Source organism: Scardinius erythrophthalmus, assembly GCF_964197995.2.
Source record: "Scardinius erythrophthalmus genome assembly, chromosome: 7".
Lineage (NCBI taxonomy): Eukaryota > Metazoa > Chordata > Actinopteri > Cypriniformes > Leuciscidae > Scardinius > Scardinius erythrophthalmus.
Window position 1 is genome coordinate 37,382,016 of NC_138227.1, and position 144,179 is coordinate 37,526,194.

At 39.1% G+C, this 144,179-nt stretch overlaps 3 protein-coding genes across 8 annotated transcripts; all 3 read left to right on the forward strand.

The window, feature by feature from the left end:
• Positions 1-10,570: 10,570 nt before the first annotated feature.
• foxl2a (forkhead box L2a) lies at positions 10,571-12,144 on the forward strand. The gene has a single exon (XM_081369817.1). The coding sequence runs from the start codon at positions 10,640-10,642 to the stop codon at positions 11,549-11,551; it is 912 nt and encodes a 303-aa protein (XP_081225943.1). The 5' UTR covers positions 10,571-10,639; the 3' UTR covers positions 11,552-12,144.
• A 9,403-nt stretch (positions 12,145-21,547) lies between these two features.
• pik3cb (phosphatidylinositol-4,5-bisphosphate 3-kinase, catalytic subunit beta) lies at positions 21,548-94,684 on the forward strand. 2 transcript variants are annotated; one of them, XM_081371072.1, is made up of 24 exons: positions 21,548-22,050; positions 41,984-42,047; positions 59,581-59,764; positions 61,011-61,239; positions 64,803-65,023; positions 65,120-65,302; positions 67,576-67,743; positions 70,582-70,671; positions 72,362-72,610; positions 73,756-73,852; positions 75,279-75,409; positions 76,562-76,612; positions 76,811-76,999; positions 77,370-77,491; positions 77,582-77,725; positions 77,842-77,941; positions 82,884-83,068; positions 84,348-84,457; positions 84,541-84,619; positions 86,810-86,977; positions 88,337-88,460; positions 88,653-88,798; positions 88,916-89,048; positions 91,939-94,684. In XM_081371072.1, the coding sequence occupies exons 3-24, from the start codon at positions 59,615-59,617 to the stop codon at positions 92,068-92,070; spliced, it is 3,201 nt and encodes a 1,066-aa protein (XP_081227198.1). In that variant the 5' UTR covers positions 21,548-22,050; positions 41,984-42,047; positions 59,581-59,614; the 3' UTR covers positions 92,071-94,684. The 2 variants fall into 2 exon arrangements, with proteins under 2 accessions (XP_081227198.1, XP_081227199.1); XM_081371073.1 differs by lacking the exons at positions 21,548-22,050; positions 41,984-42,047; positions 59,581-59,764; positions 61,011-61,239 and having other exon boundaries at positions 64,885-65,023; positions 67,584-67,743.
• Positions 94,685-99,139: 4,455 nt separating this feature from the next.
• On the forward strand, positions 99,140-124,866 carry LOC308693432 (period circadian protein homolog 2-like). Of its 5 annotated transcripts, none has more exons than XR_014030452.1 (23): positions 99,140-99,327; positions 100,143-100,530; positions 100,688-100,780; positions 100,968-101,122; positions 101,218-101,339; positions 102,554-102,755; positions 104,992-105,043; positions 106,885-107,027; positions 107,161-107,239; positions 107,788-107,894; positions 108,451-108,604; positions 108,725-108,833; positions 109,866-110,033; positions 113,498-113,594; positions 114,386-114,521; positions 114,655-114,779; positions 114,949-115,074; positions 116,243-116,482; positions 117,464-118,386; positions 118,493-118,655; positions 122,265-122,442; positions 122,768-122,956; positions 123,630-124,866. XR_014030452.1 is itself a non-coding variant. In XM_081370327.1 (23 exons), the coding sequence occupies exons 2-23, from the start codon at positions 100,193-100,195 to the stop codon at positions 123,774-123,776; spliced, it is 4,008 nt and encodes a 1,335-aa protein (XP_081226453.1). In that variant the 5' UTR covers positions 99,140-99,327; positions 100,143-100,192; the 3' UTR covers positions 123,777-124,860. The 5 variants fall into 5 exon arrangements, 3 of the variants coding, with proteins under 3 accessions (XP_081226453.1, XP_081226454.1, XP_081226455.1); XR_014030453.1 differs by having other exon boundaries at positions 114,389-114,521; XM_081370327.1 differs by having other exon boundaries at positions 122,806-122,956; positions 123,630-124,860.
• The last annotated feature ends 19,313 nt before the right edge of the window (positions 124,867-144,179 follow it).

Sequence of the window (144,179 nt, forward strand, 5' to 3'; positions counted from 1 at the left end):
GTGTCTGCAGTATGAGGAAATAAACTGAGAAGGAAAAAAGAAAAGAGCTGTTACGTTCAAGAAATAAATGTTCAGCAAAATGTTCGAGCTGCTCTTCTAATCTCCATGCAGTTTAATGAAAGTAGCACAAAGCTATTGTATCTCTTGTCCTTCAACTTCACAGTAGGGGAACATGCACCCCTTAAATAAAGTGGATTTACTTTTAAACTGTAACATATTTAGATATAAGGTTTAGCTTGTGCAGGATGATGATGCATCAGCCAATGTGTTATTATAGGAAATAAATAGAAACATTTGCTAATTTAGTTGTTAAAGTCCCCCTGTGCTGAAAATCCAGTTTTTAATGTTGTTTATATGTCTATGTGGTGTTTTTAATATGCTATAAGACAAACCATGTGCAAATTCATAAGTCAACATCATTGCTGAGTATTTTCTCTTTAAAACTGCAGTGAACCAAAGACAGTCTCAACCAGTCGCTGGTGTTTCTGATGTCACAAACTACCTTGTAACCAATCAGATCAACGTGTGATCGTCAGCGAGTGGATCTCTGAGCTGAGTGAGTGAGTGGAGGCGGGGCTCATTTACATATTCATAGAACCGTGAATACTAAATGAGGCAAGGGTGTAGAGCTACATTCAAGCTATTTTTAATTTACATTTACATTTACATTTAATGCATGACAAATTTTTCTTTAAGGAAAAAACGTTTAAATATGTCATTTTGGTGATTTGAGGGATAAAATGATTGACTACAGGGGGACTATCAAAGAGATGTAAGAAGCCCCTCTTGGATAAACTTTTTACAGAATGCATAAATTACTTTTGATACAATTATTATTAATTTTTAGATATTTAATATTTATAATATTTAGAAAGTGTCATTAATGTAATATACTAAATCAGCTATTCTATTTCCATTTTTTTTTTTTTTTACTTTAGTACAATAATTGAATAACCGATGACAGACAAAGCAGAATGGCACAAAAAAAAATAATAATTAAAACCAAGTCCCCCATGTTACTCTAAATATCTTATAAATATCCCACATAATTCAGTTCATCTTGTAGGAGTTATTGGCATTAATTTTTATAATCATTTCAACCAGCAGTTCAACTGCAGGGAATTAATATTTGGCTTAATTTTAAATGCTCCTGGTTAGACTTGTATGTTCTGCCAATAACTTTCTTTGGCTGATTTACCATGTATGAATGCAACACCTCGGTCCATGACAGTTCATCCCTCCATCAGAGGGAACGTCACCTGAGTTTTAGTTTACTTCCTGTTTGTATTATCACTTCCTGTTTGTATTCTTACTTCCTGTTTGTAGCAAGCCATGCGCTTCAATGAACACATTGAGCAAGTATTGCCAGTGTATCTGCCTTACCAAGCTCTTTCTTTTGCCATTGTCTGTTGCTAGTGTATATTGACCCTTTTGCCTGTTTGTTGGATTTGCCCTTTTTGATATTGATTTTGACTGTTACGGCCCTGTCTTCTACGTCCTGCTAGGGGGAGTATGAGCTCAGAATCTGATTGGCTAGAGACATCACTGTTAATTGGTTAATTAATGGGTGGGGAGAATAAAAGTTTACAGTAATCTGCTCATCAGAACTTCCTCTAGTCCTCTGGAGAAGTCTTTTGCTCCAACTAGTTTTCTTTTAGTTTGTTTATTATTTTTCAACATTCATCACCCTATTGGATTATTATTTTCTCGTTATTGTTTACGTGGGGTTATACTTCTGTAATGAATCGTATTCTACTTAAATAAATCTTGCAATTCAAACAATTCATTGTGTGATTGTCTTTATGTGACTGTCGGGAACGAGCTGGCCACGACTTAAATTGAGTGGCTCATCCGTGAATCTTGTAAGTGATTATTTTTGTGAATGGTGAACTTTATGAATGGGATAACTCCGGTTAGGCAAAGTGTATCCAGCTGGGTTGTGTTTTGAACCTTGTCTGGACTATTGCCTAATAGACTATTTCATCTATTGCCTGTCGTCTTGGACTGTTTAATTTTGATTGTCTTTGACAATAAAGAACCTCTGCAACATGGATTCATTACAATGATGAGTCCTAAATAAACACCATTGTCGTAACAATTATTTGATATGAAATTGCAAACATGACGGAGGACACATAAACATCTTATTCTCTTGTGCCAAATAAATATTCACCTGTTTGGTTTAATCTTGACTTTTTTAGGTTTCATTTGGTAAAATGAGTTAATTGAATAAGTTAACATGAACTACCACTGAACAAAACTTTTAAATAATCTTAGTTAATGTTAATTTCAACATTTACTAATAGGTTTTAATCAAAAGTTGCACCTGTTAACATTTGTTAATGCACTGTAAACTATCAAGCAATAAATAATTGTATTTCTATTAACTAGCTTTAACCAAAATTAATAGATGCCTTAAAAAATGTTTAGTTTGTTTTAGATAATGCATTAATGAAACCAAATTTTTAAAGTTTTACCAGTAGGTTTTATAAACTGCTTTACAGGTGTGACAAACTATAGTTTACTATATTTTGAGACATCATCATTCTTTTTGGGTATCTATTTTTAATAACAAAATTTATTTTAGTCCTCAAATTAGGCAGCCGAATCCATATATGATCCATTTCACTTTTCAAAACGGGATCAGATAGTTCATTACAGAAGTTTATATTTATTTAAATGTACTCCTGCCCAGTTTTCTGGAAGTTTCTAGTAATCCTGAAGACATGCTGCGTCCGAAACGGCATTCTCTCTTGAGTAGGAACATATTTTGAATAAGATATCATAGTATATATGTGTATAATATGAATGTAATCCAGACGTACTACATTCCATTCGCCATGTTGTCATTATCATGAGATTGTCAGTTTCACTGCCATTCACAGATCCTCTCCCGTGGCCTTGTTGGGATAGTAAAATGTCCATCGAATGCACACTCCAGAATCTCAACCCGGAAGTAGTTTTTTAGTAGTGAGAATTGTTTTTCGCCTGCTTCAGTATATAGTAGGAAAGTTTGCAGCCCTTGATTAGCTGGTTCAGGTGTGTTTAACTGGAGTTAGAGCTAAAATCTGCCTTCCAGGAACTGAGTTTGACACCCATGCATTACAATATTGTGTAACTAATTGCATTACTTGGTAACTTTTTATGAAAAGTAATGTTTTACGTAACTGTTTTTTTTTTTTTTTTTTTCACCTGTGATGGGCTTTCTTTCTTTTTTATTACAACATTTTTATTTTTATTTTTTTACTAAATGTAAAGGCCCTTTTCTGAAATGAATAAGCCTCAGGCTGAAGGAAATGCAAATCCACACCCCTACAGTAGAGGGTGCAGCTCAAACAGGTTTCTTCAGCTATAAAAAATGAAAATACAAATGTGATGTTTATCCAAAGTCATTTTTGCTCATTGGTATGGTTGAATTGGACCATTGAAGGTCAGCAGCAAAGAAAGTGGTTAATAAAGTGAGATTAAATACATAAAGTATATTTATGTACTTTAACACAAGTGAACGTCGCCTAGTGGTGCCCATCTCAAAGAGGCACGAGATCTCTTTCTCGCACCTTCACCTGGACTGCTCCATTCTCATGAAACGGTTGAAGAGGCATCTTTTTCGGCAGCACTTGATCCAGTAATACTAACCCTTTCTTTTCTCTTCTCTTCTCTTCTCCTCTATATCTATTTTTTTGGGAAGGGTCACTGCACTTACATATTGTTGTCCTATTGCTAGTTTAACTGCTTCTATTGTTCTCCTCATTTGTAAGTCGCTTTGGATAAAAGCGTCTGCTAAATGATTAAATGTAAGTGTAAACATTTCATTTTTGCAGGATTGCGTAATATTTTGAGTTTGCATTTCACTTTTTTTTATTCATTTTGAGGAATAGGCTACTGAATCCATTTTTGTTAAAGTGAGATGAGTAAATGCATGTTCACAAGTCTAGAACTACAATAACCATCATGTTCACACACAATGCCTCTGACACGATTTCTCTAAACATGGGGACAGGTGTCAGTCAATAAATGGGAAAACAAAGTAAAACGTTACTTATCTGAAAAAGTGACTCCTTACCTTACTTACTTTACTCTAATGCCTTACTTTAGTAACTCGACACAAGTAATCATCCCCCCCCCCAACAGTGATTATGGTTGAGCTCAGTTCATGCTCCTATTCTTAACTCCAGCTGATGTTGTGTAGCGCTCAATAGCGCTCACACACTTTTTCAGCAGTCTCGGTTCCGTTCACACACTCCTACTGTCAAGACCATACCCATAAGTTATAAAATCAGAGGGAAATGATAGGTGAATAACAATGATGTAGAAGCACCAAACCCTGGTTCTAGGCTTGACATAAACGTGTTCCTCAAATCAGGAACATGTTGCACTTGGTGAAATCAGGTTCTTCGGTTCACAAATCATTTTCTCATTCACTGTTCCCATAGGGATTTTTTTTCCCCATAGGGAAGTCTTCATTTAAGTTATAAGCCATGAACTAAATAAACAACCAGCTATGAGGTGAATAACAACATTTCTAACTTTTATTTGAAGCAAAGAAAAAGAATGTGAAAAACTTTTAATTGATTTTTTATTTTTTTTACTTTTCTATCAAACTGACAGAAGCTTAATTAATTAATTGCTAGATTAAAAATCTTGTAAAATGGAACTGCTGTTTGAATTATTTAATTAGGAAGTGATATGGCACTAATGGCCTGAGCCCCGGATGTCATCTTTATATCTACAGGACCAGCATCATCATCTTCAGAGAGCCAAAGCCTGATCCGCCAAACTCAAGAGCCAGGCAGGATTACCCACTCCAGTGAAACTTTAACCCCGTTTCAAAGAGACTGGCAGGGATTAGACAATTACCCGTTAATGCTCTCATCTGCCAAGAGTCCACAGCAAACAGTCCTCATCTGGGCCCGATTATACATGTAAACACTCACACAAACACTCTTAAAGTATCACTCTACAAGAGAAACAGCCTACACTTGCTTTCACACTCTCGCACACACTGCATTCGATCGCTTTCATTTACAAACACTGAAGACGCAGATCGAGATGTCCATTTTACGGAGGTCGTCCAATCTATGTGTTCATGATGTCAGTGTGAACCTCAAAACGCTTCTCTTAAGTTATCGGTAAATGTGAGTGCAGAGGATGGGAAGATATCTCGGAAATATAACTGGACTTATATGATACTGGCACACTAAAACGATGACCTGGTGTCTGTAAAACATTTCTTCTCTTATTATCAACTTTATACAAGAGTCAATGTTGTTTCCTATGGTGTTTGCTGTTACTGTAAAAGACTTTTATTCTTTTTGTTAGTTATTATTATTATTATTATTCAAAATCCCTCACCCAGTACTAACATTTTTGATTGCCTGTTGCTCTAGTATAAGCATTTTATGTTTTCAACCTCCAAATCTCTCTTCAACAGGTTTTGAAAGTATGTAGTAACTTTGAAACTTGCTTTAAACTACCTTACAACCTTCAATATTGCCTAAATAATCTTCAAAGTTCGAGACTTTTCCCCCCACAGTTTTTAACAAGGCTTTCAAACAGTGTGTTTTCCTTCTCTAGTTATTAATAGCATTATGCAAAAACATAAGTCCGTCCTAGTTAAATGACATGAACATCACTGAAACACACAGTATATTTGGAAGTTTAATAAGTGAAAGCAGGACATGAAAACAGAGAAATGAACCCTCAGGAATAGCATATTGATGGTTTGTTAAGATCCGAGGACACAGAATGATTGAGGGATGTAGTGAATAAAAGGAGTGAGGTGATGTGTCTGAAGCAGGTTTTCAATCCATTTCCCTGCGGATTTGAAGACGTCCTGTTTTACTTTTCCTTTCCTGCAGGAAGCTACTCCACACTGTGTGCAAAGACCTCACACACACACACACACACACACACACACCATTTCAATCACATGTGCAAATAAATAAGAGCACTTATAACCAGATGCACAGCACACTTCACAAATACATTTTTCTCACAACACGCTTGAATGAATCAATGTTCTTCGTCACACGGTTCATCTTCAAGCAATCTAGCGCTTGAGTGCTCTGAACTTTCATTCTGTATTAAATGTTTGTCTGTTTTTTTTCAAACCTGTGCTTTACTACAATGATTTCCGAGACACTTTCAGCAGAGAGAAAGCTCCATGAATTATTAAGAGGAAAATGAATGCATGCTGAGTGTGAGAGAGATGAGGAGATGAGGTGTTATGGCCGCATGAACGTCTCTTGTTGTCGTGGAGACATGATGCGATAAGATCTCCCATGATTCATAGCCACCCACATGTAGTCTTTTGTACAGTGGTACCGTGGTTGCTAGGTGACCGCGGGTCATGGGGGGGTCGGGTCTTCACCTGAATTATACCTGCATACTCAGGTTATTTCTGCTCCATTAACTTTGAGGATTTAAACATGTCAACTGTCACTTTCTCTTCATGCGTGTAAATGCATCTGTGTGTTACTAACTGTATCCGTGTTAGTGCAGTGTTGTGAAGTGTGTATCAGGAAATAGTAAATATAAGATAATATGATAATATAGTAAGTTTTTGTTTATCAGAAAAGTTTTTGATATTATTATATTTTAATATGCACCATTGCACTTGGTTTAGAGCAAGATAAATGGGGCCATGTTTATATTGGAGTAAATTTCCACTGTCTTTACTCTGAATTGTCAAATTAATAGTGAAGACTTTCAAATTCATTCAACGTTTCAATGTTTGTACAACATATAGTCTAATTTCACAATACTAAGCATAAATAAGCATTTAATTTTAATGTTTGTAGACTGCAAATGATCAATACAATGAGATATACTGAAGGACGGACACACAGAGAGAGAGAGAGAGAGAGAGAGAGAGAGAGAGAGAGAGAGAGAGAGAGAGAGAGAGTGTGTGTGTGTGTGTGTGTTCCTTTGATGATGTCCACCTGTCACAGTAGGAGCAGGAGAACATCCCTCCGTCTTAATCCCTCTTTCCGTTCCTCCATTTTCTCATCTCTGCATGCACTTTTCCCTCCCTGTCTGTCCCTGTTATTTGTGCATTACTGACATGTCTTTACTTCAAACCAGAATGGACCTTAATGATAAGGTCAAAGCATTGTGATTGATAATGAAATGAAAGCACTGGTGAAGTGATGATCTATGTAACTTTATGATCTGCATTTGATAATGACACTGATGATGTGAAAGGATTAACAACAGTTTATTGCAGGAATAACATGTACTTACTATTTAAAAATGTGAACATCTTTTAAATAATATTTAGTGCTTTGCTCAGGTGTCTGTGAGGGTTTTGTTCAGGCGTAATTGTTGAGTTAGGCTATATCACTAACCTGATGTAAAGACAAACATGTGTGTGTGTGTGTGTGTGTGTGTGTGTGTGTGTGTGTGTGTGTGTGTGTGTGTGTGTGTGTGTGTGTGTGTGTGTGTGTGTGTGTGTGTGTGTGTGTGTGTGTGTGTGTGTGTGTGTGTGTGTGTGTGTGTGTGTCTCAGAAAGTGCAGGCAGCAGGACTTTTTGCCTTTCAAAGTATATTAAGCACGCATTACAAACTTATGCATACATTTCTGTCCTCTTTCTCCTTCTCCTCCCTCTTCCTTCCTTCCCTCTCTCCACACACACTCGCTGTTCTTCTCCTCGGTGAGCCTGGCAAACCATGGATCTTGTTCACACCTGAAAGAGCATTTTTATTGCTATCTTTGTAAATCTGTGGCTCGTGTTGGGGCTGACAAACCTGGTGAGTTAACTAGGAATATTGTGTGTAGGCCTATTTATTATTAAGTAAAACATCGTTCTCTTGGTGGAAAATATGTGATTTGTTCATTATTTTCGTAGATATTTTATTAAACAAAATCGTTGTTTAGCTTGTTAAGGTCCAATAAAAGACCAATTGCTTTGTTCTCCAGCTGAATTTTCTGAAACATTCACAGTTGTTTATAAAAAATAAATAAAAATCTGCACATCGCGGACGAGAATAGATTTTTAATATAATTCGCATAAACTTGTGATGACGGTTTTTTTTTGTTCAAAGTAACATATGCTAGAGACAGGCTTGTTATTTTTATTATTAAAGAACATTGGTAATTGTTGCATAATACAGGCTACGTGTGACGCTAACAGCGATGACTAATGAGTTCAACTCACTCATTTCCACAACCATAATAACTTAGGCTACACGATTTTCTCATTAATGTCCTCAGAAGATAAATAGCCGAGGCTACTTAACACGTTTTACTTGAATCATTTTGTTATGGAGTTATTTAACCTGAGTGCAAATTATTAGCAGAATTAAGTCACTGTTTAACGGTGAACTGGGTTTTATTTGGGTAGTGAATTTGTATGTCGAAGGTTTCGGCAATGTCGAAACTTAAAAAGGAAGACTCAATTATAACATACTTTATAACATTTAACTTTTAAATTCCGACATTGAATTGTTTTTTAACACCATGGGAAATTGAATCATGCTATTATAGCTATAGCCTATTTTATCTCATTTATATTTTAAGGGTGGTTGAATGTAGGCTATATAAATGTATATAGCCTACACATACATACATACACACACACACACACACATATATATATATATATATATGTATATAGATAGATAGATAGATAGATAGATAGATAGATAGATAGATAGATAGATAGATAGATAGATAGATAGATAGATAGATAGATAGATAGATAGATAGATAGATAGATAGATAGATAGATAGATCATAAAGGTCATAATAATCCAAAAGTATATATTCTTAACGCAAAAATAAATAAAATAAATTACAATCATAACAATAATAAATCCATCTAATAAAATAAATACATAATAAGTGAAAAATGTATGAACTGTGGCTAATCTTCATGAAGATTATAAATGTGTACTTAAGCTTATGTTATGTGACACACATGATTTGGATAATTAGCAGTCTGTGGGTATCAATTGGCTGCATGGACACACAAGGACAATTAATCTAAATCTGAAGTTAAAACGCTTGGTGTGTTGAATAGCTTATTGTAAGCAAGTGGCCAAGACGAATTAAAAACCTGGCAGCCACTGACCTGTGAAAAATCATAACCCATGTTTTAAAAAACATCATACAGATGCACGCGGAAAATGACACCGACGCAACCGCACACAGTGAACTGAAGCCTATTATTATTTATATTTTTTTAGAATGGTTGGTTAGGGTGTCAAGTGTAAAAACTTTACGGCCAAAACGTTTGAATTGAACGTTGAGAAATGAATTTCAGTATTAATAAGTATGCTGTTATTAATATTAGCCTAGTAGTAAAGTAGACATATGCAGCTATAACTTTAACTCTTTTAAATATTCACGTGCGTGGCATGCACAGACTGTGAATTATTAAATGTGTTTTTTCAACACCATGTTTTATTCTCGGTTATCGTGTAGGGTATTTTGCCATAATCAGTTAATACGAATAAAGGGAGGGGGGGGGGATCCGTCTAATTTGCGTAATTACGTAAGTATAAATTATTTACTTACGGATATTTTTCGTGCTATACGCCTACTTAACTGTGCTTTTGGGAATAACGTAGGTAGACTAGTGTATCTCAGGAAACCAGTCATGCACAAATTGTTTGGTGCTGGAAGATGCAAGTTCTGTCATTTTCGGCTACATGTTGACATTTTTTAGATAAGCATTTAAATGCATAGCATAGACACTCTCAGAATTGTTCTATAATGGAGGTATAGCCGATATTGTGGGGCCACATCCACCAAAACACAGATTAGTGATCAGTTGTATTATCCTTTAATTGGTCCTTGACACTTAAAGTAGGCTAACTTACTAATATATGCTTTAAATTGAATAGAACTATTCCCAGAAATTTCAGGAATAACTCACGAAATAGCTATACAATAATGTAAAACAAGTATGAGACAAATATAAGTCACATCATGACACTGAAGAAAAATCACAAAAGATAAATGAAATCGATCCATTTAAAGGAACATAACAGGAATATTGTAAATAATAAGTTAGTTCAAAAGAATATGTACATTATTGGTCGGAAATTGTAGTGATGATAGTAACATAACTATAATATCATTTGTACCGTTTGTCCATATTGTGCGTAAATGGTAGGCTATAGCCTATTGTCATGAAATCTCTTTTTCTATTAGATTTTAAGAATGGTTTGACTGCGCACGGCTCCTGCACCTGTTATATGGACTAATTATGTCTTCCAAAACTGTGTCGGTTTCCAGTTGTTGCTTCAATTGACGCGCTGAGAGACATAGTTCAGAATTTAGATTCTGAATCGCTTTCGAAGCATAGGCTACGAATCAGGAAGCTTTATGCCCTACCGCATCCAATATGTGTGAATGTGAAAGAGTGTGTGGGGAAAAGAGAAGGCGGGCTTATACGGAGAAACCAAACCACAATTTGCCCTCCTTCTCCATGAGTATCTAGTTGAAGAGAAACTCTGAAGCGCGAGAGCTTTCTAACATTAAGCTGCACACATCCAAAAAAGAAAGAACGAAACATTTGTGTAAAAAACTCTCTCTTCACATGATAGTTTCGACTGTCATCAACAGAAGACTACTAGCATTGCTGAGCTGTTTTTATTAGTCCACGGTTCTGTTTTGGTGCAGGTCTGCGCGCGCAATGATGGCCACATTCCCAGGCCCTGAGGATAACGGCATGATCCTCATGGACACTACCTCAAGCTCAGCGGAGAAAGACCGGACAAAAGACGAACCTCCTCCGGAGAAGGGACCGGACAAATCCGACCCCACACAGAAACCACCGTACTCCTACGTGGCGTTAATCGCGATGGCGATCCGCGAGAGCTCGGAAAAGCGTCTCACGCTGTCCGGTATCTACCAGTACATCATCAGCAAGTTTCCTTTCTACGAGAAGAACAAGAAAGGATGGCAGAACAGCATCCGACACAACCTGTCCCTCAACGAGTGCTTTATTAAGGTGCCTCGGGAGGGGGGTGGCGAGCGGAAGGGGAACTACTGGACCCTGGACCCGGCGTGCGAGGACATGTTCGAGAAGGGCAACTACCGGAGACGACGGCGCATGAAGAGACCGTTCAGGCCTCCACCGACTCACTTCCAGCCTGGCAAGTCTCTGTTCGGCGGAGACGGGTACGGTTACCTCTCCCCGCCCAAATACCTGCAGTCCGGGTTTATCAATAACTCATGGTCTCCCGCGCCTATGCCGTACACCTCCTGTCAGATGAGCGGCGGCAGCGTGAGTCCCGTTAACGTGAAAGGCTTGACCGCGCCGTCCTCGTACAACCCGTACTCGCGCGTGCAGAGCATCGGTCTCCCGGGCATGGTGAACTCTTACAACGGCATGAGCCACCATCATCACCACCACCACCACACGCTCCCTCACGCGCAGCAGTTGAGTCCCGCGACGGCGGCTCCTCCTCCGGTGTCCGGCGGGAACGGGACGGGGCTTCAGTTCGCCTGCGCGCGCCAGCCCGCGGAACTCTCCATGATGCACTGCTCCTACTGGGACCACGAGAGCAAACACTCCGCACTGCACGCGCGAATCGACATATAGCTCGGGCGTCGCGAGACCAAACTCAGAACAATACTGTACTCGCTAAAAGACTATCAAAAAACAAGGTCCAGCGATCTCAAAAAACACATTTCATCAATCGTGCGGGGTCTAGGGACTTATAAGAAGGAGAAACTTTTACTGGAGCCTCGAATTATGGAAGCACTGGTCTCCTGCCTGATGCAAGGTTTCATATTTTTCTTCGCAGACATTTGTGTTCTGAATGTGTATAAACTGTTCATTCGTATAGCCTATAAGAAGATGGCCAGATCATCGAAGGTTTATCATCGTCATGGAATTACAAATCATGTTTACCTGAATCCGTTCACAACATACTGTCATTGACTTTGGAGTGAAGTATGGGGTTCTGAACCCTTTTCCCAATTCATATTTTTTATTGTCTTTGCTTTTGAATGTTTAAGGATGCAGTGGAGCTCTGGACAGGTAGATAACCCGGAGACACAAACACAACATGTACACCTGTGTTTTGGCCTCTTGATTCCGTGATTAAGGGTCTCGTAGGGGTCAGGGCACGTGACTGCCAGTTTGGACTGTTTTGTATGTACTTTGTAAAAAACAATTAAATAATTTTAATGCCTATGACACATTGGGACCATGTTTAACTAGCACTTTTCAGTCTTTTTTTTTTTTTTAAATAGATCTACTTTTTATTCTTTAATAAACTCTTTGTCAACATGACACTGATTTGGGATTTTTATAATTTATAAAGGCTATAATTCTGCTGCTATTATTATTATTATTATTATTATTACTATTAGTATTATTATATAACAAGATTGGCGATTTGAATCGGAGTGCTGTAACTGTTTAGCTAACTACATTTCTGGCCTTCCACTAATATTTGATCGTGTTTAGTAGCCTACTTCGTGTTCATACAGGCATTAATATAGAGTTTTATGCGAGATCATTTAGCTTACTGTATGAAAATAGTTTCCAAATAGGACTACGTCGAGAATAATTTCTAAAAATGACTCTGCTTCTAAAGTTTCTCGTGTAAAAATAGTCAATTTTATGCGAGTAGGCCTACATATTAAGTAACATTGGGCCTGTAGATGAGGAAAAAATGCGTCAACTTTTCAGACAAATTATTTAGCTGAATTTGTAAATATTTAGCCCTGTCAAATCAATGTATTCGAAATTATTGGCCGCATATGGTGTCAATAGCTTTTTAACATGTCGCTTATTTCATGAATAGTTTCGCCTTTTATCGCTTTTTATTTCATGTCTTTAAAAATCATTTTACTAGAAGTAGGCCTACATGGTTTCTGTAAAATACAATGCAAGTGTATATCTATGAATTTATTAATTAGACAGTGAATAATATGCACATCTGAAAAACTTTTTTTAACCAAAATTTATGTTTTTGCACGATTCAATTTTCCATAAAGAAAAATCTTCGCAAATATTAAAATAACATATTTTGATAACTGTCCTTAATAACATTATCATTTTTTTACATAATAGCTAATGTTTAATAAATCACAGTTAATCTACATGTAGATAATTAGCAATGTAGCCTAATGAAACTTTAGTAAATATATTTTAGGATAATGGATGTTAATAATGAGAGTTAAAGCGTCTTTGCGCGCCATAAGGCTGAACGGCCATAGGCCTATAAGGTTAATTAAACAGTGTTTTATAAAAATAGATAGGCCTATATAGTGGATTCGTTGAGTTAATGATAAAGATCGTTATTTGAGTATCGAATGTTTGAACATTACATTAATAAACCGCTGGAGACATGATTCATTTTTAACAAAAACAAATAGCCTAATGAGAAGTTGGTTTTCATTGTTTGAATGTAGGCTATCCATAGGCCTATCCTTATTTTATTTTAATTGACTTTTTTAGAGTTATAATCTTAAACATTTTCTTTGATATTTGGGCGATCGGTTTATTATTGAGCGAGTATATTTCCCCAGTCATGTCCTCTCCAGGAGCCTGCAGGTGTGCGTCACATAATGCGCCCGCATGCAGGATACGCGCGCGCTCGGGGTCAGTGAGGGGCACCTTGTGTGTGTGTCCCAAAAAGCGCATCGGGGAATGTTGTCACAAAAGAACTTTTCTCCTCCTTAAATATATTTAATGGGGTTGTTCACAGGTGTATTGTTCACCCTTAAGGCAGTTCATCTACAGGACACAGTGTATAGGCCTAGAATATAATACATTCACACAAATGCTTTTCATTTCATTTAGTTTTGTTAGTTCGTTGAGTTTCCTTGAGTTGGCTAGGCTATATAATTTACTTTAGCCTTTCCTATTTCTGCAATAATTAGAAACCAATTAGTATTCTATTCTAATAATACAATATTTAATATAATAATAATAATAATAATAATCATAATTGAGAGTCTACTTTGAGTGTCTGTTAATGAAGTGTTGAATTATTAATTGCTTGTCATTTTAATTTCATTGGGGTTTATACGTTTTGCTTAAAGTTATATGCCTATTAATGGGGGGGGGGGGGGTTATAGAGCATAGATTATTGTGATTATGTCGTACAGATTATAGCCTATATTTCATTTGAGCCGCGTTTCCCAAAAGCATCGCAACATATAGGCTACGTGATAATCGTCCTTGATCTACTGTGAAAGACAGAAGACGGACAGCTGCAGCCCCCTGCAGGACAACTGCAACATTACATCAAACCTAACATATCATCACACCTTTAGAAAATATGTATTATTATTCAATTTACATTTATTTAAATCAATAATAAAATTAATTCAGAAAAACTAAATTAATTAGCCTACACAGGTTAATAATAGGTCTATAGGATACACTGATTTCAGTGAACGTAGGCTTACCACAAATTGGTATGATTGTTGCATAACATGAAGTTCAGAGGAAGTGGATATCTTATCTAAGGGGGAAATGTACCAATGGCTCTTCAGTCTGATAAAAAACGGGAGAAACATGTCAATGAACCTCGTTAATTGTGCAGGGAATAGCAGATAGTTCCGTACAAAATCAATAACACAATTATAGCCTATTAATAGGCAGATTTAGCCTTTATTAGATATATAATAATACAAAGAAAATATAGGCTACTTTAATCTTTTCTATCAATTAAATGACAAGCATCCATATTTATACCGGTATGGAAAAAAATTTATGGTTTCAGCACTTCATGAAAGTCAGAGACTCTTAATAAAACTTAAAGCAAACAACACGAAGGTCTAAAATAGTGCATCTCCATTCCCTACGAATTTCAGTTGTCTGTTTTTTTTTTTTTTTTTTTTTTTTTTTTTTTTTAGCAATAGGCTATTATTTGTCTAAAAATCAGTGTAGGCCTAGGCCTAATTTATTTACTAATTCATTTAGCATATGCCTATTTTAAGATAACATTAAGTTTAAAGAAGGGCTACATCATGTGTATGGTAAGTGTACTAGGGTTAGGTGTAGGCTAATATAGTTTTAGATGATGAGATGAATGAGGTGCTCTGCTGCAGAATGAGCGGAGGAATCATAAAGAAGAGGCTGTCCCACACACTCGCGCGGGGGGTTGTGGGATTTACAGCGGAGTGAAAGCGGTAGCGTCGTCTAAAAAGATTAGAATTGCTCATCTTTATGCTAAAATGGTGATACACGCCGGAGGGTATCCAACCGCTGTGAGTGTACAGAGACACAGCGATACACAGCAATGCGTGTTAGAGCCTATCACTGCTCTGCTGTATATTAGGCTACTAAATTGAATTCAGAAATACATTCTGGATGCTTTCATTGTATTAACTGTGGCTGGGTCAACAAAAGTCACCTTTTTATTTATTTATATAGCGCTTTTTACAATTCAGATTGTTTCAAAGCAGATTTACAGGGATAACATGAAAATATTTTGCAACCAAGTTTGTTTCTGCTGTAGGCCTAGCTTCAGTTCTCATATAATAGTGTCAATGCAAGCCGATCAGTAATATTGTTGAATATTAAATGTCCCCAACTAAGCAAGCCAAAAGCCAAAGGCGACAGTGGCAAGGAACCAAAAGTCTTAATAGGCTTACGCGCGCGCGTGTGTGTGTGTGTGCAGGTTTATATTACATTGGGACCATGTGTGAGTAAGTGTAAGATTTTTCTATACAATTTCATTTGGAATTTAAATGTTTAACAACAGTCAAACAGTCGTTGTGGCATGCACTTCCTTTGAATTAATTCTGAATTAACCTTGTTATGAGGTGGTGCGTTTGTTGCGCACAGATTAAAATCAAACAAGACGAATGTGGTCAAATTCTTCTTGTTTGATCATATACAGCGTTTGACGCAGAGGCGCGCGCGTGTTAATCTCGCGCTCACAGTTCCGCGAGTGTGCGATGGTCCTGAGGTTTCCTCTGGCTGACCTGGCCTCTGGTGTCAACACAGGTTGTCGGTTTCCCAGTGCTCGGACACACAATTGAATTCCCAAGATTCTTAGGAAAGGTTTAAACTGGACAGCAGTGGTTTGCACGAGCGCACCTCACCCCGCGCGCGCCCATTGAAAAGAGGAGAGGGGTCAGCGGTGTTTGCCATACACAGGAAAATAGCCAAAGATTTGATTTGCACAAAATCCGGCCATTGTTACGAAGCACATGATTTTTGTCTGAATCCAAAATAATTTGGTCAGTTGAGCGGAGTGATTTCATTTTATCATTTATATGTGGACATGGAGTGAAGATTCACCCTACGTGATGTTTTCTGTTATTGGCTTTGATGAACAATAGATGACACTATAAGCATGACAGAATTATTATTGGGGTGTGTTATGATACACCGCAGTCGTTTATAAATAGGAAATGTACACACAATTTTGTATGGGCGACCTCTTCGCCCGAGAAAGGACATGCAGATGTCCAGAATTATGTTAAAAAATGGTCAGCTAAAAATAAGTGATGTGTCATTTTCCTGTGGAAGATAATGAAAGAGAATCACGCAGAGACCTCAGAATGACCCCGGGTTGCCAAGGTCACTCAGATGTTATCATGCATTTGTATATTATTTAACATTATGCATGCCAGATTTTTGTTTTTTTAGAAAAAAAAATAGAAATTTCATATAATCATGACATATTTACATATCTCTCCGTTAGAAGAGTTAATAGTCAAGTCTTTATTTATAGCAATTTTTACTAAATAGAAAAGTATATTTACACTACCAAGTTTATGTTTTTAAAAGAAGTCTCTTCTGCTCACCAAGGCTGCATTTATTTGGTTAAAAATACACCAATAAAAAAAACAGTACTATTGTGAAATATTATTACAATTTAAACAGCTGTTTTATGTGTGAATATATAGTAAAGTGTAAATTATTCAGCATCATTACTCCAGTCTTCAGTGTCACATGATCCTTCAGAAATCATTGATTTTGATGCTCAAGAAACATTTATGATTATTATCAGTGTTGAAAACAGTTATTTACATTTTTATTCCAGGATTCTTTGATGAATAGAAAGTTCAAAAGAACAGCATTTATCTGAAATGGAAAGGTTTTGTAATATTAAACACTACTGTTCGAAAGTTTGGGGTCAGTAAGAATTTTAATTTTATTTTTGGGGGAAAGAAATAAAATAAATCAATACTTTTATTAATCAAGGATGAGTTAAACTGATCAAAAGTTACAGTAAAGACATTTATAATGTCACAAAAGATTCTTTCGAATAAATGCTGCTCTTTTGAACTTTCTATTCATCAAAGAATCCTGGAAAAAAATGTGCACAACTGTTTTCAACACTGATAATAATCAGAAATGTTTCTTGAGCATCAAATCATCATATTCGAGTGATTTCTGATGCTGAAAATTCAGCTTTGATCACAGGAATGAATTACAGTTTAAAATATATTAAAATAGAAAATGGTTATTTTAAATTGTCATAATATTTAAATATATATATATTATTTTATTTTATTATTATTTTTTTTTAAATCAAATAAATGCAGCCTTGGCGAGCTTCTTTTAAAAAAAATCTTACCGATCCCAAACTTTTGACTGGTAGTGTAATACAGAGAGCTTGCAGATAATCCAGGATCATCTTCATGCTGATCACAGGCTGCTGACTTCTGTCCTTTCAATTACATTTAAGGAAATAATTCAAATATGATAACTGACACAAATTCGGAATTATTCTTAGATAGGAGATTATGTTTAGCCATTGCAGCAAAATAAAATAAAAAAGCAGATGTGCAATGTGATCCCATTAACATCATATGAATTTGAATCAGCAAAACTTTACGATGACATCAAGGATCTACTAACATCCCTATTTGATATTAATATTTAATATTAATATTGAACTCTTTGGACAACAAAACAACAACAACAACAACTACAAAATCCCTATCTCAAACCACAAAAAAAAATCCAAAAATTGTATCAGCTGAAGGCTTCACAGGTTGGTTGTGAAGATGTCATGCTCTTTATTTCAGCTTCTCTTTTCCCTCTTCTGGAAGTTTCCACCGCCTCCAGATTCACCAGTAAATGCCCACCTGAGATCTCAAAGTTTTACTTCTAAATCGAATTTAGAAGCAAAAAATGCCCTTTCAAGCAATTACATACCTCTTGGCCAAGGTTCACAATTAAACAAATGATTATATTATGATATCCATAATTATACGCCTAGGCATGGGGGATCCTTTCAAGTGTCATGTGTGTGTAGTTACAGCTGATGAGATTAGGAGCTGGGCTGGTTTGGATCCCGTTGACGGAACGCTTAATGGAATAAGAATGGAATGGGTGAATAATGGAAGCATGCTGTTTGCGGCTTCACTCCTTTAATGTGAACCAGTGTGTGGCGCATTTTAGCCCAAAACCAGCTCATAACTTTCATACATCAACAACACACTTGATGGTTGCAATGAATAATAATAATAATAATACATATGATCATTCCCTAAATAAATACCAAACACATTCCTTCATGTACACTGCCGTTGAAAAGTTTGAAAAGTCTCTTTAGCTCACCAAGGCTGCATTTATTTGATAAATAATAATAATAATAATAATAATGTTAAATATTATTACAATTTAAAACAGCTGTTCTGTGAATATATAGTTACGTGTAATTTATTCCTGTGATCAAAGCTGAATTTTCATCATCATTACTCCAGTCTTCAGTGTCACATGATCCTTTGGAAATCATTTTAATATGATGATTTGATGCTCAAAAAACATTCATTATTATTATCAATGTTAAAAACAGTGTAAAAAAACATTGGATTCTTTGATGAATAGAAAGTTCAAAAGAACAGCATTTTTTGAAATAGAATCTTTTGTAACATTATAAATGTCTTTACTGTAATTTTTTATCAATTTAATTCATCCTTGATGAATAAAAGTATTGATTTATTTATTTTTTTCCCACCAAATTTTTTTTATAGAAATTGTTACTGACCCCAATCTTTTGAACGGTAGTGTTTAATGTTACAAAAGCTTATATTTTAGATGCTGTTCTTTTGAACTTTCTATTCATTAAAGAATCCTGAAATAAAAATGTGAATAACTGTTTTCAACACTGATAATAATCATAAATGTTTCTTGAGCATCAAAATCATCATATTAGAATGATTTCTGAAGGATCATGTGACACTGAAGACTGGAGTAATGATGCTGAAAATTCAGCTTTGATCACAGGAATAAATTACACTTTAAAATATATTCACATAGAAAACAGCTGTTTAAAATTGTAATAATATTTCACAATATTACAGTTTTTTTTTTATCAAATAAATTCAGCCTTGGCAGAGGCAGAAGAAACTTCTTTTAAAAACATTAAAGATCTTACCGATCTCTATCTCTCTCTCTCTCTCTCTCTCTCTCTCTCTCTCTCTCTCTCTCTCTCTCTCTCTCTCTCTCTCTCTCACACACACACACACACACACACAGTCATCTGTAGGATGAGTGAAAGCGAGCTTTGAAACCCGATCTCCTCCGGCAGTGCTATTTCTGCCTCTGCTCACCACAGGAATGGCTGGAGAATGTTCCGGGAATGTTTGGAAAGGCTTATCAGGAAAATTCAGCTCTGATCATTCCTAACTGAAACATGACAGACAGTGACTGTATCAGCCAGCAGGAGTTGAGAAACACCATCAGAACCAGTAAGGATCTATGAGAAATGAGAAAGTCTGTCCAAGACATCTAATGATGAACAGGGAAACTTCAAGATGGGAAAATGCTGATCTCTGTAATGAAAAGGTTATTTCTGAATACTGGATACCTGAATACATTCTGAAATTAAGGGTGATTGGGACATAAGGTCAAATGGGACAGAAGAGCTTATTTTCTTGTCTAATGTGCCCAGTTGAGACCACATCACCAAAATGGGATATCCTCATTGTTGTGACATCATGAAGTGAGGAAAATGATATAAGCTTTTGCTAGTTTTCATAATGAGCTCATAAAATTGTCATAACTACTATTTTACACAAACCTATGATGGAAATGATGCACTACTGCAACTAAATGTGATAATTTCATGTTTCTATTTTCAGAATTAGGTTTTTTTTATTTTGTCCCATCCACCCAAACACAGTTATATTCGTTGGATTATGCTGAAATAAAACAACTAAAATAAAACAACCCAATTCTGAAAATTGAAACATCATATTTGAACTAGATTTTGTTGCAGTAATACACCATATTTATTCCATCAAAGGTTTTCAGGTTAAATGTTTGATAAACAGTTTATTGGGGATGGGGTCACCCAACCTTTCATCCAAATATTAGTATTTTTTTTTTTAAATTCATTTTAATTAAAAAAAAAAATCATGAATTTTGGACCTGAACCATTTTTCTTACTTGTTTACACTTTTTAAAGACTTTTGGACGTCAAGTCTTCTTTTACCTCAATTACGTGTTTTGCATTTTATGAATTGTGGATGAATTTATAAATGACTGAGAAATAAACATGGACTCTTAATAATGATGAACAGAAAAAGAAAACCTTGCCTATGAAATTATATCAAAGTATGAAGTAACTTGTGTAATACATAGCCTATGCTTACATAGCATGAATCAATGATAAGATGTCCTGTCCACTTAAAGGTCGATGCCCAATCAGCCAAAGGGGTTTTGGCTCAGTTTACATTAAGGGTCACGCGTCCTTTCATTATAATATAAACTTGTTTCCTGTTCAAATGGATAGATAACATCTCCAGTATTACAGAAATTATGTTTTTAATTTATGGCAATAAACCTTGAACAAGGTGGAAATTCAAAAACTGTCCCAATCACTCTTTTTTCGCCCAACATGAATCCAAAGACCAAATCATTTTTCATTATAAACTTTCAGAACCATGACACTCCTTATTGCCTGAATGCTTTATAAATGCCATCTCACATTCATGAGGGAAAGACTTCTCTCCAGTACTGGCAACCTAGCCAGATTCTGTATAGGACATGTTGTAAGACATGCCTGTTTTCTATCAAATACCTGCCTTGTTTATTTTGTCAAATTCATATGCCAAGAGCTGAGTGAATTTTTCTGTCTATCAAATCTTTTTATATTCCAAAAAATAAAGAAAATTACGCAGGTTTAGAACAAAGTAAGGGTAAACAAATGACATTTTCTCAGCCCAAGACGACACACACAGATGCAAACTTGCAGTATCCGCCATCAGCACTAGATGTCTGCAGACACCACACTACACCGCGAGCGTAACAGGTCCTTTTTAAGCAACTAAATAAGGAAGGATAGCATGGATTTAATAATAATAATAAAAAAAAAAAAAACTCGCTCGATAAAATACCCGAGTGAAATTTCAATGTTGTTTTCTAATTTCCCTCATAAATCCCCGGACCGTTTAAAAAAAAAAAAAAAAAAAAAAGTCAGTAAGTTATGTGTTAAATACGACCTATTAAATAACACTGAAAACAACAACAACCAAACCGTTAAAATAGTCCTGCCTTAAAACAGGAGTGTCGTTAAGAAAAAACGGTGGGGAAATTTGACCAAATTAGTAAATGTACGTATTGTTTACGTCCAGAGCACCCTCCTCGTCATCTCATCCCTGAGGAATCATGCGTTAGTCGAGTGTGAGCGTGAGAGAAAGCAGTTCGCCGGGCCTAGTCTGTCTGCGTGGAGATATTCACACGACATTAAAAACATTCACGACTGCGTAAGTTGTCATCGCATTACATTATGTCTATTTCCGGGTGAAATCACGGCTCAGAAGTTCGTGTGTCTGCGAACTGTTGACAAAATAGCGGTTGCGTGTGGAAAGGGAGGGAGTGTAAAGCAAACAGGGAGAGAGAAAAAAAATCACCGAGCGATCGCTTGTTTCAGTCACTCAGCCTGCGGAAAGAAGCAGGAAGAGGACTAGAGCTGTTCACCTGTCGAGTGAGAGACTGCACTGGACATTTGAAGGAGAAGAAGACTCTGCTTTTGTCGTCTTACTGTGATTAAAACCTGCCCGGTGGTGTTACGGAGTTCAACGCACAGTTAACTACGAACGTTCAGTTTCCGCGAATCCCACAGAACTGGCGTCGGACATTCCATTCCCGTGGGATAATCTATTCTAAAGGTGAGCGTTCTGTGCTGGGAAGTGTTTTGTGTTCTGTGGTGTGTGTGTGTTGCTTTGAGTGGCGTAGATTTGTATTGCATTGATCTTGTCCGACACTGACCGCCTCAATTGTTATTTGTTTGTTAATATTATGCCGTTGAATAAATAAATCGGATGCTATACGCTGCAAAAGTGACACATTCGTGGAGAAGTGCTTTAGTGCTCCAACCTGGTTAATAAAAAGAAATAGAATTGGCATGTTTCTGGAAAAGTTTCAGACTTGTAAATTCATTATTTAGATTTGGAGTATCAAATTGACCCTAAGAGTTGACATCTATTCTGGACGCTTTCACTTGCTTTATTAAACATGGCTCTTAAAAAAAAAAAATTAAGTTAGGAATCACCGTTTTATCATTAAACGATGTGTTATAGCCCATCCATTACGGACACTCGTTAAAATGTAGGACTGCTCAGTTTACCTGGCAGGACATAAACGTGTGTTTATCGGACAGAGAGGCACGACATCGGGTGTTTGTGTCATAGACGGATGCGATGGCATAATACTGGACTAAACTATGACTCAACCTCCATATGGACATGAGTAAAGAACCTCAGGACACGCCCACAGGCCGTTCACCAACCCTGGTGCATATTCTACAGAAAAATGAAAATAACTTTCTGGATCTAGTAATGCGTTCCAGACCATTCAGAACTTGGAATTCTTAAACTTCCTTCTTGAAAGATACCACTGGAGAGGCTCTCCAGGTCGGACGTTCAAGTTGGAAAATCAAGGCAGGTCAAGACAGGTCAACATCGTTTTCAGTTTGACGTCATTCCCAAGGTGGTGGCGATTAAATCAACATTCCATAGTTATTTCCCATTGGATTAGAAAATATTCTGATTTGCATATTGTGTGGAATGCAAAACAATTTCAAAAGTGGGTCGAAATTTAAATCCAAAGATTCTCACTTCTGGCTTCACCTGTTTTTTGTTTTGTTTGTTTTTTACTTGTTTTAGATTTGGTCTTTTAACCAACACATTTATCAAAACCCAAATTTTTCCTTGCACATTCTCTCATTTTAGTATTTTTCTAAATGAAATAATAAATATAGGGTATGTAGCTACACTGTAAAAAAAAAAAAAAGATTATATGATCAATAAGTTGACAACATATGATTTAACTCATTAAAATAAGTTAAGCAATTTGCAACTTTTTTAAAAGTTAGGATATACAAGATTCAGCAATTGTTTTTAAGTCACTTTAATGTAATTTAAGTTGAAATGACTTAAACATCCAAGACAAGTTGACTGTACTTAAAAAAATTAGGCAGCAATTGTTTTTAAGTCAGTTTAATGAAATTTATGTTGAAATGACTTAAACATCCAAGACAAGTTGACTGTACTTAAAAAAAAAATGTAGGCAGCAATTGTTTTTACAGTGTTGTATACTATTTTTTTACATTCACACTATTGTATGCATATACATTCTAAAAATGTGCATAAAAACATATGCGCTCAATTGAGGCAGGTACGTTTTTTTGTCCGATAAGAAGACTAAACTACGATGGAAACACATTTACTGAATAAACCCTTTGATGCGCAACAAAAAACCTCACATGACTTTGCCTCAACAGAGGATTAACCTGGACTAACCAGCGGATTAACCAATCGCATCGTACAGCGTCTCAAATGTTGGTTTGGTCGTTCTGAAATGCAAAGTCTGTCATCAGAATGATTTGATTTAATTGCGTCTCACACGATTGCGTTCACAAACACCAGCATCCCAACAACGCAAGCGAACATGCCAGCGTTTCGTCTGCGCGCACGTCATTTATGATGGCTTCCCTGGTTACAGGAACTTCCATTTTTATTAAGGATATTTTGCGCTAATTTTGCGACGATTATGTTTTCCTGAACACATGAAAGGTCATCTTCAGTCAGATAGTATGTGTGTGTGTAGAGTAAGACATGTGTTTTTTGTGAGTTGTTCTTCTTGGCCCTCACCCTCACACATGTGACCGGAGCTTCAGAGAGACTTCGGTGGCAGACTGTGATGTCATCAGTCAGGGGACACAAACACTTCGGGATGCCCACACACACTCGCTCACAGTCAGAAGAGAGGTCACTGTGGTGACAGGGGCCATGAATGGGCTGATTCTCTCAGTCATGTGAGAGCACAGTGTGTGTGTTTGTTTTAGAGGCGCAGGAAAACATTTTTCCTTAGAAAGAGGGACAGACACACACACACACACTCCCAGGGCCGACTGGTTTAAAGAGCAGATTATCTATCGGAGAGCCAGTTAGCATTAAGAATCTTTAATGTTGTAATGTTTTAGAAACAATAACAATATTAAATGTCAACAAAATTGACCCTTTTTACTTAATACACATTTGAGGTCATATTGTGCATGTTATCATAAAGGAACAAATGTTTGTCTTCATAGTCTTTCATCAAAATGTAATAACTTGCTCTGCCTTTGAATCAAATTACATAGGCTGTGCAGAATCCTGTTGGATAATGGTAGGTTTTGTAATTCTGTTAGTCATTGTAGATAAAACCTTGCCAATAGTTAGTAATTCAATGCTGATTAACTCTAATGTAATACTGTAAGTGACCTAACTCCACCTAGACTATGTGTCTATGTAATACTGTCCGGGATTAGAAAAAAAAAAAATATGACAAAGATGAAGAAGATAACTAAGCGAATCCTTTCAGCTCAAAAGCCATAAAAGTGTAATTGGCTATTCTAAAACTCTAGGTCACAGAGAGTGAACTTGACATGTGTTTCATTTTATTTCATAGGACATTAGCACTTACATGCTATAAAAAAAAATACAATGTAACAAACATATGCATTTGTTGTGAAACACATGTTCTCATTTGTCTGCTTAGTACTTCCCGTTTTTGTTCTGACATGGACATAAACGGTACATAGGCAAGGTTCAATTTCCTTAAAGATTATGTAATTGTCAAAGTGCAATAGGGCATTCATTCCGGGCCATCATTATTCAGTTTTGATCATTTCTTTGGTGAAAGACATGCATAAATGAAGCAGAAAGCCAAAATATTAAATGTCATGGATCAATATTAATGGAGTAATCCAATATTTTGTTCTAGACGGGGGTGAAAATGACTTTAGAAATCTGTTGACTTTAGCAATATTTGTTGCATTAAATGCCAATGGTGACTGTTCAAAAATGGGAAAAAGAAAGAGAATCTTTAATACTTCTGGAGTTACAGGCAAGCAAACTTGGGATTTTTTTTTTTTTTGTGGCACTCAGACAGGAATGTTATATGCAACTGTTTTCAAGAGGGAAACTATTTCTAGTTTCAAACATTAGTTGTTCTTCAGACATTCCTCTTTGAAAGAAAAAAGTATCAGGTGTATGCAATGTACAATATAGCAATTTATTCGCATTGAGATCCCCATATCTCTGGGATGTAGGTTTTTTACCAGACGATATGAGATATTTATTTCATGTAATTTGGCTCCAAATCTCAGGTGAAAATTCTACAAAATAGTAGATTACTCAGTAAATATTCATCCATGGCTTTTAATATTGTGGCTTTCATTGCTATTTACGTTAGTCTTTCTTCAGAAAAAAATATGAACAATCACAAATGTCAGGGAAGAATGACCCAATCGATTTGAATAAGTAGAGTTTCTCTTAGTGGTGTGATATTTCGATAGACCGATACCAGATGCGTTCTCGCTCTCTCTTCTCTCCGACGGTGAATTGACAGTTTGACACACACACTCCTCCTATCACTTACCTGTGTCATTCACTCCAGTTGAATAGTGTTGGGTCCTGAATTTGGGCGTGAAGTATTGTGCATAATTTTACTCATTTCCTCAGGTTTCGCGCTCACACCAAAAGAGCGTGGTGTGCACCACTGATCTATATAAATGACGCTCTCATAAAGCCGCCTCTCAAACAGCTCGCGAGAACCACATTTAGTTCTTGGCTTATTTGGCTTAAATGGTCAAATACACACAAAATTGTTAAAATGCCGTCATGGCGAGTATTCACGTAAACGCGGTCAGTTTTGGAACGTAAATACTTGAGAAAAAACGCATGTTGTATAACAGTTGGATCCGTGCTTAAGCTTCAGGGCCTGTTTACACGGCAAAACGTAAAACTTTTTACGCGTTTTGTCCATTCGTTTACACGACAACAGACGTGTTTTGGGTGCCTGAAAACGCAAACTTTCGAAAACGGGTTTCAAAGTGCAAGATTTTGAAATCGGTCTCTGCATAAACAACAAAAACATGAATCTCTGAAGATGACGTCATGCACATGCGTATTACGTGTTCAGTCTATAGTGTTTCATCGCCATCTAATGGCCTGGCAGAGGAATGCAGCGTTTTTAGTCGTTTTCGCGGATCCGTGTGAATGGGGATCGTTTTGACAATGGTGTCGCCTGTACGTGGAAAACTCACAGGAAAAACTTCTCAGTTTTAAGCATATCGTTGTTGTGTAAATGTAGCCTACCCTTAAAGTGACAACAGTCTAATAAACCTGCTGCTGTTTGTCATGTTAATCAAACAAGACAAAGAGAAAATCGCTTCTGCTCTTTAATTGTAAGCATTACTACAGTTAGACCCACCTAAAAAACTGAAAGCCATGTTTATTCCATTTGTCTCGTTATTCTATCGTACTTATTTATTTGTGTTACTGTTTGCAATTAGTCTATTTGGTTTTAATTTATTGACTGTTTATGTGTCTTTTTTTTGTAAAAATAGTTCAAAGTTTCAAGTTGCTGTGTAAGCTGTAGCAAAAAAATTTCTCAAACTATCAAAAAACGTTGATGCTGAAATAAATAAATGTATATTTAATTTATGTATACATGGCTGATTTCCCCATTGTATTGAAAATGGTATTGAATATCAATATTTTTCAAGGTATCGTATCTAAGTTAGAAATTCCAGTATCGTCACAACAGTAGACGATATACTTAAAACGGAGAAGTTGTTCCTTTGAGTTTTCCGCGTACAGACTATTGGGTTGCATTAAGATGTCATAAAGCCTTGTTAGAAGTGTGAGTCTGCAAACTGATTCCACTCTGCGCTAGCCCTTTCTGATCTGTTTCAGTAAGAGCATGTGATTAAGACCCTATAGATTAAAAATGGATCGTAGTGACTGGATGTTTTGAATTCTACAGTGCTACCTTTTCTTGGATTGCAGTTATATAGAGATTTGTGTAATAAAATATGGCCATTTGTGGCATGAAGTTTTTGGACATGTCAAAACAGGTTTTTACTCAAGTGTCAGAAAGTGGTTCTGCTTTCTTTTTACATTGTCTCTGCACCGGTGTTTGTGCCCATAATTTGATCAGTTAGTGTCAGGACAGTCAGTACAAGACATCTGTGCTCATTTCCTGTGGAAGTGAACTGGGTGTATGATTGATAGTTTAATTGAGTCATGCAAGCCTTCACACCACGCTTTCTTTAATTTGCATGTGGCATCACATTTGCACAGTTGTCTCTTCTCTTTCATGCACTTACATAAATGCTGAATTGCGTTCTCGTCTCCTGATATCCATACGTATGCACACTCAGACACCTGTATGCACACCTGTGCACTTGTGGGATCTGCTGCAGTGAACAGAGCTGTAAGCGTGCCCGTACCTGGATTCCTACAGTTCCCTGCACACGAGTCAGGACACGCTCAAGAATTCAGTTTCGAGGAACAGGAAAGGAGGGAGTGAAACATACCAAGAGAATAGATGGAAGAGAGGAAGAAAGTGAAAGGAGGAGAAAAGTGTTAGAGCAAACACTATTGATTTGAGTCTTTACTATGTTGAATATGCTTTGGGAAGTGATATCAAGTGTGTGTGTGTTGAGGTGCTTTTGTAAGGGCCTATTTTGCGTGTGTGTTTGGAGGATCAAGAGGCTGATCTTTGTAACTTGACCGAGTGAGAAATTTGAAAGTGTGAGCACACACCGACACACACACATAATAAGAATTAAGTATATATTATATACTTTGTTAGCTATCTATTTTAAGCCCTTTTTCTGGTCAAGTTTTTTGTGCCCCATGTCCGATCCAAGTCATTGAATATTGAGTATCTGACAATATCAAGTTCCAATTCGATACTTGCATTTTCCTAGTGCTTTGTGCACACTTCAAGTACATTAAAGTGATTAAAATCAATCCAGTGTGTATACAGGGACGCCCAGAGAGTTTCTCAGGGGCTCAAATGCAAAAAAGGGGCATCTATCACTATGGAGAAGTGGAATATATTTATAGGCCTATATTATACATGCATACATATTTTATATGCACAATAAGCAGAGTAATTGCAACAAAACAAATTTAAAAGTGGATTTAAAGGATTAGTTCATTGAATGAAAATTGAGATGGAGTTTTTTGCCCTGTTCCCGCCTGACCTTTCCAATGTGATTACATTATGCATGAAGTCGTGGACATACAAGACGAGCATTTGTGGTTAAAAAGTATATAATTATTATTATTATTATTTTTTTGAAAATGACCGATGGTTTGGCTAGATAAGACTCTTATTCTTCGGCTGGGATCGTGTAGAGAAGATCCTTTGAAGCTGCACTGAAACTGCAATTTGGACCTTCAACCTAGTGCTGGGCGGTTTACCGGTTCATACCGAATACCGGTGTTTATTTTTGTTACGATATGAATTTTTAATATACCGCAATACCGGTGTATGTCGCTTTAATCGGAACGCGGCGCTGCGCGACACAGTCTCACCCCTCATTTACAACACACGTCTGCGGCGCATTACAGCTGCGACAAGGTTTTATTCCGTCCTCCACGCGGTGCGTCAAAATAGACTTGGCGCCTATATTTAGCGAAGCGGCGCGGAGAGCCGCTTCTGGGAAGCTTCGATCTGAAACACAAGCATTGACTAGAATGGGCACGAGACGTGTGGGGGTGAGAGTGTCTTTTTTCTCGCGGCGCGCGTGTTTTTATACTGTATTAACGTATCTGAAGTGAACTGACGGTCTTTAGAAAAGTTTCTTTGTTATTACGATTGAATCTTTCTTTATCTTTCCTGATAAAGCAGTGTTTATGAGCGTTGCTGCTTTGTGTACATCCGTTACCGGGGAAACCACTGGAAAGCGCTGGAAAGCGCGTCCTGCTGGCACCTCTTTGTAAACAGCCTTGCAAACCTGTATTATTAATATTAGTGTGGATTTTTTCTATAATATTCACTCATGACAATAAAATATGGCATTATAAGTAAATCTACTGCAGTATTTCCTCTCTCACTCAGTAGAAAATGTGGTTAACACCCATCATGCTTGAAAAAAAAAAAAAACCGTGAAACCGGTATAATTTAGAAAAAAATCGTGATGTTGATTTTTGGTCAAACCGCCCAGCACTACTTCAACCCGTTGGTTCCCGTTGACGTCCACTATATGGAGAAAAATCCTGGAATGTTTTCCTCAAAATCCTTAATTTCTTTTCGACTGAAGAAAGAAAGACATGAATATCCTGAATGTGATGGTGATTAAATACTCAGGAAATTTTTATTCTGAAGTGAACTAATCTTTTGAAGGCTAAAGCATGAAGCTCGCCGTGTCAGAATGCCAGTCTGTCAGTCTAGTCAGAAGCAGCGAGATGCATCCCATAGCAGATACTAGTAAACAGTAAATAAATTACTTTCGAGTGATTCATTAATAGTGTGCATCAAATATGCTAAACACGGAAGTTTGAAAGTGTGTGACGTGCAACAGACCTTGCACGTCACAAACGCACGTTTTGAGCTTCTTCTTTTCCTTTAAATGGCGGTTGCCAAACCCACTTGAAGTGCACACTGCCACCTACTGCACGACACCTGCGAGACAGCTGACGTAAAATAAAGGATCGCTTAGGATAACCGACGCCGATCAGTTATAAAAATGCTTAATCGTCCCCAATACTGATCCTTTTGATGTCCAGTGTTAAATTTGAGTCGTCATGCAAAATGCGTTATAGAGCTGCTCGCTTCTGGATAAATTGAGAATCACGTTTTTTTTTTTTCAAACAGAGATCACGATTCTCCCACGATTCTGAACAATAAACTAAACAAAATAACATGTAATTTATTAGAAGTTCTGAAGCAAAAAAATTTTTTAAACCCTTAAGTCTATTTAAAATGTTATTTCTAATTTATCTGAATAACTCATTTTTAAAAAATCGGGTTTAATGAATTATTCAATAACATTCATTTTTTAACAGTCACGTGTCGCCACCTACTGGTAAGAGAAAAGAGAGCCTTAAACTACAGTAAGTGAGAAACCGCACTGCAGTCATCAGAAGCGGTGTGACAGCTGCTTTCTCATTCACACTGTCTCTCTCAAATGTGTGTGCGTGTTGTGAATTGATAGTTTGTATAGTCTATGCTTTCCATCTGTCAGCTCTTGCATAACTTTCTCATGTAGACTCATATCACAGCTTTATTCAGACATGCACATATAGTTAGTCGTACAGGAAGAGAGAGAGAGAGAGAGAGAGAGACTTGTGTGCTCCACCCGCGGCTAAAATGGGACCTTTGTTCAGTCAGGCCTCGGAAGAGGTAACTGATTAACCTCTTTTTTAGTATGTGCTTGTGTGTGTTTATTGAAAATTTGCCACCATGGCTCAGCAGTGAAAGGGCAGCTGCACAATGGACTCTAAATTTAGAGGTTAAACGAATAGTTCACCCAAAAATAACAATTTTACAATTTACTTTCATGTAGTCACCATGCACATTCACATCTTTTTTTACTGCACAAAAATGTTATTGCATTTCTTTCCTTCACAGCCGTGCGGTTTCGTTCCTCCCTTAAAGCCCAAACTTAACATCCACATCAGTTAGATCAGTGATTGTTTTAAAATGCAGGCTACTATTGCGAAACTTCAGGACATGTTCGATGATAAATAGAGATAGTGTTTTAAGCCTCGAAAGTAATACTGTTCTCCAAGCGGCTTTCTGTGTGCGTGCTCCGAGAAGTCAACTTTGGGCTTCGGGTTTGCGCCTAAACGTTTTTGTTTGTTTAAAATTGTGATCGCGATTCTCCCACGATTCTGAAGAAAAAACATTACACAACTGAACAAAATAACACAAAATTAGAGGTACTGACAAAATGTTCATTGCTTCAGTCTATTTAATCAAAAAAAGTCAATGTCTCATTCATGAAGACTTGTTTCATTATTGGATGGATCAGTGTTTGTGAATGAATCTCTTTAAAGCTGCAGTATGTAGCTTTTTGGGTTAAAAATGATCCAAAATAAATTTTAGAGCAAGTACATAACCAGCCAGTGTTCAAAACTATCTGCTTGCGTTAGCTCGATTCAAAACGGTAAGCTTGTAATAATGTTTTTAATTCCAGTGGTACTGGTGGATTTCCGTGGGAAATTCGAGCATGTGTTCGCGTCATTACGTCACATCTCTACACATCTCGGCTAGTAGGCTATGAGTGTGAGGATGTTGGAGGTGGAGATTTATAGCCTTTTCTCACAGCACTTGATATAATTAAACTTATCAATTTGATGACGGATCCAGAAAGGTTCAAATGACAATCACCAGTGACAACTGGAGATTCACCCGTTGTAAAACTTGAAAAACTTGAAAAAAAAAGAGACTGCAACCGGCCCATTCGAAAACAAGGATAAATATCAGAAGGGCGTTAAATGTAATCACGCAATGCTGATGTTGTGAACATTAACAATTTGAGAAAAAAGTATAATTTGCACAGTTTGACGTGATATAAGCGATCGTTAGATTTAATCAGTGCGATTTACTGCAATGCTTTTTTCCCCTTAGTTGGTCAGAACAAAAGTGGATGTTACTTGTTCAGATGACATTTTCAGGTAAAAATTCTTATGTTGGTCATACTTCCAAAAAGTAGAGTCTGTGATTGCGAATGACAGTATCCACACCGGCGCGGTGACTGACAGACACACATTCTCCTCAAAACATTGGATTCATCCGCACGGTGCCGAAGCACAACCCACGTAAAGTTGAAAATACTGCGAATAACTGCAATTGCAGATTTCAAACAGATAGAGATGGCGACAAAGAGGAAAAACTGCAGACTGCAGCTTTAATGAATTATTCAATGACAAACACTTTTTTAAACAGTCTCTTGTCGCCACCTACTGGCGTAACAATATAAGCGATACAATACAATGCAAGTGTCAAGACACTTTCAAAAAGGTAATTTGCTCTATTTTCATTGCTACCATGTAGATATCAACGTTCATACCCAAACTATATAAACTTTCACCCCAGTACACATTGGTCCCCTGTTATTTAAATGTTTGTAACACATAAATAATGACTATGTGTGGTTGACCAGGAGTTCAGGCAGAGACAGAGCACTGATTGAGTTTAGTTCAGTTTATTTTTTTAAGGTTTTGTTGATATTATAATCGGAATTGTATCTTGTAATATATTGCAATGTTCATATTTGCCTGTTCAGGCACAAAAGGTTGAGTTTTAGTGGCCTCTGCTGTCACTACGAAAAGAAAAGAAAAAAACATTGCTCTTCCTGTTCTTTCTTTCTTTATGGAACACAAAGGGTAAATTGAAGATTAGGTTTTGTCAAGCTCCAAAAGTGTCTCATAAAAGGTCAATATGATTTGTACACTATTTACCAAGCTTTCTGAAGCCATACAGTAGCTTTTGTAAGAAATCGAAATTACATTTAAGTCTTGAAATTGACCCTAATCTTTTCTAATGAGCTATTAAGCATTACAGAGCTGGCACACACACACTTGGGTGAACAACACATTGGAGGAAGAAATGAATTTTATAAAAGGGTGTGGATATTTGGCTGCTGGTGTTGTACTGACGTGGGAAATGTTAGGCAGCTACAGCGCTCTCTTTGTTTATTATAAGGTTGTGGCGACACATGTGGGTAGATAGATATTCTTTTGGCCACTCCAATGTTAGCCGTTAAATCACAAATTTACTTCATAAAAACTGTATTTCTGTTTGTGGTTCTTTTCTCACCCTTTGGAGAGGCGTTACATTTAGAATTACACAAGTGGCCAACTCTGAGATCATCTTTAGTTCCTGTCAATTATAGCGGTGGAAAACATGTCAATCATAATTATTATGAGCAAATTGAGTTCCTCATTTTTTACGTCACTTGAGTTGAATGATGCGACCTTTGGTACAAATCCAACGTATACTTGTAGCTGCTATATTAAGTCATCCAAATGAGGTATGTCCTCTTTTATGCTTAGCTTCATACGTGATAAAATGTGCCTTTTTCGCAAATGGATTAACGCCTTCTTCCAAAAAATACTGTGCGCTCTTTTTGGTATTCAGTGCTTGATGATGTCTTATATAAATCAGGTTTTCTTTCATAGTCTACGAGTTTCAAAAGCTTAATCAGCATATAGGGGCTGTTTACACGACGCCGTTTTCAACTAAAAACGTAAAACTTTTTATGCGTTTTGTCCATTCGTTTACACGACAACAGAATAAAGGAAAACCAAGTTTTGGGTGCCTGAAAACGCAAACTTTCGAAAACGGGTTTCAAAGTGGAAGCTTTTGAAAACAGTCTCTGTAATCAACAAAAACATGAATCTCTGAAGATGACGTCATGCACATGCGTATTACGTGTTCAGTCTATAGTGTTTCATCACCATTTAATGGCCTGGCAGAGGAATGCAGCGTTTTTAGTCATTTTCGCGGATCCGTGTGAATGGGGATCGTTTTGACAATGGTGTCGTCTGTACGCGGAAAACTCAAAGGGAAAACTTCTCAGTTTTAAGCATATCGTTGTTGTGTAAACGTAGGCTAAGACATTGTCCATTCCTTATTCAATTAAATATGTGGCCCTTAGATTTAGGTGTTCAGTGTTGATATTTACATTGATTTAACATGTAATCAATTAACAGACACTTTTATCCTAAATGACTTTGAAATGAGGAGAACAATAAAAGCAATCAAACCAACAATAGGGCAGCAATATGGAAGTGTTGTGAGTAGTCCCAGATAGTCTAGCACATTACACATAGTTTTATATAATAAATAAATAGATATATCTAATAGTGTTAGTATTAATGGTTCAAGTCTTTAGCTGTTTCTTGATATTTACCCATGACTTCCTTTTCAAACATGTTCTGATCAGCTTAAGTAATTATTGTTTCCTGAAATGTCTTTTTTTTTATTAGAATAGAATAATTTGTTTCCTGGTTGGCAAAAATGTGAGAGAAGTCTCTCTCTCTGTGTGTGTGTGTGTGTGTGTGTGTGTGTGTGTGTGTGTGTGTGTGTGTGTGTGTGTGTGTGTGTGTGTGTGTGTGTGTGTGTGTGTGTGTGTGTGTGTGTGTGTGTGTGTGTGTGTGTGTGTGTGTGTGTGTGTGTGTGTGTGTGTGTGTGTGTGTGTGTGTGTGTGTGTGTGTGTGTGTTAGAAGGAGGATGTGGGTCAGTGAGGAATGTGGATTCCTGGCATTCCAGTGTGAGAGCTGGAGGTAGATCAGGACAGATGAGGAAGAGAGGAACACCTCCGGGTTTGGGCTGTAGGGTTTGTACCTCTAACTGCGCCTCTCTCTGTTTGCTCTGTGATAAGGACACATACAGTGGTGTGTTCATGCGTGTACAGATGAAGAATGTTTATGCTCTCCTAGGGCTGCACGATAATGATTAAACTGATAATCACGATTATTTTGAGATTAATCACTGTTATATTTATTTGAAAAGAATAAAATATATACTGTATATTTAGGCTATTGCTTTGTATTTTGTCTTCACATTAGATATTTTATGAGAAGCAATTCAGTTGTAAATGAGACAAACCACAGATTCAGATCGCTCCACAAATGCAAATTCATACAGACAGCCCGCAAAGAGCTATACTCGTGGTCTTTTTTTCCTTTTAGCCATTTTCATATTTGAAATGGGTAAACACTACAAACAGACGGTGGCTATGTATTTTTCAACTGCTTTACATTATGAAAACTGGTCAAATTGAAATAAGCTTCTCTCAAAAACATGAAAAAGTTAAAGTCCCCCTGTAGTCAATAATTTTATCCCTTAAAACTCATCTTTAAACACCAAAATTACAATTTAAAATTTTTTCCCTTGAAAAAAAGTCTTAAAATGTCTTGAATATAACTCTACACCCTTACCTCATTTAGTATTCATGGTTCTATGAATATGTAAATGAGCCCCGCCTCCACTCACTCACTCCAGCTCAGAGATCCACTCGTTGACGATCACACGTTGATCTGATTGGTTACAAGGTAGTTTGTGACGTCAGAAACACCAGCGATTTCAAACCGTGTTTTTGAGACTGTCTTTGGTTCACTGCAGTTTTAAGGAGAAAATACTCAGCAATGGTGTTGACTAATGAATTTGCACATGGTTTGTCTTAAAGCACATTAAAAACACCACATAGACATATAAACAACATTAAAAGCTGGATTTTCACCACAGGGGGACTTTAAGTTCCAAGTATTAATTCCAACAAGTCCAAATTATGTTACATTTTTACTTTGTATTGTAGCACAGAGTTTGCACGGATTGAATTTATTCACCAACTATTATACAATATGGTCCAGATTTGGATGTGGTATCAGCATATCGCACAGGTGACACACGGCCTCGTGAAGGAGAACAGATGGCTGTGTGACTCTTTCATTCGAGCAAAATTTCACAATGAACATTGCTAAACTCCAGCATACATGTTTGTCGGTGTTGTCAGATCATCAGTGCTTTTTTCGCATTACAGAGAGAGTGTGTTCATGGTTGACAAATCAGCATGGTTGATTAGGGCTGCACGATATTGAAGAAAATTGCGTTTTGCGATAACTCAATATGTGATACGATAATGCTTAAAGGGTTAGTTCACCCAAAAATGAAAATTCTGTCAGTAATTACTCACCCTCATGTTGTTCCAACCGCGTAAGACCTTCGTTCATCTTCGGAACACAAATTAAGATATTTTTGATGAAATCAGAGCTATGTCTCACTCCTCCATAGGCTGCTATGTGACCGAAACTTGCTGGCCCAGAAAAGTCATTAAAGAGATCGTTAATATAGTCCAAGTGACTACAGTGGCTCAATCTTAAGTATATCAAGCGACGAGAATACTTTTTGTGCGCAAAAACAAACAAAAATAACGACTTTATTCCACTTTTCATTTCCTTCTCTCTGGGCCTCTAGTTGGTTCGCGTAGTCTTTTTGCGCAGCGCGTCTGTGTTACACGTCACCACGTAGGCTCACTATTGGCCGACGCCGGTCATGTGTGTGATGCGTGATGACGTGCAACACAGACGCGCAGCGCAAAAACACTACGAGGCCCAGAGAGAAGGAAATGAAAAGTGGAATAAAGTCGTTATTTTTGTTTGTTTTTGCGCACAAAAAGTATTCTCGTCGCTTGATATACTTAAGATTGAGCCACTGGAGTCACTTGGACTATATTAACGATCTCTTTAATAACTTTTCTGGGCCAGCAAGTTTCGGTCACATAGCAGCCTATGGAGGAGTGAGACATAGCTCTGATTTCATCAAAAATATCTTAATTTATGTTCCGAAGATGAACGAAGGTCTTACGCGGTTGGAACAACATGAGGGTGAGTAATTATGACAGAATTTTCATTTTTGGGTGAACTAACCCTTTAAAGTGTGTAAAATAAACTTAAATTATCTTTAAAATATATTTAAAATTATATAACCTACATGCGTGTTTCACATTCTTTTTGTGACCAGAAAACATCCCTAAAACTTCTGAAAGTGAACAGCAGTGTTTTACTGTAGCGTAAGAAGTGTTATTTTAACATCAGTGTAAACCACAGGGTTCAGGGTTTCAGGAAAGCCTATATTAGATTTATTTAACAACAGAAACTGAATAATCAAATGTAAAAATAAAACACTGCTTAGTTTTCACTGTATAAATTAAATATATATATACAGATTCTTATTAAAGCTACAAAAGTTATTCAGCCAAGAGCAAAGAGTGATTTTCTCTTTGTCTTTTGTTCATGACCCCAGTTATTGCAAACTGTTGCAATATGCATATCGCGATATATACATTTGCGATATTTCGATAATGTTGATATATTGTGCAGTACTGTGCAGAAAATTTATCTTTTTTTAAGAGAAAAGCCTTGTTTGGGGGATTTATTCTATTGACATCTGGCGACCGCAAGCAGGAAAGACAGTGGAGGCTTGTTACTGATGCAAGATAACAGAAATGTCAAAAAAACAAAAAAAACAAAAAAAACTTTTTTAGGACAAATAATCAGCGGAGCAAATATCGCAACAATTATTTGTAATTAATTGAGAGAAGCAATTAAAATATGATTAATGCTGTCCTGTGTCTGAGTGTGTCTGTCCGTCAGAGTGTGTGTAAATTTGTGGTGCTCATCTTGCAACGTGTGTTTAAATGTCACTGCAGGGGCTTTGTTCGTCCTGCTAGCATTGTTCTCTTAGCAGTGGGAGTCAACATTGTGTGTGTGTGTGTGTGTGTGTGTGTGTGTGTGTGTGTGTGTGTGTGTGTGTGTGTGTGTGTGTGTGTGTGTGTGTGTGTGTGTGTGTGTGTGTGTGTCGGTACCATTAATAATTTTGGGGACAGATTTGGGTAGGCCTATGTCCTCATTTGTAAAACCAGTATAAAAATAAAGTAAGTAAATTTTGTTAAAATTGTAAAATGCATTAAGTTTTCTGTTAGGGAAAGGGTGTGGGTTAGGGTATTTATCACTAGATGTACATATAAAAATAAAATAAAAAGTCTGTGGAATGTCCCCATTTACATAGTAAACAAGTGTGTGTGTGTGTGTGTGTGTGTGTGTGTGTGTGTGTGTGTGTGTGTGTGTGTGTGTGTGTGTGTGTGTGTGTGTGTGTGTGTGTGTGTGTTGTGTGTGTGTGTGTGTGTGTGTGTGTGTGTGCATATTTCACAGCGAGAGAGAAAGAGTGAGCAACCTTTTTCAAGCAATAAAAACGGGCCCTATTTTGACACCCACTTCCCTCACTGCAAAATGTACTTGCATGTACTGTGTGGTGCAGCGGGGGTCAGATGGTGGCTTTATGGTGGTTTATGTACTGTGATAGTGAATGATTACCATATTCAAATACCATGGTATTTCAAAGAATAACAATAACAAAGAAACACATGGTACTTTGAAGCACTCAGTACTTCGTACTGTAGTTTTACCATGAGAAAAAAAAAAAAAAACGTGGCATTGCAAGGCACATGCCTAAAAACTTCTTGTATTACCATGTTGCAAGTAAAAACACATATTACTGTGGTAAGTACCAAAAAAATTGTATTACCATGGGACCGTTTCCAGAAATCTTAGTAATACCCTTTTTTTTGTGTGTGTGTGTGTGTGTGTGTGTTAACAACACAGAGTCCATCAGAGAATGTTCATATGTTTTCAGGCATGTGTAAAACATAGAAAGTGAGTTTGACTATTACCCAGTATAACTGGTTTATCACATCACCCTCTACTGGTACCCAGTAATCTTAATGGTTGTTCATAGCAAGAGGCTGTGGCATAAATTGTGTGTTTTTCGTGAAGGAGCAGAGGTGTAAAAAGTACTCAAAAATGTTACTCAAGTGAAAGTACAAGTACTGAGGGAAAATTTTACTCAATTAAAAGTAAAAGTATCTGGCCAGAATCGTACTCGAGTAAAAGTAAAAAAGTACCACATTAAAATTGTACTTGAGTATTAAAGAAGTAAAAGTAACAGCAAGAATAAAAACTAGAGATTCTTGTTTAAGCTTTTAATCTCTAAAATCATTAAGTGAATGAACCACATACAAGGTTTTATCCTGCTTTAGAACTGTTTGTATTTAATTGTATTTAATTATCAGACTACTATCTAATGCCAGTATGCAACATTCTTTAAACAATCCACTAAACATGCTAGGGCTGACTTCTAATAGTCGAGGATTCGACGATTCGATTCGGAGAGGTCTGATTCGACTATGAACCTCATAGTCGAATACATGGGCGTCAGTTTGGTTTGAAATGTGCTGGGGACAGAGACGCATTCGCATTTTCAGAAGGGCTGGGTACCATTTTTATTTTATTTTTTCAGGTCATGTTTTGAAAGACAATGTCCTGTAGCTTACTAATGTAAATAAATAAAAATGTATTCAAAAATCTGCTTCACATTTTCAGCAGGGCTGCGGAGCGGCTGTGAGTTGACTCCACACGGTTCTCATGTGCGTTAAAAAGCTTTACATGGTTTAATGTACCTAAACAATGATCACCAAATTCCCCTCTCATGTTGCTCCACATAACCACTTAAAATGATAAAAAAAAATCGAACCCAGAGTCCAATTATTATGGACGTTATCTGATATTAAGCGTTTCTGCTTCACATTTTCAGCAGGGCTGCGGAGCGGCTGTGAGTTGACTCCACACGGTTCTCATGTGCGTTAAAAAGCTGACTCCACACGGTTCTCATGTGCGTTAAAAAGCTGACTCCACACGGTTCTCATGTGCGTTAAAAAGCTGACTCCACACGGTTCTCATGTGCGTTAAAAAGCTTTACGTTGTTTAATGTACCTAAACAACGATTACCAAATTTCCCTCTCATATTGCTCCTCATAACCACTGAAAATGGTCAAAAAATCGAACCCAGAGTCCAATTATTATCGACGTTATCTGATACTAAGCGTTTCTGCTTCACATTTTCAGCAGGGCAGGAGCGGCTGTGAGTTGACTCCACGCGGTTCTCATGGGCGTGAAAAAGCTTTATGTGGTTTAATGTACCTAAACAACCATCACCAAATTTCTCTCTCATATTGCTCCTCATGTTTATGAAATGTTATGATATATGTGTTATATGTTTTTTAGCTCTTTTGTTTGAAATGGAAAAAATCTAGCTGCTATCTAAAAAAAAGAAAAAGAAAAAAAAAGGTTCGACTATCAGTCGACTACGGCAAAATCTAACGAATCAGATTCGACTATGAAAATCCTTAGTCGAAAACAGCCCTAAAACATGCTTTTACCACTAAAAGAAAAGAATTCGCTAAGGTACGGCCACGGGTGCTCTTGGTCCTGTGGCTGATTTTGGACTGTGTTCGCAGCTGAATCACGTTCTACCTCCATTTTCTTCCACTGATTGACCATAGACAGTAAAAGAAATGGACACAGGGACCCCATAGATTTCAACGGAGAAAAGTGAAGCAAATTAGAAGCACTCACTTCCTGATGGCTGAGCGTACTGCGCAGGCTCAATCTGAGTTTGACGACGTAGATATGACGTGAGCTGACCGTTGTAAGTCTTCTAGTAGCTGTGCCAAGAGAAATCTAACCTTGCAGAGACGGAGAGCGTGAGTAGTAGCTGTCCATGAGCTAGGAGCAGGAGCAACTTTATGATTCTCTATGGGCTTCTCCCTTGACTTTATGCCTCCACGTCCCCCCGATTGACTGCGAGCTTCTCCTCCTGTCTATACGGTAATTTCCAGAGAGTCGTGTGGTTATGACGCAATCGTTAGCCAATTTTTACAAAAACTGCTTCTACGGGGCCATAACGTAAGATACAAGGTAATGGAGTAAAATAATAACTTTCATACATTGTCGAGTTTCTTTAGAAATAAACAATGGGCAAACAGGGTCTTCAAGCGCCTCAGATGTAAAGTTATTCGCTGTCAAAGTGAGGCCAAAATGAATGGGAGTCAATGGAATGCTAGCAGCAGGTGATGGCTTGATAGCCAATGGCGGCGCCCTGGGGTGGTTCGCTCTTCGGCTGCTGGATTGCCCCCCTGTGATTGACTGTTATAATTACTCTAATTTCTAGGTCAAGGTGCTGTGCATTGTGGTAATAGATGCGACATGACGTCACTTCCAAAGGACCAATGAACATGTCTGACCAATTTGGTGAAATGTGAAAACGAATCTCATTGGCAGAATAAATTACATTTTAATTAAACTAGGCATCAGCGCAATTCAATTGGTTTGGTAATAGCAAGGGAAAATAGAATGAAGTGATCTCCAAAAATTAAGTACTTTTTGACTATAAATAAAATTGTAAGGAGTAAAAAGTAAAAAAAATTCTTAAAAAATGTAATTAAGTAAAAGTAAAAGTAGTGATTTTTAATTGTACTCAAGTAAAGTAAAAATCCCCCAAAATAATACTTAAAGGTATAGCGGAGGATTTTCTTTTTCCGGGTGGGTAGTGTAAACTATTGGTCCACCTAAGTGTCAATCATTCTGGTGATATGTTTACGTAAGGCCGTCGTACGTGCTCGTCCCTTAGTTTTCGCTTTCTGCGCATGCGCACTTTCAGGTGTTTATGTGTGGTGAGCTAGAGCTAAGCCATTCATTGAAGCTCGCCGTTTCACCGGGTCCTTTGAAAATGTCTGAGGGTCGCAAGAGAAAAAGTTTGTACGAACTGTATGAGAAGAAGAGAAAGGCCTCAGAAGAGAGAAACAAGATCAGAGTGTTTTTGGGAGATTGTTTCACACGATGGCGTGCGCTGATAACACAGGTTGGGCTTCCCACTGATGCCTCAGTCGCGAAGTTTCTACTCGACAGGTAAAGTTTGGCATGCTATTTGGAGAAAAAGTGCAAATCTTCTTTTGGAAAGTAATCTTGTATGAGCGATGCCGACAGCAACTTGTAAACAGAGCGTGCACGAGGAGAACCTCGCACACGTTAATAGGCGTTCCCTCTCGGGAGCAGGTAGAGTGTTGCGCATGTGCATTTTTTCAAAAAGTGGAGAGGGCGGTTCTTATCTAAAATTCGGAAAGATCCTCCGTTATACCTTTAAGTACAGTAATCAAGTAAAATTACTCAAGTATTTTACACCTCTGTGAAGAGGTTGTTCATGTGAAATCTGCATTAACTTTGCCTCATTACACCCTATTGTTGGCAAACATTAATGGCGTCAGGTTATCTAGAATAACCAGAGGTGCTGCTGTGCTATGAAATATTAGCTCCATGAGTTGCTGTCTCAGCTGATATGGGGACACTCAAGGTCCTTCAGTTCTGACTCTGCTCATCTCACACGTTTTCATCTGAATCCTCTTTGTGTCTCTGTCAGATGCAGCATCCTCTTCATCCCATCATGGAGCCGGCTGAGAAATAAGAGACTGCAGAGACAGCAGGTGAGTGCTGACAGACCACAACACAAGGACCCCATTGTAAGCTATTGCAGCAGGCGATCACAATATTCTTATTCAGGTAAAAAAGAAAAAAAAAACGTTAAAAAAAAATATATGTGTTGGTAAAACCTTAGTAGAAAGTATCAACAATTCCATGCATTGGGTGATTGGTGTTCTATTGGGATTTTTAAGAATAATTAAATGCACAAATTCCATGCCTTTTTTTGGATCCATTTCATTCAGGATTTCTTATGCCTCTCAAAATGCACATCAAAATAGTTGGATGGAAACCCAACTGAGACTCAGAATGATATCTGAAGGATCATATGACACTGAAGACTGCTGAAAATTCAGCTTTGCCATCACAGGAAGAAATTACATTTTAACATATTTTACAACAGAAACCAGTTTAATTAAATTGCGAAAACATTTCACAGTATTACTGTTTTTACTGTATTTTTGATCAAATAAATGCAGGCTTGGTGAGATTTAAGGGGCTGTTTACACGACACCATTTGCAACTAAAAACGTAAAACTGTTTATGCGTTTTGGCCGTTCATTTACACAACAACGGCGTGAACGTGTTTCAAAAGTGCAAGTGCAAGGTCTCTGCATAAACAACAAAAAACGCAAACCTCTGAAGCCGATGACATCATGCACATGTGTATTACGTGTTCAGTCTATAGTGTTTCATCGCCATCTAATGGCCTGGCAGAGGAATACAGCGTTTTTAGTCGTTTTCGCGGATCCGTGTGAATGGGGATCGTTTTGACAATGGTGTCGTCTGTACGTGGAAAACTCACAGGAAAAACTTCTCAGTTTTAAGCATATGGTTGTCGTGTAAACGTACCCTAAGAAACTACTTTCAAAAACATTAAAAAATCTAAATATTTTCCAAACTTTTGACCGGTAGTCCCATTACCTTTCCTTACCCCACTAACTTGCTAGATCCGCCACTCCCCCTTGTATAAGGACCTCAGGATTTACAGATTAAAGGATAATTCCGCTATTTAGCACTTTGAGTCTCTTTTCTGGTTTGTTTTGGATGAAATAGAGTGGTGGACACAGAAATTTTGACGATGGGTCCTGTCTCGACTTTTTGACTCGTTTAGAATCGCCTTTGACGCTTCAGAGTGGCTGGCTACGGGCATGCAGAAACATGTCCTTAAAACAACCCATAACGTTCGTTTTCAAAACTGTGCAACTCACCGAGTGGTTAGTGATGTTCGTTGATGATTAAAAACAAATATATCGGCGCAATGTATGATTTCAATCCGTGTTATTCTGCATGCCCGTAGCCAGCCACTCTGAAGCGGTCAAAGGCGATTCTAAACGAGTCAAAAAGTCGAGACAGGACCCAACGTCAAAATTTCTGTGTCCACCACTCTAGTTCACCCAAAACAAACCAGAAAAGTGACTCAAAGTGCTAAATACCGGAATTATCCTTTAAGCACTGGCAGAAACCCCAGGAGGGTGATGTTCGGGGTATCGGAGCCCAACACCTCCTTTACCCCAGCAGCCTGTGAGCGTGACTTCACTGCCTGAGACTTCTGAGTCAATGGGAAGGCAAGTTTTTTTGGCTAAACAACATCCTGCCAACTCCTAAAGGTCAGAAAGGAGGCGGGTGAAATAAAAGTGTAAAATGCCAGCACTGCAGGTTATCTATTCCACACCCTGTGGGACAAGCACCCCTTTCTCTTTCCTAGGATAAAACAAGAGAGTCTCAGCTTCTCAGTGGTCTAAACTAGGCCCGTGCAGTTTAATGCCACACAGTTTCAATGGAGTAAAGTTCCTCCGATGTCACCCAAGGAGTTCAGTTCAAGAAGAGGGAAAAAGTTTAGCCCTCGACCTAGCTAAAAGTGCTTTAGCCCTCCACCTAGTTGCGCAAGTTACTTTTTTCTGGTCTACTTGTGCAACTAGGTTGAGGACTAAAGCACACAAGAATATAAAAACCAGTATGTCTCATCGCTTAGTTGAAGCTTTTATATTAAGTCGTAGGTCTTCAATCTTGCTGCTGGGGACCCAATGTCCTGTGGAGTTTAAGTGTCTACTTTGCATTATTTTTGGTTGTCAATGGAGAATGTTTCTTCAGGAGTAACTGTACTAAAACTCCTATGGTCCTTGGGGAGAGTAGGACAGAATATGAGGCGCAAGTTTGCACAGTAAATTTGCAAGTACACACACAAAAATGACGCAAGGTTTTATCACGCCATTTCCACGGAAGCTATTCCCTAGGGGCAGTCATAGCTTGTTACTTGGCATGTCTGCCCCAGACCGCATATCTGCAATATGGCAGTTGTTCATATCTCATGGCGAGAGACAGAAAGGATGTTAGAAAGAAAATGTTTGGTTACTTACGTAACTCTGGGCCTCTGATAACAGAAGTGAGGTGTCCTCCTTGCAGATGGCACGGACTGGAGATATGCTGAGAGTAAACTGAGGAAAATCAAGTCGTAAATGTTGGTTTTGGAAAGTACCTATTTTTAACTTTATTTTTATAGAACTTTTCAGAACTAAGACAAACAGCAACAAACGGAATGTGCCTTTTGTTGAATTTTTTTTTTAATTATGTATTTAATGTCTGACCATTTTGATCTTTTTGCTTGTGGGAGGAGATTATTCTTGCCGAAAATACATTTATTTGACCGTATTTGTAAGTGCTGCTGTTATTGTCCAAAGCTGTCAATTTACTGTATGTGTCAATAACATCCCTGTTAAATCATAATTAGATGTTGCAGTATATGCTGCTTGACTGACGTTGATCTCGCTCAATCTTAAAATTATTATTATTAGTATATTTAGCCTACAGCAGTTCAAAGACACTTTTTAAACTCTATAGTTAGTGGTACGTGTATGCTAGCATTTACATAGGATGTGGGTTTAATTGTAAGTGAGTTAGACAGATAGCTGATTAACCCCTCAGCTGAGAGCTGTTTACTGTGGGGATAGTGGTGTGTCTCAGCAAAAACCAAGCCTTAAGTGCTTTTTTTTTTCAGACTTTTGACTGTAGAACTAAAAAAGGGAAGCAGTGCTTGTCGATTACTTTGTATATTATTGCGTTGTGCAAAAGGTCATGTATGCACAGCAAAATGGAGGTCACAGTAATTGCAGGAACATTCACAACAAAAGAGTAACAAAAGGGCAAACTGGTTGAAATTTCGTTTTATGTACGAATACATTTTGAATACATTTCTGTTGACATATTAATGATTATTACGTTAACCTAATATTGTGTATAATTTAACTCAAATTTGTACATTAATTGATTTTTTGGTAAAAATTAAGTTGTGGCAAATTGAATGACATTGTCGTGAAAACTTTGGAAACTGGGCAGTGGGTTACTAGTTCCCAGCATCCTTTGCATGATAGGACTGAATAAGGTGAATCAATATGAATGAAATTAAGTGTTATTTATTTTATGCATTTATTTTTAGTGAAGCAAAAGACCTGTTAGTGTTTAATGCAGTTATGTTTGACATTTAAAGGTTGTTGTGGTTACCACTGTGCTGAAGAGTAGTTGACATAAAGGTTAATGCTACATTCACTACATAAAAGAAATGATTGTTAATGCCAGTGTCAAGTAATATCTTGTTTTTTTAATTGGTTAAATTTAGCAGTATTACATGGCTGGGCATTTCAACTGAAAGAGATTCCAGGACTATAATGTAATTAAAGTAATGTTTCTTTTTTTGTGAATGATTGAGTGATATAGGAGGAGGAATGTGTGGACTTAATAATAGTTCCTGCTCTGTGGAATCAGAGGGAAATTTGCATGTGGTTTTCCTGTTTGCCTATGAGAGTGCGAAATTCATGTATTTGTTTTTTTGTGAATGTGTAAAAAAAGTTTTTCTGTGACCTCTGTTGAACCCACCAGAGTGTGTGTGTGTGTGTGTGTGTGTGTGTGTGTGTGTGAGGGGGGGGCATAGTGGGGCATAGTGCGCCCCACCATGCTTTTTTATTACAGAGGTCTTTTGTTCCTCTGTGTTAAAGAAACTAACGCAAGTGTATTCTCTCTCTCCCTCAAAGAAGCAATTCATTTTCACAACATGACAACATGGGAGGGTTTATATTGCCTCACAGTGCGTCACAGTGCATCTGAAATAGAGGAAGTGTCACATAACTGATATTCTGCTTGATTTCCTACTCTTGACATGGTGAAATACAGTAACAGTCATTTACAACAGAAAAACTTGAGGTAAAGTTCTAGATGCATTGTGTTACTAATTCAGTAATGGCTTGGTGGTGGTGTCTGAAAGCATGTTTTAAAAAACGCTGGGAACTTTTTGTCAGGAATATAATAATGGGTTCAAGTGCTGTTTTTGGTAGATTTTTTCCCCCCTTTTTATTAGTGGCCCAAGAACAAAATGGTGGTATTTGGTGATGTTTCATATTGTTATGTCCCCAGATTCCTTGGCTCATTCTCTCATGTTTTAAGCCTAAGCTTGTGTTGTTGTTGTTTTTCCCAGCATATCAATTATTATTTTTTAAGACACTTTTCCGCTAAAATGGGTATTTTAACCTACCAACATTACCCTACATTATTGTATGCATGTTATTGGTCAGTAGGCTACTGCTTAAGCGACTGCACTAAATGTATGTACTTGTGCGTGAAAAAAAGTACCAGGAATACTGGTAAAACGATGACCAGTTTTAACTGGTTAATATCCTTGTGAGTTTATCTTTAAATGATTTCCGCTTGGACCCTGATAGTTGCAGATTGTTGGGCTTGTTTTTGTGCTGCTGTAAATAATTTTACATGACTCTCTGATATACTGGATGCTGATTGGTCTTTTGCTGCATTCTGTGGTCAAATATTTTTATATAATGACCGAGACAGATAATAGGTCATTGATTCAGGCAACTGGTTTCTTTAACTGTGCTAGTTTCATGCGTTTCATATCATATTTGTGCTCTCTTTCTTCTCGCATAATAAAATAATTTCTCAAATCAAGCATTCATGATAATGATCAATATATCTTTCTTCTTCGTCTGTGTTCTCTTCCCTTTTTTGCCCATCTTCACTCAAACATACAAATTCTGCAGATCCACGTGATGATCATGTGCTGACCAGGCCCGCATTAAGAACACACAGGGCCCTGGGGCCGTAGCGAACCCAAGGGCCCCTTCATAGTAGCCCATCTTCGTGCCACAACGTTTTCTACCGCAGGAATAATTGGTATTTAAAATAATGGTATCTTTAAAAACTCATCTTTGATCACCAAAATTACATATTTAAAGTTTTTTTTCCTTGAAAAAAATTCTTCATGGCTTAAAATAGCTTGAATGTAACTACACCCTTGCCTCATTTAGTATACATGTGAATATGTAAATTAGCCCCGCCTCCACTCACTCACACCAGCTCAGAGATCCACTCGCTGACGTGATTGGTTACAAGGTAGTTTGTGACGTCAAAAACACCAGCGATTTCAAACCGTGTTTTTGAGACTGTCTTTGGTTCACTGCAGTTTTAAGGAGAAAATACTCAACAATGGTGTCGACTTATGAATTTACACATGATTTGTCTCAAAGCATATTAAAAACACCACATAGACATATACGCAACATGTAAAAGCTGTATTTTCACCACAGGGGGACTTTAATATGCAGAGATACAACGTATCTCTATAGAAAATATAAAAATATTTCAAACAGCAACACTTTTAAAAGCATAGATGCATTAACACCAGATATTAGGTCAAAGTAAACAGGTTTCCAGAAACAGCAACAACTTTTGTGTATACGACTGCCTTAGGAGTTTGCTTTATATTAAACAGTTGTATCATTAGAAGGTCTTCTTTCTGGCTGTAGAAGAGGGGAATCATCCGGGCTGGACTGGGGCTCAATTCAGCCAAATTCATTAAATAAATTAATGATTAAATAAAGGATAGTAGTAATAATAAGTAATAATAAAGTAATAATGGATAATTTTTTAATTTACTGCAAATGTGTTAAACAGTATTAATATTGCATTATATTGCAAGGCTCATAATTATTGAATTCTTATTTTGCAGTTATTAGAACTGAACGTAGGTCCTGAAAAATGACCATAGTTCCTGCATAGAATCCAGAGTTTAACTGTATGATCAAGACAGGCGAAAACCAAGCACCTCATTACCATGGATTTATGGTTTCTCTAATAACAGCAACAATAATATAGATAATAAAAACAAGATAAGATATTTAATAATAAGGTATTTGCAATGAAAACATCTTAAACACTATAAAACAACCTTTTTTGTCATTATATTACCCAAGATTTAATATGAGGTTAATAATAGTAACATTAACAGTAAATGCTATAATGTCACACAGCTTCATTAACTGCATGGTCATTTATATAGTGGTGGCGCTGTGTGTGTGTAGAGCTTGTAATTACTGTTGTCTACAGTTAACTTTGACACTGGAGTGTTCAAACTGGTGTCAGGTTCACCACAGAGCCTTTAAAGTGCCCCTATTATGCTTTTTTTTTATATTACCTTTCACTCAGTGTGTAATATAGCTGTCTGTGAATGTAAACGTCTGTAAAGTTGAAAGTGCACAATAAATAAAGTTATTGTCTCCCAAAAGAAAGAATCGACTCTGAACCGCCTAAACGGGTCGTCGGGAATCCCAGTCTCACTTCCGTGACCTTCGTAACACAGTAACACATTTGCATAATGGCCGGACTATGGCCTTCATTGCCTGCCTGCGAACAACGTCCACTTTGACTCGTACACAACACCAACTACAGCTTTTGAGAGCATGTCGAGAAGTCAGTTTTTTATGGCTGCGTTTTTTTTTTTTTTTTTTTTTTTTTTTTTTTTTTACATCGTTACTGTCTTTACAGTGTGTGCAATCACTGAACTTTAGGAAACCTCTGGAGCTGAAATTCAGCTATGGTAATTTTTTTTTTTTCCAAAACACGCGCTGTAAGCTGTAGACCAATCACAACACACTGGGTCGTCTGGCCAATCAGAGCAGAGCAGGCTTGCGGAAAGGATGGATTTAGAGACACTGAATCCTCGGACGAGTCGTTTGAGAATCATTGAAAAATGTATTGATGTGTAGTGTATATTATGAGAAAAGGAAAATCTTTAACGGATGTTATAAAACGGATAGTTCCGGTCCTTGATTCTGATTGGTTGAAGCCGTTACACACACCTGTGACCGCATTACATTAGTGTTACTGCGCAACTGCTGTTTGTGATTCTTTGTTGCTGAATGTGTTGCTTAGCAACCTATTTGGAACTACATTTCTTGGCGGAGGGATAAATGTATAAAATAAATGACCGTAACTTACTGCTTTATTAACCTGTTGTAGGAGACCTCAAAAACAAAATTAGGAACCTTTAGAATAGCATAATAGGGGCTGGTTCAGTAGAGCGGCGAGTTCGTCAGCTCTGTGCGTGAGACGGTCCTGCGACTGCTGGATTAATGCGGTTTAATCAGGTAGCGGCTCCATCGTTTGGCTTTTGCTCTCTGTTTCCCAGGTGCTCCACTAAATAACAGCGCTTAATGTGTGGGGGTGTGGAGGGGTTTTGGCGATTGGCCCACCAGGAAAAGTTCAGGTGCTCCCGATTGCCAGTCAATCTACTCCCAAGCCAATCACGGGCCCCTTCCTAGCCCTATTGTTAATGCGGCCCTGGTGCTGACGTGCATTAATATAAATTAATAAAGAACACTTTATGACTTTACAATTTGTTGACCAGCTGATGCCATAATGGGAGTCTTGATTAGTGCTGCGAGAGATAGAGATAGAGATGGAGAGAGCTCTAAATCCAATATCCTGCTGAGAACTTTTACAGCTTAATGACCCCCCACCCCCATCTCTCTCTTTCTCTTACAAGCTTTCTCACGCTACGGTCTTTTTCACACTCGTTGTATCTGGCAAATGATTGCAGCACTGTGTATTTGGTGCCTTACCATCCTCACTAAAATTGACACAGTGACATTACATTCATTGATACAGTAGCCCAAAAAAAGTATTTGGATGCTAAAGTCAGGGGTCTAGTAGTGATTTCTGCAGACTGTTCAGTATAAGAACAGAAAAAACCTTTTTAGAGGTTTGTTCCTCCAATTTGCAGCAAATTGTCAAGGGCTGGACAGGACAACATGTCTTTCAATAAAACGTGGCTGCCTATGCGGTATAAAAACAACAAAAAAGAACAACAAAAAGAAATTGGTCCTGGTCTCTTCCCTTTTGCCTAATAGGTAGGAAAACGTCAACACCCATAATGCACTGGGCATGGCCACGCCCAGTCTGTTTCTATTGGATAAGCTTGACCAGAGAACTTGAGTAGGAATCACTTCTTAGCAAACTTTCAAAAATCTGCAAACTTGCACTTTAAGCATTACGTTTCACATAGAGCATTTGTTTTTTGTCTTTAAGTGATAAAACAATAGATGTACTATTAAACAGACAAAGTGTTCATAAAAAAAAATATATATATATATATGTATGTGTGTGTATGTATACTATATATGTATATATGTGTATATATATATGTATATATATATATATATATATATATATATATATATATATATATATATATACATACATATATACATATATATATACATATATATACATACATACATACACACACACAGTTGTATACAAATTATATATATAAACAGTTGTGTACAATTTTTTTTCAAAATTCTTTGATGAATAGAAAGTTCAAAAGAACAGCATTTATTTAAAATAGAATATTTTCTAACATTATAAATGTCTTTACTGTAACTTTTGATCAGTTTAACTCATCCTTGATAAATAAAAGTATTGATTTATTTTATTTCTTTCCCCCAAAAATAAAATTAAAATTCTTACTTACCCCAAACTTTTGAAGGGTAGTGTTTAATGTTACAAAAGCTTTCTATTTCAGATAAATGCTGTTCTTTTGAACTTTCTATTCATCAAAGAATCCTGAAATAAAAATGTGAATAACTGTTTTCAACACTGATAATAATCAGAAATGTTTCTTGAGCGTCAAAATCATCATATTAGAATGATTTCTGAAGGATCATGTGACACTGAAGACTGGAGTAATGATGCTGAAAATTCAGCTTTGATCACAGGAACAAATTACACTTTACTGTATATTCACAAAGAAAACAGCTGTAAAATTGTAATAATATTTCACAATATTACTGTTTTTGTTTGTATTTTTAATGCCTTGGTGAACACAAGATACTTCTTTTAAAAACATTAAAAATCTTACTGACCCCAAACTTTTGAACGGTAGTGTATATAATAAAGTTTTGTTTTTCATGTTGCTTTGATTGTATAAAAGCATAATATGTAGAAAAGAAACTTATACAGTCACTGAAAAGGTTCATAAAACACTTTTTTTACCAAGTTATTTTAAAACGACAAGACCACACTTCAGGTCTACAGATGTTGAATCCTCAAATTAACTAATCATGTGACATTTCTTTAGTAAGGATACAGGATCATGGGCTTTTCAATCCATCCAAATAAGATTAATCAGCGGAACTGTGACCACAGTTACGGCATCACTGTCCGGAAATCTCCTGGAATCAGTGTTGCCCTTGTCTCTGTACGGGAATGAAGAGTCAGGGCTTTTTCAACGTGTTTGCTGCACATCCTTTTGTTGTACACTGCATCTTTGATCTGCTTTATGTGCTCTGTGTGTAGGGTGGGTGTTAACTCAGTCACTTCTGCAGAATGTTTTTAGCATTTGCGCGTGGCTGGGTCATAAGGTCTTCCATTAGTCATGGTGCTTTTGAGAGAGACACACTGGTGTGTGTGTTTGTGTTTGTGTGTGTGTGTGTGTGTGTGTGTGTGTGTGTGTGTGTGTGTGTGTGTGTGTGTGTGTGTGTGTGTGTGTGACCGAGTATAATAGGGAGGGAGAACTTCCTGTTTTGTTTGTGTTAAAATATTAATCAGTAGTAAAACCTTACGCTCTTTACGGTTCCCTTTGTTTAATGTCCCTCATCTCTATCAAAAACAGATTCCAGTTTTTTCCAATTGCTAACACACTAAAATGACATGCGCAGCACAATTATTTAATCTGACACACAGAGAGCAAAACCTCTTCTCAAGTCTCAAAGTCTAAACACATTTTCTGCTAAACACACATTTTGCAATTCAAAATGGCACTTTTTTATGCACTGAACACGGTTCTCTTCGTAAGACACAACAATCTGACATAGTCACGTGTTTGCCATTTCAAAACACTGCCATTCAAAATGACACTACATGAGCTGATTGGCCAATACTTGTGCCACCGGACAAACACCTCAATGGTTAATTGTTAACACTTCAATCTTTTTCAGTTTACTGTTTGTTTTGTGAGCATATTTTTGTTCAGTCCAATGTAAATATATCTGCTGTGCATATGTTGCATTGACTTGTTTGGTGAAAAAAAAAAAAAAAAAATGTTTCAACAGCATGTGTGTGGATCTGCAAATATTTCTGTGCTTGTGAACAATCTGAAGAATTTCCTCCAATTTGAACTATTTTAGTATTATGGCAAAGCAGTGCTTTTTGTTATGCCCAATAGTGTGTAGTTGGTTAGACAAAAATCTGGTAATATGAATGAAGAAGTGTGTGCCATTTCGTGCAAAAGTTTGATTTTGACATTTTGGTTGCAGTGCTTCATTTTGCAGGATATATTAGGTACTTTGCAGTTTGGGTGTGTGGTTTTGTGAATTGTGTTAAGTATTTTGATAAAACCAGCCTAGTTTGCACAATTGTGTGTTAGCAATTGGAAAAAAACTGTAATAGACAAAAAGTCCCATAACCACACTCTTTAAAACACAGGCAACTAAAGATCAAAGAATTCACAACATTCGATTACAAAAGTAATAATGTTTTTTGGTAACACTTTTTGGTAACACTTTATTTTACTGTGTCCTTTATAGAAATCTTTTGGATAAACTCGACTGAAATGTTATTTTATATTGAATAAATGTATACCATTTTAGTCAGAGTAGACTAACTTAAATTACTGAAGAACACATTATTGATGGATGATTAATGACATTTTAAGGGTATTTTTCTTTAGGGTAAGGAAAAAAGATAAAGGATAAAATGACAGTTTAATTCTGTCTTTCCAAAAAAAAAGTCTGTAATCCAAAGCTTTAATTCTGTGTTTGTTATTATAAGTATAATTAGAGGCAATGCTGTTTTATTATGTTATATATTATTCCATGTCTCTTGTGTTTTGATTATAAACTGTTATTTAAAAAAAAAACAATGAAACGCACAGGATACTCTGCTTTACTGCATTTCAGTCGAGTTAATCCAAAAGATTTCTATAAAAAAAAAAAAAACAGGTTACACTTTATTTTAAGGTGCCATTGTTACAGTGTAATTATACACTGTAACAATGTGTAAATCTCCCTTTAGTTAATTGTGGCTGTTGTTCAGCTGAAGTCAGTTCAGTGTTGAGAAATGCCACTACTCGTGGACCACACTGAATCCTATGGAACGCTAATTTGCCATTACATCACGTGGAATGGGAAAATGGGAAATACCCAGTATAAAGAGTACTGGGTATTATAAATACTCTTGTATTAGAGACACGCAGAAACGATCACTCTTTGAGTCTATGTTTCTCTCAGTTCTCTGGTCTGGACTCTGGACCACATGCTCTCGCAAAGCTAACTAATCAGACCTCAAGATGCCACCCAAAATACCACCATAACCAGTCCATTTTAAACACACACACGTTCAGTGTTTTCATCAGTCATGTGCGAGTGCTTGAGTGCCCATCCTTAATAGTACACTTCTTCACTTAGTATCTCTTAGTTTGTGGCAGTTGTGTAAATGCAGGGCAACCATGAGGATGTGGCTCCTTCAAAAAGATTTAAAAATTCTCTTTCATTCAATTAAAGGAACTTTTGAGCAGAGAAGAAAGTGTTTCAACCTGCCCTGATGTGCAGTGACTGCAAATCCTCTCCTCTCTCCGTAACTGTGTGTTTTTATGTCTTCCTCTGTCTAAGATGGTGTTCACAGAGTCTGTACTTTAATACTTTGTGTTTTTTCTGTTAGGGTTGTCAAACGTATCAGTACTTCAAGTAACGGTCGGTACCAGTGTTGCCGACTTAGCAACTTTGTCAAAAAAGGAAACAGTTTCCTTCTTACTTTTTTCTGCCAGTACTGTCCTGCCAGTGTCTTGCTTTCCCCCTGCCGTCACACCTCTCTCTGCGTCTGCCCTGTTCAGTGAGTGACACACACACACACACACATACACACACACACACACACACACACACGCACACACACACACACACACACATTTGTTATCTTTTAGTAGAGCGTAGTTTTTATTTCCCTTAATAAAAGTTTAATTGCAACACCAAAAGATTTATGGCACACAGTTCACAAACAATATGAACAAGATAATAATATCATAATAAAATTATGATAACCATTAAATGTCAAAACCGCAGCCTAATGGCTATGTTGAAATATGAAATATGATTGATTCACTGAGACATGCAGATTTGTTGAATCAAACTGTTGTTGTCTGGTAACTTATGATAAGTGTTTTAGGGGTTGTTTGCTCATAAATCGGGCTGAACTGGTTAAAGTTAAGATAAATTTATCTGCAGTCGAGTGACTTTACGCAAAGCTCCTTTTCTCATTCAAAATTTGTTTTTAAAAATGTTATGTTAACTGAATCGGCGACTAGTGATTCTGCTATTTAACTCTTTCTCAGGAGCTCTGTTATAAGCTCTCAAATTAAATATGAAATATGTAAGCCCTCTTAGGTTTTATTGACTAAAATACTGAGGTTTACCTAATTGATAATCAAATATCCCAAAATATTCATTTTTAGGCCTGTATGAGGAAATGGCCTTCAAGAATTATTATTTCACATTGATTCTAAACGCAACCCATAGGTGTAGTTCAAATTAATGGGACAGTCTTATGTATTTATTTATTATTTCAATTATAACTTTCATTACCATTATTTCATTTATTTTCCTGTTTGTCATATGACCAGACCAACCAGTCTTTGATGCTGATTCCTGCTGTATGCAAGCGTTTTCAAAGAGAAAAGCACACGTTTAGTCCTTCTGTTCTCCTGCTTAATCACTGGCTCTATAAGAGTGCTGGAAAGCTTTGTGTGAACTTGATCACAGTCCAACAAAGCACTAGTTCATAAAGTGCTCTTAAAGAAAAAACTTACGTGAAGGGTTAACCTCAGAGCACAGTAGCTCTTAAGAAAGGGTGGCGTCAGCCGGGAGACGTCAGAGGTCTGAGAACGTCAGTGATATTGAGCTGTGGTTGGGCTTCCTGAAGCAGAGAGTTATTAGAAGCTCTTGATGTGAGCTGTAATGGATGTGGTGAACTGTGGCCCCTCTAAAAGCTTACAAAGTGCACTTACACTGCATTGACACAGCAATTAACTCTTGTTGCTTTTGGGTTTGCGTATATCTAAATAAACAATAGTGTGCTTGTATGTGAAAATCTGTGTTCACAGTTTGAAATACCACATCCTCTGTCCCCTAATGTGGGTATGTCTTTGTATAGCAGGCCATTTCTCACCAGTCTGTGTGGAAGCTAGCCGTGAACCACATCCCCCTCCTCCGACCCCGTTGTCTCGTTGATTGACATTGTGTGACTGAGTTTCCGCACCTGTCTGGTGTCTGTTTGATGAAGTCCTGCTTATGAGGTTTTGAGTTTGTTTGTAAGGTGAGAACGGAGATGAGCAGCATCATGTGGTTCACTGACTCACTGTTGTGCTCTTCAGGGAAAATGCTGGCTGGAAATAGCAAGTGTTTGTTTTTAGACACACAAGGGGGCTATTTTTGAATTGAGGCTACAGAACAATGTAGTTTTGTTTTTGTTTTTCATTTTCAAGATATAGTTCATCCAAAAATGAACATTCTGTCATAATTTACTGTAATTCTAACCCATAAGACTTTATGGGAACACAAATGAATCTAATATTCTCCCATTACTTTTGAAAGCTTCAAAAAGAATATAAAGACTAGGGGCCCTATCTTGCACCCAGCGCAATTGACTTTGTACACCGACGCATGTATCATTCCTATTTTGCACCCGACGCACAGCGGACTTTTCCCTCCACCGACGCACATCGGTAAATTAGGGAATGAACTTGCGCTCCCGGGGGCGGTTAAGCGCAAAGTGGAGGCGTGTCCCTGGTGCTATTTTGCAGTTTCAGAAAACAATTCCGCCACAGACAAGGAAAAACCTAGTCTAAAGTCAGTGGCGCGTTATAATTGGCGCCAGTGATGCGCGGGCCAATGTATAAACAACCCGCACCCGACCGACGTTTTCAACTAACCCGCCCGCAACTCAGACCGCAAAAAAAGAAAAAGAAAATATTGTACCCGACCTGCTTCCTGACCCGCATTTTTTAAAAGTAGTAAATGCTCATCGTAGCGTCATTGGGCCATAGACGTAGGAACTAGGGGTGCGGCCGCCCCCCATCAGCCTCCCTGGCCTATAATATCCATTAATCCAGCCCGTGGAGCAGGCACGGCGTCATGCCCACCCACTTTTCAACAGGCCCACCCAAAAAAAAACAAAAAACTAACATATTCTAATTTTGTCAAGAATTATAAAAAATCGTCAATAAGCTCATAATTTGTACTAAAATAGTCTAAATGTTTAGTTTTAAAAACAATTTTTAAAAGATGGCTATGTCTATTTTGATGTTTCTGCGCAAGTTCAGCAGACAGTGAGGTTCGGGTTTGTTCCGATCAGAGCTTGTGAGCGGAGAGTGCATTTCTGAATATTCCACTCCGCTCGCTCATTCCGTAGGGTCGCTCGCCCAATGCAGAATGGCCTGCTGGATTGAAAATATGTGGAATAAGGGCTGCCTCCGACAAAAAAATTTTTTTTCTAGTCGACTAGTAGTTGTTCATTTAAGCCATTCGTGGACAAATCGCCCCTTTATATTCATTTAATTACTTAAATAGGCTATAGCCTACAGGATAATAAGCGCTATGACCGCACGCATAAAGCTTGCCACAAAGAACCAGTTAAAGTAATGATTATGAATGTGTCTAAATTAGCAAGGAGACATTTAATTGTTTAGTAATAAACTGGTGTTTTCTGTGTCGCTGCAAAGATGACGATGCGGACTCGCCATGAACGCCAGAGAGAAATGCACATTTCATATGGATTACATAATCAGAGAGTAGCCTATTTATTTTGGTTTGAATATTTTCGTTTAAAAGTAGATATTTCAAGCTTTCTGTAATATATAGCCTATATTTCTCAAATCTGTGAGGCACAAGCTGAGTTTCAGCACCCTACAGTTCACATGCAATGCAAGTGCCGGCGCCTTATTACATTGTCTGCTATAGCCTTTATTTGCTTCCTATCTTTTAAATACGGGCAATTGATTGATAAAACATTGATCAAAATTAAGATACAATTTATACAAAACAAAAATCTTTTAAAAAGAGTTTTCTATAAAACAAAACTGAATGAAGTCGTCAAAATCATGTTTTACCAAAAACAGCGCCGTTGCTAGGAGGGCGCCAGCGCCTTTGCCTTTCAGCGCCTCTGCCTCACGAGTGGATGATAGCCCTGAAGACGCCTAGCAATGATATACCTTTAGTGGTAGTATACCTTTAGTTAAGTTATACCTTAAGAGTCTTCGTAGCGCGCTAAGAGACAATGTTATCGGAAAATGCAGCCCAGGTATGATGCGCATGATGCGTAATGGAGATTCCAAAGCGCTCTTCTTTGGTCAGAACCATGGAGAGCGATCGCGGATAGGTCTGTCCTATGCACCGAAACTTTTAACAATGCAACAAAATATTTAAAGAGCATCAAGCTATTGAAATATATATTATGTATACACACAGATAATATAACAGTAGGCTATATTTGTCAATATTTTTTTATTAGGTTAAGCAGTGATTGGATAACGTATTAATTGATAACCCACAATTGGTCTGGCCCATCCAAAACTGGAATCCTGGCACCGCGCCTGGTTGGTCGTGCCAGTTTTGTGGCAATCAAATGTGTAAATAGCATCGCAAGAAGTACACATGACAAAGCCAGCACTTTGGTCATCATCTTTCATTATTTCGGCAAATGTCTCCCACACTTTGCTCTTTCTATTTGTGTATTTGCGGAGCTTCCACTCCCCAGTCTTCACCTTTTCTCTTGCCGCCTCCATCTCTGCCTGCAGACTGAGCTCGTGCGTCATCTTCGCGCCAGTTATTCAGCCAATAAAGTGTAGGCCTATGTATTTCATAGAAAATTGTGTCTAGTACTATATAAATTACAAAGGTTTAATTGGCATCTGTATTTCAAACGACCCGACAGTCCGCGACCCGAATATCATTAAAAATATTTTTGGATGACTCAGTGACCGCAGGCACCCGCTCATTTTGGATCAACCCGGGCATCACTGATTGGCGCGTTCAGATGCTATTAAGGGCGCATGCTTGGCCATAATGCAGCGTGTGCACAACGCGCATGCACTTTGCTTCTCTCATCTTCAAAGACGCAGCAGTTTTCATTTTTGCAAACCATACATAATTACAAGGAAAAAATATTCCACACGAGGGAAATCATTGTGGTGTCCATGAAGATGTGAAAAAATAGGCATAAATCTAGCTTACACATTTACCCAAATTGTTATACGCCTGTTTAACCGAAGCTAATTTGGGTGGGTTTCTCCCATGCCCATACATTGTCACTTCTCTGTCTTTTACGGCCCTGACGAGAACGTCGGTCTCCTCGGCTGTGAACCGCTCCTGGCGTGAGCCTGGCAAATCCGCCATTATAATAGCAATCCGCCATGGAACAAGCGCGCCTGCTCTTAAAGGGAATGTGAGATGAAACTCTGATTGGTTTATTTCACGTTACGCCCAAACCACACCTATGAGTAATGAAGCTAACTCAGACCAACCCATTTTAGATTTGCGTCGGACGCAAGAGTCATTTATCCCGCCGGTATAATAGCAACAGCGCCCGAGACCCGCCCGCAAAGTTACTTGCGTTTCGCATTTGATACTTGCGTTTCAGATCGTTAAAATAGGGCCCTAGTGGTGTAAAAATATGTCCAAATGTCTTCTGTTACCAGTAAAAAGTGGCCTACATTATTTTAAATATATCTAGTCAGTGAAAGAGCACAAGCATATTCTGCTAAAATAATTCTGTATTTTCAGCTTCAGAATCATGAATATTTTTATTCTGGTGTCTCTATTGTCCTGTGCGTTGGGTTTCACCAAGTCCAAGCCTATTCATTTACAAACTAAACGCTATTGGCTATTTGAAAAGGGGGAGGAACCATTCAATATGTCCCGCCTTAGCTTCCTGTTTCAGTGGCAATTACGTCAACGCATCAAATAAAGCTGCGCGTTCCAAGGCACTTCAGTGGGACTTTAAATAACGGGCCAGTGCGGTGCCAAAATCAGACTCCCGCCGGATTATGACCCCCCTGCTTCTCCCTACCACACAGGAAAATGAGACACGACAGTGCACACATTTCTTTACGCACTTAAGTTTACCTTATTTCAATGGAAAAAGACTTTCACTTTCATTTTTTTACTTTACAGCTAACCTTTGTTTGTCTTGATTTTTGTTGAGGTTCCCATGGTTTGGCTCCAGCGCGCTCTCTGCCATGCCTCCCGCCAAGACAGATCAGCTGGACTTGTGGGCGGAGTCAGGGCTGGATGGAGACGACCAGGTGATGGTGGACTTCCTGTTGCCCACTGGAATCTACATCCAGATGGAGGTTCCTCGGGAAAGCACCATCCAACACATCAAACTGGTGCGTATGTTTCTTTACAAGCAGATTCTCCCTTTCAGAGTCTGGACGAACAATTCAGGTGTGAAAACTGGGCTTCAAATAACTATTAAAGATATTTTAGCAAATGCAAAGCAGCCCCTGGCAACCACCCAAAACAATCAAGCATTCTGGTGGAGTTTTCCATGTCTTCTGAAAATGCCCCTTCTGAAAATTTTATTTTTACCTTTTAGATTCTAGTTTAACCATTACCAGGAAAAGAATGCAAGGGCACTTCAGATAGTTTATAGCTGAGCACTTCAGCTTCAGTCCTGAGAGACCCTATTCGGACGGTAATTGTTTCTCTTGGGGTCGTAAGGTATTTTCAACATTTAAAGGGGTTAGCCTATTATTTTATTGCCGTCCAAATCCAGAATGTCAGTGTTTTTTTCCCCACCACCCGCGAATTACCTTCTGTTTTTTGACCAACACCAAGGTCGTGTGGTGATTTAATTGCAGTCCGAATCCACATCTCTTGAGTTTACAAGAAGAGATCACTTCGAAATTCATTGTTAAAATCATTTTGATCACTGCAGAGCACCGTACATGTGAAAACTGTTGCGCTTCACTGTAATTTGCATGCATTTTAAAGATGTACTACACTTTTATTTCATCCCCGCTCCACCTCAGCGAACAAAAAGGAGAAAGAGAAAAAAACTCTTTAAAGTGTTTACTTGTCTTTAATAAAGCTTGGCATTTATATTAATTAGGCTAGGTGTTTTTCTATGGTATTTTTAAACCACAGGCATGCATTCCTTGAATAAGTGTTCTTTAGCCTGTTGACTTTTGATCATTATATTCAGCTACAATTAAATGTTTTGCAATAAGACTAAATGTGAGCAACCTTTTTGGAATCGAAATTAGGAATCGATAAGAATCGGAATCGATAAGCAGAATCGAAATCTTATTCAAACAATAACCAACCCTATACTACACACATTCATGCTATATAGAATATACTTTTTTAACGGTTGCGGAGTAAATTCAAATGTAGTACCTACTCAGACAGTATGTGATTTCGGATGCAGCGATGGTGTTCAGAATTACTTGCAAATCAGAGACGGGTGTGTTTAATTAGAGTTGGAACTAAAGTCTGCAAGACACCAGCCGTCCAGCACTAAACTTGAAGAGCCCTGGTTTATATAGTATAGCTAGTATTGAGAATTTATATTTAACATGCAGTTTTGATTGTATCATTTACTGTCATCATCCTGTTTTTGTGTTTGTGTAGCTGTTATGGAAGGAGGCGCAGACATACCCTCTCTTCTCATTGCTGGGGGAGATGGAGGGTCACATGTTCGAGTGTGTGAACCAGGCAGCAGTTCACGAGGAGCTGGAGGACGAGAGCAGGCGACTATGCGACGTGCGACCGTTCCTGCCTGTCCTCAAACTGATCACACGCAACTGTGGACGTGCAGAACGCCTACTCGACTCTAAGATCGGAGTCCTCATTGGCAAAGGTGACACATATGCACTTAATCACATGTGTAATGAGAGCTATACTTTTAGCTAATATCCATTAGATTTGGATTTTTCAGTGACCCTTTCTGCAGGTTATATTTGTTATCCCAGTGGGTAACAACAAGCAAATGTCTTTTTTTTTTTTGTATTATGAGAGGATCACTGAATCATTCAACTCAAACAATTTGGTCAAAAACTGTGATTAATTCAGGAATAAACTATCACTAAATCTTGCTCAGAGGCATGCAACAGTTGTTTTTTTAGGGAAAAAATTGTTTGCATACCAAAAATAGACCAAGCAACTTGCAATATTGTGTCTTAAATGCACATTACTTCATATACAAAATTTGACTGAACTGATATTTAAAAAAATTACACACACACAATTGAGCTGTTCAAAATATCAGGACTGTGTGATGACCTATGGCACAACAAATTGAAACAACAACACTCTTGCTTTTGTCTTACAGATTTAAAAAAAATGTGTTAATACCTAATTTTTATTTTATATTTAGGTTTTTTTTTATGTACAACATGTAATACATATATATATATATATATATATATATATATATATATATATATATATATATATATATATATATATATATATATATATATATATATATATATATATATATATAATCAATGTGCTTTGTTTTAAAAAATATTGGCAATAAAAATGAAAACACTACAGTCGGGCATTGTTTGAATTGCACTAGTAGTATAATCAGTATTTAAGGGGAGACATCAAATTTGCCTTGATGTTTTGACAAATAAGAGCTCTTTGCACCATTAAAACATCCTAAGGGTTTCATAGCTTAAAAAGTCCTTGTCATTATAAACAAAGCATTTATTTAATCAAGCTCCAAAAACAGCTCGTTTTGATATTTAAATCTGTGATGTCACACTGGCAAATAAATTTGCATACGACTGCCTCCAGAGCTACGGTGCGCTCCATTCGACCGTAAGTGGACTGCGAAGTGGACGTGTTCAGTTCGAAGGGCACTGTAAACGGCGTAGGGAATAAGGTAACATCGATACATCACTTCACAGGAAGTGGAGAGCGAAAATCAACCAACTGTCATTGTGCACCGCATCACCAGTCTGAAGAATTACAATAATGCGCATCATTCCAGGAAATCCCTATCGCTGTAGCTGAATAAACAGAAGATTGAAACGCTTTGATTAAACATGACTTATAAACACATGACTGCGTTATTCTGTGTAAGAAGACACATCATCTCACAGAAGGAGGAGCTCAACTGTCGTTATAAAGTGAGTTTGGAGTAAATGCATGTTATTAAATGTTGTCTGTTGTTGGACAAGAGGTTCATAAATGCTTTTCATGTTTTGGAAATGTTGTTTGACGCGTGTTGTTTTTTCAAATGCGCGTTATAAGTGACTCAAACTCAAAGTGCTTTCAGATGGAGCAGCGTTTATAGAGCCGTACAACAATGACAAGCTGCGCATAAAAAATAATCGCAGCCTTTGCGATTTTAAAATCGCGATAAGCCATCTCGATTTAAGTGCGATCACATGTAAATTATGATTAATCGTTCAGCCCTAGTGTTCAGTTCCTGATGTATCCACACATTTGAGTCTCGTCGACAACAGGACAAATGAAGAGTGAAAGAATGTTCGCTTCGATTCCAGTTTAAACTATTCGTTTGCGTCTCTGTACAGACTTCAGAAGGATCCTAGCATTGGAAACAAGTGGATGGTTTAGTTTAATGGTGTCCTGGATCACGTCTTGCAATAGCGGTGTTACTGTTTCCTATGCAGTGATGTTAGCCAATCATAACAGTCGAGTTTACTGACAAGCCTTAAAGGAGCCTCCCCTTAAAAACAGATCGTTTCAGACAGAGTGAAGGTTGAAAATAAGTTTTTCCGCATTAATATTTGGGGTTTTTTTTGCCCAAAAAACTTTATTAATATGAAGGAACACATTAAAAAAAATACAAAATCCATGTCATGACCCCTTTAATGATTAATGATGAATAATCATGATTACACATTTCTGAGTGTATTATAGACTTGAAGTGAACTGAAATAACCTACTTATGCTTTTCTCAATGATCACATTTTCTGTTTCACACATGTATGAAGTTTGTAATGTGTATCTGTTAATCTTTGGCACACACTTTTGGTGGCAGCAATTGTGCTTGAGATGCTGATTGTCTGTTTATGTGAATGTACATATTATTCATAATAAGACTATGATGAGATACCAGGCACAGCCCGCGAGGCTTACGCACTCATACACACTAATTCCCTTACTCATTCACTGGCTCTGAAACAAACACACACACACACACACACACACACACACACACACACACACACACACACACACACACACAATATGGGCAATCTCTCTTAGTGGAGAGGATCAAATGAATTTTTAATGCTCTTTAAATGTCATCATGTGTGTTATCTGGAAGCCATTTGAAACCTTTCCCTCAGAGCTCTGTCTCGCGACAAAACACACTGATGTCATTCAACAGGAACAGACACTCATTAAAGGAGTAGTTCAGTCAGAAATTTAAATTGTCATTATTTCAACGTTATTTAAATGAAGTCCAACTGAAATCAAAATTGACCCTATTTACTTTGTTAGCGCATATTACTAGTCTTGCGGTGAATAATTAATTTGTGCAAGTTAAAACACAGAAAAAAATTGTTTGCCGTCGTAATCTTTAATCAAAGTCTGAAAAGTTACTTCCGGTCTGGAATGGCGTCCCTTCTCTGATGACGTAGGTTTGAGGACTTGGGTTGGGAAACGCTTAACCACTCCCCTCAAACCGTTAGTCTGTAATGAGCAGAGATGGAGAGGAGGAGCGCTAGAGTAAAACCCTGCCCTCTGTTCAAAATTCCGTTTCACCGGGAAATACGTCACAGCACTGGAGAAAGTCCTTTGCAACTTCCGGTTCACGCGGACTTTAATTTTGCTGATTTTTTTTTTTTGTGAAACAAAAAAGGATAAATCTTGTATTTTTTTCAATGAAGTTACATATTAGTCCACACACCTAGGCCTGGTTTCAGACAGGGCTTAGATTAAGCCAGGATTAGGCCATAGTTCAATTAGGCTTTTATAGACATGCCTTATCTTGAGACAAAACAATGGCACTGACATATTTTATGATATATCCGTGCAAGTTACTTTCAGCTCAAACATGCACTTTAGTCTGAGACTAACTTAAGCCTTGTCTGTGAAACTGGGCACTAGTGTTCTATACACACAAAGCATTGCATAGCTTCACAACTCACAACACACACTGTTTACTGTTTCTTTGACTTATCACACATTGTTTTTACTCTTTTATAAAACTTAAAAAAGGCTTGATTTTGGACCAGTGTTAAAGTGTGCTTGTTTTTGAAGTAGAAATTCACAGCATCATATATGCATAAATGTTAAAACAACATTGTATGTGTGACGGAGTGATTCACATGATTATAATTCAGATTCTATGTTATTCATTGCATAAACGCATTGTCTGCCGTGGATGTTGTTGAAATTGTGAGAGTGTAAAGTCACTGAACGTTATGCCACATGGCACAGGTCTTCACGAGTTGGACGCCCTGCAAGACCAGGAAGTGAAGGACTTTCGCTCCAAAATGAAGCGAATCAGCGAAGAGAAAATGCACCAAATGCAGATGATGTCGTGGGGGGAGTGGCTTCGAAGCTGTTACTCCCCTCAGCTGGAGATAGGGTTATTGGAGAATTTGATTGACAAGCATGAGGGCGTAATCAAAATTACCATGCACTACGACCAGTCACAGGTGTGTAGTGTTATTTTAGTATATGGTATGTTGCATATGTCTCTACCATGAAATGAATGATCAGCCTTATCCTGGTATTTCTTTCTCTCTGTGTAGGACACAGCTAGCCTGAAAGTGTCATTGCATTGTTCAGTATCTGAACTAATGGACCAGGCTCTCAAGAAATGGCAGACCACTCATGGCCCAGAGGAAGACATTGGTTCCCGGAGTGATTATGTGCTGCGTGTCAGCGGCAAACTGGAGTTCCTGTTTGAAGATTACCCTCTTAATCAGTACAAAGTAAGATTCAATGGCAGAAATGGCTTTGGGGGGTCAAACTGTATTTTCTAAGGTTCACTGTTGTTAATATAAGTACAGTACAGCACGTTACATACCGTTTTTAGAGCAATGTGCAGTTTAAAATCTCATGTATTTTGGTCCTCTTCATTCATTTGATGATTTTGATAATTCAGTTGATAATTCATCATCATGCAATTTCAAACCTCTATGATTTGTATGACCCCCAACACCCACACCCACACCCACACCCACACACACACACACACATATATTGTGTGTGTACTGGTTTGACCTACATTGAGGACCAAATTATAGTGTGGCGTGTATTCAGGTTTCAGGCCATGCCCCCTACATTATGAGGACATGCCATCATAATTCAAAACGCTAAATAATTCTAAACAGTTCTTTTTTGTTAAATGTAAAAATTAAGTTTAGGGGTAGGGTACACACACGTGTTTGACCCACTGATCTATCTAAATTACGTTTAGTGGTTTGACCTTGTAATATTTAATCCAAAGATTAACATGCCTTAACAAAATTAATGGGGTCAATAGAGTGGTGCAGTATGACGTAAATTTGTAGGCCAAAATGCGGAAAGGAGTTAGCATTTTAGCATGGGACTCAATGGGTTTTTTGATTGGGGTTTTGGTTAAATGGCAGAAATAATGTCTCAGGTGAACACAAGCTCAAGACACTTTCACGTTTTATTCTACGAGTGATTTTTTTTAAAGCTGTTACGTGTCTTGAAAAAGGCGGTTGCTAACTAGTGGCTGAATGGGACTAAAGAGGCTGTCGGGAAGCCTCTCAGGTAAACTTAGTCCGCTTACAAACTATTCTAACTCAAACGTTCTGGGGAAAAGTTTTTAGATAAAAAATGAAAGAGTTGTTGGAAGCTTAACGATTGTGACCTTGAAGTCGTGGGACAGTGGTGTAGTTCGTTTATAGCCTACCTTTAGCTTTTTACTTCTGGCGACTGCATTTAGGCTTCAAACTTCATAAAAGTTGTGTTCATCTGTGAAAATGATCTTGATGGACAAAACAAGCAAATCTCATAAACGTCTGTTGATCACAGAGCTTGTTTTAAGCGATAATCCAAAAGCCTATGGGAAAATCTTATTGGGTTTTTGTCAAGGTGTGATGCGAACCGCTGGTTGGCCCACAAAGTGACGTCAAACCTGCACCACTCTATAGCCCAAGTGACAAGTGTGCTATTCTCCAAGCCTTCTGGAGCTATAAATAAAAAATAATTAAATAATTGGCTAATCACTGAAAATATTGCTAAAAAATATTTGTGTGAACTTTATTACTTTACATAAAGTGGAGCTTTTAACATTGTAAGTAATCACAAGTAATGATTATTATAAAAAATATTACTTGGGTTCTTGGATTGGGTTCTCCATAAAATTCACCATGCATCAAATGAACCCAGTGAGCTTCAGTGTAGATTAGCCTTTTTACTATGGAAAAACAATTAAAAAGAACACCGCTAGTGAAATGTGTCTAACTGGTTGGTCATGTTCAGACATCAAACAAAAGAGTGTGTGCTTTACTTTACATTTTGTGTGCATAATAGTTCAGTTCCATCATGAGCGATTGGTCACAGGAGTCCATTAAAGATCATAAGTGCCCTGTTGTTCCAGGAAATACATAAAAACTCAAACCATGCAGACACAGTTATCAGAAATAATTTTACAACTTACAAAAATAGTAGCAGTATTATTTCGGTCAAGTCACCTTTATTTATATAGCGCTTTTTATAGTACAGATTGTTTCAAAGCAGGTTTACAGTGATAACAGGAAAATAATGCAACATAAGTGTCACAGTCCAGCTTAAGTAAGTTCAGTGATGGTTCATTTTTGTTGTAAAAAAGTTATTCATTTTAGTTCATTTATATATATATATATATATATATATATATATATATATATATATATATATATATATATATATATATATATATATATATATATATATATATATATATATATATGTATATATATATGTATAGCTGCTCTGGAGAAAACCGCAATGTCATCGTCCAGCTCAGTTCAGTTCTCATATAATGGTGTCAATGCAGACAGATCAATAATATTGTTGAATATTAACATGGTAGTATCATGGAATTCTTTCAGGTACTTGATACCTCAGTATGATAGAAGTATGATCTATATTTTCTGTATGAAAACACTAATCTAAATCTTTGTTTGTGTGTGTGTGTGTGTGTGTGTGTGTGTGTGTGTGTGTGTGTGTGTGTGTGTGTGTGTGTGTGTAGTACATTAGGGCTTGTTTGTTGTCAAATGAGAACCCTCATCTGACAATGGTTCACTGTAGCGTTGTGAAGGCCATGTTTGAGAAGGAGATCAGCACCATTGGATCAGTGCTTGCTCGGAAGTGTTCGAACCCTCCTCTACCACTGCCACCGAAGAAGAGACAGCCGACGGTAAGGACACTGAGTGTCTGTGTGTCCTGCACTTCTGTAATCAAAGGTCATCTTCATTTGTGCCACTATCACCAAACAGCACCACAAAAATATTTTTATTTTTTAAACGGGTTTCCCAAACACTCCTATTGCATCTCCACCTCGCATCTCATCTGCCGTTGTTCAAACAAGCAGGCGGTCCCACCCCAAACTCACGCCAATCATTGAGCAGAAGTTGACAAGTTGGACTGCTCAAACAAACAGAGCATTGTTTCGAAAGCGCCATAGGGTCACAGTGTTTACACACTTCGCTAAATCTAACTACGAATGAGATGCTTGTAGTTCTTTTTGCACATTTAACTGGAATAAGAGAAAGTAAAGGCAATTAGCTGAATCATTTGAATGCATTTATCTCGGCAGGTGTCGTGTAAATGCATGTGCATACAGACAGAGTAGGAAACATCAAACTTGGTGTTTTTTTGTTGTTTCTCTTCTTGCTGTGCAGCTTCTTTACAGTATTGTGATACTTGTTCATTGACTGGTGTGTTTTAGCTGCCGTGTGGATGAGTAGTGTTTTGTGTCTGGCAGATATATCATAAATCGTGGTCATGTGTAGAGTCCAGTGTACATTATAGTTTATTTCCTTCACACACAGTTTTAGGCCAGTGAGTTTCAAAAATGTGTTCCAGGAAGTGAGTCAGGCATGTGTGTGTTAGCACTGATCATGTGAGTTATTTTGCAGATGTCAAGAGTGCTGACCATGTCAAAACTGCTGCTGTTAAACCAAAACCCATAAGGGGAATGTACATGTGTGCTTGTGTGAGCGTGTATGTTCACTTGAATTTGTGTCTTTGAGGTCACAGTGTCAAATGTATAGCAAAATGGGTCCCACTTTATATTCAGTCTTTAACTACTATGTAGTTTTGCAGTCAAAAACCAAGGATCAAGACAAGACAAAAACCAAATTCAGGGCGAGACCAAGTCAAGACTAGCAGACTAAGACTAGTTAGACCAGACTAACACTCCTCAAATTCATCTGAAAGATCCACATTTACTGCCTGAGAAATGTCTTATGTATGTAATAAATAATAATAAGACACTCTAAAGCTGTTATTAATCAAATGAAATCACTAACAGCAAATTCCATCTTTGCACTGCAGATGTAGCACAGAATTTGCATCTAAATCAGTACAATTATAACTGCATAAATAATGTTGAGATTAATGTTAAAAAAATACAATTTTTAATATGAAAATATGATGGAAAGATAAAATGGTACTTTTAATTAGGAAACCAAAACCAGTAGGTTGCAGCAGATCATTTAATGAATGAGTCACAGAATAATTTATTCAACCGATTCGTTCAAAGCTGCTGATTCATTCAGCAACGAAACACTGCAGTGTGTTGCTCGGAAACGCACAGCAATAGGATTTGTTTGAAACAATTTTTGTTGCCGAAAGAAAGAAAAAAACTTGTTCAAAATTGTGTCTAAAATGTGATTCACTTAAAGGTAGGGTAGGCAGTTCCGGAGAGGCTAGCAATATATATGTATGTATGTATGTATGGATGGATGGATGGATGGATGGATGGATGGATGGATGGATGGATGGATGGATGGATGGATGGATGGATGGATGGATGGATGGATGGATGGATGGATGGATGGATGGATGGATGGATGGATGGATGGATGGATGGATATATATTTAGACTACTAAAGTATTTATAAAAAATTGCCTACCTACCTTTAATATTAACTACTTGTTTATTGAACGTTTCTATGAAATCAATATAATTTTTGCAGTCATGCTCATATTCATGAAAACAGCTCTCTTGCTCTTTCTTGCTACTTGTCATACAAGTAGTTACTTTTTTTGCAATCATACCTTGATTTTTTTTTTTTTGGCCATTTGTATTAATTTTGGTAATTTTCATTTCATTCATTTCTGACCCAGCACAACAGTAACAAAAGAAATCTAATTAGAAATAAGTATTTGATTGCATTTGAAGCTGAAAGTTTTACATCAAGTCACCATAATGATGTGAACGAATAAATCAGACAATGCACTGGCAATTTACTGATATCCCGACAGTGGTCTTGTGCTCTTAGTCTGAAACTAAACTGAGACCTTCAAAAAAGGGACTCAACACTACAACACTACTACTATGTACTAACCTACCCTTAAAATTACCTTACTTTAAATTCCCTTATACTTAACCCACCCCTAAACCTACCTATACTACCAAACCTGTATCTTGCATTTCTTGTATCCCTCTTGAATAGCAGTAAGTGTGTTTTGTGATACAACATGTATTAACAGCATTGCAATACAACAATTCAGTATTTAACACAATAAATACATAGTACCTAACAATTTTTTGGATGCAAGTACACAGTAGTTAAAGACAGCTAATATAAAGTGTGACTGCAAATTGCATAGTGATTTAAACTTAAGTCTAAATGTCATCGCATTAGACAAAATAAATATCAAACCAAGAACCATATGCAAAGAAATGGTGCAAGAGTGAACTTTTTAAAAATGCAGCCATTTTAGGGGATGCCAGGTCATCAAGTTCATACAAGTGTCCCAGGATAGAAACCACATATATAATTCATCACATTAACTGTGGTTGCGTTCCATTGGCGTTTGACTACCAAAACATGTCCGACATTTTGATGTTAAAACCTATTTGAGACTATTACTTGTGTAAAATGTTTTGCCTGAAAAACTTGAAATTAATGCTACTTGGTTTCATATTTTGTTACACTTATAATGCAGTATGCATATGTAGCCATAATTTTCATAATTTATTGTCATAATTTACTTACATTCTCCTTTTATCTTTCTCTCTCCGCAGCAGTTACATACGTGTGTTTGGAAGGTCCATTCGTTGTTCAGAATTAATCTTGTGAAAGGTAACAAGGTGAACGCTGACGATGCTGCTAAGGTAAATACTGTCAACACCTCTGAATTTAGCATGATCTCACGAACACTAACCTTTATCTGCCTCCTGCTGGCCCACAATCAGTATTACATTACAATTTAAACATGTTTATTTGAAGGTGCAGTTTGTTCCATTCCAAAGTAATGACTATTTCCAAATTCCTAACATACAAAAGCAGACCTTTAGGGACAGTAAAGTGTGAAAGTTCTAGCATGCAGCCTTTTACCTCAATCAGCAACACGCATCCAGATGTCAGCAAGAAGAGTAGTCCCACTTCTAAACTTATTCAAATAAACAAGAACACACATTGTTTTACTGAAGAATTGTTAATGAGTGTTTCACCAAAAATTCATTATACTTAAAATATACATAATTACTGCTTTTAAACCTTGCCTGCTTGGCATTCCATTGCAATTAAGTTTATACCTAGCATATTTCTTCATCATATGTTGATCTAAAATTACCCCTTACTTTTTAACAAACCTTTATACCAATGCCAAATACCGTTTCAGTCTGACAATTACACAAAGCAATCAAAGCACTAACAATAATGTCAGTCAAGTTAAGTCACCTTTATTTATATAGCGCTTTATACAATACAGATTGTTTCAAAGCAGCTTTACAGTGATAACAGGAAAATTATGATTCAGTGATGCAAATGGATTCAATTCTGCGGTAAAGCAGCTCTAAACAGACAATAGTACACATTTATTATTCAGCTGAAGTCAGTTCAGTGTAATAACTTCAATAACTGTGTAATGATTATCAATATGAAGTGAGTTCAATTAATCTATGAAGCAGTTCTGCAGAAAACAGTAGCCGCGTTTCCATTACCCTTCAAATTGCGCAAATTGAAATTGCGAATTGAAAACAAGCCCAGTGGGAACACGTCAATTTCACAAAAACTCCTATTTATCGCAAAAAAGTTTTTACGCTCGCATAAGGTGGTTTTTCAGGCAATTCGAAAAGAAATATTTCGCAAAACTGCATTGGAAACAGTTTTTGCGCATTTACAGGTCACCTGACGTAGACGACGCGGTGTGTTTGGACAGAATACGAGACAGAGTTCTTTATTAAATTAATTTAAGACAAAATAATTACAGGAATAATGGATTCTAAACCTCAAATAAATGCCACAATCAAGACCTCGAAGCAGATATGAGGGAGAAACACTCAGAAACACCTCATATGTGCCGCTCAGGCGCTCACAAGTATAATAAGGGTCGTTCCTTACCATTAATGCTTGGAAAACGCTCATAGGCCTACATCTCCTTCGATTAATAATAATGGCTAGTGCAGTGGCTGGGAAACCTACCAACGTCCGTTGCCATGGTTTTTGAATGATTTTACTTATAGCAAAAGGAAAAAAATAAGTTTTAGTCGCATAACATCGGTTAATGGAAACGCCATCATTTCAAAATAGTTTTTTGTCGACATTTAGAAAAAATCACAAAAGTTTTGCGCAAATCTGTAATGGAAATGCGCCTAGTGATGTCATCGTCAGCTCAGTTCAGTTCTCAACTTCTAATCCAATAGCGTCAGCGCAGTCAAATCAGTAATATTGCTGAATATTATTCAGTCAGACAAATCTGTCATTGTCAATTACCTGGATAAGAGTAGCGTTTGCACATACATTTGAATAATTTAATCCAAAAACAGTTGTATGTCATTTCTGTAACTTGTGTGCGTGTAGATCCAGGTTCGAGCGGGGCTGTTTCACGGTACGGAGATGTTGTGCAAGACCGCAGTCAGCAGTGAGAGCAGCAGTCGATCTGAACATGTGTGGAATAAAACGCTGGAGTTCGACATCGCTGTTTGCGACCTGCCGCGGATGGCCCGCCTCTGTTTCGCCATCTACGCTGTTATGGACAAAGTGAAGAAACAGAGATCCACCAAGAACCCCCAGAGCAAATACCAGACTATCCGCAAGGCAGGGAAAGTGGTGAGATTATAACACACACACACAGACTTTATTCATAGCGCACATTCTTAAGCAATCGCATACCAGTCCTCGAATTTACTTTTCCAAACGGTAATGGATGGTTGCCAAAACAATAATTGGGGATCCTACTCCCCCCCCCCCCCCCCCCCCCAAGTCTTTTTTTTATCCCCCAGCCCTCAATTCGAGCACTGTCACATACACTATAGCCCCTTTACTGGTCAATTACCGGTAACAGATCATATGTGAACAGGACCTTTTCAAATGTACCGGTAAATTTGTTCCGGCAATTTACCAGTAATCGAAGTTGTAACTAGGGCTGTGAAATGATTAATCGCGATTAATCGCATCCAAAATAAAAGCTTGTGTTCGCATAATATATGTGTGTGTGCTGTGCATAATTATTTTGTATATATAAATACACACACATGCATGTATATATTTAAGAAATATTTGCTTAAATGTACTGTGTGTATGTGTGTGTGTATATATATATATAAATTGGATAGTTACCGAAACTAACTGTACGTTCACACCGCCGCCGGCGAGAGCGGCAAAATTCGCTCTCGCCGCCCTGCCACCGACGCCGTAGAAAGATTCGGGGACGCTCTGACGTAGATTAGAATGTGTGATTTTTTTTTTTATTTTTTTTTTTTTTTCTCTCAGGCGGAGGACTTCTCCATTCCGATTGGTTGCCGCTGGTTGCCGCCGAATCGCGTCATAGCTTATTACCATAAAGTTGACTTGTTTTCAACTCCTCTCGCCGTCCAAGACCGCGCCGCGCCGCCCTCGCCGGAGCTCGCGCGCGGCTGTCATTGAAAATTAATGGCTTCCGGCCACTTTGACGCTCTCGCCGCCGGCGGTGTGAACGCACAGTAAAGCGCCTCTCCTAGTCCAACAGATGAAGAGATTTGTCAACAACTTTAGAGGTCACTTCCGGTTAATGACATCATCACAGAGTTTACCGGTATTTTGTAACTGATGTTAATGGTCTGTTACCCGTAAAATCCAGAACGGTTGTGTGAACAGCACATTTTTTTAATTTACCGGTAAAGTCGTAACAGCATTTTACGGTAATTTACCAGGATTGCTGTGTGAAAGGGGCTATTAACTGATCATCTGTTTTGTTTGTTATATTTTCTGTCTAGCACTACCCAATAGCATGGGTGAACACGATGGTGTTTGACTACAGAGGGCAGCTGAAGACTGGGGACATTATCCTTCACTGCTGGTCCTCTTTCCCTGGTGAGAACACACACATTCATAGGCGCCAAAAATGGCCGAGCACCCACGGAAAAACATGACATATTCACCATTCATTTTAACCAATCAAAAAATCAATTGAGATTCAGGAACCTTTCTTTTTGTTGGATCTCACATCTGGTCCCGACAGGACATAATACACACAATTCTACTGTAAAAACAGTTTTTTGCATGATGATAAATTGCATTTTAAGTAATTAACAAAATCATCAGGTATATCAGCAAGAGAGCTACTCGTGACTACACTCATGGAAAGAATATGTGGTTTTGTTTAATTGTTAACCAGGGTTTGAAATGAAATTTTTCACTCAGCGGCCAATTTGGCTACTTATACATTAGTCAGTGAATGGCCATTTAGAACTTCTACTAGCCAAAATAAAAAAGAGAGAAAAGAACCAGATTAACTACATCACAGCTTATATATATATATATATATATATATATATATATATATATATATATATATATATATATATATATATATATAAACACAATAAAGTACAAAGAACATCAAAATAATTTAGGATGTTGGAAAATATCAATGTCTTTTGTGTTAACCAAATGCTTTTTAATCTTCACTATTGCTTCAATGCAAATGAACAAGCGTGCCATTATTTGTTATGTAGTGACTTGTATTTTCAAATAAGCCAGATATGCGCAGATTCTGCACAATATGCTGTATTTAATATATCATGATGACCATAATGATGACTCATGAGCTGAGTATTTGCGCTAAATCTGCGCAGATCGAACTTCCCCAGCAAAGTAAGTAAACATAAGTAACATGCCAAATTGGCTAGTGATTTGACAGCGTTACCCACCATAGCTAATCTTTACCCACATTTGGCAGGATGGCGGGTGTTAATTTCAAACCCTGTTGGTAATGTATTTGCAGTCCGTGTGTTTCTCTTCGTGAGACACAAATAACTTTTGTTTAATGAATTCATCAAGCACACCATCGTACGGAGGTAATATTCTCAGCTTACTGGGGTGTGATTGTGACTGTGGTTGTGTAAACTGCTGGGTAGTGTGTCACTGGGATGTGTCATAGGGTGTGTGTGTGTGTGTGTGTGTGTGTGTGTGTGTGTGTGTGTGTGTACTTGTACAACTATCTTTTTGAGGACCAGTTTGAGTTTTAGACCATTAAAGCGAGGACAAAGAGAGTAAAGTGAGGACATTTTGGCCGGTCCTCACTTTCTGAGACCCCTTTAAAGGCCTGTTTGAGGGTCAAGACTTGGTTTTAGGGATAAGGGTATGTGTGTGTGTGTGTGTGTGTAGAGTTAGAAAAACTCTGTGTGAGTTATCAGTTCATCTGTGAGTAGTACTTCATTTTGTGGAAGGTTGTGCACTGATGTCTTGTAAAGGAAGGAAATGTGTTCAGGAAATGCCTTTTTTGTGTGTGTTGCAGATGAGCTGGAAGAGATGTTGAACCCTATTGGGACGATTCAGACCAATCCATACACGGAGAACGCCACAGAACTGCATATAAGCTTTCCTGAATACTCAACACAACCAGTTGTATTTCCCGCTTTTGACAAGGTATCCATATCTCACATATCACACTCACACACGTGAGCACGACTAATTAAACACGTACTTAATACCAAAACATGTACATACGACTGCTTGCACACATTATCTTCTGTACTTATAGACACAAATTTTAAAACCCAATATACAGTTTTTAGTGTGGATAGCTAGTTTACTAGATATTACTAGTCTAAACCCCACAGAGCGTCTACTCAACATTTACTGAATAAAAAATAGCAGAGCCATCAGAAAATTGCCTGATTGGCGTCTACACAATATTTTTGTCAAGAGTTGCCCACTTAGACAAAGCTTGTCTGACTCACATGTAAAGTGGAGTGTATTAGTTGTATTAGTTAATGAATCAGAGTTTTGTTAATACATGCTGTTCAGGAGCAAATACATACAGCAAATTTGCTTGTGAACGCTTTATATACAATTAAATATAGGTAGGTCTGAATCCGGGTGATCACTCCTAAAGATTTTATATATATCATCATATCATCCAGCCCTAAAACTATTTTTTTGTCAGTGTTTATTTAAATAAAAAAAAATTGCAAAATATAAAATGGTTAATATTTAATTGATGAGTTGTCAATACAATATATAGGGTATGATTTTACACCTAAATTCAGCATATTGACAGCAAAATGATAACGGCAAATCCAGCTTTCTCTACCTAGAGTCCAGTTGTTTCTGTGAACTGCCAGCGATCTCAAAGCTTTTTCCTGTTTTAGATGTGTTTTGTGTGTCTTTTGCGGCATTCACGCTGAAAACCAATGCTGCCGCTCAGTCTTTTTGCCACTCAGGGTGTGTAACCGCAGTCACTCCAGCCGAGGGTGACGTCACACGCATAACCTCTATATGATCGTTTATAAATGTATAACTTTATTATGTCTTAACTCTTAGTATGTTTAACGCACGCGCAGTAAGGTGATTGTTTCGGGAATGTTTTCAGCCTTTTATTCTCTTTTGGCTGGAAACTGAAAAAACATTTTATAAGTTTATATAACCAAAATGTAGCCAAAAATTTAGAGTTACCAAATGTTTCAAACAAAACTCTGCTTGAACCAAAAACACTCGCACCATTTTTGCATACATTAGTCAGTGAATGGTCAAAACATGGTCAAACATTTGTCATGTTCTGATATTTTTCTTCCATAGATCCTGGAAAAAGCTGCAGAAATAGCAGGATCCAGTGAAACCATGACAATGGTAAAATTGTGACATCCATAAACATTCAACATCTAAGGTTATATAATGTTTAAATAATGTCCCAGCTTCTTGTTTTCATGTAATTGTGGATTCTAGTTTTATCAAATCCATTGATATCATGCATTAATATCATAAGCTCCACATAAATACCATTTCTACGAGATGATCTTCCTAATGAGCTGAAATCCATGTGTGTAGGGTCGTGGGGGTAAGAAGTTTTACATCGAGCTGAAGGAGATCATGGAGAGGGATCCTCTCTCTCAGCTGTGTGAGAATGAGAAAGATCTGATCTGGACGCTTCGCTACGACTGCAGAGAAAACTTCCCTCAGTCTCTCCCCAAACTGCTGCTGTCTGTCAAATGGAGCAAACATGAAGACATGGCTCAGGTATACGCTCAAACATACACATTCATTGGGGACATTTAATATTCAACAATATTATCGATCTGTCTGCATTGACACCATTATATGAGAACTGAACTGAGCTGGACGATTACTTCACGATTACTTGAACTAAATTAATAACTTTTTTACAACAAAAATTAACCATTACTGAACCTACTTAAGCTGGACTGTGACGCTATATTCTTCTAGAAACAAACTTTGTTGCATTCTTTTCCTGTTATCACTGTAAATCTGCTTTGGAACAGCCTGTATTGTAAAAAGCGCTTTATAAATAAAGGTGACTTGACTTGGCTTGACATTGCCCTGTAGATGTGTTCAAACTCAAACAGTGTTTTTCTCTCTTGTACTGCAGCTACAGGCTTTGCTGCAGATTTGGCCCAAGCTAAGCCCTCGAGATGCTCTCGAACTCCTGGACTTCAACTACCCCGACCAGTATGTCAGAGAATTTGCAGTCATCTGCCTTCGAGATATGAGGTGAGCAGCCCACGCTGTCCTGGGAGCATGTCAAGGAAACTACATGAGAAATGCGGAAACCCTGAATGTTTGTTCATGTGTGTGTGTTAGTGATGACGAGCTGTTGCAGTATTTGCTGCAGCTTGTGCAGGTGTTGCGCTATGAGCCATACTACGACTGCGCCCTCAGCCGGTTCCTCCTGGAGCGCGCTCAGACCAGCCGAAAAATAGGCCATTTCCTATTCTGGCATCTCAGGCAAGTGTGTACATGTGAAGAAGCCTGAATATGTCAGTAATTCAGTTCATCTGGTATTTCAGTATGCTTACGCAGAACTCAAGGTTATGATTGTGTGTGTATGTTGTACGTTACAGGTCTGAAATGTACATGCCAGCGGTATCGGTTCATTTCGCTCTGATTTTGGAAGCGTACTGCCGAGGCTGTATCCCACACATAGAAGTTCTCAAAAAACAGGTGCAACGCTTTCATTCCAGCCTATTCAAGTGTTATCTGTTTCGGTCAGAGATAGCATTTGGTCTGTTTAATATAAAATCAGATGGCAAAAATGTAGGAAAAAATACAATTGTAGACTTAGGGAGAATTTTTGTTTCATTGATCAAAACGTTGTAGTTCTGATTTCTTTCCTTGGTTATACTTTTTTCTGTTATTAGCACCCCTTGGAGAAGAATTTGATTCATTGAGATTGTGATTTTTTTATGTGTTCAAATGTACCCGTTTTTGTTACGATTGAACATTGTGTCTATAAGTACTGTGAAAATGTATACAAAGTCGGGTAACACTTTACAATAAACATTAGTTAACTACATTAATTAGCATGAACTCATAATGAACTTATAAGTAAATGTCCACTGAAGGCAAGTTTGAAGAACCCAAGTGCAATATTTATTCCCCAAACATGATTAAACATAAAACAAAGGTATGGCATGAAACTCAAAACAGAAACATGAACATGGACGTGAAGCAGACCTGCTTACCTGTGAACATAATCAAGACAATCAACCAATGACAACATGACACATTCACATTCACATGGGGAACACACATGGCAGGATCACATGACAAACATGAACATGACAGACTGGGCCATCTGACCAATCAGAGCAGAGTAGACCAATCACAACAGACTGAGCCATCTGACCAATCAGAGCAGAGTAGACCAATCACAACAGACTGAGCCATCTGACCAATCAGAGCAGAGTAGACCAATCACAACAGACTGAGCCATCTGACCAATCAGAGTAGACCAATCACAACAGACTGGGCCATCTGACCAATCAGAGCGGAGTAGACTGAGCCATCTGACCAATCAGAGTAGACCAATCACAACAGACTGGGCCATCTGACCAATCAGAGCAGAGTAGACCAATCACAACAGACTGAGCCATCTGACCAATCAGAGCAGAGTAGACCGATCACAACAGACTGAGCCATCTGACCAATCAGAGTAGACCAATCACAACAGACTGGGCCATATGACCAATCAGAGCGGAGTAGACCAATCACAACAGACTGAGCCATCTGACCAATCAGAGCAGAGTAGACCAATCACAACAGACTGAGCCATCTGACCAATCAGAGCAGAGTAGACCGATCACAACAGACTGAGCCATCTGACCAATCAGAGCAGAGTAGACCAATCACAACAGACTGAGCCATCTGACCAATCAGAGCAGAGTAGACCGATCACAACAGACTGAGCCATCTGACCAATCAAAGTAGACCAATCACAACAGACTGAGCCATCTGACCAATCAGAGCAGAGTAGACCGATCACAACAGACTGAGCCATCTGACCAATCAGAGCAGAGTAGACCGATCACAACAGACTGGGCCATCTGACCAATCAGAGCGGAGTAGACCGATCACAACAGACTGAGCCATCTGACCAATCAGACCGGAGTAGACCGATCACAACAGACTGAGCCATCTGACCAATCAGAGCGGAGTAGACCGATCACAACAGACTGAGCCATCTGACCAATCAGAGCGGAGTAGACCGATCACAACAGACTGAGCCATCTGACCAATCAGAGCGGAGTAGACCGATCACAACAGACTGAGCCATCTGACCAATCAGAGCAGAGTAGACCAATCACAACAGACTGAGCCATCTGACCAATCAGAGCAGAGTAGGCCGATTACAACAGACTGGGCCATCTGACCAATCAGAGCAGAGTAGACCAATCACAACAGACTGAGCCATCTGACCAATCAGAGCAGAGTAGGCCGATTACAACAGACTGGGCCATCTGACCAATCAGAGCAGAGTAGACCAATCATAACAGACTGAGCCATCTGACCAATCAGAGCAGAGTAGACCAATCACAACAGACTGGGCCATCTGACTAATCAGAGCAGAGTAGACCAATCACAACAGACTGAGCCATCTGACCAATCAGAGCAGAGTAGACCAATCACAACAGACTGGGCCATCTGACTAATCAGAGCAGAGTAGACCAATCACAACAGACTGAGCCATCTGACCAATCAGAGCAGAGTAGGCCGATTACAACAGACTGGGCCATCTGACCAATCAGAGCAGAGTAGACCAATCATAACAGACTGAGCCATCTGACCAATCAGAGCAGAGTAGACCAATCACAACAGACTGGGCCATCTGACTAATCAGAGCAGAGTAGACCAATCACAACAGGGGCACGTTCAAGTTCAAAACGGTGCGCAACGTTTTGCTACGATTTCCGGGTTGAAAGTCATGTTTCCTGGAAACGGCGTACACCGGTGTGCAACAGGGTTTTGAGATACGTTTTCTCTTGTTTGGTGGGTGTGTCAGAACTGCAGTCCAATCAGCAGCAACATGTATATAAAGCACGCGGTATTAAAGTGAACTCGCGCAATGTGTTCGATGCAGCTCGGTATATGCAACAACTGAGGATATTAGAAGACATGTTTGTCGTAAGTTTTATTGTAAAAATATAGGATAACAACATGATGTAGTTGTTTATATTTTTAGCTTCATTGCAAGTGTAGGCTATGACATTTGGTATAGAAATAAACAAAGTGCTTTTCCTAAAAATGAGAAAGAAAATACAGGGTATTAAAACAGTATGAACTACAAATAAAGTCAGTATGTGAGGCTAAATAGATGTGTTTTAGTCTGAATTAAGTAAGATGTGTGCTTCCATTTCAGTTTCCACAAATCCCTTCACTCGATTGGGATGTTCTCTTTTGTTCTGGGCGGCAAGTGCAGTAACTGTAACATCGGGCATATTTTGTAGTATTAAACACATATTTATACCGACTTCATCAGGCTCCGAAAATTCTTCACAAAGAACACAAAGAATGGCCTTCTCAGCTGCCATAGTTGCAACTCTTGCGTCATCAGAACAGTGTGTTCAACGCATCACCGTTTCTGTTTAAAAAAACGTTGTGCAACGTTTTGTCGGGGCTGAACGCAGCCCTGACTGAGCCATCTGACCAATCAGAGTAGACCAATCACAACAGACTGGGCCATCTGACCAATCAGAGCAGAGTAGACTTTTGGAAAGGAGGAGGGGTTTAGAGAGACTGATTATTTGAACAAACCGTTTTCAGACTCTTATAGAAATGAGGTGATGTGCAATGTATATTATGAGAAAATAAGTATTTTTTGACCTTTGATGCATGAAACCTATTGTAGGAGATCTTCAAAACAAAATTAGGAACCTTTAAAATAGCATAATATAGGTACTTTAATAATTAACATTATGAGGTGTGAGTTAAAGCAACATGGCTAACATGTGCTCAACTATTGGTCACAGATATATAAAAAAAAAAAATGTGTTAAAGGGAACAGTGTCAAAAATAACAAGTGCAAATGCAAGACATGGACAAACTGTGTCAGTGAAGAGGAACAGTACTTAACCGTTCAAAGTTTGCCAAAAGTGATAGCTGGACATTTCAAAATCAAGGCAAAAGTATAGTGCTAAAGGTCACCTCTTCTGTGACACACTGTCAATAAAAGCTGTTACAAAACATCTGATGTTTAATGGTACAGTTAAATCATTAAGATTTCCTTCTTCCGGCTCAAACCTGCCTGGAAGCTTCTAGTAATCTTGCAGACCTTTACTGCGTGTAATGTGCTACATTTGATGAAGAAATTTGCAACTATTGAGCGATTAAATGTAAATGTGTAAAAAAAAAAAAAATAAAGTCAGCAGCTTCCTGATTCTTACATCTAAATTAGGGCTGTCAAAAGATTAATCGCGATTAATCGCATCCAAAATAAAAGTTTGTGTTTACATAATATATGTGTGTGTACTCTGTATAATTATTTTGTATATATAAATACACACACATGCATGTATATATTTAAGAAATATTTGCATACATATACTGTATATATTTATATATAATTTATATTATATATAAATATAATTTTTTTATATATAAATGACACATTTTTCTTAAATATATACAAGCATGTGTGTGTATTTATATATACAAATTTAATTATACACAGTACACACACATATATTATTTAAACACAAACTTTTATTTTGGATGCGATTAATCGCGATTAATCTTTTGACAGCCCTAATCTAAATATCATTAAACATTTATGGACTTAAGTTCTAGAGTGCAAAGTGTACAGATGTGTCCAAGAGCAACCAAAGCAACATTTAAGAAGCTATGCTAAGATATTGCTATGCTGCTGCTATTTTTATCACATGACTTGTTTAGGCATCAAATTTATTCATTCAGGTCAATCCACCTTTATTTATATAGCGCTTTATACAATACAGATTATTTCAGTGATAAAGAGAGAAACAATGATTTCGGGATCTTTAAAGCAGCTCTAAAAAGACAATAGTGTCATTATTCAGCTGAAGTTAGTTCAGTTCAAAAACTGTGTAAAGATCATCAATTATGAAATGAGTTCAGTTCAACTATAAAGCAGTTCTGGAGAAAACAGTGATGATATCGTCTAGCTCACACAATAGTGTCAATAATATTGTTGAATATTTAGTGTCCTCAACTAATCAAGCCAGAGTAACTCCATCAGTGACAGAATGGAGAGAAAAAAATCTTTAAATGTATTTACATCCTTGATTTTTGTGCATTTCTTATTTCTGAATAAAAGTATCCACTCTACGTGCAAATGGAGTTTTTTTTTATGCGCATTAGATTTTACTTGCATCTTACTGTTTTAATTTTTTTTGTGTGTGTGTGTGTTTATACAGTAGGTTAATAACTAATGATCTTTGCAATGGAAGTGAATCAATCAATCAAAACTAACTTTAGCTGGACAATAACTTTATTCTAGAGCTGCTGTGAAGCCAAAACAATCTATGTTACTGTAATTTCCTATTATCACTGTACCAGCTGTCCCTCTTCACATTCAGAACGTTTTAAAGCAGTTTACGATTTGGAAATTAACATCATGATTATTTTGTAGGTTGAAGCTCTCAGTAAGCTGAAAGCAGTAAATGAGCTGATTAAACTGGCCACCATAAAAACCAAGACGAAACAAGCTCATCTTAAAGAGGCCATGATGACATGCCTTCGACAGACGGGATTCATCGAGACTCTGTCCGACCTGCATTCACCTCTCAACCCCAACTTATTGCTTGCTGGAGTCAAGTAAGATTTGTGTGTTTCGTTCACTTCAAGTTCACTGCACACCAGTTGATTTATGTGGGGCGAATTAACTATATTAGTTGGTGAAGGAATTGTTTATTTTCAGTATCATTAAAGTAAACATGCATCAGCCTTTTTACTTCCACAATGATCAGGTTAAAGGAATAGTTCACTCAAAAATGAAAGTTTCTTTCATCATTTACTCACCATCAAGTTGTTTCAAACCTGTATGAGTTTATTTCTTCTGTTGAACACAAAGGAAGATATTTTGAGGAGTGTGGGTAACCAAACAGTTGATGGACCCCATTGACTTCCATAGTAGTTTTTTTTCCTACTGTGGAAGTCAATATGGGGTCCATAAACTGTTTAGTTTCTGACATTCTTCAAAATATCATCTTTTGTGTGTGGAGTGCTGCGGTGTGACCAGGAAAGCACAACACACACTAACAGATTCCAGTCACAAACAACCAGAGTCCCGACTGTGAACACGGGAAATCTCAGAAAATCTCTTGCATCAAAAGTGTCTTTAAAGTAAAGAAACACGGCGGACGACCGGCGAGAAGAAATGGCACTTATAGTGTATGGACTGCTTTTTACAGAAAATTTGCGAAAAAAAAGAAAGAAAAGTGTTTAGACTCTAGATGAATTCGTGGAAACGGTGTGAACATGGACTTTACATGTCTTCCGTCAGCTCGCTTTCTGATTGGGTATCGTTTCGTTTCACGTGATAATCTCCAGAGCGTTTGTCCTCGGGGTGTAATATCTTGTAGTGTGTACCCAGCATTATGAAAAGTTGTCTCTATGCATGACGGGTTTTGGGGAAGGAGTTGAGAAGTAAGTTGGGTTGGTGACGTCAGCTGAAAATTAAAATGGTTGCAAGGACTAATTTTGATGGAAGATTATATACAGTATACTGCAAAATACCATGGAAGCTTGTTTCCGCCTCAGAATGAAAAATAAAAAAGGTAATTGCGAGTTTACATCTCACAATTCATCTCACAATTCAAAAGTCAGAATTGTGAGATATAAAGTCGCAATTGCAAGAAAAAAAGTCAGAATTGCGAGTTTATTTCTCGCAGTTCTGACTTTATAACACAATTGCGACTTTATATCACGCAATTCTGAGAAATAGTCAGAATTACGAGATGTAAATTCGCAATTGTGAGACAAAAAGTCGCAATTATCTTTTAAAATGTTTTATTCTGTGGTGAAGACAAGATTCATTAAAATACTGCATACTAAGAAGAATTTTCTAACCAGCTTTTTTCTCCTCCTCTGCCAGTGTTGAGAGGTGCAAGTACATGGACTCTAAGATGAAACCTCTGTGGATAGTTTACAATAACAAGCTGTTGGGAGGAGACACAGTGGACATCATCTTCAAAAATGGAGATGGTGAGAGAGAGACAGCTCGGATGCGAGACACAAGGCTGTCACAGAGTCACATTACAATACTTTTACAAATCTCTCTTTTTCAGACCTGAGGCAGGACATGTTGACTCTACAGATTTTGAGGTTGATGGATCTGCTATGGAAGGAGGCCAACCTGGACCTCAGGTAGAGAGAGAGAGAGAGAGAATGTGTGTGTGTGTGTGTGTGTGTGTGTGTGTGTGTGTGTGTGTGTGTGTGTGTGTGTGTGTGTGTGTGTGTGTGTGTGTGTGTGTGTGTGTGTGTGTGTGTGTGTGTGTGTGTGTGTGTGTGAGTGTGAGTGTGAGTGTGTGTGTGTGTGTGTGTGCGAGTGTGAGTCAATCTTGAAACTAGATTTTGACAAGAACACTACAGACCTCCTAACCTAACACTGAATTGTTGAACTGGGATGCCTGTCAACATTGGAAACAGCTCCCTCTAGTGTATCAGAGTGCTCTTAGGCCTTGTACACACAATTTGGGGAATTACAAATGCAAGTCCTCATGAAATCAAAATTGACCCCATTTACTTTGTTAGCACACATTACTGGTCTTAGGGTGAACAATTAATCCGTGCAAGTTAAGTTCATCAAAGACTCCTGAAAAAAAAAAATTGTACATAACTGTTTTCAACATTGATAATAATAATAAACGTTTCTTGAGCAGCAGATCAGCTTCTTAGAATGATTTCTTAAGGATACTGACACTGAAGACTGGAGTAATGATGCTGAAAATTCAGCTTTGATCACAGGAATAAATTACATTTTAAAATATATTCAAAGAGAAAACAGTTATTTTAAATTGTAATATTTCACAATATTACTTTTTTTTTCTTTTTTTTAAATCAAATAAATGCAGCCTTGGTGAGCATAAGAGACTTATTTTAAAACATTAAGAATTGTACCGATCCCAAACTTTTGAACGGCAGTGCATGTGCTAGATGACAATATAAATACATAATCCAGAGGAGCTCTTGTATTATCGTTTTATATCATGATATCGCTCAGCCTTTATGGTATGGTATGGCTCTATGGTAAAGCACTAAGGCATTGTAGACAGTAGGACTTTCTCTAATGCTGCTTTGAAATTATGCATATTGTGAAAATGTGCTATACAAATAAATTTGACTTGGCAAGTCTGATTGTCATTATTAAATTTGAGGATGATGTTACCAACAAAAAAAAAGGTTCTTGCAAGGTCTTTCTCTATTTAGGCACATTTCCAAAAACTGACACTTGGAGCCTCCAAAAGCCTCCTTGGAAACCTTGGAAAAGCCTGATAGTTCCTTTTACTCGCTTTTTTACATGTTCCTACATCTACTTAATATTTTTGAAAATATTTTTTGTTAATAAAGTACTTTTTTTAGTTCAGTCAAAAGTGAATAATTGCATTCAAACATTGAAAATACATGGTGTCATTGTAAAAACTGTTTTTTGCAATAAAACCGCTAAAACCAAATGGCTGTTTGCAACGTATTTACAAACTAATAAAAAATAATGACAACGATTCAGCTCTATCAATCCTTCGGCAAGTACTATAACACTGATTAATGTATAAGTATGAAACAGCTTCACAAACAGTCTTTTCTACGGAAGCCCTAAGAGGCCATGGATTATTATTAATTTTCTATCTTTTTTTAGATAGGGCTTCCGTACTTTTCAGCCACACAGAATCATTATTTCTTTATTTATATCTCTACAATAATCTCAGAAATACTAGAATAAAAGTTTCGGATATAAACACTGCTGTCTACGGTAGGGATCGAAATAGATAAAAACACCATTTGAAAGTAACTTGACAAAATTCAAATTCATTACGATTTTTTTTTAAATATTAAAAATATAAATTGCTGCAGTATATTTAAAAAACTGAATTAATTACAATTTCGTCAAGTTTCTTTCAGAACCTCTAGTAAATTGCATGTTATTTTTGTTTAGCCGTCTAATCAGAATCAGAATAAACCCATGGTTGACAAAGGGGGGGGGGGGGGGTTAGGTGCTTCAACAGCTGTTTTTAAACAACTGTTTGATCCGGACTGTTATATACGTGTTTCCCTGAGAGAGCAATTCTGGTGAGGAGAGACAGTGTCAAAATCTGTGCATGAGTTAAGACTGTTAACCCTTTTTTTGTAGCATCTATAACAACTACAGTTGTCCAAAAGTGTGTGATGTTACTGAATTAAAACTAGTTGTTCAGTTTGGTTCTATACACATTACACACATTTGTATAAATATACTACTGTATGTGTAAACATCAGGATTAAGCACAAGGAGGAACTGTATTGAGTTGCAGTTAATTGCTTTAGAGATGGCTTCAAATGATGTTTTTTTATGTCTCGTAGGATTGTGCCTTATGGTTGTCTGGCGACCGGAGATCGCTCTGGTCTGATTGAGGTCGTGTCTTCAGCTGATACCATCGCGAACATCCAGAAAACAAGCAGCAACATGGCCGCCGCTGCCGCCTTCAATAAAGATGCGTTACTGAACTGGCTCAAAGACAAGAACTCTGGGTGAGTTAGACCTGTCTACTTCTGACTTCTCTTATCATCAGTGTTTGATTATTTATTAAAACATTTGTTTTTCTTGATTCGAAAGCCTTTGGATATTGAAATTTGCTTCCCCATGATTTCCACAAAAATCATAAAAAACAATCATAAAAATGTAATTAAAAAAAAGTAACTAGCGCGGAATGTCACAGAATTTGGCAAATATCAGGTGAATAAATCAAAAGTAGGGGTGTACTCGTAATCAAACCGTGATATAGATTAGAGGTCTGCTGGGCTTTAAACTGAAGGCCTGCACCCATAGTTTAACCCGACCAAACGGGCACAGTTAAGCCAAACAACAGCCGATGGACCGGAAATCATTCATTTGCTATGGGGGAGTCTTCGAACTTTGGGTGCGTTTGGAAGGAACTACACCGAATGGGACACGCCGATCGGATGTGATGTATTCCAATCAGATCGGTGTGAGAATTATTAATAACTTTTGTTTAACTTCAGAAACACTTGATGATACATTTAAACTTTTAAAATTGCATGGTTATCGATAAATAAGTAATCAATTATTAATTTAATATTTATATTGTTGGGCATTACCTGCTGATAGCTGACTAATTAACCGATAGTAAAAAAAAAAAAAAAAAAACTGAAAACTTAATAATAATAACACTCAAAGTAAAATCGAGCTGAACTTTATTACAAAAATAAACAGTATTGACCAATGCATGAAAATGTATTGAACTTTTAAATGATAATAATATTTGTGTGTGTGTGTGTGTGTGTGTGTGTGTGTGTGTGGCTATAGGCCAAACCTAGAAACATAGTAACACTTCACAATAAGCTACCATTTGTCAACATTAGTTAATGCATTAGCTTTCACGAACTAACTATATGAAATATTTTGACAGCGTTTTTTAGTCATCAGCATCCGATTACGCTCCGTCTCAAGCCAAAACAAATACCACGTGGTGGCGTGATAGTTTTTATTTCGCCTCTTGTAACAAATGTTTTTAGTAAATATTGTGTGAAACTCCTTATTTTTATAATTTTCCTCCTTATTATACCTTAAGTATCATTTGCTATCATTAAATTTGTAAATATGCATGGAAATTGTAATGGAAAACAGTAATTTTTGCACAATACTGACCTCCAAACCTTTTGATTAGCAGCCCACACATCTCTTATTGTTAGCAGTTTTTTATTTTGAATGTTAAAACTTTGTTTATTGCAAAATGAACTTGTAGATCTAGCCTCTTAGCAGGTCTTGACGTTATAGAAATTCTAGGTGGCAGTATCTGTGTTCTTATTGTATTTAATAAAGTTGCTGTTTGTGTCAAAACTGATTGGCGATGTGATATGTTGACACAGAGATGCTTTGGAGAAAGCCATTGAGGAGTTCACGCTATCGTGTGCTGGTTATTGTGTTGCCACCTACGTCTTGGGAATTGGTGATCGGCATAGCGACAACATCATGGTTCGCAGTACAGGGCAGGTATGTTGGGAAACCGTCCTACACATGAAACCACGTGAATGTATCGTGTTCCCACAGAATGTATGCTTCTTTAAAATGCCATTCTATAGTCCCTTCTGTTGATTAAAGTGGTATAAAGTTTGGTTGTTTTTAGATTGACAACATATTTACAAACCGTGTGTGTGTGTGTGTGTGTGTGTGTGTGTGATTCAGCTCTTCCACATAGACTTTGGCCATATCCTAGGAAACTTTAAGTCCAAGTTTGGGATCAAGCGTGAGCGTGTTCCTTTCATCCTCACACACGACTTCATCCACGTGATTCAACAGGGAAAAACGGGCAACACTGAGAAATTTGGAAAGTTAGTGACTGACTTCACTTTATCTCCCTCCCTATTAATGCACAATTCCATTTCTCTTTGTCATCATTTCTTATGATATAGGACACTAATCTAACATAGTGCTTTGTATATATGTAGTTTTAGGCAATACTGTGAGGATGCGTATCTGATTCTAAGGAAGAATGGAAATCTGTTCATCACACTCTTTGCTCTGATGCTCACAGCAGGACTGCCAGAGCTTACGTCTGTCAAAGATATCCAGTATTTAAAGGTAAAGAGACACGTACAGCGCAGAATTCCCTCTCCTTCAAAGGATAGTACACCCGAAAATGAAAACTGTCATTTATTCACTCTCAAAACTGCTCAAAACCTATATGAAATGGGAAGCGAATGGGGCGGTCAAGCTCCAACAACACTGACAAGCAACAAAATGAATCCACACAAATTCATGCTAAATTCCAAATCATACATATAGATGTGTTAGAGGAAAAGATATTTAACAAGTTCACTGAAAATCTTGGTTTCCTTGTGCATTATGTATATACATAACGAAGAAACTTAATTGGTTGTTATGCATATTGTGAATGCCCAGGTTTGATCAAGTAAACTGTATTTGCGGGCTATGGCAAAAGGAAATGTTGTCAGTTCCTCACACAAAGCTATAGTATGGCCTCAGAAGAATTGGAATATATAGTCTTATAGTATATCTGCTTGTTAAGTCATGACGTATTGAATACTGTTTCCGGACACCTATAATTATTCAGAAAATATTAAGGAAAGGTTAAGATCATGATTTTTTTAGTTGTACTACAGCACAGCTTGGGTGTATATTAGGAGCGTTTGTTTTTTGCTTTTGGAAACAGTGAGACTTAAAAATGATACTTAAAAACCGACATTATATGGTGTTTTTTATGGTATTGCTATTTCCTTTATGGACCTAGAAAACCACTGGTATCCTTCCACTTTCATTGTTTGGAAAAGAGCAGCTTGGATAATCGGTCAATATCTCCATCCAATAACCTAAATTAGTCTTCCAAAAATGAAGTCTTAGCAAAGGAACAACACAACTAGAACAACCCACGTGGAAAAGCAAACACACAAACCAGAAGTCTCTAAACAATTTAATAAACTTAACAAAAAAACAATATGCTAAAAAAACAGTAGCCCTTACTGTTGACAAACTTTGTTCAACAACTTTACAGACACGACTCTACTAATCTTCAGTGTGAGAACTTGACCATGTCACTGAAGAATATACTTTTCTATCTATTTAAAGGTGTAGTTTTCTGCAACACTAGTGGCCTTGCAGAAAACACAAATAAAGCATATTTTCAAACAACCTTGCAAATGTCCCATTTTGCGTGTTGCACTTCCAAAACTCAAACATCACAAACACAGCTTTTACAGTGCTTGTGAAGGCATACACAAATGCATGTAGAACAACATTAACTGCTTTGTGGCAATTGGCAAATTAATACAAATTAACAAGTCATGATCTCAAAACCTCACATCATCTCACTTTTATGGCATAGCCCTGACTTGAATATCAACAAATCACCAATTACTATTCTCAAATATATACACAACACTCCACTAATGATAAATGAATTACATTCTCACTGTTAAGAAAGAAATATAAATTAGTTAAAGAAATAATATTGCTTGTAGAATAATATTATAGTACAAAATTAGCTCAAAAGGGAAATATGTATAATTAATTATAAATATTTTGATTAGTTTTAGAATTGACTAGCAGAATTAATAGTGCAATTATTTAATCAGTTCATCCAACGAACAGACAGCGTAATCAGTTATCAATTCTAGTAAATAAATTATCTTCCTAGCCAATAAAGAATAACCTTTTTCTACTGTATAAAGTACTAGCAGGGCAATAGCATATATCATAGCTAGATCAAGACTTTTAAGTGACTTTGATTTGTGAGCAGCAAACACAGACACAATAAAGCATAGATATAATGGTTTAATAAGCAAAACTATGTGTCAAGAATGGGTCATTCAGACAAAATTATACACTAATTTCATCCATACATACAGTGAAACAATGGAGAAGGATCTTATCATCAGGAATTCTGGAAACCAGTCTGCAGAAAAACATTCAGCATAACTACAAATGTGAACACACAACTGATCCAGTAAAAACTCATTACTTACATTGAACACATACAGTATTACACAACACAAGATGTTTAAAATGGGACTAGCAACTTGCACTGAACACAAATGCACTCATTGAAACCTTAACATGCCGTTAATCAATTTTTGAACGATGTTACCAATAAAAGTGATCAGATTTCTTATAATAAACTACAAAATCTCTGCCCTCGCATATTTGTCTCTTAAAAGACATCTCTCAAAGTAATCTCTCTCTTCAGGACTCACAGTTCCCCTCTTACTGCAAGAAAACAATATTACTCAATTGAAATAAAAGACAGAATCTCAGTCATACGATGGCTTCACATTAGGAGAGATATGCAGCTGCATTTAGATATCAGTTAACATTCCCTTCTCTGATTCTTAAACAATAACCAAAGCTAGAATCTAATTCATGGCTCACATATGCATTTATATGTGGAAAAACCTTGCACACCCCAGTATGTAAATTCTATTAATCATAAATACAATTACTCAGTAGTATTATTTATGAGATTTGTTTTCTCCTCTTTTCTTCCTTCGTCTTTTGCTCAAATTAGTATTATTTTTGTTGTTTTTGTTGTAAATATCTCTTATCTTCTCTTTTGCTTCACTTCCTGGCTGTCTCTGGGAGGTTGGGAGGGAGAAGAGATAGAGAGTAGATAGAGGTAGGGGAGTAAAAAGAAAAGGGGGAGAGAAGAAGCTAAAACATGTACAGTGTAATCCCAATGTCCATAAATCTTTGTAATTGCCCTGTCAGTTATATTTAACACGCTACTATGTTGTTCTGTATCTTTGTTTATATGCCTGTGACTCATTTCTTTATTTCTTTATTTTGAGTTGGTATACTGCAAGTCAAAAAATAAAGAAAAGAATATCACACAAAACAGAATGAAAGCATTATAACAATGCATTGACTGTGTTAAATGAGATGCCATTCAAAATAAATTAACAAATGAATACATGCTAGCAATGAATGGAGTGACAGCAGCCGTATGTTTGTTTTCCAGGACTCTCTGGCATTAGGTAAAACTGACGAGGAGGCCCTCAAACAGTTCCGGCAGAAGTTTGATGAAGCTCTGCGAGAGAGTTGGACCACCAAAGTCAACTGGATGGCTCACATTGTGGCTCACCCTTCATAAACACTAACATCTGGCCACACGAACATCTCTCCAAACTGAAGCCAGGGTTCAGCAAAGTGCAGCAAAACTGCCGTAAAACCAGCTTATTTATGATCTCTGGAAATCGATGGCCAAATCGCATGGATCTAAATGATCTATAGAGGTCTAGAGTCTGCAGGAATAAAGGAAAAACTCGGCTTCTACACCGGTTTGTTGTGTTGAAAATCAACTGCCTCTGATCATAGTAGAGCCATGCAAAAAACCGGACTTGACATTGGATGTAATTGCCTTATAGAAGAAGGTGACAAACTTCTGCATTTTCTTCCTCCACTGAAAAATCTAAAACAATAAACAACTCCAGTCTGTCCTTCTGGAGGGAAAGTGGAGTTCCTAAACCTTCAAACAGCAAGGCAGGTTTTGGCCATCAAGAAATGTTTTTTTTGTTGTTGTTTTTGTACATCCGTGTTAACATATCGGGACTTTTGAAAACGGACCAATCAGAGCACAAGCTCAGAGGAAGTGCATCTTATCAGACCAAAAGGTAAACATGTGCCTCACTGCACAAGAAACTTTTTGTTTGTAATTGCTTTTGAATTGTTTTTTTTTTTTTGTTTTTTTTTAATGTATGTGCCAGACTACTTTATTATGAGATGGTCTTAAAAACACTGGAATCATGTGATAGGTATACATTTTTTATGAGTTTTAAGCGTTGTAAAGGTAAAGCACTGTTCCTATATGCCACAGTACTACTTTATGGACAAGTCTGGCAGGAATACTGTATAATTGAATCTGCTGTAAAATTGAAGAGGCTTCACACACAGATATTTGATTGAGGATCACTTTGAACAAACACCCCAACATCCCTCCTCTCCTCTAGGTTGAGCAGATCTCATGTTTGTTATATGGTGCTAGCCATCAAATATATTCCTTGTCTAAATGTAAGCACAGCATCGTAGCCAAACTTGTTGTTTAATGGTACAGTCTATGAAAATTGCTTGTTTTGGTGCCTGTTAATTTGAGAGAAATTCACAGATTCAAATGGACTTAAAACTGCATATTGAAACTCGAGATTTCAAAGGCCTATTTAGTCAGAATATCTGCACAAAAGACTCAGCGGACCAAAAAGGGGAGGTCGTGACAGCTCAGACAGTGGTAATAATAATGTCTATATTTGAAAGCACACAGTTTTTACTGCTGATAACCTGCTGTCTCTAGTGCTGCTTTTCTTGTTGGCTGTGTGGCTAGAGATGTGTAGATGCGCTGAGCATGATATTTTTTACACTGATTATGCGTATGTGTGAATGGGAGGGAAGACTGTGTACTGTGATATTATGTGAGATTATTACGAGCGATGCAGAGAGTTTAGCGCCAACATTCCAGAGAATTGTACATTCATTTACTGCGCTGTTATGGTATATGAGAGAATAAGAATTAAGATTTGTGTCTATCAAATAAATGACAATTTATACGAGAGCTGGTTGTGCTCCGATGTCCATTGGCTCCACTCCATATGCTATTATGGGATGTTTTGATGCCTTAGTGCAATATGCAGACGTAAACGTGCAACTGTAAACCTTTCATGAGAGTGTGTGCGTGTGCACTCGTGCTGCTGTGTGTTACACTGATGATGACCTTTGATTTCACTGAAACCTTTAATACAGGCTTTGCTCTGTCTCGCCCGTTTCATAGAAATGAAAGTTGTTTTCATTGAACTCTTTATAATTTCTGTTTGATTTGGAAAAAAAGACATTGTTAAATTATAATGAATTATACACAGTAGCCTACTGTGCAAAAGTCTTATGCACGTTAATATTTTCACCAAAACAAATGGTTTTAAGCCAGTTATTTATATATTTTGCTGTAGTGTTTTTGATCAGGTTACATTTCCATTGTAATAATCCAGTGAGAACAGCCGGTGCTCCACATCTCACCATCATATGGGATTCCTTGAGGATACAGAAAAAACTGAGACGGACTAAATCCAGAAGAACTGTGTCAACGTCTCCAAGAAAGTTCATACCGGCTGTTGTCAGACTCCTTGTGCATGCAAAAATCTCACTGGATTATTGCAAGTAATGGCAAAAGTAATGTTTGGAAATGTACACTGATGTTTCCTACTGTCACACTACAGCAATAACTGACTTTTGCACAGTACTGTAGATGCATAAAAAAAGAAAATGGAAAGAAATTGACTTGAAATCTGTTTAAAAAAGGAGACATCTTACAGAGCTGTGCTGGTATATGCAGCTCAAAAGTATTATGGAATTATTTTTGCTTTCTAATGCAGATCTTGGATAACCTGCTCTTCACTATGCCAACTATATAGTGAATGTGAAGCTACGTCACGCTGCGTTGCATGCTGGGATCTCTTAAGAGGATCGCCCTCTGCTACTGAAATTATTGAGACCTGCACCTTTTGTTTCGTTTTTTTGCCATTAAATGAAACATTTCACAGTCATTCTCCATGGCATCGTTTGCAGGGAAGAGAAGCTATTTTATTGCATCACATGATCATTTGTTTTAACTAGTTTTGTAGAATTGCAGTCACTGGTTACCATGGCAACAGTCGCTGCTGCTTTAGCCGACACACGGTAGAAATGTCCCAATAAAAATACAGTATGTGTTCAACCAGCTGAAAGAAGTCGATCCATTTCTTTGTTGGAAACGTTTAAATGTGACTGGAGTTTTATTGTCGTGTTTACTTTCCCATATGGCCACGGAAGGGAATCAAGAGATTGTGGGTCACATTCACACACATGTTTTTCTTCATATTTATTTATTTCAACACACGACAACCTAAATGAAATCCCTAGAAGCTTGTGGTCAGTTTTGTCGTGGCTGTGTGCAAGTTCTGCTAATACAAAAGCCGATGAACTGCTAGAGTCATACTCGCAAAGGCAATGTTAAACCAAACAAAATACAGCCACAAATCAAAAGTTGGGTCATTTTGTCAAATGTAATAAAATCAAGAATCAGTGATTTGTTAATTCTCTTCCAACTTTATTTAACTGACAGAAGTACAAAGAAAAAATGTCCAATGGTTTTGTAAATGTAAACCAATTTTTATTTTGATGGCTCCCAAAAAGTTGGGACAGAGGCATTTTCACCACTGTCACATCACCCTTCCTTTTCATTACAGTTTTTAAATGTTTGGGAATTGAGGATACTAATTGTTGAAGTTTTCCATGTGGAATTTTCAGTAGCACCTCACTGCAGTACACAAGATCCAGGGGGCGGAGTTGGATCCAGATCTAAGGCGTGGAGATTGGTAGGTTTAGGGGTGGGTTTAGGGATCAGGGGTGGAGATGGGTAGGTTTAGGTATATGTAAGGTGGGAAGAGTTGGATCTGGATCTCCCCCTGGATTTCGTGTTCTGCAGTGAGGACCATCTCGGAATTTCACCCAATCTCCCCTGACACAAGACACATCCGCTCAACAGTGTGTGGTCATCCTTTTCATGATGGGTCATACATGTTCAATAAGAGCCAGATCTGGACTGCAGTCAGACCAGTCAAGCACATCTACTGTACGGTGTAGAGTTCCCACCAAACCACTGTTGTAGCCTGTGCAGAATTAGGCCTGGCATTGTCTTGCTTCCCAGGAAAGATGTACAATCCCAACATACGCCTCCACGTCAATAGTACCTTCACACACGTGCAAGTCACCCATCCCATTTTTGCTCTTGCACTTGTTGCTGATGAAAGTCTGGATGGTCCCTTCCATCTGTGGGACTGAGAACTCAATGTCTGTTTTTCCCAAAAACAAGCTGAAACATGGACTCATCGGACCACAGCACACATGTCCACTGTCTTCTAGACCATCTGAGATGAGCTCGGGCCCAGAGAACTCGCCGGATCTCCACATATAACTGATGTATAGCTGTCTCCTTCAAGTGGCATTTCTTGATGCTGCGTCAGACTGTTAAATGACAAGGGTTTCTCAGCACATGTGTAGCAGAGTAGCATGACGGCTTCTCATGCAAAGCTGTCTGAGGGGTCAAAGGTCACGCACATTCAACAGAAGTCTCCTGCCTTGCCCAACACAGACTGAGATTTCTCTGGATTCCCTGAATCTTTTCACAATATTATGTATGGTGGATGGCGAAATACCCAAATTCTTTGCAATCTTGCATTGAGAAATGTGATTTTTGAATTGTTGGACAATTCTCTCATGATATTTGGCACATTAAAGTGATGAGCCATGACCCATCTTTGAGTGTAAAAGGAGCATCTCAGTCTTTGCAAGCAATCACGATCCCCTCACATATTACCAATTCACCTACTTATTGTGGACTGTTCAAAAGACTTGGGACTTGGACTTTAACTTGGATATTCTGTGAGCTTTTCAATTTATTTTTACCTCCGTCCCAACTTTTGTGTGTTGCAGCCGTCAAAATTTGGCCAGTGAAAATATTGGAAATCTTTACTTTGTACTTTTGTCAGTTAAATAAACGTAAAACTGAAATAACAAATCACAGATTCTTGATTTTTTTACATTTAACAAAATGTCCCAACTTTTCTTGATTTGGGGTTGTACAAAACTTCCAAAAACACTCAGCAATGTGATGATTATTTTATTGAGTGATAGATAGGCAGTGGGTTTAATCAGACAATATTAATAGATTTGCTATCCGGCGTCGTCCCTTACGAAAAAAACTGTCCATGGTTTTGACAAATACAACAACAAAAAAACATGTTAATATAGTTTTACCATGGTAAAATTAACCATGGTTTTGCTACATTAACCATATTTGTAGTAAAACTGATTATACAAATGGGAATCAATCCGCCATAAACCATGGTTAATTTTCACCCCTTAACTTGCCAACCTGATTTTGTATATTTAACAATGAATATGCATTGAATTGGATTTGCATTGAAATATACAGTTAATAGTTCACCCAAATATGAACATTTCACACTAAACCTCTATGAGTTTGTTGCTTCTGTTGAACACAAAAGAAAATATTTTGAACAATGTTGTTAACCAAACAGTTTATGGACCCCATTGACTTCCATAGTTTCCTTTTTTTATATTATGGAAGTCGGTGGGAACCAGCAACTGTTTGGTTGCACTAAATAAATAAAAAACTTAAGTTCATTTGCTGTCTTAAAGTTTTAAGTACAATCAACTTGACTTAAGTTGGCTGTATAAGTAATTTCAACAAATTATATTAAACTGACTGTTTTTTTTTTTTTTTTGAATTTTTGTTGACTTTTGTATAACTTATAAGTTGTATATTCAACTTATTTTGATGAGTAAAAGTATTGTGAAAACATGTTATCATGACTCATTGATCATATCTTTTTTACAGTGCCCACATTTTCCAAAATATCATCGTCTGTGTTCAACAGAACAAAAAAACTCAAAAGTAAACGATGACAAGAATTGTCATTTTTGGGTGAACTATCCCTTTAGATTTCTTAATTATTTTAGGTACAGACCAACCAGTAACTCTTTATACAACTAACATTTACGGAGTTTATTTACATTTTACAGGGACCTGCACACAAGTGATGTGTAGGCCTAAGAATGGAAATGCCATGCTTAATTGTTTTTGTGAGTTTAATTACAGATATTTATATCAAAATAACATATCAGTGTGCTTTCGTGTCCACTGGATTCTCATGAAAAGGGCACAAACACCCTTCACCTAAAGTAAACTAACCGTGATTTGCCTATTATTACTGTAGTAAAAAAATCTAAATGTGAAAAGGGGGTGAATTCTTTTTTATATGCACTCATTGCACTGTATATACAGTGAGACTGGGAAAACTCACATCCAGGTTGCGTTCTGCTCTTCCCCCTGTATACACCAACGACTGCTCTGCAAAACAACCAGACGACACCATCCAGATTCCAGGACAATGACAAGTCTCACAGACAGGGGGTCGAACAGCTGACCAAAATGTAGGCTATCTGTTTCACAAATTTGTTAATTTTCAGTTTTGAGGTTAATTGATCTAATTTTGTCTTTCTGGAAAATAGTGATCTATGGCATTGCATTATGTTGAATCTAAAAGTTTTTTTGTGTCTAACAATGGTACATTTAATAAGAGTAGAATATTTATTTTTAATTTCATTAAATAAATGTAAAAAAAAAATCGACATTAAGGTTGTTAATAAAAAGAAAATTGTATCTGCATCTCAACTCAAGCTCAGTGCTTTATTATCAAATGCGCATTTCCAAGAAATAAACATGTAATATTCTGCACTTATTAATGCAAAACAAAAGTAGGCTACTTTTATGATTAAATAAGTAAATATAAAAATAAATGCAGTGCTCCTGCTCTTAAGTGTTAGTCTGAAGCCCTGAAAAAGTATGCATGTGTCCAAACTGACTGTTTATACTAATTCAAATGTTTTCATGCTCACTGTCTCTATTAGTGAAATACTATTCTGTGTCTGAGCAAGTCTATTATTATGTGGGTGTGGGTGTCTCCTGTGGCGTTATAGGCCTACAACTGTCAATGTGTCAGTCCAGGTCCAAACCTACTGTCTATGGTCCAAACTACGAAATACCGTAACAGTAGAGATCCGTAGCCTACACACAGTAACTTACTAGAAACATACAAAACAGTTCACTCAAATTACATTTTAAGTATGTCAGTAAAGAAAGCCGCGTAAAACGCACGTAGTTACGCAGGGCGAATACAGTGTAGATGCGTTGTTCGCGTTTTGCTGTCGCGAAAAAATTCGCTGTATTAAATGTAATTGAGTACATTAGTACTCGTAACGAATAGTATTTTCTTAAATGAAGAAAATATCTTCATATAGGGTAGAAACGGTACCGTTGTTTTGAACTTTATATATTTGTTATTTTATTTTATCTTATTGAATGCCAGTCACATACAAATAATAAACATGACAATAGTCCAACATATATTGTAAAATTATTAAATAAATATAGATTACATTATTCTGAACTTTATATGGTTTCTCCACTTTCCACGACATAACGTCAGCATGGGATTCCACGTGAGGTGCCTTGGCGGTTTACATAAAGAGACTAGCGGAGCCATTCACCAATGAGCGCGGGTTGACGTCACTCAGTGGTGTTTTCCATGGGAACCCTTGTGCGCCAGCCAATAGGAAGTAGAAGGGGAGGGGCCTGAATTCAGGTCAGAGCGCGAGCCACTCCTCCTGCTTCAGAGGGAATCGGGAACGGTGAAGGATTTTAAATACACTATGCGTGTCCCACTCTGACAAATGTAACCCGGGAAAACATTGATACCAACAAATTCCTGGGATAAAACGTGGACAAAGCGTGCTATTGCAGGTTTGTGGCTTTATACTAACGTTACTTCTTTTGTTAACATAGACGTTCAAAAAGTGTTGCATAACCGGTCGGATACTGCGCATGCGCGGGTACTTTAAATCGTTTTGTTTTGTTTTGTGTTGTCTTCTTATATTTTTGAGGTGTACTAATTATAATACAATATATTTATATATATATATACAATATTATACGCGTTTTCCGTATTCCTGCGTGTATGCCATTTAAGAACAGCTGTAAAACGAATCGGTATCGGTGGTGGCACGACTTTTACATAAATGTGTCAGTGTACCGTGCAGTGCATTGCAGGTCAACGTGTTTTTAGTCCACGTAAATTGCAGTCTATATCTGTAAGATAATTAATACATGCAAAAAAAAAAAACGATTATTTTTTTTCTTTCTTTTACACTCCCACGGTAAAAATGACAAATAAAATGAATGGGAAAAGAATGATGAATAAAGCCAGTGAGACTTTGCTGTAGGCTATATTATAAGAATTAAAGAGCTTTTGGAACTGCTCTTCATTAATTAATACAGTCACGTGTGTGTGTGTGTATCACCCTGTCATTAACTAATGTTCATTTAAAAATTTAAAACGCTCATTATAAAAGTGGGGTATTCAAGCCATAAATAGCATTTTAATGTATTTTGAATTAATTAGTTGATTCAGACAGAAAAGTGAACATCATGTTATTGACTCTCATGCTGATAGTTTTATTAGCCAAATATAACATTATGAGATGAATTAATGGCTTCCATAATCAATAAATATAATTATTAATTAATTTACCTTATCTTACCATATGTCTTTTTCTCAGCTACAACAATATAATGGGATCAGGGGAGCTTTGACCTGTAAAGCTTGACCATGTCAGGTGAGGCCGGGCCGAAGCACTACATGTACAGGGGCGCGTCTGAGGAGGGCGAGCCGGAGTCCCCGTGTGTTTCCATGTCTCACATGCACCGCATGGGTGAAGCCTCTGCCGGGAGTGACAGCAGTCATGACCCACACACCTCTCCCAGGCCTCAAACACAGATGCATGATGACATGGAGATGGGTGGAAATGGCTCCAGTGGAAGTGGCACAGAATCTCACAGTAACGAGTCGCAAAGTAATGAATCCCACCACGGTAATGAGTCTGTGGGGAGTTCCAGTGGAAACAGAAAAGATTATGGAACCATGGCATCATCTGGGAGCAACAAGAGGTGAGATTCGTTCAGTCTTAAAGTCTTAAAGGTGCTGTAAAATGAAATCGACACCCAAACAAACACAACCCTCTCTTCATTGCCAGAAATTCTCCAATCGTTTTGTGTGTCTCACTTAAATTTGTTGTTCTCTTCACCTCTTATTTTTCTTCTATAGCTCAAACTCACAAAGTCTTTCCCCTCCCAGTAGCAACAATGCCTTCAGCCTGGTCAGTTCAGAGCAAGACAACCCATCAACCAGCGGCTGCAGGTAACACCGCCACAGTCATTAAATAGCTATACGATGCAACCACTTAAGTCGATCAGCTCCTCTTTTTGACTGGTGAGGGAGTCTTACAGTAATTCCTGTTTTACATTGTTAAACATGCAGTTACCCCTCTAAGTATCATGACAGAGGGATTAATAACTGTCATTTTGCATGTGTGTTGTCTCTGCAGTAGTGAAGAATCAGCAAAGGCTAAGACTCAGAAGGAGCTTTTTAAGTCCCTAAAAGAGCTGAAATATCACCTCCCTCCCGACAAGCGCAGCAAGGGCCGGGCGAGCACACTTCACACTCTCAGATACGCCCTGCGCTGCATCAAACAAGTCAAAGGTCAGACAACCACAAACAAATTCATTTCTGCAGTTTTTATGTGTTTGTGAATGCATTTGTGTGTAAGCTTGGCATGTTTTTCTTTGTTTTTGCAGCCAATGAAGAGTACTATCAGATGCTTATGATCAATGACAGTCAGCCCTCCGGTCTGGACGTACCCTCATACACCTTTGAAGAAATCAACAGTATTACCTCAGAATATACACTCAAAAATGCTGTGAGTTGCACACACAAACACACACATCTTTAAACAGTTCTTACTTATGTGCTCAGAAAATCTTTGAGGAAAGCTAATTGTGTCAAAATCAGTTAAAACACAATAAACATCTTTACATATGTGATGGACTGCATATGCAGAACCCAGATCCCAGATTAATATATAGCCGCGTTTTTATTACAGATTTGCGCATCTAAATATCAATAAAAAACTATTGCGAAATGACGGTGTTTCCATTATCTGTTGTTATGCGACTAAAGCATAAATTACTCTCGCGATAAGTAATTAAAAAAATCATGTCAACGGGTGTTAGTAGGTTTATGGATATCCCAGCAATTATTTTTCTTTAAATATAATTTAAATTATATTATATTTCTTTGTTGTTTAGAATCCAGAATTTCCCGCCATTTCCCATCTTTTATGAGTTTAATAAAGAACTCTGTCTCGTCTTCTGTCCAAACAATGAATGAATGATTGACTTTTATGTACGACGGTAACCTTTAAATGCGATTGCATTTTTGTGAAATATTTCTCTTTTCGAATTGCCTGAAAAACCACCTCATGCGAGCATAAACACTTTTTTGCGATATTTGGAAGTTTTTTGCAAATTTCCATTGGGTGTAGTTTCAATTCGCAATTTCAATTTGCGCAATTTGAAGGGTAATGGAAACGCGGCTCATAACATACAACAGTGTTATTACTCTAAAATAAGACTTGTTGGGAAGTATTGTATAATTTCTATACAATAATTTTTTATAAAAAATTTGGCTTAAGTCCTCCATAAAACAGAGGTTTTTGCATATTGGTGGTTTAGTTGAACTTGATAGCTGGACATCTAGACACAGTTCAGTTCCTCACTTTTGTTCCCATTGGCTTTTGGCTTGCTTTTAATATTCAACAATATTATTGATCTGCCTGCATTGATACCATTATATGAGAACTGAATTGAGCTGACATCACGATTATCTCCAGAGTACATAAATGAACTAAATGAATACATTTTTTACAACAAAAATAAAACATCGCTGAACTGTGATGCTATTTTCTTCTGTAAACAAACTTTGTTGCATTATTTTCCTGTTATCTCTGTAAAGCTGCTTTGAAACAAGCTATATTGTAAAAAGTGCTTTATAAATAAATGTGACATGACTCATGTGACAGAAGAACATAAATAAACTATAACATAAACTGTTTTGGGGTTTTTGTGTGTGAAGGATATTTTTGCAGTTGCGGTGTCCCTGATCACAGGGAAGATTGTGTACATTTCGGAACAGGCTGCAGGAATCTTGAACTGCAGAAAGGATGAGTTCAACGACAGAAAGTTTGTGGAGTTTCTGGCTCCTCGTGACGTCAGTTTGTTCTACAGTTTTACAACACCATACAGGCTTCCATCTTGGAGCATGTGCACCGGAACAGGTCAGTCCACCAATGCGTAGTGCACTGAACTGATTTAAACTACTGTAGTGCTGTCAATCGGTTTTAAAAAAAAACAAATTATTCTGTAATTAATAGCAATTAATTGCATCTAAAATATATTTTTATATTGTAATGCATAATTTTTACATTGAATCTCCAAATCAATGTCAGTGAATAAATGCATAGATTCGCATTTAATGTTTGAATGTGTCCTAATGGAGTATTTGTTATGCATGCCAGAGGTTTTGAGTTCTAATCTACCCTTGTATACTTCATTTATTTTTCTGTCATTAAAGCAATAGAAGTTCGTCAGGGATTGTAAATCAAGAGCAGGGACACCTTTGTGTGCTTTTTGTTTTGTGGTTTTACCGAAACAAATAGTGTCTCTGCAATAGCAATAGCGTTAGATTGAAGCGTTAGTCCGTGTGAAGACTGATAAACAGCAGCAACGAACACTCGGACAGATATACCCTCTATATAACACAGGCGAAGGAAATGAATACTCTGCTAGTCAACTGAAGATGTTTCTTTTGTATTAGGATCTATATCTGTGGTGTGACGTTTCAAAAAGTGGTGGGGACAATGTTGACAATGGCAAAAAGTGGTGGGAAGTGTCCCACCTACAAATTACGCCTATGTAACTACTGCTACTGATATCTCTGTAAAAAAAAAAACTCAGATTCTGGGGATGAAATGAGCACTTATAGCTATTCAGCATTACTGTATAAATTGAAAGCCATCATTTTTAATATTTAATTGGCTTTAAATAATATAAAAAAAAATAATTTGTGAACTTAAAACCGTCTTTACATACACTGATTATAATAAATGGCACATTTAGCTGTGCCTAATATAGCAGGGCTCAACGCTAAGGATTTTTTTCTACTGGCCTGGGGTCCGTTCTTCCTACATGGATTACTCAATAAGCTGGATTTCATTGTTGACGATTTGACATGATAAAGGATTGTTAGGTTTTTCAAAGCTCATCCTGGAGTTGCTGTCATAGCAGCAGGTCCGTAAGCTCAAACCTGCTCAGAAGCAGCTTATTTCATGTAAACAGGATTAGATTGCATCTTTTTAAGTGGAGGTGAAACTTAAAGTCTGTCCTAGCCACTGCTACTTTCTTACCCTATTGAACCAGGGACAATAATAATGATTTAAAAATAAATATGCAAATAATATCATAATGTAACAATTGAATCCAGATATTTTAATCAAATCCACAAATTTGTTTGAAGAACCATATTAGCCAGAGATCAGTTATCACAATTAGAAGATCTGGCATCTGTCAGATCTGCAGATTTGAAGAAGGTGGTTGAAGAACATGCAAACCCAAGAATATTACTGACCATTGAGCTAAGATTCTTCAGACACGCTGCCAGAAGCTGGTGTCTGGTTTTACATCTCGTTTGCAGCAGGTCATAACAGCAAAAGGGTGTTCTACTAAGTACTAAATGTGTTTGCCATGAAGGGGTTAAATAATTTTGAGACTGCTTAAAAGTTGCATTTTCAGTTGAATTTGGGGGAAACGCTTGAAACATTTGTTGTGTTGAGCTATTTGAATTACTTTTGTTTGATTTGTTCATTGAAAACAGCTGAAAGTCTAAATTTTGCAGTGGGGGTTGATATAAATCCTATTTAAATCCAAACCTTTTGTCCGGGCAGTATATACTGTACAGTATATATGGGATAAAATGGCAGCAAAATTAACAGTAATTCCAGTGAAAGTCTTGAATCCAACAAATCTAAAATTCTCATTATTGGATTGGTGCAACACTTATTTGAGGTCAAGTATGTTAACCTCAACATTTTAACATATGTATGTTAAAATGTACAAGTATGTTTTGTTCTTCAAATAGTTCTCTCTAAACACAAGATCAAGGTTCCTCTTTGCCTGCCCAGTAGACAACCGTTGGCCATCCACTTTGAAATTGAGCCTGGTTCTGGATATTTTCCCCATTCATTTTTTTCCACAATTCGGCTCAATCTTAGGCCAAACCAACCAGCTCTGGTTTGGAAGAATCACACCTTTACAACATCTGGTTTGAGGTCAATTAAGTTTTTAAAAAATAGAAGAATACTCAAATAACAAAACAGTTTTAAACACTTACAAAACCTGGCTTTAGTATATGGTTGTGTCTGTGAGGGAGATTTCCTCATTTATTTTCTCTCTTTATCTCTCTCCATTTCTTTCACATTCATTCTGATCACATTCATCTCTTTCACTGTTTTCCAGAGTCGTCATCCACTGAGTTCATGCAGGAGAAATTCTTTTTCTGTCGCATCAGGTCAGAGAAATTTATGATAAGTGTTTATAAATATTAATGCAAAAGTAATGTTTAACACTGTCATTATGTAATAGATTTATTACATGCACATATAGTGTGATCGGTTTGAAATATATTCTGACATTCTCTGGCTATCTGATGCATATTGCACACTAGACTGTGGCTGGTAAGAGCTGGACAATAATATTTGGATATTATTGGCTGGCTAGTATGTTACTTAAGAGTTGGGTTGCGCAGGTTTTTATTAGTGCACCAGGAAACAAAGTTTTCAAGGTACTGCTACATTAAGAGCTTTAAAAGAAGAGATCACTGAACATCATGATGTTTGTCAAATTTGGCCCTTCACTTCATTAAAAAATATTTAAGAGGCACTTAGTAGCAAGTAAACTAGATATCCCTGAGCCCCTAAACCTGCACTTTACCTGTCAATCAAATGGTTGTTTCCTATCTAAGGGCCAGATTTACTAAAAGGCAAATTAGCGTGAGACCAAAATCCCAAAGAAGCGCAGATGGGAGTGTCACGTTCTGCCGGTGATCTACTGACAATGTGCAAAATGAAAGAACACAGCAGCTGCCTTGCTCAAGGGCACCTCAGTCATTTCCTGCCGGTATTGAGAATCAAACCCGCAACTTCGGTCTGACTCTCTAACCATTAGGCCATGACTGCCCCAATATATTATATGCCCCTATATTACTGCCAATAATGTAAGACCACGGACGATTGTCATTCAATGTACAGCTTTAATAGAAAGCCAGTTAATATCATTTTTCTTTTAATACAAAGTATTTTTCCAAAATTAAGTTTTAATGGCCATGTGAGTGGGAACATGTGTGATGTAGCCATGCGCACTTACTAGACCATTTCATTCTAGCGTTTAATGCTGAGGAGGAGTCTAGAATACAAGCCTCAGAAGGACTGGACTAGGAAGGATACTTGCCTCACTAGGATAGAGCTTTCCATTTGAGAATCACCCACAATCTACCAAAAGCACCACAAATTAATGTAGATTTGCAAACAAGCAGAGCCGATGATAATCACGTGCGGGTAATTTACTAACAATACAGGAACAGAAAATAGCATGGCTTGGCAAACGACATGTTCGGATAATGTCTTCCTCTGGTGTTCCAAATAAATGAACACGAGTGGAGAAAGCTCTCTCCCTTCTACACATGCTCTCTGTCATCTGCCGAGTCTCCTCCTACAGCAACTATCACAGCTTTTAAAGTGCTTTTTTTTTACGTTAAACAGTGGCACAAATAAAAGTAAACTGACTACCGCAAAGTGGCAAACCTTGTAAATCACGTTTAATTACTCTCCTCCCAAAAATTTGCGTCTGAAAGGGAAACTCCTAAAAATGCATATGGTCAGCTGGCAAAAACAACTGTCCACGCCTTCTCAGCTCTAATTTTCATTGTGTTTCTTATAGTAAATCCTAAAAGTAGTTTTTTTTAAAGCAAAAAGAGGGTTTGTGTTGGCGCAAGTTGTTAGTAAAATATGGCCCTGTGTATTAAGATGTGAAGTAGAGCAGTGTTATTATGCTGTTTGTCAAAAGTCTAGTGACGCAAGACTTGGTTTAAAATTATCTTTAAAATGTGTTTATGTGTTTTGCTGCATTCATGTCATAATTACCGTAGTTTCGAGAAGACAACATATGACGTTATATCCTGAGTTGTTTACGTCCTCGAACCGGTAATTATGTGTTTCTATGGCACCTCTATCAATGCCTCAATGAATCTGCAGTGGTCAGGTGGTACAAGCTCTATGAGGATGTGAATGCTTTTTACAAGTTGAAAGCTTGTAATTGCGGCATGGCCTGAATGCACCTGTTTTCTGTGTGTAGTGGTGGCAAAGAGAAGGAAGGAGATCTGCAGTACTATCCCTTCAGGATGACTCCATATTTGATGAAGGTTCAAGACTCTGAGTTCTCTGAGGAACATTTCTGCTGCCTCATACTGGCTGAGAGAGTTCACTCTGGATACGAAGGTAATCACACTCAATGTTGCCCTTGCCCTCATGTGGTTACGTTTCAAGCTCTGTTTGGCGGATTAACGAATATCAAATCAAATATAATGATAATAATATAAGTTGTCTTTTGATGTGTTTTTCTAATATGCAGCACCAAGAATTCCACCTGATAAGAGAATATTCACCACAACACACACACCTAACTGTGTGTTTCAGGATGTTGATGAAAGGTTTGATTGTCTATATTAACTATGACACTAGGCTGTGGTTAGTTTGTTGTCTCTTCTTTTTATCACCTGCAAATACTGATTAAATTGCAACAATAAGGCAGCGATTTGTCATTATATATTTACATTTTTCCTCTTGTTAAAACAAGTTTTGGACACACTTCATGGCCTTGTGGTTGGCAACTTTGCCAAATGGCGTAATGGTGCATTTTTAAATCTCAAAACTAAAGAGATTTAATAGGAGGCAATTGCCTCAGTTCCAGCTAAACCACTGTTGGGGAAAGGAGGTTGAGACAGTCGAACAGTATAGGTATTTGGATACTATTTCAGATAACTGTTTTCTCCAAAGACCAAATTACAGCAAAGACTGATTATGTTTATTTAATGTGGAAAAAGCACTGATGTGTATGTTTTAAAAAATCTTATAAGGTATGGATTTAATCTTTATTTCCTTGCTATGTTGGTTCCCTGCCATAAATGTTAAGGATAAGGATTGTAAATCAGGGCAGAAGAAAAGCACAAAGCATACCTAACATCTGCTTGCATTGCAGGGCGGTGCCTCTGTTAGGATATCTGCCTCAGGACCTGATTGGGACACCTCTTCTGTTACACCTGCATCCCAGTGACAGACCTAGAATGCTGGCAGTGCACCGGAAAAGTAAGGATACAAAGACAAAACACAATTAAGATGTTTATTCTGTTCAAATGTTCTCCTCCTGGTCTTCCACCTGACACCCAGACTGGCGAATTCTCCTTTGAGCTACATTCATCATACCATTTTTGTCATGCTTTGCTCTACAAATTCATTTTATTTGCTTTGAGAGGTAAAGTTTCGTTGAGTATCATTATGTACTACCTAACTGTAACTGGAGTTATGCTGCCCACAGCCAATCATATTCATAATCATGTAGTCATGTAACAATCAGTACAATGACAGTTATCCAATATATATATATATATATATTGTGAACAACGATTGAAAACCTTACATCTGCTGGCTTCTTCCAGAGTTCCACAACTCCAATTACTTAATTTACTAGGGAGGCGATATTTAAACAAATATTCATATGCAGAACATTCTTTAGCCAGCAGGTGTCACTATATTGACATTAACAAATTAATTTGAATGGTTCATACACACAGTATTGTCCTTGCTTTCCTAACTCTCTCTCTCTCTCTCTCTCTCTCTCTCTCTCTCTCTCTCTCTCCTGCAGTTCTGCAGTATGTTGGGCAACCATTTGATCACTCTTCTATACGATTCTGTGTGAGAAATGGAGAATATGTTACTCTAGATACGAGCTGGTGTAGCTTTGTGAATCCGTGGAGCCGCAAGGTGTCCTTTGTTATCGGACGGCACAAAGTTCGCATGTGAGTTTTCACTAGTGCTTATGTGTACAAGAAAGGTATTTTATTTACTCTAGATAAAGGTAGCTATAACATCAATTTTTATTTTTGTGATTTCCTTTTTGATATATACTTTGTGTGCAGGGGTCCAATGAATGAGGATGTGTTTTCAGCTCCTACTTTAACCGAGGACAAAACCATTGATTCAGATATACAGGGAATCACTGAACAGATTCACAGACTGCTTCTTCAGGTGAAAACTTTCACTCACACACACACACACACACACACACACACACACACACACACACACACACACACACACACACACACACACACACACACACACACACACACACACACACACACACATTCTTGTACATCTATCTTTATGAGGACATTCATTGACACAATGCAATCTCTAGCCGCTAACCCATCACAACTAAGTGCCTAACCTGAACCCTTACCCTAACCGACCCTTAACCTAATTATAACCTTATCCCTAAAACCAAGTTTTGACCCTCAAACAGGCCTTTAAAGGGGTCTCAGAAAGTGAGGACCGGCCAACATGTCCTCACTTTACTCTCTTTGTCCTCACTCCAATGGTCTAAAACTTAAACTGGTCCTCACAAAGATAGTTGTACAAGTACACACACACACACACACACACACACACACACACACACTCTCTCTTTCATGCACTAGTAGCACACTGCATAGCGAGGATGCCAAGCGTTGTATTGAAGTTGTAAAATTATTGTATGATGGAAAAAAAGACACTAATGTTATTTTGGACTAACTAAGCCCTCTCTTCGATACTTTTCTCTACCTTGGCAATTTGATTTCTGTCATTTTTGGCAGTTCACATTTGATTGGCTACAGCAAGTCAGGTTTAAATTTCTACAAATGGCCTTACATTCTCCTCAAACACACCTTTTGGTATAATGTGGAACTCATAGTTGACATTACAATAATGAGTTTGAAGAAAACGCACCTGAACCAACACTTTCACCACATGCTTCACACTTCCAAACATGACAAATGTGGCCAAGCCTTATTGACTTATCTGTCCTATTCCGGTTTCTATTGTCGGTGTTGAATAGCAAACTTCAGTCTTGCCTTGATATTGTTTTTTGAGAACCGAGACAGATCTTGCATGTAGATCAGATTTTTGTCTCTTTCTATTGGTGGACTGGTGCACATGCACTTTGACTGTAGTCAGAATTAGTTGCTGGTTACATTTTAAAGTCTAAAATTAAATACACTGTGTAAATCTGTCTCATAGCCGGTCCACAGCATGGGGTCCAGTGGTTATGGCAGTCATGGCAGCAACGGGTCCCATGAGCACCTGCTGAGCATAGCGTCCTCTAGTGACAGCAATGGAAATGCAGCAAACGGTGGGAATGGGAGCAATGAAAAGAGCAGAAAGGAAGAGAGGACCAAAAGCAAACCGGTAATTCTCTTTCACAACATACTCATCCAGAACTCCCACTCATTTAATGAAGAATTTCCCAAAATAGCTAACATTTCTGAAAGAAGAAACTGTTTTATAGTCATTTATGGTTTTATCACAATTAAGGGGTGTTATAAATGAGTGGGACAACGCCAGAGAAACGAGGGCGCCGCCATCTTTAGAATATTGTCTTTTAACTTCCGTTTTTGCGGTCGCTCTGTATATTTCTATGGCATTGCTGTCCAGGAGTAATTAGCTTTTGAATTGGATTTGCTTATTGTAAAGTTAACGAAAGTTATCATGAGGACTGTAATGTTTAAAGCAGATGACTTAACAAATGTCAGTTGACTGGAAAGATTTTAAAACGAGCCGTTCATTCATAAATACGCAAAATCGCTGTGAAAATACAGACAAAAGACAACGAGCGCAGCGCTGGAAAGGGGCTACATAAGACCCCCTTTCAGTTGGTAAACATGGTGACGTTTATTTGTGGGCGGAGCTTAGGTGGTGCAGAACGATCGCTATGGCCGTTTCACTAACGTTAGTTTGCAAGTTTTGTTAGTTTGTTTTTTTAACAATGACTGGAGAAAATCTGATTTTATCTTAATGTGCAAGGTCACTCACTGTCCAGGACTGCGATTGTTATTTTCAAAAGTTAATTTTAACGGACATCCACGCTCATTCAATGGATGGACGATCTGACAGGATTAACGTCAACCGGTTGAGTGGCCTGACTTCTACACCTACCCGATAGAGAAACCGAGGGTAAAGAGAAACTAAGGGCATATACATATTTAGATGCCTATAACTGTACTAAATGGTCACAAGACTTGTGTGGTAGCCTATGATCTGCAGTTCTGCCTAGCCAGCGCCATGGCCTGAAGACGACAATGTAAAGAGTGACATTACGGTGCAATTTTAATGATGTGAATATTTTCTAGAAATAAAAATTCCAGATACAGCATATTCATTTTTCAGAGGTGGACGAAGTACACAACTTCCTTACTTGAGTGAAAGTATAGATACTACTGGGCAAATATTACTCCGTTACAAGTAAAAGTTGTAAAGACCTATTTTTACTTAAGTAAAAGTACAGAAGTACTCGTTTTTAAAAGTACTTAAGTATCAAACTTAAGTAAAAAGTAAATGTCAATGCATTGTTTTATTATTGTTGCATTGTTGTATGTAATACTTAAAGTACCGTATGCCTCTGAATCTATGCCTGCATACCTACCCTCATGTCAATATCAGATTTATTTCTAGAACACAGTTCCAGTAGTGGGATTGAATGTGAGATTGAATAAGTGCACTCAATAATGTCCACAATGGTTTCGGACACCCAAATGGCTGTTCCCTCAAATAGTGCCCTATTTAAAGTTTTTTGGCTTTTAGTATGAATATGTTAGCCTTACTGTTATCTATAAGCTAGTGTGCTCCAAAAAAGTGACAAAATTCGCATTTAGAAAACCAAACCCAACATTGAAAATGAAAATCATGTTTATGTCAGAATCCAATGTCAGATTGACGTTGATCTCCAGCGTTGGACAGACGTTGTATTGTGGTTGAAAATGAAAATCGGGTTGACGTCAGAAACCAACATCAGTTGGGTTCTGACGTCAACCCGACTTTTATTTTCAATCAATATCCAATGTCAATCTGACGTCGGGTTCTGATGTCAATCAGATGCAGGGTTCTAGCCGGGGAAAACCCAGACTACTTCCGGCGAATTTTAATTCTCTCTCCAGGATAGTCTGGAGAAGAGCCCATTCAAACTCATTTCTGTGCCGCCGAAATCGCGGCACCAATCAGAAACGTTTGGGGAGGGATTTACATGATGACGACAGCGCAGCGACGCTGAAGGAGTTCTCACGCAGTGAAAAATACATTGCGGAGCAGAGAGGAGACTGACAACACGCTGGCAGACAAGACAGAGCAGGCTACTTTTCGGTTACGTTTGATATTAAACATATTAAACAAAGTGTCAGCTTTCAAATGTGGTAATTTTTTAAAAGAAATTTAAACAATAAATACCGTTTTGTTGCTCTTTAATGTGCCATGACAGATCGCTGTAGAGCATCATTTAAAGCTGTTCTTGTGAACCGATCATCTCTTCCTTCTAGTTAATTTATAGCTTCAATAAACATGAACAAACATAAGAAGGAATGTTGTTTTAACCACGGAAAGGCGTCAGTACACTCCGTTTTTCAAGTTCAAATCCTCCTATGTTAATTTACTCTCCTAAATGCTTTGTCGGACAAAATGGAGGATGGCGAAGTATGATTGGTCAGATCACCTGTCAATCAAGCTGAGCTATGTCGGTTGGTGAAGCCCCTTTGGAAATGATTTGTCTACATAGCTTCTCCAGACCCTACACTCAGTTTCAACTGAGAAGGGTCTGATTTTAACCAGGCTAGCAGGGTTCTGACGTCAACCCGACTTTCATTTCCAACCAAAATACAACCCCTGCAACCAAAATCATCCACTGACTGATGTTACTTTCTACTCAAGGACCTTGACAGATTTGTAGTGGAGTAAAAATTACGATATTTGTCTTTCAAATGTAGTGAAGTTAAAGTAAAAATTTCCAGAAAAAATAATACTCAAGTAAAGTACAGATACTCAAAAAGTGTACTTAAGTACAGTACTCAAGTAAATGTACTTTGTTACTGTCCACCTCTGTCATTTTTTAACTATGTATTTGATTACACTTTCTTACCAAGTTCTTCAAAAAGTCTAGTCACAATCAATCAAAACAATGTATACAATCATAGTTGATTCACAAATAATCACAATAATTTAGAAAACATTATGCGATAAAATTTCAAATTGGAGCCTGTACTCCGTCGATTATTGCCCCCAACAACACAACAAGATGACATTTAATAACAATAATAATAATTTAAGCTCCTTATTATGTAGCTGAATCTGTGCTGGTTTGTATTGGCCGCCTCCAATTTTCCAGTTGTTTTGCCACCTTTTGTATTTATTTATTTATTTATTTTTTATATAAGACAATAGACATAACATACAACAATTACAACAATAACAAGACATCCAAAAAGATAGCAATCAACAGTAAATAAGTAAGTAAATAAGAAATAAATAAAATTAAAAACAGAATGAACTAAAATAAATAAATAAAAAATAAGGGCTATTGTGTATAAAATAATAATAATTAAGATAAAATTAAAGACCAGTAATTATACTACTTAAAGAAACAGCATATATTATTAATTTACTTTTCGTTTGTTTTGCCACCAGCTAGCACCGTGATGTAACTGTGATGTTGGCTCGAAATTGAAATGGAGTGCTAAAACCCTCTTTAAAAAGACAAAATTATTGAAATATAATAGTGATTATTTTTTCTTCCCTGAATACTGTTTTCTTTTGCACTGACTTTTAATGTATTTTTTGTTCAGTACAAGTGTTCACTCCTCACCACATCATCTAAAAAATTTTTTCAGAGGTCATTTCAGGAGATTTGTAAAGGGGTTCATATGTTGAAGGCTCAGGAGCAGCAAGTCTCCTCTTCCAAACCAGAACAGAAAAAGACCTTGGACAGTGAGTATGTGTGTGTGTGTGTGTGTGTGTGTGTGTGTGTGTGTGTGTGTGTGTGTGTGTGTGTGTGTGTGTGTGTGTGTGTGTGTGTGTGTGTGTGTGTGTGTGTGTGTGTGTGTGTGTGTGTGTGTGTGTGTGTGTGTGTGTGTGTGTGTGTGTGTGTGTGTGTGTGTGTGTGTGTGTGTGTGTGTGTGTGTGTGTGTGTGTGTGTGTGTGTGTGTGCTAACCTTTTTGAACCCTTATGAACTGAATTATTTACTTCAAAAGGGATTTACATTAACCATTGTGCTTAAAAAATCCTGACTTGCTTTGGATCCACTTATGTATTTGAAAGTGCTTTATCTGCAAGTGAATAATAAAGTCAAAGCAACATTCTCGTCTAACTGACCGACTCTTGAGCAGCTGAGCAACAGCCCTTTTCTGAAATGACTTGTAAAAAAAAATGCAGACTTCTTTCTATGAATTGGACTTCTTAAAGTTTATTTGCTCAAGAATATTTTTCTTTTTCATTTTGAGATTTTTCTTTTATACTCTGAGTATACATTTTTTATATAGAGAATTTGTTCAGTGACATTTTAAATAGGACCACCATTAAAGGACTAGCAAGACTAATAAATTGCATTTTTAAACTTGTGATGTAATTTCTGGCCCTTTGTATTTTATGTGGATTAAATGTTGCCCTCTTGGCCTCTGAACTTGAGGTCCCCTGCCCTAGAGTAACACTTATTTTACAGTATTACAAGGTCTAAATGTTCATGTGATTGTGTGTTTGAGTATGTACTGTGTCTCTTTAGCAGGGCTTAGGTCTCCTGTTGTCAAGCAGAAAGACTCTGCACTGCTGGTCAGAGATGGACCTGCCACAATGGAGGAACTCAAGGACCACACAATGTACTCGTACCAGCAAATCAGCTGTCTGGATGGTGTCATCAGGTGTGTGTGTGTGTGTGTGTGTGTGTGTGTGTGTGTGTGTGTGTGTGTGTGTGTGTGTGTGTGTGTGGACATGTGATTTATACAGCTTAAAGAGTATGAATATGGAGGCAATAGTGAATTGTGTATCTTACAGATATTTGGAGACCTGTAACATCCCAAACACAGTCAAACGAAAGTACCAGTTCTCCTCAAACACCACTTCCTCAAACTCGGACGAGGACAAGAAAGCCTCTGATGCCACTCTTCAGCAAACTGATGGTATAGTCTCATATGTTGTCATTGTTTTTAAACTGTTTTGAAAAATATCAAACAAAGATACTTCTTTCGAATCCTATTCAAAAAAATGTTTTAGATTCTCTATGTATAGAGGTGGCATCATCTATGTCTATAAAGACCAATGAAAAGCCTCGCTCATGTCCTGCCCCAGGTCGTGTTGTGGAAGGGCATTTATCTCCTTTGGACCTGCCCAGCAAAGCAGACAGTGTGGTGTCTCAGTGTTCCTACAGCAGCACAATCGTACATGTGGGGGACAAGAAAACACAGCCAGAGTCAGGTACCAACACATCACACACATGATCACAAAATAATACATATTTACATCATTTATTTATTTAGGGAATAGTTCACCTAAAAATAAAAATTTCCTTTTACTCAACCCCGAAATGGATATGACTATATGACAGCCGAAGAAAAATTAAGGTTTTTGAGGAAACCATTTCAAGATATTTCTCCATCTACTACAAGTGAATAGGGCTCATTTTAGTCCATTTTTGATGGTCCAAAATCCATATTAAGGCAGCTTCCAAGTAATCCACATGACCCCAGCTGACAAATAAGGGGTAAAACAGTCCAAATCAACTATGTCAGACGATTTTAAAGTTGGAGAAAAAGAAGAGATGGAGTTTTTCGCCCAACACTACGTCTTTGAACACGGACAAAGAACTTCAAAATGTATTTTACAGTGTGAAGGAGCTTGACACGTAGTCTTTGCACATTTTCCTTGTAAACAATGGGGTGATTCTTGCCGCCTACATCACACATTACGTTCTCAACAATGCATACAATGAGCAATGACAAAGAGAGGTCGTGGACGTAAACGTGGATGTGCATCACAGAGCTGAACCGAGGCAAACATTTGTTGCTAAATAGTATAAAAATTTAAAAAAAAATCTGAAAATGACTGAGCGTTTCACCAGAGAGGACCCTTATTTGACAGCTGGGATCAAGTGGATTACTTTAAAGGTACCTAAATATGGATTCTGGACTGTCAAAAATGGACTACGGTGAGCTTCCTTCACTTGCGTGCAATAGAGAAAAATCCAGGAACGGTTTCCTCAAAAACCTTAATTTCTCTTCGGCTGAAGAAAAAAAAGTTATATACATCTTGGATGGCCTTGGGGTGAGTAAAGAATCAGGAAATTTTGGGGTGAACATTTCCTTTCAGTGAGATATTGTAGATTTATTGATACAGCAACAGGATTCTTCCACAAGCTCAGCTTGCAAGTATTTATTGAAATAATAAATAGCAAAATCTCAGTGTAGTGACCCTCTGCAGGCATCGTCATGAACGAAATGTTTGAAATCTGCAAGTGAAGACAATATGGGGAACCTCTATTGTTCTTTCCATCACAACAATGCAGGTGTTGAGAGGAAGATCAAATGATTTTGTGTTGAAATTGTCTGGACAGTGTCATCAGGTGTTATTTGACTGTAATTTGCAGAGATCATTGAAGATGCTGCAGAAAGCCCAGCACCTTCTGCACCTGTTAGTGTGGTTTCCCCACCCACAGTGGAGCAGGAAGCCTATAAGAAGCTGGGTCTCACAAAACACGTACTGGCGGCTCACACACTGAAGGAAGAGCAAGCATTTCTCAGTCGCTGCAGGGAACTCCGGAATGATCAAGCCCTCCAGAAGGATTGCCCAGCAAGCACACAAAGAAACCGAGGACAGGCTGCCGAGGGTATGTAAACATTAAAACACATCTGGAACTTCTGACAGCAAACAGCTCCAATTGATCCTGAAAAGAGTGGATAAGCAGCACAACTATTTTCAACATTGATAATAATCAATAAGCAAGGTTTCTTAAGGTCATGTGACACGAAAGACACTAAAGATTGATGGCATCACAGAAAAAAAAATGGTAACACTTTATTGTGATGGTCCCTTTTGAACATTATGTTAACTATAAGTAACTTTGCAACTACATGTCAGCTAACTCTCTTTAGAGTATTAGTAGACTCACTGTCTTCTCAATATCTTTATTATTTATTATTATTATTTATTATAATACTCTTTATTGTGATGATCCTTCAAGAGACACTCTACTGACTATAAGATTCACTGACTTCATAACATTGCAACTACTTGCCAACTTATTCTAACTCTACCAGTCTAGTAATACTCTACTAAAAATCTAATGAGAGTTAGTTGACATGAAGGTGCAGCATTACTTATAGTTAACATAATGTGTTAAAGGGACCATCAAAATAAAGTTAAACCCAAAATATTATATATATATATATATATATATATTTCACGAGTTCACATCTACATATAATTAATACAATAAGTTTATGCGTATTTGCCGTGCTGTCCGGGGGGAGGGCTCCGAGCTCGGAGTTAGGCCCGAACCCAAAGTACTCCCCCCAGTTGGTAAGTGTAGATGGAACTGGAAGTGTAGATGGAACTGGAAGTGAGGAGATGGGGTGGAGGAGGGATGCTGACAAACTTTCAATGAACAGAGATAGGTCTGCTGTGAATTTATACTCTGTCATTGAGTTGATTACTGATTAATCTTCAGCTGTGCATAATTTTGTTAATTATCTGAACCTGCTCCTCCCGAACTTTGTTAAATAAAACCTCATTTATTTTTTGTTAAAAATCTTTTTTCTCTACATTACACTAATTTTCCACTCTTTCTCTGCCTCTTCGGCGCCTTCAGGTGCTCATGGATCCAAAGCAGGACTGGGTGCCCCTGTTACAACCCCCAAGAAAAGTTGGCGCACCAAAAAGTCAAAGAAACCACGCAAAAAACATCCCGATTCCTCAGATAATGCTCCTTCTCAGCACAGACCTCTCCCACCCTTGCAGGGTTTAAACCAGACATCTTGGTCCCCTTCCGAAACATCCCAGTCTGGGCTTTCAGTCCCATTCCCCACGGTGGTCCCAGGGTACCCTCTCTACCCTGTAGTTCCCCCTGTTGCCCCGCCCCAAACCCCTACAGGAGTAGCAGAGTCCCAGAGCACTCAGGCCACAACTTCTGCGGCTGCTTATCCTACCCCATTGGTCACACCAGTTGTAGCAATTGTTTTGCCCAGTTTTATGTTGCCACAGATGGGTACAGCAGCTCCCTCTCCATTCTATGCTGATACCCAGCAAGCCTACAGTTCTCTCCTTCAAACCCAGCAAGCCTACAATGGCCAGCAGCCCCTTCAGCCCCAGCAAGCCTACAACATCCAGCAACCCTTGCAGTCTCAAGTCTACACCGGCCAACAAGCATTTCAGCCACAACAAGCCTATACCAACCTTCATAACACGCAAGGCTACAATAATCACCAGTGTTTTCAGTCCCACACCTCCTTTACTTCCCAGAAGCCAGCGTTTACACCCCAGACACACTTCCAGTATGGAATGACATCTGAGCCCAAACCCTGCGTCGTTGCGTCTACAGAGTGTCCTTCTCCTTTGCCACCCCCTCACTCCCCTCCACTGTTTGAGTCTCGCTGTAGTTCTCCATTGCAGCTGGACCTGCTTCAGTTGGAGGACAAGCAGGACTCTCACACCCAGAGTAACGGCAGTTCAGGACAGGACAAAATCAACACATCCATCAATAGCACTTCTTCTGCAATGGATGACTTACAGCAGGTAAAGGGGCTACAAACTAATGAACTATTTACAACACACACACCTTGCTAATCATGAACTTGATGAATTGCATCCTTTACCTGATTTTCTCTGGCTTCTTTTCCAGGCGTGTTGTTCAGGCAACGGTGGCCCCTGTGGTGACCACTCCTCATCCAGCAGCGTGTTGGAGCTGTTGTTGCAGGAAGACTCTCACTCCGGCACAGGTTCTGCCATGTCAGCATCTACTGGCTCCATATCCAATGACTGCAACACCTCCAACAGTGGAACAGGTCTTCACATTTAACTTATGACTATTTAAAAAATACTAAGCACATGCAGGCTGTCATCATACATTATGTAAGGAATAATTAATCAGCGGACCGCTGATTTGACATAAAGTGGTCAGTCGGGACCATTAAAATCTTTTGTTGTTACCGCTCAAGACATTTTCATTTCTAAAGCACTTGTATGTAGAACTATTTTCTTATACCAGTGATGAGCCACCTATAGTTGCGGCAAGTTCTTGGCTATTCAGAACAGGTAGTTTCAGTTTTGTTGACCTTATTACAGTTGCATATCACTTTTCCATTTAATAATTGGTGGTTGGTTAGTTAACGCCATTTGTCAGTCACCAGTCTCAATATGTGACTAGATTGCAGTTGCAATTCTAAACTACTAGCAGGAGGTAAAGCCACCTAATGTGTGGCTTCATTGACCACCAGAGGGCGACATCTACTGACAGGTGACACCTTGACCTAAAAAAAACAATGTGCTGTGGATGTTAGTGATGGGAAGTCCGGTTCTTTTCCGCGAACCGGTTCTTTCGGACAGTTCGTTTCAATGAACCGGTTCAAAAAACCGGTTCACCAGTTCTTTTACGTCATCACGTAATGACGTCAATTCTATCATCCCGGCGTATAAATATACATTCAAATAAAGGCATTTGTAATTATAACTTCAGTTAAATAATAGTACTCATCGTCATAATCATCTTGGATAGGTTTCTTACATTTACGTTTTGAAAATGAACCCAGTAGGCCTAAGGCAATGCGCAAACGCGGATGTTTTACATGTCTTAAAGTGAATAAACTGGTCTTCATCATTTTTATTTTATTTGTAATTAAATAAACTTACATTTCGCCGCTTAAACTTACATTCGGCCCCTCATTCAAGTCCTTGGTTCACCCGTGCTCATGTAACAGCACAGCACGCAGTATATAAACACAGCATCAGTTGGCCAAAAGAAAGTTCGGTTCAGAGACGGTGCGATCACGCATGCGCAGTCTCTCCAGCTCATCGATTCTCCGTATCGAACGCGTCCGAAAGAAACAGTTCTCGGTTCTGTACTGGTGATCCGAGAACTGCTGCAACAACCAGTTCTTGACTCGAGAACCGAACCGTAGCATATGCCTGTGTGTGAGCTGAAAACTACTGAAACCTTACTAGGCTAATTCAGTCGACAAAACTAAAAACTCGATGCATGTCTGACTCCAGTATGTTTAATACGTTATGTTTTGATTAACACATTATGAACATTTAATTTGCACCCTTTAAAACCTTGGGAAGAGTTTACGTCAAAAATGTATATCACCTTACTTAGAAATTAAATTATCTGTTCCTGAAAATAATGTTTTAGTATAATAATAAATGTTTAGTTTTATAATCCATTCATTGTTTCCAATCTTTAAAATAATACAGTGAAAAGGCAGTAGCCTATGTGATAAACATGTTTCTAACATGTTTTATTTTGTTACACTTATTGATGTTCAATAAAATACTTAAGAAACATGCATTTCGTCCCTCTGAAAAAATTCCACGCATGCTCAGCTCATCAGCTCGTCGGTTCTCTGTATCGAACGTGTCCGAAAGAAACAGTTCTCGGTTCTGTACTGGTGATCCGAGAACCGCTGTACCTGTACGTTCGGTAAGTGCGCGCATGCTCAGTATCAACTGCTCGTGCTCATCACTTCTCTCAGCACAACATGTCTCAGTTCAGTGAACTGTTGGATTTACTGGAGTAACATATATGCCTATTTCGGGATATTGGTTTATTTTGAGTCGAAGGGACTGTCAGGACTCAGGCATGTCCGAAAGTGAGTAACTTAACTTGTGGATCAGCGCTGACGCAAGACGCGAACTGTTTCGAACGATTCAGTCCGATTTAGTGTACTGGTTCGACCAGTTCACTAAAAAGAACCGGTTCAAAAGAACGATTCGTTCACGAACCGGCCATCACTAGTGGATGTCTGTAATGCTTATTGTCAATTCGCACAGGATAAACAATCTAGTAATCACCAAGATGGGTTCTAGATTTGCACACTGCCGACACAAGTAATTGACCCAACACAAAATATATGTTATATTGTATCATAAATATCTATCATTTTTATGGTAGGATTATTTTAATGGATAGAGACAGAATATCAACTAAAAAATCCAGAAAAAACACATTATATAAAGGTTCTAAATTGATTAGCATTTGATCTAGTGAAATGATTGGTTATGTGCCCATGTGGAACACAGATTAGCCCTGTCACTTTAAGAAAGTATTGAGAGCAGGCGTGGACATGGTAACAATAAATCTATTAAAATATACCTTGAGAGTTTGGTTTTTCATCTTTACTTTAAGAAAGTACTCCTCATGTCAGCTAGTTATGTGTATAAAAGACACCTGTCCAAAGAAGACCAAAGAGCTGTTAAAGGATGTTGGGACCAGACTGTAGACCTGCACAACTGTTGGTGTGTTTATTCGGAAATGGAAGAAATACAAAATAACCATCAATCGCCCTTGGTCTGGAGCTCCATGCAAGATCTCGCCTCATGGGGTAAGGATGATCATGAGGAAGGTGAGGGATCAGCCCAGAACTACACAGGAGGAGCTTGTTAATGATCTCAAGGGAGTTGGGACCACAGTCACCAAGCAAACCATTGGTAACACACTACACCACAATGGTTTAGAATCCTGAAGCGCCCGCAAGATCCCCCTGCTCAAGAAGGCACATGTACAAGCCCATCTCAAGTTTGCCAATGAACATATAATGATTCAGAGGCTTGGGAGAAAGTGCTGTGGTCAGATGAGACCAAAATCAAGCTCTTTAGCATCAACTCACCTCGTCGTGTTTGGAGGAAGAGAAATGCAACTTCACCGTATTGAGGGGCCGATGGACGGGGCCATGTACCGTAAAATCTGGAACGAGAACCTCCCTCCTTCAGACAGAACACTGAAGATGGGTTGTGGATGGGTGACCCAAACAATGACCCAAAACATATCGCCCAGGCAACAAAGTGATGGCTCAAGAAGAAGCACATTAAGACCTTAATCCTATAGAAAATCTGTGGAGGGAGCTGAAACTTTGAGTTGCCATGCGACAGCCAAGAAACCTTAAGGATTTAGAGAGGATCTGTAAAGAGGAATGGACCAAAATCCCTCCTGAGATTTGTGCAAACCTGGTGACCAACTACAAGAACTGTCTTTTACCTCTGTGCTTGCCAACAAAGATTTCTCCACCAAGTACTAAGGCATGTTTTACTTGGGGATCAAATACATATTAAAATACTTAAAACTTATTAAAACTCACTGCAAATCAATTTATAACCTATATATAATGTGTTTTTTTCTGGATTTTTTGGTTGATATTCTGTCTCTATCCATTAAAAAAATCTACCATAAAAATTACTGACCCTTCATTTCTTTGTAAGTGGCAAACTTATAAAATCAGCAGGGGATCAAATAATTATTTTCTCCACTGTAAATGTAAAAATCTAGGTTGTTTACATGCATCATTTTACTCATTGTGACATTAATGCTTCGAAAAACATGATTGAAGAACGTCATAAATTACAGTATTTAAAGAACTAATGGCTGGAATTTTTTTTTTTTTTGTGTGTGTATGTTACAGGAAGCAACTCAAGCAAGTATTTTGGCAGTGTGGACTCCTCAGAGAACAATCAAAAGAGCAAAGAGATAATGAAGGAACAGGAACAGAATTTTGCCAAGTATGTTCTTCAAGAGCCTGAATGTAGACTTATGGCCGATGACGATGACTGTGTCATGATGACCTATCAAGTGCCGTCAAGGTAAGTGTCAATTCTGTCTGCTATTGGGAGAAGAGGGAATTGGTGTTGAAAGGTATTGATGACCCAGATGTTTTTAATGAAACCTAAGGGATTTATCTCTCTCGTCCATTCCACCAAATTGGTCAAACTTCCAAAGTTTCATAAAGACGTTGTAATGTACATTTACAATACAATGTACATTTACAATGTTTTATTAACTTTTTGACGCTTTAAAGTTTTGGTGGAGAGCAAAAAACTGAGCTCATCGTAACTGAGCTGATCAGTAAATGATGACAGGATTTTCATTTCGGGGTGAACTATTGCTGAAAGTGTATTTACTCATCAGAAAAGCAATGTCGTAAGAGTGTTGGTGTTATGGGACAGGGACATGGACAAGGTTCTGGAGGAAGATAGGGAGCGCTTGAGGCGTATGCAGAAGAACCAGCCCTGTTTCTCCTCAGAACAGCGTCGAGAACTGATTGATCAGCACCCCTGGATGAGGAGAGGAGGCTTACCCAATGCCATCAACATCATGGTATTTTGTTCATGCAGAATCACAATCCACTATCTTATATATTGTTATTACAATTATTATTGTATTATTCATTTTCATGTTGGTTTTAAGACTATTTTGCAGCTTACTGAGCTGAAACTAATAACAGCCAAACTAATTTCCCTGTTTAGAATTTAGCCCAACAAGGGAACAAAACATAAAAGAAAAAAGAATGACAGACCATTAGGCCAAAGTAGGGGCGAACAATATGACAAAAATCTTATTTCATTTAATTTATATTATTATTTTATCTTTGTTATTAAAACATAAGAACAGATAAAATACAGTAAAGATATAAAGATTAGGTCTTTTTAACAGCAGCATTGAAGTAAGATATTGATAAAGGGTTTACTACCCTTTAAAACATAACCCGTGACTTTTTATCTCACAATTCTGCGAGAAAAAAGTCAGAATTGTGAGATAAAAAGCCACAATTATCTTTTAAATTGTTTTATTCCATGGTGGAAACCAGTTTCCACAATGACCTCCGTGTAGAGTGTCTTAATTATAAATATTGTTTAGAAATCTTAATTAGTCAGAATTGACAAACAATATTTCACCCAATATGTGCTTATAGAGCACCACACTGAGTCTGTCAGTTGGGAGGAGTGGTAAAAGCACAATTAAACAACTCTTGCAACTCTTGTTTGTGTAGGATTGTATGTTCTGCGAGAATGAGGTATCCTCTCAGCCAGAAGAAGACCTGCCTGATATGGAGTTGGGGATTTTGGGAAGAGAGGTGGTAAAAGATGGAGGCGGATCTCATTCACAGAAAGAGAAGGAGCAACCTAGTGGATCATGATCTGGGTCTTGACATTGTACTAATCTCAGCCAGCAGAGGACAACAGGACCTTCTAGGTTCACACCTGGACACACTGAGTAAAACAGTCTGGGTTTGACGTTTAATGAATGTGTTTATTTATGTGTCTGTGTAAATACAAAAGAATGCCAGATAGCTGACTGATTTACCCAAAGATGCTGTTCAAATGTGCTGTCACATGGACCTGACTCTGAGCATGCTCTGTGGTTCTGTTGCTTTATAGCTTTCTCCAGTTCTCTGTACTGTTTATGTTGCTACAGCAATGGTTTCCTTCATGGAATGGTGCTCTGTGCACATATCAGAACATACACACACATGTATGAGGTGTAGACTAGAGCATCTATTCTAGTGTTTGTAAATGAAAAAGAGAAACAGACCTATTATGAACACAAGCTGATACTAATGCACCAATGCAATCAAAACCAGGAACTGAAACGTTTGGGGATCATTCCAGCCAAATAAGCTGCTGCCAACATCACATGACCTATTCTGCTAACTTACCTGTCTTTTTGTCAGAACATGCACAGGAAGTATTTGTTGTGGGTGTCCAGGGATGTGCAATCATGGGAACTAATATTTTTGTAGACATGTTTTGTAGGTCTTAAAGAAATTGACCAAGAAATTGAAATTACTACCTTTCATCGCTTCTTTTGTCGTTTGGCTATACAGATGTTCTGTTCACATTGCAGTTGTCCAACAGTGACAGAAATCCTGTGAACTGCCTGAGCGTTCCTGTACCTGAAAGACTCTGCTTCTGTTGTCTGAAGTTTGGTATACTGTGGAGTGCACTTTATGGCCAGTAGTGCTGAGGTATGAATACTGCCACTGACTCTCTACATCTCAGTTTCTGATGTGAAGCTGAAAAAGAGCCATAGGGTTGTGGCGACTGCTTAAACAGTTCCTGTCAGTAAACATTAGTTTATTCAAATTTGTTTGATAGTTTTTATGATCATGTCATTTGGTTTGTGGCATGTTTTTTCTCTGTTTTTCTCATTTCCTTCATAAATGTAGTGAAATATACATGTCTCATTATTCCTACCTTGTAATAAAAAGATACTAATTGTTCTCTGTCAGCAGTTTTAATTGTCTGAATGAGGATAACCACATGAAAGCCTGTGAACATGCATTTACTCATTTCATTCGAAATGAATAAAAACAGTGAAATGTAAACTCAGAAGATTATGCAAACCTGCAATAATTAAATGTTAAATAATAGAAAATATAATAGAAATATACTTTTAATCTCACTTTATTAACCAATGTCTTTGCTGCTGACCTTCGATGATCCATACCATACTAAGCAAAAATTACTTAACATTTAAAAACAGACATTTTCAAATTCCAAAGCTTGTATACTATGTATACAATGTGTAGTCAGATAAAAAATAAGCCTATAATATGAACGCAACTGCGAAACTTCACGTTTTTTTAACAGGAAGGAAAATGCCATTAACATGAAACGTTGCGCTTCGCGTTAATATAGGCTCTTGTCTGTAGGCTATATAGTGTTCCTGCCATAGAGCATATAATAAAGAAAAAGCTTAACGTCAATGCAGTAAGAGGGTGATATTTAATTGAACATGCAACGCGCTATTGCACGTTAAGCGTTTTATAATGGTTTTCTGTGGGTGTTGTTCATAATCTAATGTAATCTGTTTGCCTCTATAAAGTATGCTTTATTAATTAGGTAGGCCTATATTCTGTACTAAATTTGGTGCTTCAATATCACTCACATTAAGCGTCTTAAATGGGGAAGAACCATAGGAAGAACGCTTTATTACGCTGCCATTGTCTGTTTTAGCAGAATACTGCCATCTAGTGGTAGCAGGTTTTCTCAGACATCTGTGTGTGGATCGTCAAGGCGAAACTGGCGAAATTAAAGTCTGAAAATCCAAATGAATCAAATAGGATCGACTCAGAAACGAGTGTCACCTCATCCACAAATACACATCTTACTTGTTGCATGCGCAAATTATGATGCACTAATACAAAGGAAAACGTACTCGGTTACTAATGTAACCTCGGTTCTCTCTAGAAGAGGGAACGAGTATTGCGTAAGTAGCTTACGCATCGGGAAAGTCTTCTTTCTTCGAGATCTGAAGCCAAAAAATTATCCTTAATTTTGTATTCATTGTCAACGCAGTGCAGCAGCCGACAGACCTAGGCAGGCTATATAAGCGTGCTCATTGGCTGCTCGGCTGCAACTGCTTAAGCCTATCGGTGAGCGCTCTGAACGCGGCAACCAATGAGGGCGCTTTGCGCCCTCCACACCCTTCTAACCATCAGAATGGGCGTGGCCAGCGTGTATATATTCAGCGCTCACAGGCTAAAATTCTGGTTTTCGCAGTCTGAAGCGCAAAAGCTCGTGGCGCAACACGGCAGGTTACGCAATACTCGTTCCCTCTTCTAGAGAGAACCGAGGTTACATTAGTAACCGAGTACGTTCTCTTACGAGAGGTTCTCTCGTATTGCGTAAGTAGCTTACGCATCGGGAACCCTTTGTCAACGCCGTGTGCGCCGAGCATCCAGCCCATGAATCCCAGGGGAACCGGGGAAAACACTCTGCTGGGAAATGTGGCCGGTCGGAAACACGGGCCAGCGCAGTACATGCACTTCATGCAGCATATGAAATAGAGCGGCGCGGCCGGTCTATAAACATAACAGTACAAACAGTAGGGCCGGCGGAGCGAGCCCATACAGTACATAAGCACTCATAAGGGTAGGAGAAAACGACATAGTCGGTCTCACATGAAGAGAAAAATTCCCGCGCGGCAGAGAATAATGCGGGCGGCCAGCAGCGCGGGCCAGCACCGATAACAGCGCGTAACGGGAAATAGGAAACAGAACGGATCAGCCGGTCTGAGTCAAACACTTCACCCTGAGTAGTTACCAGAATAGCGCCAGCATATGAACGTAGTCTGCACACGGGAGCTGGGCAGAGCATACATGTCACTTATACTGACAATATTCTTGCCTGTAGGGCAGGAACTTCCAGGTTATAAAACCTCACGAATGTTGACGGGGAGGCCCAGCCCGCCGCCATACAAATGTCGTGGATAGAAATTCCGCTGGACCAGGCCCACGACGAGGCCATGCCTCTAGTGGAATGGGCTCTGATGCCCAGAGGGCACTGCAGGTGTTTGGAGGCATAAGCTGCTGCTATCGCGTCCACTATCCACCTGGACAAGCTCTGCTTCGAGGCGGCAAGACCTTTGGTGCGTCCGCCGAAGGAAACAAAGAGCTGCTCTGAACGCCTGAAAGCGGCGGAGCGCGTGATGTAAACTCTCAGCGCCCAGACAGGGCATAGGAGGTTATCACTGTCCCCACTATCGGATGCTGGCAGAGCCGAGAGGGAAATAACTTGTGCCCTAAACGGGGTTCCAATCGCTTTGGGGATGTAACCGTGCCTCGGTCTGAGAATGACTTTCGAGTCATTCGGCCCGAACTCGAGACATGCAGGGCTAACAGATAGCGCGTGCAAATCACCCACTCGTTTGACTGAAGACAGAGCTATCAGAAAAACGGTTTTAAGCGACAGATACTTTAGATCCGCGGATTCAAGCAGTTCAAAGGGAAAGGCCTTTAGGGCCGCCAGGACCAAGGACAGATCCCACGAGGGAACCGAGGGGGGCCGCGGGGGATTCATCCGTCTAGCTCCTCTGAGGAAGCGGATAATGAGCTCATTCCTTCCCATTGCCCGGCCGCGCGTCGTCTCAGCGAACGCTGTAATAGCGGCCACATATACTTTGAGCGTGGAAGGGGATCTGCCCTTTTCCAACAGCTCTTGTAAGAAGGAGAGCACCCGCGGGACCCCGCATGCGCGCGGATCCAGGTTTTGAGTAGCGCACCATTTAGAAAACACCGACCATTTAGACGCATAGAGCCGTCTCGTGGAGGGGGCTCTCGACTGTGTGATCGTGTTCACGACCCCTTCTGACAGGTCAACGGGTATCCGTTGATCACCCATGCATGCAGCGACCAGCGCTCTGGATGGGGATGCCAGATCGATCCAGCGGCTTGGGAGAGGAGATCCTTTCTCACCGGGATCGGCCACGGGGGTGAGTGCGACAGCCTCACTAGCTCTGGGTACCAAGTTTGGTTTTCCCATCGCGGGGCTATAAGCAGCACTGAGTGGTGCGTTTCTCTGATCCTCGAAATGACCTGTGGCAACAGGGAGATCGGAGGAAAAGCATACAGCGGGAGGCTGGGCCATGTCTGGGACAGCGCGTCCTCGCTCTTCGAATAAAACTTCGGGCATTGAGCATTGTCTTTCGACGCAAAGAGGTCGATTTCCGCTCTGCCGAATAGGCGCCAGAGAAACTGGACTGTCTGGGGGTGCAGAGACCATTCTCCCGGGGGAATGTTGTCCCTGGACAGTCTGTCTGGACCGACATTCAGGTGGCCCGGTACGTGCACGGCTCTCAGCGAGCGCAGCGAGCGGTAAGCCCACACGAGAAGGCGTTCTGTCAGCCTGCACAGATTCCTGGATCTGACACCGCCCTGTCGGTTCACATAGGATACCACGGACATGTTGTCCGAGCGGACTAGCACATGGTGATCCCGTATGAATGGGAGGAAGCGCCTGAGCGCATTCTCGACCGCTATCATCTCCAACAGTTTATGTGGAGGCATTTTTCCCGGTCTGACCATAGGCCAAAAGCCGGTTTGCCCTCGAACAGAGCGCCCCAGCCTGAGGTGGAAGCGTCCGTCGAGATAATTTTGCGGTGTGAGATAGCTCCCATTGTCACTCCCCGCTGGTACCAGTCGGCCGCTAACCAGGGCTTCAGAGCTGAAACGCAGCTCTGAGTCACTCTGATGCGAATACCGCCGGAAGCCCATGCTCTGTGAGGCACTCGGGCATTCAGCCAGCATTGTAGCGGGCGCATTCGTAAAAGACCCAGCCGAAGCACTGCTGCGGCTGAGGCTATACAACCCAGTAGCCTCTGAAATGTTTTGAGAGGTACGGTGCTGCCCGGCCGGAGGGACGCGGCCAGGCGTCGAATGCAGCGCGCGCGCTGTGTCGACAGGCGGGCCGTGTACTGATATACCTGACCGTCGAAGGCGAATCTCAAGAATGGCCTGTGACGGGGTATTATCAGGATCTGAAAAGCACGCGTCTTTTAGATCGAGAGATATAAACCAGTCCCTCAGGCGAATTTGCGCGAGAATTTGTCTGGTTGTGAGCATTTTGAACGGTCTTCTCATGAGAGCCTCGTTCAAACGTCTCAGATCCAAAATTGGTCTGAGAGCTTCGTCCTTCTTGGGAACGAGGAAATAACGGCTGTAAAAGCCCGACTCACTCATGGAAGGGGAAACCGGTTCCATAGCCCTTTTGCACAGAAGTGTAGCTATTTCTGCTCGAAGTAGATGTGCTACTTCCCCATTCACTCTGGTCTCGATACGCGCTTGAAAGCGCGGAGGGCGGCGAGCGAACTGCAGAGTATAGCCCTGTTTTACTGTGCTTAGCACCCGTTCTGATGTGCCTGGAATAGTTTCCCACGCTTTTGCGTGTGCAGCCAGGGGCAGAATGGCCTCCGGGCTCCGATCGCCGCGCATCGCGGGCTCGAGAGCTCGAAACGGAGGGGCGGGCGCGGCGCGCGCGCTCTTGGTGCTTAGATACGGCAGATCGCACGCAGCGATAGCTGGCCGTTTTACACACAGTGTCCCGGTGGCTTTAGACGGGGAACATAAAGTGTGAGGCGCGACGTGCGATGGCGGCGTCGGGGGCGAAAATGTTCGTTAGTATGTGTGAGCGCTCGAAGGCGGGCACAGGAGTTACATTCAGGGGCGGGCGCGGCGCGCGCGCTCTTGGTGGTTAGATACGGCGGATCGCACGTAGCGATAGCTGGCCGTTTTACACACAGTGTCCCGGTGGCTTTGGACGGGGAACATATAATGTGAGGCGCGAAAATGTAGTTAGTATGTGTGAGCGCTCGAGGGCGGGCACAGGACTCACATTTAAAACATGACCGGTCGTGCGAGGCCGTGTGACAGAGCGGGCAGTGAGTAGGTGTGGGCACAGAGAAGTGGACACGTGACCTACTTTTAACACTAAAGCGGCTTTTGCCTGCTTCATGAGAGTGGGCTCTGTGAGAGACACGGGATGTATAGTGCTTGTGTACAGGGGTGAGCACAGAACGTGGGCACATTCACTGTACTAGAAACACATACGGCGTCAGCCGTGCAACCAGACATTATGCTCTTTTGAAATTTTTCTGGGTTGCCGTGAGAACGGCGGATGCGCGCAGGCGAGCGAGTAGATACCGGCTCGTTGACTGCGGGGTAAACAGCTGCAGTAGCCGTGGCAACGGGGACTGACAGAGCGTTAAGCTTCGACGGTGGTCCAGCCGCAGGGCTGCGGGATTTAAGCGTCTTTTCTTCTCTCGTGTTTAGACGCTCAAAAATACTCGAGCACCCTGAGAAGGTGTGGTGCGAGGGGCGGGTTCGCTTTCTGTAAGTAAGAAAGACTGGCCGCGAGCTCGGGGAAGCAAGCAGCATAAATTTTAGAGCTGGGATCGAACGCGGATTTCTCGCATGAAAGCGTATGATTCTGCCACTGAGCCACAGGGGAAACACATAAGCTTTCAGTTAGCGCGAGCATATAAAAAGCGACCTCATGTGTCGCGTCGGCGTTTGTTTGCAGGCGAGCGTGTGTTAAAACAGGCTCGTTTACTGCAATAGTAATATTTCCAGTCGCCTGAACTTAAGAGGGGACTGAGAAATGTGTGAGGATTGGCGGTTGTCCAGCCGTAGCGAGACTAACACACTCTCTTCTCTTTTCGCCGGTGAGTGAGGCGCGCACGCTGAACGCTGCTCGTGACCGTCCGCTTTGTCATCCCTTGAACGGCGCAATCTGCGCGGCCCAACGAGGGAGAGAGCGGGCTTGTTTTCTGTATGTAAGAAAAACTGGCCGCGAGCTCGGAGAAGCGAACAGCATAAACTTTAACTGCCGCGAGAGCGGGGACCGAACCCCGGTCTCTAGCTTGACAGTCTAGGATTCCGCCACTGAGCCACAGGGGAGAATACATTAGTATCATGTCTTGTGACGGCCTTTGCTTGCAGGCGAGCGTGTATTTATAACAGGCTCGTATACTGCAATAGCAACAATTCCAGTCGCCTGAACTTAAGAGGGGACTGAGAAATGTGTGAGAATGGAGGTTATAGTCCAGGCCACGGCGGGACGAAAACACTCTGTTCCCCTTTCACCAGTGACGCGCGAGGATGGAGTAGCTTTCTTGTAACGTAAAGAGAGCTCAGACCGTCCGCTCCTGCCATCCCTTGTGAGCGGCGCAGTTTGCGCGGCTCGAACAGAGGGAGAGGAAACTCGCTCCGAGACCGTCCGCTCCTGCCATCCCTCGTGAGCGGCGTATTGCACGGCTCGAACAGAGGGAGAGGAAACTTGCTCCGAGACCGTCCGCTTCTGCCATCCCTCGTGAGCGGCTCAGTTTGCGCGGCTGGAACAGAGGGAGAGGAAACTCGCTCCGAGACCGTCCGCTTCTGCCATCCCTTGTGAGCGGCGTATTGCACGGCTCGAACAGAGGGAGAGTACGGGTATCTATCACATTCGCCTCATCTCCTGACGCGGCGGCGCGGGCAGAGCCGGCGGTTGAGCGGCCGGGAGGGAGAGGGCGAGAGAGAGCTCGAGGGAGAGGTTCCGGCGAGCTCCTCAGTCACAACAGTCTCCGGTGGTCGCTGCGAGTGGCGCTTCTTATTGCGCGGCCCGGCAGGGACAGGCGGAGCGACAGCTTGGTCGAAAGCTTCAAGTCGAGCCCGCAGGGTCGACATTGAAAGCTCTTCGCACTCGGAGAGTGCGGTGGCGGCGTGCCCGCGGCCCAGGCGGAGAGCGCAGAGAGGTGGCGGTCTCCGTTGCTGAGCGGGGCGCGGCACGAGCCGCAAAAACGAGGCGTTTTTACAAAAACGCCTCGTGCTCTTTTAGAGTACACACAGAAACAGTAATAATGTAAAGGATATGTCGCCGGATAGCGTAGCAGACACGGATGGCTGAAGGCGGCGAAGACGGCCGGCTTCCTCAGGCGCTGTCCTAAGCTTGCTGGTCGCTGGTTTCAACGGCGGCGGCTCTCAAGATCCAGCGATGCGAAGAGCGTCGCTGAAGACAAGAAAATCAGAATTTTAGCCTGTGAGCGCTGAATATATACACGCTGGCCACGCCCATTCTGATGGTTAGAAGGGTGTGGAGGGCGCGAAGCGCCCTCATTGGTTGCCGCGTTCAGAGCGCTCACCGATAGGCTTAAGCAGTTGCAGCCGAGCAGCCAATGAGCATGCTTATATAGCCTGCCTAGGTCTGTCGGCTGCTGCACTGCGTTGACAATGAATACAAAATTAAGGATAATTTTTTGGCTTCAGATCTCGAAGAAAGAAGACTTTCCCGATGCGTAAGCTACTTACGCAATACGAGAGAACCTCTCGTAAGAGAACATTTGTATTCACAAAAATGTCTCTATTCGTACAAATTGCTACACATTCATTTAATTTTGAATTTTGCACACGCAAGTTGAAAGGCATGGATAAAACATTTCTGCAACATGTATCAAGTTCATTGATAAGTGTGCTTGCACATGTTAATCATTTTGATACTATATTCATCCCATACTTTTAAATCAAAACAATAATCCAATTGCTCGCATTTGTTTATGACGGAATCGGAATGCGCCGACGTCACAGAACACTGGAGTCTAAGTTAAAGTGTACCGCTTTTGAACTGTGTGAAATTCAGCTAACGTTAGTTAAATCCAGTTGTATGATTTTAGATCAGAAAATGAACCGTAAAAGTCGCTCGCTCAAACTTCCGACATGCGTCGTGAAACCCCTGGTTGCTTCAGACGTGTCTGAGGGACTCAAGCCTAGGCCAGGCAGCAATGCGAAGAAGAGGGTAAGATCACCGATCTATAGCCAGGGGGCGGCCTTAAGCATCTGGGGGCCTGTTTCAATAACTAATATGGGGCCCTACCCACATAAAACATAAACATAATAGAGCAGAAAAAGCAAGAATTCCTGTTGGTTTGCATCAATGGTAAATTATTTTATTACGTGCACTTTCAACTTTCAGAAACAGGCAACTCAGCATAGAAATAATCCAACCTTATTTGATTAAAACTATATACAATTATACAGAGTTTTACGTTGGAAAATGCCTCGCCCTTTCACGCAGGGCAACTTCACTGCTTAATTGATTTGCTCAGTATATTTTCAGCTGTCTGGGCTGACTTAAAAAACAAACAAACAGCTTAAACATCCCCTCAACTTGAATTATTTAACAAAGGCAAATAAGAAAAAGTGTCTGACTGACACTGAACCGAACTTTATAAATAAATAAATAACGATGTTTGAAGACAAGTTGATGTTTGTTGAAGACAATCTTTATTTTGGCTAGCATCCTGTGACAGGGGTTTGGCCGCTGCTGTCGCCGTAGGCTTAACGTTCCAGATGCTGGACCAAAGAAAGAGGTCACTTTTGGTAGACTGAATAAAGCTTTTTTTGTTGTTGTCAGATATCTTTCGTTTTTCAGCACCACTGGCATATGAAGCCTACGTTTCGTTTCCTATTAAAATTATTTTCCTGCTCAAAATAACGTTTTTACCTAACGGCAAAAAAGGCAAAGTATAAAACACATAAGGTGTGTTCGACATCGGCTGCGGCTGGATGTAACCGATCGGCGAGAGTAGCCACGTGCAGGCGGGGAGGAGCTGCAAACGGAGACGTGAAGTCATACACTTTCTGGTTCCCGTAGTGACCGCTCACTGGTGTTTGCATACTTTGCCACAGCTGAAGTGAAATAAAGGCAATATTTGCCAAATAATACACAGATGTTTCTGAGACATTTTCATTCAATACTTTATTCTTGTTCAAACAGACACTGTATGAAGCAGTACATAAAGTTCAACATAAGCTACTATCTTCATACAGTGTCTGTTTGAACAAGAATAAAGTTCAACATAAGCTACTATCAATGAAGTGGAGTCTATGTTTTTTAATCAGTTTTAATTTGACAAACATGACACAATATAACACCGCAACTACATGAAAAAAGTGTTTGCTGTGGTGTGATAGAACTTCAAAACCCTAGGCATAGTTGTCTATAAAAATCTCATACACCAATCATGAGAAAAGCAACATGAAAGCAAATAAGAAGAACCCCTCAAAGTCTAGAACTCTTGATTGGTTAACAATTCATCCATTCGGTTATTATGGAATCAAAGCAAGTGCATATTTATTATCTGGAGGGCAGGCTACACTAATAAACAAGGTATGCAAAGTGGTGCAATGGATCGCTGTGTCCTACCACCTTGGTGAAAACTTGCTGGGACCCGAGTTGTATATATGCCTCTTGCAAAGGCTACAGCAGATACCATTGGGGAACAGGCTATGACCCCATAGGATATATCTTTTCTCTTCAAGGTTTAGTCACAGAACATGATTGAAACAGAACAATACATCCACACAGAGCAAACTTGAACAAATATAAACTTCTTTTTACGATTAATTTTCACACTTTTATAGTGACCAGTGGTGTTGTAAATACCTACAGAGTTACATATGCCAAGTAAGAAAACATATAAGTGGCTACATGTGGTGTGATAGAACCTTAAAAACCCTAGGCATAGTTGTCTATAAAAATCTCAAACAGCAATCATGAGAACAGCAACATGAAAGCAAATAAGAAGAACCCTTCAAAGTCTAGAACTCCTGATTAGTTTGATTCCATAATAACCGAATGGATGAATTGCAAAGCAAGTGCATATTTACTATCTGGACGGCAGGCTACACGAATAAACAAGGTATGCAAAGTGGTGCAATGGATCGCTGGGTCCTACCACCTTGGTGAAAACTTTCTGGGACCCGAGGGGTATATATGTCTCCAGCAAAGGCTACAGCAGATACTATTGGGGAACAAGCTATGACCCCATAGGAGATATTTGTTCCCTTCAAGGTTTAGTCACAGAACATCACTGGAACAGAACAATACATCCACACAGAGCAAACTTGAACTAATTCAAATTTCTTATTACAATTAATTTTCACACTTTTATCATATAGTGACCAGTGGTGTTGAAAAAACCTAAAGAGTTACATATGCCAAGTAAGAAAACATATAAGTGGCTACATGTGGTTTAGATAGAACTTCAAGACCCTAGGCATAGTTGTATATAAAAATCTCATACAGCAACATGAAAACAAACAAGAAGAACCCGTCTAGAACTCTTGATTAGTTTGATTCCATAATAACCCAATGGAAGAAATGCTAAGCAAGTGTATATTGATTATCTGGAGGGCAGGCTACATGGATAAACAAGATATGCAAAGGGGCGAAATGGATCGCTGGGTCCTACCACCTTGGTGAAAACTTGCTGGGGCCCGAGGGTTATATATGCCTCTTGCAAAAGCGTCAGCAGATACCATTGGGGAACAGGCTTTGACCCCACAGGTGATATCTTTTCCCTTCAGATTTAGTCAAAGAACATCACTGGAACGATCTCGGTTACTTAACTGTAACCTTGTTCCCTGAGAAAGCGGAACGAGATGCTGCGCTGCTCAGCGCATTGGGAACATATTTTATCGTGACCAGCTGTGAAATATGTGTATAACACGTCGATGGAATTGACCCGGAGGTAATATAGCCTCGGTCGGTGACGTCATCGGCGCGCCCCCGCGACACGAGGCTATAAGTAGATGAGCCACAGGTGCATCGTCAGGATATTTTGTCTGAAGAGCAGTCCTGGGACATCTTCAGCACGGCAAAGTAGCGCAGCATCTCGTTCCGCTTTCTCAGGGAACAAGGTTACAGTTAAGTAACCGAGATCGTTCCCTTTCGAAAGCTACAATCGATGCTGCGCTGCTCAGCGCATTGGGAACGAGAATACCCACGCCGCCGTGCTTGAATATGTCTGGACTCCCACGGTTGTGCATGTGTGTTTCACAAGTACGCAAGAAGGCCTAGACATTAGCTTGTGACGTCGACTCAAGGACATGAGAGCCCGGAGTGGCATGAACATCCAAACTATAAAATCTTATGAATGTGTGCGGAGAGGACCAGCCTGCCGCATCACAAACCTGTTGTAGGGGGGCACCCCTTGCCAAAGCACTGGAGGAGGCAACCCCCCTGGTGGAGTGAGCCCTAAGACCTCTAGGCGAAGCTTGACCGCGCGCCTCATAGGCAAGAGCAATAGCATCCCTGACCCAATGAGACATGGTCTGCTTGGTGGCAGCAGCTCCCCTGTTACTACCACCATAACAGACGAAGAGTTGCTCCGACTTACGCCACTGGCTAGAGCGGTGGATGTAAGCCTGAAGAGCACGGACTGGACACAGTCTGTGAGATTTCTCCTGCTCCGGCGTTGTGAACGGTGGAGGACAGAAGGCTTCTAGAATGACCGGATGTACAGCCGAAAATGGAACCTTAGGCAGGTAATCAGGATGTGGATGCAAAATCACTTTCACCATTCCTGGGGCAAAGTCTAAGCAGGATGGAGAGATAGACAGAGCCTGCATATCCCCAATTCTCTTCAAGGAAGTTATTGCCATAAGAAAAACCATTTTTAGAGTCAGAAGTTTATCAGACGCTGATTCTATAGGTTCAAAGGGGGTATCAACCAGACCCTCGAGAACTGTAGCTAAGTCCCATGAAGGGATCTTGGATTTTACTGGAGGCCTCAGTCTCCTGGCCCCACGTAGGAAGCGAGAGAGCAGAGGGTGTCTCCCGAGCGATGCCCCGTTAACTAAGGCGTGGCAAGCCGAAAGAGCGGCCACATAAACCTTCAGAGTAGCAGGGCATGTGCCCGATGATAGTTTCTCCTGCATGAAGTCCAGAACTGAAGCAACCTGGCAGTTGACTGGATCTACATTGTGTAGAACACACCATCTTTCAAAAACACCCCATTTACTGGCATAACTTTGTCTAGTGGAGGAAGCCCTAGCACTTAGAATGGTCTCAATAACGGCAGGCGAAAGCCCAGTGTCCCTCAGTTGGTTCCCATCAGGGGCCAAACGTGAAGATTCCACAGGTCGGGCCTGGGATGGACTATTGTGCCCTCTGCCTGAGACAGAAGGTCCCTCCTCTCCGGAATCGCCCACGGCGAGCCGTCGAGGAGAGATATTATCTCCGAGAACCACACTCTGTTCGGCCAACGCGGCGCTATCAGTAAGAGGCAAGACCCTTGTTGGCGAACTCTGGCTAGAACTCCCGGGAGCAGAGAAACTGGAGGAAACGCATACAGGCGCATCTTGGGCCATGTGTGCGCCATCGCATCCAGACCCAATGGAGCTGGGTGACTCAGAGAGAAGTAAAGGGGACATTGCGCTGTCTGTTGTGAGGCGAAGAGGTCCACCTCTGCTCTGTAAAATTTGGTCCAAATCTGTTCCACCACTTCCGGGTGGAGTTTCCACTCGCCCGTCGGTAGTGTCTGTCTGGACAGTAAGTCTGCTCCCACATTCAAACGCCCTGGAATGTATACTGCCCTGAGTGACAGGAACTTGTCCTGGGCCCAGAGAAAAATCTGCCTCGCTATTCTGTTCAGATTGCGTGAGCGCAGACCTCCCTGGTGATTTATATAAGAGACTGCAGCTGTGTTGTCCACCCGCACTAGGACATGACAACCCCTCAATTGATGGAGAAAATATTTCAGAGCCAGAAATACGGCCATCAGCTCGAGGCAATTGATGTGCCAATCGAGCTGATGGCCCTCCCATTCCCCTTGAGCTGGACGGCCACCTAAGACCGCTCCCCAGCCCATCAGGGAGGCGTCCGTCGTTAGCAGTCTGCGACGACACGGCGCCCCTAGAGTGGGACCCAAGGTTAGGAACCGGGGTCTGAGCCACAGAGATAGTGTACGAAGCCCGCGGCGCGTCACTTTTATTTGCCTTTGAGGATTGGCTCTTGGATGAAACCCTCTGGCTTTTAGCCACAACTGAAACGGTCTCATGTGCAACAGCCCCAGAGGAATCACCGTGGAGGCTGATGCCATGAGACCCAACATTCTTTGATACTGACGAACAGTACGAACTTGGCCTAGCTTGACTTTGGTCATGGTCTGCCGTATGGTCTCGACTCGAGCAGGAGACATTTGTGCCCGCATCGTAACCGAATCCCATACGATCCCGAGATAATTCGTTCTCTGAGCAGGAGAAAGAACACTTTTCTTGGTGTTGAGCTTCAGCCCTAGAGAAACTAGATGAGCTAACACGATATCTCTGTGTTGGAGCGCCATCTCTCGAGATTGTGCTAGAATTAACCAATCGTCTATGTAATTCAAAATGCGAATGCCCCGGAGTCGCATTGGAGCCAGTGCTGCATCCATGCATTTTGTGTATGTGCGGGGTGATAGTGCTAGACCGAATGGAAGAACCCGAAATTGGTACGCTTCGCCCCCGAAAGCGAACCTCAGGAATTTCCTGTGTTGTGGCAATATTTCTATGTGAAAATATGCGTCCTTCAGATCGATCGTGACGAACCAATCGTGATGTTGAATTTGCGACACGACCGTCTTGATGGTTAACATCTTGAACTTGAGTGCTTTGACTGTGCGGTTTAAGCCTCGAAGATCTAAGATTGGACGCAACCCCCCATCCTTTTTGGGTACTAGGAAGTATCTGCTGTAATAACCTGACTCCCTCTCTGGCAGAGGAACATGTTCTATGGCCTCTTTGCCCAGAAGAGTTTGCAGCTCTTGCGACAGTACGTGCATCTGCTCTGGTTTCACGGTAGTGAAAATCACGCCGTTGAAACGCGGAGGACGACGAATAAATTGGATTCTGTATCCTATCTGTACTGTGCTTAATACCCATGCAGAAATGCCTGGCAGAAGTTTCCACGCTGCCAGACTCTCTGAGAGTGGTATTAATTTTAATACTTCCTTTTGAGGGGATGTTAGATGTTCCGTGTCCGGAATGACCGCCGGAAACAACGGAACATCTAACAATTCGCTGGAAATCGCTGCCCCCCGAAGCACGAGAGGTGGCGGGGATGGAACGATTTTGTGAGGGTAGCGGGAAGGGGCGAAATGATCTTGCACGCGCCCCATCCCGCGGGGGACTACCCCCACCAGATTGGGCGCCAGACCATCAGGACTTTCTCTTTTTATTGATAATGCTCCTGAGGTCTGGTCTGGGAGGCTGCTGAGCCTGGCGAGTTTGTCTCCAGCCTCTCTGAGGGGGAGCACGACTCGCCACGCTCTGCTTTTTCTCCTCCCTAGCTTTTGAAGGACCGGGGCGGGGCTGGGTGGCAGACGGCCCCTCCCCTTGAGTGCGGCGAGGAAGGAACTGAACGAATGCTTCTTCGTGTTTCTTCACCTCTTTAAATCTGGTCACTACGGTGTTAACTGAGTCGCCAAATAAACCAGAGGGAGAAACAGGGGAGTCTAACAGAAACAGACGATCCTTCTCTTTAATGCCTGTCAAATTCAACCACAGGTGCCTCTCCGTGCTGACTAAAGCACTCATAGAACGGCCGATAGCACGGGCCGTTTGCTTGGTCGCACGGAGAGACAGATCTGTGGCTCGACGAAGCTCAGAGAACGCTTCCTCGTCGATGGTACTGCCCACACTCAAATCCTTCAATAGATCAGCCTGGTACGCCTGTAACACTGCCATAGTGTGCAGCGCAGCACCAGCCTGACCTGCAGCTTGATAAGCTTTACCCACTAACGATGATGTAATTCGACATGGTTTAGAGGGGAGGGTAGGTTTTTTAATCGAAGATGCCGACTCGGGCGAGAGATAGCTCGCGAGCGTCTCTTCAACCCGTGGCATCTCCGTATACCCTCGCGCTTTCGCACCCACGATAGTCGAAAAAGTCGACGTCGAGGGCACAAAAACACGAGAGGTATATGGTTTGCTCCATGACTTAGACAGCTCGTCATGGAGGTCCTCGAAAAACGGGAGAGACTGATGTTGCGTTCTCTCCCTGCCACCGGACAAAAACCTATCCTCTAGCTTACTACGTTTGGGGGTCTCTTGTTCGCGTGGCCAGTCAAGCTGTAACCTGGCCACCGCGCGAGTAACCACCTCTAGCAATTCCTCGACAGATTTATTTTCGCGAGAGGAATGCTCAGAGGCTGGCTGCTCGTTATGGTCTGAATAAGAACCAAGAGATATATCATCAGCCTCGTGAACCGAAGAAGCACCGGAGCGCGCTCCGAGATCACGAGACTCGATGCATGGATCTGGTGACGCAGCAAGCGAAAGGGACGGACCCGTCTCTTGCTCGTCATGCAGATCCATTCTAGAGCCCCACGTTGGTAATGCGGGTGCGGACTGGAAATAGTTCAGACGGGAGCGGAGCATCTTAACTGTGAGCAGATCACAATGCTCGCACCCGCCCTTCTCTATTGCCAGAACCGCGTGCTCTTCCCCCAAACAAACAAAACAGTAATCGTGTGTATCCAGCTCAGACATGGGACGGGAGCATGGAGGAACACAACGCTTACTATTTTGTTGGCTCATTTCTCCTCTTTTTTTACTTTTTAAACTCTGTTTGTAACGTGAGAGAAAAAGATTTTGAGAAATGAGAAATTTCTGCACACTGCCTGATGAAACTAACTCCTAACAAAGATCTGTAGTAGCAGATGAGAGTAACAGAGAGAGTTTTCTGACGCACACATGCACAGTAATGGTCTGAAGACAAAAGACCTGACGATGCACCTGTGGCTCATCTACTTATAGCCTCGTGTCGCGGGGGCGCGCCGATGACGTCACCGACCGAGGCTATATTACCTCCGGGTCAATTCCATCGACGTGTTATACACATATTTCACAGCTGGTCACGATAAAATATGTTCCCAATGCGCTGAGCAGCGCAGCATCGATTGTAGCTTTCGAAAGGGAACAGAACAATACATCCACACAGAGCAAACTTGAACTAATATAAACTTCTTCTTACGATTAATTTTCTCACTTTTATAATATAGTGAACAATGGTGTTGTAAATACCTAAAGAATTACATATGCCAAGTAAGCATACATGTAAGTGACTACATGTGGTGTGATAGAACTTCAAAACCCTAGGCATAGTTTTCTATAGTAACATGAAAGCAAATAAGAAGAACCTGTCAAAGTCTAGAACTCTTGATTAGTTTGATTCCATAATAACCCAATGGAAAAAATGCTAAGCAAGTGCATATTGATTATCTGGAGGGCTGGCTACACGAATAAACAAGGTAAGCAAAGGGGCGAAATGGATTGCTGGGTCCTACCACCTTGGTGAAAACTTGCTGGGACCCGAGGGGTATATATGCCTCTTGCAAAAGCTTTAGCAGATACCATTATATATCGGGTATATATTGGGTATATATATAGGGTATATATCCCTAAGCAAGTGTATATTGATTATCTGGAGGGGCTGGCTACACGAATAAACAGGGTAAGCAAAGGGGCGAAATGGATCGCTTGGTCCTACCACCTTGGTGAAAACTTGCTGGGACCCGAGGGGTATATAAGCCTCTTGCAAAAGCTTCAGCAGATACCATTATATATTGGGTATATATATAGGGTATATATCCCTAAGCAAGTGTATATTGATTATCTGGAGGGCTGGCTACACGAATAAACAGGGTAAGCAAAGGGGCGAAATGGATCGCTGGGTCCTACCACCTTGGTGAAAACTTGCTGGGACCCGAGGGGTATATATGCCTCTTGCAAAAGCTTCAGCAGATACCATTATATATCGGGTATATATTGGGTATATATATAGGGTATATATCCCTAAGCAAGTGCATATTGATTATCTTGAGGGCTGGCTACACAAATAAACAAGGTAAGCAAAGGCGCAAAATGGATTGCTGGGTCCTACCACCATAGGTGATATCTTTTCCCTTCAGATTTAGTCACAGAACATCACTGGAACAGAACAATACATCCACACAGAGCAAACTTGAACTAATATAAACTTCTTCTTACGATTCATTTTCACAATTTTATCATACAGTGACCAGTGGTGTTGTAAATACCTAAAGACTTACATATGCCAAGTAAGCATACATGTAAGTGACTACATGTGGTGTGATAGAACTTCAAGACCCTAGGCATAGTTGTCTATAGTTATATGAAAGCAAATAAGAAGAACCTGTCAAAATCTAGAACTCTTGATGCGTTTGATTCCATAATAACCCAATGAAAAAACTGCTAAGCAAGTGCATATTGATTATCTGGAAGGCAGGCTACACGAATAAACAAGGTATGCAAAGGGCCGAAATGGATCGCTGGGTCCTACCACCTTGGTGAAAACTTGCTGGGACCCGAGGGGTATATATGCCTCTTGCAAAAGCTTCAGCAGATACCATTGGGGAACAGGCTTTGACCCCATAGGTGGTATATTTTCCCTTCAGATTTAGTCGAAGAACATCACTGGAAAAGAACAATACATCCACACAGAGCAAACTTGAACTAACATAAACTTCTTCTTACGATTAATTTTCACAATTTTATCATACAGTGAACAATGGTGTTGTAAATACCTAAAAAATTACATATGCCAAGTAAGCATACATGTAAGTGACTACATGTGGTGTGATAGAACTTCAAGACCCTAGGCATAGTTGTCTATAGTAACATGAAAGCAAATAAGAAGAACCTGTCAAAGAGTAGAACTCTTGATTAGTTTGATTCCATAATAACCCAATGGAAAAACTGCTAAGCAAGTGCATATTGATTATCTGGAAGGCAGGCTACACGAATAAACAAGGTATGCAAAGGGCCGAAATGGATCGCTGGGTCCTACCACTTTGGGGAAAAATTGCTGGGACCCGAGGGGTATATATGCCTCTTGCAAAAGCTTAAGCAGATACCATTGGGGAACAGGCTTTGACCCCATCGGTGATATCTTTTCCCTTCAGATTTAGTCACAGAACATCACTGGAACAGAACAATACATCCACACAGAGCAAACTTAAACTAATATAAACTTCTTCTTACGATTCATTTTCACAATTTTATGATACAGTGACCAGTGGTGTTGTAAATACCTAAAGAGTTACATATGCCAAGTAAGCATACATGTAAGTGACTACATGTGGTGTTATAGAACTTCAAGACCCTAGGCATAGTTGTCTATAGTTATATGAAAGCAAATAAGAAGAACCTGTCGAAATCTAGAACTCTTGATTCGTTTGATTCCATAATAACCCAATGAAAAAACTGCTAAGCAAGTTTATATTGATTATCTGGAAGGCAGGCTACACGAATAAACAAGGTATGCAAAGGGCCGAAATGGATCGCTGGGTCCTACCACTTTGGTGAAAACTTGCTGGGACCCGAGGGGTATATATGCCTCTTGCAAAAGCTTAAGCAGATACCATTGGGGAACAGGCTTTGACCCCATCGGTGATATCTTTTCCCTTCAGATTTAGTCACAGAACATCACTGGAACAGAACAATACATCCACACAGAGCAAACTTGAACTAATATAAACTTCTTCTTACGATTCATTGTCACAATTTTATGATACAGTGACCAGTGGTGTTGTAAATACCTAAAGACTTACATATGCCAAGTAAGCATACATGTAAGTGACTACATGTGGTGTGATAGAACTTCAAGACCCTAGGCATAGTTGTCTATAGTTATATGAAAGCAAATAAGAATAACCTGTCAAAATCTAGAACTCTTGATTCGTTTGATTCCATAATAACCCAATGAAAAAACTGCTAAGCAAGTGCATATTGATTATCTGGAAGGCAGGCTACACGAATAAACAAGGTATGCAAAGGGGCGAAATGGATCGCTGGGTCCTACCACCTTGGTGAAAACTTGCTGGGACCCAAGGGGTATAAATGCCTCTTGCAAAAGCTTAAGCAGATACCATTGGGGAACAGGCTTTGACCCCATAGGTGGTATCTTTTCCCTTCAGATTTAGTCACAGAACATCACTGGAACAGAACAATACATCCACACAGAGCAAACTTGAACTAATATAAACTTCTTCTTATGATTAATTTTCACAATTTTATCATATAGTGAACAATGGTGTTGTAAATATATAAAAAATTACATATGCCAAGTAAGCATACATGTAAGTGACTACATGTGGTGTGATAGAACTTCAAAACCCTAGGCATAGTTGTCTATAGTAACATGAAAGCAAATAAGAAGAACCTGTCAAAGTCTAGAACTCTTGATTAGTTTGATTCCGTATTAACCCAATGGAAAAAATGCTAAGCAAGTGCATATTGATTATCTGGAAGGCAGGCTACATGAATAAACAAGTTATGCAAAGGGGAGAAATGGATCGCTGGGTCCTACCACCTTGGTGAAAACTTGCTGGGACCCGAGGGTTCTATATGCCTCTTGCAAAAGCTTCAGCAGATACCATTGGGGAGCAGGCTTTGACCCCATAGGTGATATCTTTTCCCTTCAGATTTAGTCAAAGAACATCACTG

Bases quoted from the DNA above. Each gene is read 5' to 3' on its own strand.
- foxl2a (XM_081369817.1), top strand. From the start codon at position 10,640: ATGATGGCCACATTCCCAGGCCCTGAGGATAACGGCATGATCCTCATG.
- pik3cb (XM_081371072.1), top strand. From the start codon at position 59,615: ATGCCTCCCGCCAAGACAGATCAGCTGGACTTGTGGGCGGAGTCAGGG. The intron at 70,672-72,361 runs GTAAATACTGTC...GTGTGCGTGTAG, and splicing joins ACGCTGACGATGCTGCTAAG to ATCCAGGTTCGAGCGGGGCT. The intron at 84,620-86,809 runs GTAGAGAGAGAG...TATGTCTCGTAG, and splicing joins GAGGCCAACCTGGACCTCAG to GATTGTGCCTTATGGTTGTC.
- LOC308693432 (XM_081370327.1), top strand. From the start codon at position 100,193: ATGTCAGGTGAGGCCGGGCCGAAGCACTACATGTACAGGGGCGCGTCT. The intron at 100,781-100,967 runs GTAACACCGCCA...TTGTCTCTGCAG, and splicing joins CCATCAACCAGCGGCTGCAG to TAGTGAAGAATCAGCAAAGG. The intron at 102,756-104,991 runs GTCAGTCCACCA...ACTGTTTTCCAG, and splicing joins GAGCATGTGCACCGGAACAG to AGTCGTCATCCACTGAGTTC.